Source organism: Phasianus colchicus, chromosome 5, assembly GCF_987193195.1.
Source record: "Phasianus colchicus chromosome 5, bPhaCol1.hap1.1, whole genome shotgun sequence".
Taxonomy (NCBI): domain Eukaryota; kingdom Metazoa; phylum Chordata; class Aves; order Galliformes; family Phasianidae; genus Phasianus; species Phasianus colchicus.
Window position 1 is genome coordinate 43,315,554 of NC_143440.1, and position 144,179 is coordinate 43,459,732.

Consider the following 144,179-nt stretch of genomic DNA (forward strand, 5'->3'; position numbering starts at 1 on the left):
GGTTGGCCAGCCGGTTTTTCACATTTCTCTGATGTGTCAAACAACACTATGACCAGGTAGTAGAGAGCTGGCGTACCTGTTAAAATTCTTTGATTCATTGCACAGAAAGTTATGCAGTAAAGGTAATCTGATTGAGGAGAATTGATAGTCAAAAACAGGAGCCATGTTTTGGCCACTTTTCTCTCAGGTATAGATTCACATAAGTAACCAAATTCATAATATTAATCCAATCCATAGGAAGCAAATTCACGTACGCAGTTTCAGAACGACTACAGAGGAGCTATTCGCAAACTATATGCTCCCATGTCTCCAAGAACAGATGTCATAGGAGCTGTGAAATGGATTAACATCATCTGTTAATCTTGAATAGTGCTCATACACTACAGTGCACTCCTTAGCTCTGACATCATGTGATGCAAATGCAGGTCAGTATTTTCTTATGCCATCTTAGAGCATGTTTGCTTGGTGGTGAACTTCTTTTTAGTTTGAGGATTTGTATTTTTGAATGTTTTGATTATTTGAAGTTGCTGATCAAGCAGGGTGGTTAGAACATCTACCTCTCCAAGACAGATGCCTTTCTCTCTTTTCTCATTTTCCCTCAACAGGAAGAACTCTCAGACTTGCAGCAACTCTTGATAGCTTAACATAAAAAAGCAAGCTGAAAATTGACTCTGGTCAATATGCTTTCTGATGTCAATTGCAGATGTTCTAGAATTTGTCTCAGTAATACCTGCTGGGCTAAAAGTACCTTCAGGAACGATAAAGATCTTTGAGAAATAGTTGCTTAAACCACATCAGTTTAGGTGACTACAAAAGTCTGAATGTCTCAAGTAATCTCCTTACTCTAGAAATTGGCTCTGTCAAATCATCACCAATTATAAGGAAAGTCATAATGCAGTTATATAAAATGATAATGCTGCATTACCTCTGTAAGACTATTCAATTTCATGTGCTGTACTGAGAAAGACTGAGAAAAGTGAGTTCCCACCCATTCTTGGCTCCAGAGGAGAGGCTGTGTGTTATCTCAAGGCTGATTCCCAGTCCTGAGCACTACTAGAGGTATGCAGGTCTCTAGTCCTGTCTTCTGAATAGATTCTGGACACAGGCCTGTCTCCAGTCTTGTCTCTCTCGAGCACTCTGCTCTGCCCACTCTACATCCTACTGTGGGCCTGGGTGAGGGAACTGGCTCTGCCTGGAGTCACCCTGGCCTTCCAGTTTGTCCTTCTAGTGGAGCCATCCTGCTTTAGTGGCTACCTGATGATAAATCTAGTAATAAAACAGTAATCACAGGGATATTAAGACAGACAATAATGAAATCTGATAGCTAGCAAGTCAGATACCAAGAATGATGACAATGGAATAAGCCTACTTTTTCAAAAGTGTGATTATGTCAAACAAATGCATGAAGAAAGCTCCAAAGATGTTCCTATAGTGAAAATCCAACTTGGCTCTATAGAAATTTTTCCCTCTGCTGGATGAACACTGACAACCATGCATATGGTTAAGGAATTAAATGGAGGAGTAAATTCCTGAAAACTCTTCCTAACTCGTTTTTTTTTGGGGGGCCTACTAAAAGTCACCAATAAACTATTATACACTCAGACTGCTTGATTTTCTTCAGGGAGGATTTCATTGCCTCCTCTAACCCTACTAAAAGAATAGTTCAACTTTTTAGCATTGTTTTTGCCTGGGGCACAGAAAGGAAGGTCATTTTATGACACAAGTAAAAAGTTCCATTTATCCTTGGGGTATATGCCTGACTCTCTTTAATAACTACTCTACCAAGCACATTGTATATGTGGAGTGTTTAACTAAATAAGCTTATGACTTAGTTGAAGTGAAATTTGTCACCAACAGGCAAGAGACATTAACAGAGGAAAAAACTCATTGTGATTTGGGGAAGGCTCCAGTTGAGTCAAAGGTGACTAAGATGCAGACTGAAACAACTCGGTTATAAATTCAGCAAGATAGTTGAAAAAAAAAATTTATATGAGCCACAAAAGCCTTCCCATGTGCTACCTTTGCATAAAGCTGTTTTATCTTTACAAAATGATCAACCCTGTCTCACAGGCTGAATAGTATATGTGAAGCTGATATGGCTCCTTCTCCAGAGAATATTCAAGGTCTGGAGAAATGCAAAGACTGCAAAATAAAATAAAAAACAGCAAAACAAGAGAAGTAGAGAAGTTGTATTTCCTCACAGCTACTCTTTCCTAAATTAAACTTGCCCTAAATTTTCAATCTTGATACCATTCTGTATTTTTTTTTTTTACACCAGGTAAAAGACAGGTTCCTTAAGAATCCTGTTAGTGAAATTAATCTAGAGCCTTATTCAGTTTTGCTGCAATATGGGAATATAATTAGGAAAAAATCATTTGGTAACAGTGACTAAATATTCTTCACAGCATCAATTTAGCAAGTAGCTTTCTACTTATCAGCAGTGTATTTCTGCTGTACTTCACATAGCATGCAGCCCTCACTAACCTTCCACCGGTTCAGCAGATCTTATCACTGATCCTTTTGCAACTACCAAGTCTTCCCTTAAGTCTAAAAGGCAATGCCCTTCTATTTACAAAGAGCATTTAAGTAGCATAATATTCCTTTCATTAATGTTAAGAATAAGTTTAGAAAAAAAAAAAATAAAAAAATTTGAAGTTGGTTCCCTGGGCTTCAAAACTGATGAAGAGTTGTTGACTGCTGTGACAACCTTTCTATCCCCCTCAGTCCACAAACCTGTGATGTGGGTGCTTTGCACTGCTGAAGAGAAAAACAAATGGTTTCATAAGATATTTTCACTGCCTCAAAATCCCCTTAAAAACCTGAAAGCTTACTGCTAATTTGTCAGGATTCAAAACAGATGCAATCTGCCTGATCATTCTGCTCATACTTGTGTTTGGCTGTTTTTTTGTTCCTCTTTTCTTTCAGGTGATCGTTCTGTACCATGGTGAAATGCTTTTCTGCTCTCAAGGGGATCTTCTGGCAGAGCAGCGCATAAAGACTCTTGCTCATTCATTTCTGAGTTTGGAGGTATAACTATGTAACCTCTTATTCTTGACCCTTGATCATAGAATCACAGACTCATAGAACCATAAAATTGCGGAATGGCTTGGGTTGGAAAGGATTGTAAAGATTATCTAGTTCCAACCCACCTGCCATTGGCAGGGTTGCCATCCACTAGATCAGAGTGCCTGGGTCCCCATCCATCCTTGAACACCTCCAGGGATGGGACATTTCACAGTTTCTTTGGGCAACTTGTTCTACTGCCTCATCACCCTATAAGTAAAAAATTTCCTCCTAACATCTAATCTAAATCTCATATCTTTTACTTTAAAACCATTCCTCCTCCTATCACAATCAGACTATATAAAATTCTGTCCCCTTCCTGATTATTAACTTCCTTTAAGTATTGTAGGCTGCAATGAGGACTCCCCAGAACCTCTTCTTCAAGCTGAACAATCACAACTCCCTCAGCCTGTCTTCACAGGCGAGGCACTGTAGCCCTCTGAGAATCTTCGAAGCCCTTCTCTGGACCACTCCAACAGCTCCACAGCCTTCCTGTGCTGTGGGCCCCAGGCCTTGACAGATAATTCTAGGTGGGGCCACACAAGGTCAGAGCAGCAAGGGACAGTCCCTTCTCTCTCCCTACTGCCACCCCTCTGTTAATGCAGCCCAGGATACTGTTGGTCTTCCAAGCCACAAATGCACATTGTTCATTCATGTCAAGCTTAATCGTCAGGGTAGTGTCTTTATACTTTCTTCTTTACTTAATTGAAAACAATTTTCTTTTTCACCTATTGCTTTTCCAGTGGATGTTCTAAAATAAACAGAAAGGATTAGAAACAGCTTCACAAAGTGGCATTACCCCCTTATAGTAATCAAGGGATTAGTCCAGAAAAAGTAAAAGTCAATAAATTGCAATAGAAAATCTACATTCTTCTTTGTATCCTATTGCATGTAATTAACTTGTACTGGAATTGAAAGATGGTTAACAAGGTTTAGCAAGTAGAGCTACAGGATTTTTTAAATGTTGTAGAAATGGCTTGCTAGTCTTTTGTGAGGTGCTTCATGGAAATCAATAAAAACAGCTATAAAAGCCATGTATGAGGTTTGAGGGTCTATATTATAAATTTTTTATATAAAACTGCTTTAAAATTATTTTCTCCCTCCCAACTTCTATGAATACTCATAATTTTATTAACTGTTCTATCATGTTTATTGAGCTGAAAGAAAAGTCTTGGATCATTCAGAGACTCTCCAATAACTGCAACAATCCCCTTGAAAATACAAGAACTTACAGAAGTAGACTTAACAGAGATGGAGTGAAAGAATCATTTTTGCTTGCTGGATCCATGGGTAAAAAAGTACAAATGAATTTATTTCCTTATTCACTAAAATTTTAGAAAGTGTGAGATCTTGATGTCCTTTGGGAAACAGGGCAGATGGCCTTGCAATCAGAAAGTGATGCTTTTTCTAGAGCAGATTGATAGTCTGCCTTCTAGCTTTTTTCACTTAAAATGAAAGATGGATGAATGCATAACAACAAATTTAATGAATGCAGTGCCACCGAGGTGGATTTTTAGTTCTATGTAGTGCAACTGGAATACTGCTCACAAAAGCATCCGCTATTTTTTCCTAAAAAGTAAATGCTCGGTGACAGAACCTGATAAAAAAATTATTTTAAAAGCTGGCAGTGATAATGAAAAGGACCTTCATGATTTTGCTTAGAATTTGATAAAGAAATAGCATACCTGGACCACTTCAGTGCTATTCACAAGATTTTACTTATGCTTTTTACTCTTATCAGCCTAATAAGTAGCTAGGCCTTTTATAAATAAATTTTTTTGACTGTGTGTTGATTTCAGCCAATTCCTTTTCTTGTCTATTTTTCCTTTGTATGTTATATACATTAAAAACAAACAAATTAGCAGAAAAAAAAAAAAGAAATTATGCATAAGAATGCATGTACAATCAATAAATACACAGATGTTATAGTATAGCAGAGAGGTTGGCTATGTAGTTATTGCATTAAAGCAGAAAAGATAGAGACACTTATCCATACCCTGGGCTCACTTAAGAAATTACAGTGGAGTGGATCTCCAGAAGAGATCCTTCCCCACTGGTAGTTAGCTCTTAAATGGGTCTAGGAGAGGTGGAGCCAAGCTCCACATCTTCCAGCAGCACAGGTGAGTTGCTTTCACCTGTGCTCCGATGGCTGACTCATTGCTTGCCTCAGGTGATCAATCAGAGGTTCAGGCTATGATTCCACAGTTCCCATACAAATATGCTTCTTATGTCCATTGTGATTTAGCCATTCAAATTACTTCCGTTTCATCAGACACGATTAATGGTTGTCTGGATTAATCCACATTTGTGCAAATGTTTATAGCATGAAAATTAAGATGTTCTATCAGTGATTTATTAGTAGAACTTTTTCTTTCCTGCAGAATTTTTACTTAAAATGTGGTGGTACAATATGCAATGTGATTTGTCATGGTTTTCTTTGGTTACAAAAGTGCAACAATTTTTTTTTTTTTTAGATGAGTCCTACCTACTCATCTATTATTTTCCAATATGGCTGACATCAGATGGCATCTGGGTGGAACAATTTTGAACAAAACTTGATTTGACTCTCTAAAATGTTTAGTGGAGAACAGGAAAAAAAAAAAAAAAAACAAACCAAAAACAAAAAACCACCAATAATAATTAAAAAATCACTGCCGCAACCACCAAAGAAAAAGGAATTACTTTCATCAGATTTTGACCAGCTTATGTCCTTACACCCATAACTCGACAAAGAAATTGCAAACAGAATGCCTTGGATCTTCTTGCTCAGTATTAAAGACTAAATATTTAAGACCAGGAATTTTAAGAATCTACTAAACATTCAGATCCCTGTGTCCTGGAACAAGGGAGAGAAGGGTGGCCAAAGGCAGCTGTTAGAAATAGTTTGTCATGATACTGTCAAAAGCTAAATGCAGAAATCCCTTGGAAACAAGAAGGGTATGCCTCCAGTAGGTTAAATCTATGAAGTGTGACATCCCAAGGCATTACAGACACTGTTACAAGGTTATACCTAACATATGGAAAAAACAGAAGGTAACAGTGAGCTAAAGGGAAAGGAGGTGGGAAGGAAGAGATGAGATGGGGAATAGTCTAATGGTTTTTGTTTCATTATTAATTTTATTTTGAATCAGGCTCTAATCCCTACATTTCAAAATGGTAGAAATCTACCATTTGAGTTATATCACAAAATATTCCAAATTCTGCTTCAGAACCCATTTGATATTTTCATCTTAATCTCACCACGGATGTGAGAGCTCAGAAAAAAACCTGTTGGAGGAGCGGGGTTCTTCAGTTCAATGTAGTCAAAGTTCTTCATTTGTATCTTAAGATGGAAAAGAACATATTCAACCCTTCAACTTGTTTAGAATTCAAGACAGAATACAATATCTAAATAACTCATTGCTCTGCCATTCTAAAGGCAACTCCTCTTCTTGTCCCCACCCTGGCTTCTGTTTCTTCTGCTCTCCACTTCCTCAAATATTTTTTAAAATAACTGGTTTAGCAAAAAATTAATGAAGAATTCACACTGCATTTTTTTTCTTTCTGCCAGCTGCATGAATTTAAAGCCTGATACAAAATACACCATTACTGATAAAAACAGAAAGCATATTCAGTGTACTTTAGACCAGCCCCCCAGTCGCAGAATTGTTTCCAGCTACTTCTACTTTTTGTCTTGCAAGCAGCAATATTTATTCTAGCATTATATCTGAGAGGGGAAAAAAAAAAAAAAAAAAAAAAAAGAAAGAAGGAAAAAAAAAAAAGACATTTATAAAGAAGATACTTTTTCATAATCTTTTTAAATGTTACCCTATTTCATATCCACTTTAAAACAAGTGAGGTTGCATTATGGATCAGTAGGCCATCACTCCAGGCTAGCTATCTTGTATAATCAAAGATAATTTAAAAAAATTCTACATTTTCCTTTCAGTTTACAGCCTTTCAACCCTGCAAAGCAGTTTGGTAATAAATAAATAAATGTTTCACACAGTTACAACAGGGAAGAAAAAAAAAAAATGAAGCCCAAACAACCAGACTATAACTAAGATTAATAATTGAGGGAAGGGGGTGGGGGGAGCAGTTTAAACAGAGCGTGCGGAAGGGAGAAAATGGGGGAAGTTTTCCCAGCTGCGGCTCCACGCCGAGCGTTGTGCTCTGCTGCCATCTGGGCCGCGCCGCGGGACGTGCAGCCCGTAGAGCTCGCCGTGCACCTGGGCGGCACCGCCCGCCGGCCTGGGAACCTCGCTCGGGTCTGAACGGGGTCAGCCCTCATGTCACCCGTTATTACAAATATGATGTGTAAATGATGTTTTGTTGTTGGGTTGTTTGTTATTATTTTGAAGGGGAGTGGAGGGGGGAAACAAGGAAGGGTAGCAAATATCACAACTTAGAGAAAACATAGATAAATGAATATTAGAAACTTAAAGGACTTTGCAGATTTCCTTGTATCTTCCTTATGTCTCCATGTTACAGTGCTATAGCCAACGTTGTCTTGATATCAGGCTTCGCTGAGCTGATGACACTGACTTTGGAGAGCTTTCATGCACTTCATTACAGCTTTGAACTACACATGAGGGTTTTTTTGTTAGGTTTTTTTTTTTTTTTCCTTTTTATTGTTGTTTTCCCTCATTTTGTGGCTCTCCTGCGCTTTGAAGGAAATATGTTTTGGTATGCTAAATTTTGCTTGTGGCAAATATTTCCTTTCCTAGGAAGTGCGTGTGTCAAAAACGCTTGCTTTATTTATTTATTTATTTATTATCCCCTATGGAAATAAATTCCTTTCTCACTTGCTCTGCTGTTATTGATAACCTGTAAAGGAGACGGAGCTGAAGGTCTGAGTGAAATAGCGCTTTCAGATATGTCCTTTTAGCCACATCAAGCTGAGGAAAACGCAATTCTGTGTGAATTCCATACGATGCATGTGATGCTTTGCATACCAAACCTGGCGACAAAGGGACTGCAGGTGAGTCCGCCGGGGACTGCTTTGCCGGGAGGATTTTTCCAGTCCCTAACCACAAAAGTATTCAGCTCTCCAACTGCTCCCCAGAGTTGGCGGTTCTGATTTGTTTCAGTTCAAGAACAGAAAAAGATATGTAATGAAGAGTCTCCCAGCAAATAAGCGGTGCCCGTGCGACAAGCAAGCATGCAAAGGGTTAAGACGCTGACTTGCTTGCTAGGCAAAGTTTGAGGAAGAATATGTCTCGAGTCTGAGCACGCCGCAGCACCGCGTTTGAAATCTGTCACCCTCACTTAGGAGCTCCGCATCTCCGCTTGTCACCGGTGAATAATGATCACGCGGCGATAAGATCGCGCGGTGGCGGTGCGCCGGAGCCGCCGGAGGAGAAGCAGAGGGAAATTACGGGCTTTTAAGGTTGCGGAGGGGGTTCCTCGGTCATCGGTGGTTTCAGAGTCAAAAGACCGGCTGGACAGAGGCTTGGGAAGTATATTTCCTTCCTCCTTTCCTTGAAAGAAACCTTGGGCGATGGTGTTTATCGGCAGCTATGGAAAACAGAGACCTTGGTGGTGATCCTTAAAACAATACGATGCCGGAATCCAGCTGTTCTGCCACTTTTCCCCCTTGCAACCGGCCGGACCCGGTGGGCTTTGGGTGATTACTGGAGACATCCGCATAAGCAGGTAAAGGCTAAAGTCTCTTCTGGATTGACACAATCTTGATATGACCAAAGCGTGTCCTGAGTATCTTTCTTTGATGTGAAGCGTGGGCTGGAGGTGGAACCCCACCCAACCCCTGTGAGCCCCGGGGCAGGACAGCAGCCCGCAGCCTTGCTGGAGTTTTCGTGCTTCCACTTTGCTCCGTGGCGGGGAGTTAGGGGAGGGTATCGGGCAGAAATGGCCCTGATCGACAGAGCCGCGCTCTGCCAGATCTCTGCCTGGGGTAGCGACAGGTTGGTAATACTGGGGATGGGTGAAGAGAGGATGAGGAAACGCTCAGGAGAAAATGCACCGGTTTTCCATCAGCTTCAGGAAAGAGCCATAAATCATGCACATATAAGTGCTATAAAAGTATGCAGAGTTCTTAAAAAATCCAACAAAGGAAGACAGGTCTTGAAAAGTCAAAGAGGACCCAGGACAACCTTTTTAAAAAAAGGTTGTTCGTTCGCCTTTGGACCTTGCAGGGCTTCTGCTCCTTTCATCTCTCGGGACCAGCTGGGAGCTGCAGGCAGAGATTCGACTTCAGAGCTGCTCCGTCTCTTTGCCGGGGACGGCGGCTAGCCCCGAGGCTCTGAGCCGCGCCAGACCCGCTCTGTGCGGGTGGCCGAGCCCTGCGGAGGGGTTCGGAGCGTGGGGGCTCCATCACGGGGGCGTGGAGCCCCGAGACAGCAATTTCTCTCTGCGAAGCTAGGAGAGGAGGCGATGTCCCCCCTCCTCAGTTTTTTTTCCCCTCGCCGAGCCCCCTACAGAATGCCAGGCTACCTGCGCTCCCCCTTTCACACTTCCTCCTCGCGTCCATGTAGGTGAGGGCACAAATCCCTCTCCGAGCAGGCAGCACGGCTCGGATGGGGGCTGTAGCACTCGAGTCTTTCCCACTCCTCTGCAGGACACAGACCCGGGGGCGATGTCGCGCGCTGCGCGCCGGGTCAGGCTGACCTGCGACCCGCCTGCTCGGAACGCCTCTGAAGCAGGGAGTGAGTCAGCCCTTCCCTAGAGAAGGGCGAAGGAGGTGCGGAGACAATGGCGAGTGAATCAGCTCCTGAAAGTACGGCTGAGCTGAAATAGCGAGGCAGCGCGCAGCTGTGGGTGAGGGGGAAGGACACCCCACGGCATTTCATTTGCCTTTTCTGTTTCCTGGACACATGGCATTGATCAGCTCTCCTCCATACCTTCCCAGCCCCTCTCTCTTTAAGTAATTCTCGTCCAAAGCCACACTATGCGTTTTCTTTGCTAATGGAGGAATTCGAGACAAATCCTCACTTCACACCCCACGTCCTACCTTGACGGCTGCATCCCATTGCCCGGGTGCTTCTCAGTGTTAAACACTTTCCTACCTGGGCTTGTCAGGACAAGGTAAGAATCAACTAGGGAACTGGGTTACCCCGAAACAAGCCCAGATAACTCGATATACAGACACGAAGTGCTGCAGAAGGGATTAGTACGGGGGCGTTGGTAGCGCTTTGGGGCACAAGGTGGTTTCCCCAGCGGTTTTAAAGCTTTCCTGGCTGAGCATGAAAACCAGACCGAATACTGAAGGAGCTCCGTCTCTCCCCTGAGGGCTAGACTTTCTTTCATTCTGTGCTATATTTATCCCGTGCTGCTGTTGCCCACCTAAAAGTTCGCAAGGGGGAGGGAGATGAATAGAAAGGGAAGGGGCGAGAGGCGGGCTCAGCGCCGGCAGAACACGAAATATCGCCATGTTGGCGGAGAGCGCAGCTCTGATTGTAGCTATCGAGGGCATCTCCCGGCTAGGTCTGCAGCTCGCGGACCAGCTTGCTCCCCGCCTTCCCTTCCAATACCCCCTCAAGGACCCCCGAGCACGGCTGAGGCCGCCTGCCACGGAGCGCGGCGATCCCCACACCCTCCTTCCGCTCCGCCTCGGCTCCCGGCGAGGCGGGGCGCGCAGTGGGGGCCGCGCACTCTTGGAGCACCGCCCGCCCGCTGCTGCCCCTCGCTGCGAGCCGGGGGCGGGGAGGAGGAGTGCGATGGGAGGGAGCTCGCTGCTGAGCTGCCATCAGCAAGCAATGGGTTAAGAGCGGGAGTCAAAAAAAAAAAAAAAAAAAAAAAAAAGGAAGAGAGAAAACCTAGCCTGACTTTGCCTCTTGGAAAGCTTTAGGTTGCAGCCCTGCCTTCCAAGCATTCTTTAAACTAGAAATGTGGGAGGGACTCCAGGGGAGAGAGAGGAGAGGAGAGAGATGGCTATCAACTGAATTCATTACTGTAAACATCTCCCTGGGGTGTCAGGCAAGGAGGAAAAAAAGGCACGACTCACATTAGCAGGGAATAGTCAGATCTGAGGCATCATTACTGCTAAGATCAGCCTGCAACGCCGGTTGAAGGCAGGCGCGGCACTCGAAGGGAGCTAGCCGCACGCATTCACACATACACTCACATCTATGTGCTCGATGCCTCCTCCGACGTCCAAGGGTCCTGGGTCTCCGTGCCAGCTCCTCATGTGATCCTCTCATCATTTCTAGAGGACAGAGAGAAGGGGGGCGGGGGGAAAAAAGAAAGCAACGTCCTCGCAGCCCCTTCTCGTTTCTTTTTTACCGGAGAAGGAGGAGCAGCGAGGGAAAGAGGAGCAAATCGAGGAGAGAAAGTGCGTTGGGGATGCCAGAGCCGCGGGCTGCGCGCCGTAGGAGGAGGTGGTGGAGAAGGGGGGAGGACGATGCCGCTGCCTCCTAAGGGAGGAGGGAGGCGCGGGGGCCGCTTCGGAGAGGAGCGGCGGCGGGCAGCGGGCCCCAGGGGCTGGCCAGGAGCGGCAGGCGGCGGCCAGAAGCGAGGAGCAGCGGCGGCAGCGGAAAAGTTTTGGTGTGGGGGGCCAGAAGCGTGGAAGGGGATTATGATCGGTGTCGGCGAGGGATTCCCAGACGCTGTCAGGTACAGTTGGGATTTCATTTCTTTCTCTTCCTTCCTGGTTATTCTAGCCCAGGCGATTTAAAACCCCGGTGCCCTTTGAGAAGGCAAAGTTAAGGGGCCGGGATCGCGTGCGCCTCATTAGAGCCCCGTGTCTGCAAGTGTGCAGCAGCAGGCACACGCACAATTTATGAATGGCCGGCGGCAAGTGTGAGGAGGGTCGGCGGGCGGTTGTACGGCAGCGCTCGGGTCGGGAGCTCTCAGCCGCCCCGAGTAACCAGGTCCTTGGGCTCGTTTCGGTGTCGAAAGCAGCCCGCAACTCCCACCCTCCGCCAGGCGCCGCGCAGAGCGGCTCTCCTGCCATAGGAAACCGGCGCAGCGCGCGTACGAGCGCGACCATAGCCGCGTTCGAGGAGGTGGTTTGGAGAAACGGGAACTTCAAAAGATGAGACTCGATCGGTGGAGGCAGTCGTCTGAACTCCACGCTGGCCAGTGTTCCGAGGTGTAAAGGACAGGGAGAGCAAGGAGCTGCGGCCTCCGGGAGGTTTCGTCACGTTCCCATCAGAAGCCCCCGGAGCGGGGTCTGGTTAGTGAGTGAGTGGGGAGAGGTGAAGGGAAGGGGATCAAGGTTTCTGAGTACAAGGGAGCTCCTAATAGAGCTCTTAAGTTAGAGGTGATTTCTGGCAAAATAATTACAAATATTGGAAAGGGGGTGGGCAGGGGGAGGGGAATAATGGGCAGAGAAACAGATCGTGAAAAGAAATCAAACAGCTGAAAAGATCTATCTAGAGCAAGAGATATAATCCCATGAAAGATAAAGAAATCAGTATCAAAGCAGAAAAGTAAGACTGTCCACCTTCTTTTCGTAGTGGAAATCAGTCAACAGGAGCTTTTAATTAATTTTAATGGAGGAAAGCTGTTTTAAGGCTCACAATAAGCTAATAAATCCAAGGCACAAATCCGTGTAAATTCCTGTACGGTGTGTGGAAAGTACTGATTAGATTTCTTCAGGTGCTTTTTTTTTTTTTTTTTTTTTTTTCCTCTCTCCAATGCAGAGCTCAGCTAAAGAGAAAGGGAGAGGTTCCTTGCATGAGAAGATTCTAAAGCAAGACAAACCTCTTTCAAGCACACACACAGGCGCACAGAAAGAGGGTGTATGTTAAAAATATGTTTACTTAGTGCAGTGCTTGTAGGGAGATTAAACCATTTTAAAGTTTGAAATTGATCACTACTTCAGTTACAACAAATGCCAACTTCTGTGGGGCATTCATTTTTTTCTTTCTCTGACATCGCCTTTTTGCAAGCACACCTTTATGCAACTGCATTTTCAGAGACAACTTGTGGGTTGGTTTTAGAAATGCAAGTTTTTGGGAGGGGGAAAAGGTCTGTCCTGGCATTTTTTTTTCCCAAAACTTTTAAAAGGTATCATATCTGTAATCCTACCCACCATTCTTTCCTTCTTTCTTTTAAAGAGATAAAATATGCAATGCTATCACTGGGATTTAATTAAAATGATATAAGAAATGTTAGTGTTAGTCTTGTTTCTGAAAATGTGGGAGAGATTTCAAACATCGTTACCATTGATAGAAGATTTTCTATTTAAACTTCTGTTCTCTATCCTGATAAGATAGTTAAGCAGTTAAAAGTGATAGTGAAGAACTGGAGTACTGTAGGTAAAAAGTCAGAGCACTGTGCAAATACAGTGTCTATACAACTACCTGCAACTAACAGTCAGCAGTGTTTTTTTTCCAAAGTTCCAGTCTGTAGCAGTCATGCTGGAATGCCTCCAACATTCTTAAAAGATTCACTCCTTACACACATATGCACCCTATACTTTGTATAAGGTGATGTTATCTGTATTTGGCTTTGAGAGTCTGGATCTAATTTAAGCCATTGCTACAAGTCACATTTATATCCTGGCCTGCTGGGTAGTTTGATTTAGGATGTAGACATATCTCCTTTCCGGAACCCTACACCCTCCCAGTTGGAATCTGCATTACATAGGCTGTGTTTTTTTTTCTAAGAATAAATAATGTGCTTACCTTTAAATGCTTAAAATAGCAGTACCCAAAACATGGCATGTCATTAGTGTTGAGTTCCCTACCCTTCTTGCAGAAAGGATGGAGAGACATAGTTTTACCAAGTCAAGAAAACAAAAAGAATTTCAAACAAACATCACTATCAGGCTTTTCCTGTACTGTACTTTCTATTTAAAGAACTACAAAGAAAGCTCACTTAGGATAATATTGTTTCCAGGAAGGTGAGAATTTTATTTCTTAAAAATTTCTACAACCTCTTTAATCTCAAAATGAATTCATTTTTCACAAAATTACTTTCAGGCTGTTACCAGACTGATTCAAATCCAGTCCATTAGTGACCTCTATCTGTGAGAAGTGTATAGTCAGAGGTGTTTTCTTCCCTTTTTTTCTCTGTTGTGGCTTGGAAACTCAGGCTTTCTATCACTTTGGTCTTTTATTCCTGCATCTAGCTTGTCAGGTTGTCAATACTATATTTGTCACCGAGTGAGTTTTGCTAGTAATTTAAACAGGAAAACAAGAAAACTGAACTTTAGATCCAAATCTGTGTCAAGAACTTGGAGGAAAAAAAAAAAAAAAAAAAAAAAAAGTAAACCCTGAATTTCTGAAAGCTATTTCAGTGATAACAAACATTTACAAAAAAATCTGAAAAATAAAAAGGATATTAAAAATCAATAATAACGAAAGTGCATTTATGTTAGTCTGATAGTTTAATACTTACTTTAAAGCTGGCTGACTGTATGTGAAATTTTATTGCCCTTGAGTGCTTACATAATATCTGAAACTTGAGACAAAAACTCTGACCAGATATATTATAAGTAGACTTTATAGTAGCAGAGTGTTTAAAAAATGAAAAAATAAAATATCCAGCTGTGTCTATATTAGGAATACATGTCAGAGATCAAGGAAAAGGGGGTCTTTATAAACAGATGGTCTCTTTTAGTGGATTATTAAATCCAGCTTCCCAATACTAATTTGTCTCTTGTTTATATCCACATCTATATTCCATGTTTTAGTTAGTGATTATAAATGGCAGTTGAGGACTTGACCAGCAATATCTTTGGGTAGGTGAATGCCATTGTTTGACATTTCCCAGACTGTGGTTGATTACCTCAGCACTTGGTAATATGATGGTTTTAGGTGCTTCCTTCCCTCCCCCTTGGGCTTTCATTTCAGAAGTTTCTCTGTCAATGCTTTTTATTTATTTCTTCAAGAAACCAAAAGAACTGGAACTTGCCCTAAAGGTATAAAAATTACATTTTATTTTCTTTTGGTGAAACAAGAATTTATTTAAAAAAAAAAGAAAAAAAAAAAGAAAAACATGATATATAACTATTATTGTGAAGTAGGCTAATTTAACATAAAGATACAAGCTTTAGTTCCCCTAAAGCTATACATAACCTATTCCTTTCAAGTAACTGACTTCTTTTAAAGAAAAAAAACAACCACAAAAAAGTCATCATTAAAATATTTTTCTCGACAAGGATGTTTTATTCATGTAGGCCCAATCTTTAATCCATACATAATACCCAGAAAGGAATCATTTTAAACAAAAACTATTATCTGCTCAACAAACTGTACTCTAGTCACGTCAAACAATATTTCTCAGGAATAGTAAAATTTAATCTAACATTTTCAGCCACTGGTGAAAACTGTTGGGAACTTTTTATACATTCCTTTTAAATTGGTGATTTAGGCAGCTAAACAGTTTGTTGTTGTTGTTTTCGTATTGTTTTTCCCTCTTCAATTCCTTGTTCTGATGTAGCCTTTTGAACTGAACCAAAACTAAATACTAGCAACATTTTTAAAACAAGTCTATCATTCAACATGCTCGAAAACTTAACAATACATACAAGGCACAAAACATCTCTTCTAAAAAGAAATACTGTGCTATTGTGATCTACCTGGAAGCAATCTTCTGTACATTGTACTTCAAGCTCTAGCTGTTTTATTTATTAATTTGTACATTTGTTGTTGTATTTTTTTTTAAAAACACATTTCTATTCTAGCATAACATAGAAAAACATGTAACTTGTAGAATTGTTAATCATTCAAAGTCATACTGTCATTGAAACGGATCCTTCAGTCCTTGCAGACAAAAATTAATAGACTTTGGATATGCAGGATAAGCACATTACTAGACTTGAAAGAGGGAAATTTACTTCGGCCTCAAGTGAGAGGGGTCTTGCTTCCAACATGGAGTGGTCGGTATTTTGTATGACATACTCCTTCTGAAGCAGAGTATTAAAGGTCATGGTTAACATTCTCACTTGGCTTTCAAATCAAAAGGCCATTTTCATAATTATTAATCACTGCCACATATTCATAAGATAAATTAACACTGTAATTTTCTGTGACAGTTATGGGTTAAAGACTTCAGTCAAAATAATATGAAAAGGAAAAATAATTTTAAGAGCGAGTTTGGACGATAATCTATATATTACTGTAAGAGTGTGCAGTCTAGTTTTGTAAATCCTGGCCCAGATGGGGATATGTCTTGAGTCATTGATTGCAGAAGAGGGCTTTTAGTTCCTTTTATCATCATTTGTGACCATATGATAGATAAACCATTTGAATAGAGGAGGGAACGTTCTCTTTGGTGAAACTTCTTTATTATGGCCATGCTGTCATGTGAAGGCCAGTTACCTCAAAAATGCAATTAAAAAAAAAAAAATCACATAGACATCAAATTAGTTCTTTCATTAAGACATGCTATCTATGATTGAATTAATCTGAAACTATTCTACAAACTCTATTCTGACAAAATTATGTTAATGTTGAGGATCTTGATGAAGAATTAAAGGATTACAGCAAAAGATTTAGATTAATCTCTGTGATTTGTTAGCCATTTGGTGTCATGCATAGTGACTCCAGCACAGTCTGGGCAGACTAGATGCTAGGCTCTTCTTGTAGTAAGTACTGTAAACTGTTCGGAAATACTCTGTGACCCATTAAGAGCAGAAAAGGTCAGAGCTTTGAATGAAAAGCCTCATCAGCACCTTCTCAGAACTGAAATCAGTGTGCAGCAGTGTCGCTCCCAATTCCTGCTGGCAGTCTTTGTTATCTTCTCATCAAAACCAACAGGGAAAATTAAGCTGAAGAGAAAAGCTTTTCTCAACAGTAGTTCTGGTCCAGCGCCGTATAGTTGCATGATTAACTCTTACCTTGCAGAGCTGTTCTGTAAGAGTTAAACCAAAAGACATAATACGGGAGAGGGAAGCCCAGGGAGGGAAAAGATGCAGTACTGGGAGTCTTTGGTGATGCACAACAGAGGACAAAACCTTGATCAAACTGCAGTCTTAGGGTCATCAGCCCTAGGCTTGTAAGTTCAGAGTTGCAATTATTTCTTTCTCTAGAGATATCCTGCATGCTCTTCCTACAAAGAAAAAGAACTGCGGTATTTGACCTGTTTTAAAATGTATCTGACATTCACATTGTCATTGTAAATGACTACAAGAGGAAGTAAATATTATTTTAGACCAAAAACACATTTCTCAAAAGAAAAAGATTTAATATTAGTAGTTCTAAAGAAGAAACACAACTTGTAATTAATGTATGTGCTACATACATAGATAACTATGTCTATAATCATGGAGATCACCCTCAGATCCTTAAAAACTTACAGTTAATTTTCATTTAAAATAATTTTGTTGGTGAATTGCAAATAAAATTAAACGAGAAAAAGAACATATATATTTTCCCCAGTGTGCTGGAATTCTCTAAATTGGTTACAATACTGAGGTATTGCTCAGTATTATTCCCAAGGTGAATGAGTCTGTAGCAAACATATCCGTGCTTAGACTGAACTTCACAGTCTAAAGACTACTTTTTAAATTAATATATTTTATTCCAGACTCAATCCTTCTCTTCACTAGCAAGTTAATGTCATAGACACTCTTCTTATGATTAGGGTTTACTCATGAGTAATAATTTGAATGCCCCCAAAGTGATGTCATTTAGCTGTAATTGAAGGTGATAATACCCCATCAGTGATTGTCTGGTTGTATGCTTTCATTAGTGGTGTCTTCACATTTGTTTATGGAAACAAACTATGTAGATAGCAGTGATTTAAATGACTAGGATTACATCCATATTAGGACGTTAGGAATATGTGTGTTTGTCATGGACATAACCTACATAGTAGCACTACTGCAAAATCTATCCATAGTCAAGGCATTGGGTGTGCATGTCATTTAATGAATGATTATTCTGGTGAGGTAGCAAGCCTATTGCATGCGTAGAATATTAGTTGAAACCAAGTGAGCTGTCTCTAAATGAAATCTAGATGTTTGTGTTACCTTATAATTTCACTTGTGATCTAGGAAGTTTTTCCTAGGTGATGCTTCTTGTGTCACTGAAAGATTTGCATCAAGCTAAATGTACTCCATTTAGCCATCTTGTTTGTCTTGTTTCACAGGTTACATTACTGACTGATCAAGGTTTACCTTATTCCTATTGTTAATCACTTAACTTTGGTGTTAGTTGCAAACACTCCTAGGCTAAACATTCTGACTTAAGCTGTGTTACTTGAAAATTTACTGTTCATTTCACAACAGTTTAGATACCTGTATGTATCTAAAAAAAAATTTGAAACTTTGTCCTCTAAACACTTGAATTGATATGAATGTGGATTGGGTGGTAAAAGGGACAGAAGGAATCTATTTCCATATTCTAAATCTCTAGATGTATATTGTGCCCTATTGTACTGATCCACTACTATAAGTCCCCACATTATTCATGGAACCAGAAGATCTGGAGGTGGAAAAGGCTAGCCAATAACTCACACTCATAAAATTTACATCCCTGCTTTAAATGTTTTCAAAGATTTCATCTGAGACTTTTTATCCTTTGAACTGCCCATAGAAAATTAATTTCTAACCGAAAATATGGAAAAGAAAAAATTAAAATCATTATTATTCATACGGATATAATTCCCTGTATATAAAGCAAATTTAGCAGTCTACAAACAAATTTTCTCATGCTGAAGTTGAGTATACAGTTAGAGACTGTTAAAATTTAACAGAACATGAACACATCCACACAGAGTCATTCCCAACTGTATTGCTAAATCCTGTGTATCAAATTGGTATATGCCCAACAGTGATTTTTGAAACAGCTCATTTTGGCTTTGTGCCATGCTGCTCAGTGAAGAGCTGCTTCTTGCAGCATTTCTGCAGTAAATTGTAAAATGCATCTTGCCAGTGTCTTTTTTTTATTTGAGAAATTACTTTCACTCTTTGACAAAATTAGTTTCAGAATCTTATTCTTTTGCAGTGCAACAGTCTTTAACCAGCAGCACCTACCATTACAGTTTTGAAAATACTCAGGCAAGAAAGAAGCACAGTGGGCTCTCTCTCTCTTTTTTTTTTTGTGTATGTTTTGGATGCCACTGACAGAGCCAAGTTGCTTATCACTGTCCCGAGACACCTGAGCCTCTGTGTTAGAGCATCTGGCAGAAGGGTTATTTTATTTGCTCTATCTACCTAGTGCCCTATCAAAATCTCCTTTTTTATGCATGTGGTATTATGATAAATTTGCATGTACAGGCATTCATACAAGGTGTAAAAAACAAAACAAAACAACTTTCTAAAAGCATTTGAATAGTAAAGGATCACTTAGCAAAATAATTTCCTTTTAATGCTTAGTTAACATCTTCCTTTTTATTATTATTTAAGTACGTGGCAGTACAGTTAGTGATACTGTAGAATATTGATATGGAAACTGTATGATCTTTCCCGGTTTGTTTGTCTTTGTCCCCTAGCTCTTCTCTTTCATAATTAATAAAGTACTGTTTCCACGACTGGTACTATGTTTGATATAGTTTTAAAAAGAATGATGCAATTGAATTTTTACATGGTCGTGAATCTGTCACCACTTCAGTGCTTTAGTTTTTAGTTATGTATAATTCCATTAAAATTCAGTGATTTAATATTAAATAAAAAAGTTAAAAATAAAAATTCCCAGTTCAGGAGCTATAGAATTCTCATTGTTATCAAGATGTTAACAATGTTAACAACGTTCTGTCCTACACTGTGTAATCTTATCTGTATCTATTTAACTTAATATTTAGTACTAAATACAGGTTTCAACTAGTTAGTCTATTATCACAGAATTCAAACATTCAGTCTGTCCTCAGATCAGCACAGTAGATCTTTATAAATCTGGAATTAATGAGATGTTAGAGTTGCTGCCAGGAGCTCTGGCAACAGAACTGTTTTTCTGCCTGGATTCCCTTTCCTGCAAAAATTTCTTATCAGCAGATCCACACATCCTACGTTGCAACTGTGGATTTACAGATAAGAGGACAAAAATGACTGAAAGCGGATGGATGGCATAAGCATAAATAGGTTATGAGTTACCAGCTCAAGGGCTCGATCTTGAACACTGGGAGGGGATATCATAAATTTCAGACCCCCCCCCCCTAAGGATAAGGAGCTGTCTAGGTAGAAGGTGTGGCTTTAATTCCTTGCCCTTCATTTGTCCAAATTCAAAAGTGCATAAATCAGTCGGTATGGGCAGAGATGACTCTGAAATTCATAACCACTCATCTCTGTGACACTGATGAAAATTCTCTTGGATCAAATGCATAGGTATTTTAATTATGAACCTCTGATATTCAGAACTTCCCTTAGGCCATCAATATCTCATATACAATCATATTTTACAAGCTACTGAATAGTTGTCTGGTTATACATGTGCTGATCAAGAAAAGACATCCTACAGTCTAGTCATCTGACTGTGGAAAAATGATCTTCTTTAAGCTCTATGAGAATAAACTCCTTTAGATTTCAGATAGCACCAGTATTTGTTCACAAACTATCTAGTTCTTTTGAATATATATATGGGGAACTTGGGAAGAGGTGTTTTATAGCCCTGTGTATTGCCTTGTGCTGAATGATAACCATGTTTGGTGAAATGACTTTTGTTTACCTCCTTCAGAATTATGCTAAAAGACTATCTCTTGCATACTAGAAGAAAGACAGACAAAATCAGGAGCTTTGCTATGACATTTACACTCCCCCTTCTCCTCTGGGGTACTGCCATTGTCATAGATTTATATTCTGGTAGCAGCACACTTCTCTCTTGTCTTTGTCTGTCTTTGTTTTTTAAATACATGTGCAGCATAGGCTGAATCAGAATTTTGAATTTGTTATTCAGTTGAGAAGAGCTTATTTAAAGCTAGAGCGTATTCTATTGTATCTGCTACATCAGGTACATTGAAGACACAAAGTATCCTAAAAGTACTATGAAAACTAAACTAAACAATAATTCAGATGGGAGAGTTTATTTTTATTTAAATATATAGTATTCTGCAGAGGTGGGATAAAAGCAGGAAAGGGAAGGTGACTACAAAATAAAGGTGAAAAACAGGATGACAGTGAATAATCAAAATTGTCCAGGCTGAATGAGGCACAGATATAAAAAAAAAATCAACTTTCAGTGCAACAGAATTTGGAATTTCTCAGTGATTACAGTTTTAGCCACCTAATATTTATTGTAGAGGAGAAGTAGGGCACATACTATCGAGGAGGAGCTGGAAGAGAAAGATCTGTGATGTTCTCTCAGTTATTTCTGTTGTGGAAAAAGCACATGTGAATTATCAGGGAGAGTTAGTGCTATCTCATTGTGTTTTAGCTCTACAATAAAATCCTGGCTGCTTTGGTGAATCAGACCAGGTGGGCTTGTATTCCCTCTTAATATTGTTCCATGTCCTCATTTTTGTGACCTCAGGTACTCTGCACATTAAATTTAAGGAAAAATATGGGATATGGAGTAAAGACAGGGTGGAAAAAGTAACTAGTGAGTAACTAATCTCAAATTTTCCTCTTAGGACTGAAGACAGAAAGTCCGTTTTACAAAGACAAATCTGTGGAATAGAAGTAGAATAATGATTATTTGTTTTTTAAAATATGTAACATAGGCTCTATCAGCTTTTGTGTTGAGATTTCTTTTGCCTTTAGACCTTTCATCTGAAAAAGCTTGGAGTTCCATTATATAATAAAAGAGTTAATTTGAGTAAAACTGGGGGCAAATGACATTGAAGTGGGACTTCATTATTCTAGTTTAAAAGAAACATGCTGAAGGAAATCATCATTGTGCACTGCAACACACACAGTTGTGATGTTGCTCTTGCATCATTAGTGCATTCATGCTGTCCTGTTGATTAAATCATTGGGTAGGTCAGGCATTCATCAAACTCCACATTGTGGTCTAAGCTTCTAGCATGCCTTTGCAGCTGAATGTGAGGCAGAATTCAACAACGAATTTTAAAAAAGGAGGGGATAAAGAGTAGTGCATGCTGGGGACTGAAAGGACAGAAGTCACAGAAACTATCTATATGTGTACATACGGAAAGGCTGGCATTTATCTTCCTTCAGGCATTGCAAATGCCCACAGTCATCAGCAGTACTAAATCCAGGCATTTAAGGTGAAGGAGATGGGTCCTTTGTCGGGGAGGGTGTTAATATGTGTCCTTGCTTTGTTAGAGGTGTAAGTCTTTTAATGATTTCAGCGTTCTCCACAAGTGTTCAGGTAGGAATAATATTTGGGTCAATATTGAACTCTACTAACTTGCATCCTTGTAATTTTACAGAAGGTCTACCAAAGAACCTGATTAGGATGCAGTTACAGCAACTGTAAAAGAAAAGAAATACCTCAGTGGAGAGACAGCACTATCTGGGTTAATGTTGGCTGTTCACTCAGATGAAGCTTCCTGTGAGTGATAAAATGCAGGTTGGATGGTCTCAGTCAAGCTTCTTGTGGATAGCTGCCCACATGGGAATAATAACTACATAGATCAGCTCTGTGAATACCCCAGGACAGGTGTGGGGACTGAACTACATTGACAGAACTGCCCCAAGGACTGGTGTGTGTGATGCTTCACCAGTGAGTGAAACATGTCACTATTCCGTTTTCACGAGCACTAAAACTGACTCAATTAATTGGTTTTAAGGAGTTGGATAAAACTCTTTTTTTTTTTTTTTTGTCAGATTTTCAAGTCTCTTACTAGATATTTCAAGGAAATGAAGTACAAGTGAAAATTAAAACACTCTGAATTATTTCTTGTCATTGTTTCTCTCTTGTTCTCAAGAACAATATTATGGCTTCTGATGTATCTTTCCTAACAGACCAGGACAAATAACAAAAAAAAAAATGCAATTCTTTTAGAGTTTAAGAGGAGACAATATGACACAGGGTTTCTCCTACTGAATACAAAACCTTTCTGTTTCTGTTTGAAATCTAGACACAGCTTACAGTGATCTATATGAAATGAAAGGTTGTGGACTTGGGTAACGCACCACTATTAACTGAGACTCATTTTTCCATTCCCTGTCAGTAGTGAAAAGATTTATTATGTAAAGGGGATGAGCCATTCTTTCACTTCCATGTCCTCCTCTTCCTCTGTTCTTACAAAGCGAAGCTGAGCATAAGTCACACTGTCCTTATAGGAAGCACATAGACAGAAACTAACTTTTAGGTTAGTCTTAAGGAAAAACTTTTTCTCTCAGAGAGTGGTCAGGCACTGGAATGGCCTGCCAAGGGAGGAGTTGGAGTTGCCATCCCTGGCAGTGTTCAAGAGGTGTCTGGATGAGGAGCTGCAAGATACGGTTTAGTAGCTTGTGGTAGCAGTGGCAGTGTGAAGACAGTTGGACTGGATGATCTTATAGGTCATTTCCAACCGTGTGATTCTATGATTCTATGATTCTATGAACTCTGTACTATTTTTCTTGGTGTAAAAAGTGATATCTTAAATGAAAGACAGAGGAAGAGTAAATAGCAGGATTGAATCAACGGATTCTGTTGCACAGGCAGACTCAGAAAGCTGCATGATATTAGATACATATAGTGCTTGTGTAAATTAGGTCTGGAATAGTCCACAGCTGCTGAATATCCACAACATGAAAACTTCTCTTTTAAGATACTTGTTAGAGCCAGAACTGTAGAACAAACTTCTTTCCTTAGCAGGGAGGGGAAAGATTGTGGTTTGGTATCTGGTACTGCACTCTTTGGGCCCTTCAGTTTCTCTGTATCTGAGAATCCCCTCAGTTACCTCTGAATCAATAAAGAACCCTGCTCTTCAAATTTCTCACATGAAGTAAATATATATTTTTTTTTGTTCCTTGATTTAACAGGTGACTGATGAGATGTTCGGGCTCAAGATGGTCTATGGTCACGTTTACAGCACTGCTGTAGTTATTTACTGCATAGTTTGAAGTTTCAAATTTGTATGTGAATGTGGTTATATAATTTGCTCAGGTATCTATTTATACTTCAGTTCATGTTTCTTATATCTTTCTTATAGCAATTGCTACACCCTTTGCAACTGAAATATTTTTTGTGACATTTTTCAGGCTTGCCACCATTGCTTTATCTAATGAGGCTTGATTTTCATATATGTGTGACCAGTATGGGCATGGAATATAACTCTAAAAAATTTACCAGACTAACCTTCATCTCATTGTGCCAAAAGACTGCAAGCACAGTGGTTTTTATCGATGCAGCTCTAGACTTCTGGCACTTGCATTAAATTTTAACTATTCAGTTTTAGTGAATTTAATAATTTCTCTTGCTACAGGAACTCTATACTGCAGGGATGGGGAGAAAAAAATGACAAGTGTCCTTTATCAATTTGCCACTTTTTCAGTTCTGTTCAGCTGATAGTTGTGCATATTTTGATGATTGTATTGTCTAAGGGAGATAAGAACTGTGTAAGGAAATTGCTTTAATATTACTGGACATAATTGAGATCTGCTGCTTTGCAGGCTAACATTTAGAATGTATAGTGAGATTTTATGCTGCTGTCTCCCAACAGAAATGGGAAGCAAAGTGTATAAACCTGCACTAGCTGGTAATGTGTTATAATACATGATTTACTGGGCTTTTCCCAGTACAAATTTCAGTGGTACCTCTGAGGCAGTTAGTGTGTAAGAGTAAGTGTATCCATTCTGTTCTGTTAGTCATATTTTCTTCGTAGAAACTAGCATGATGTTTTGCATCTAGGTATAAATCAATCTAAGTGGCAGTGGGCTATGTTCTGCTCTGTTCTGTTTAATCTTACATTCTGTTCATCAGTACAGTAACCTAACACCAACCTATAAAGTTTTACTGAAAGATATCCTTACAAAACAATTCTGCAGTGTTTGATAGTATCAAATTAGTTTATTTCATGTAAAGAGTTATTAATATTTGCAACATGAGGCCTGGTCAATCAGAATTAAGAAGCTTTGAAATTCCCTTCTGAGCATAAAATTTAGGACAATAGTTTGTACCCACACTTATTTATGAGCATACAGATTGTATTTATATTTATCAGTATACAGATGTATTTATAATTCCACTGACTTTGTAAGCATGAAAAATCTAGATAAGTGATTAGTGAAATGACATTAATTATGCTGCATATTCCACATGCAAATAGTAGTGCTGCAAAAGTGACTCCCTATAGATCTTGCATATATGTAGTATATAGTCTGTCTCACCTTTCTCTCTTTTCTATGATCTTAACATCATACACTTAAAAGCCTAGATGTATTGAAGACTGAGTCCTCCCGCCAAGATTAAAGGGCTGTACTTTCATGGACCTTCAATTCTACGTATTTAAACATCTCTTACCTGAGAGAGCAACATGCTCCCAGGTAATTATACAAGTTGAATTAATCAGTGTAATATACTGCTTGATTTTCAGGCAATTTTCAGTAGAATGACACTCCGTGGTATATATGCATGCTGTATAGTTGCTAATAATCACAAGAAGATCCTTATTTATTTCCCTTATGCAAAGCTGGAAATAAAATCAAACGACCTGAATATCTGCATATCTCTTTTATGTTGCTGAACTGCAATGAAGGAGGATCCATCTGACATTTTAGCATTATTATATTGGACATAGCAATATGTCCAGTAAGGGAAATGGAATTGTAAGACTTGAAAAATCAAAAAGTAGTGCAAGAATGGTCATACTTCCAGTACAGACTTCCAGTATGAATCAGGATTTATTCTTATAAAATTTGTATTTTTTTTACATGACCAGAAATGAAGAGATGTATTCGTTGTTCCAAATCTTCATACATGGGATAAGCAGAAATATGAGTGTCCTTACAGAAAACCAATTGACTGTCTCACAGTAAAACATAATTAAGACTGTAAGTAATCAGAAATTACTTACAGAATTCTGCAGTGCATTTGCAGAACTACATACATGCAGAAAAGTTTGAAATGAATTAGGGGCTGCTGCTGACTTATGAAACAATGTATAAATATCAGTGAATTGCTAAATCAAATGGATTACTACAATGAGGCTGTTGGTATACATCTCCACACTCATAGTAGAGTTCAAAAAGCAAATGCAAGAAGATCCACATTTTTGACAGCAGAATCAAAATGAGAACATCTAGTCCAAAACAAATGGTGTATTAGATTTTCATAAATAATGATAATTAATAGGGAAATGAAGAAGAACGTTCCACTTTTTAATATAAATTGTGAAAATTAACTAGTAAGTAAGAATTATCATGTTGTTTTGATTTATTTATTTATTTTGGTAGTAACACGTCATTCTGTAGAAAACTTACACTTCATATGTCTGAGTGAGGGAGCCCAGGAGAATAATAAAAATACCTACTTCCAGTCCAAGTGCAAGAATTAAAACTGTTATAATAATCAGGTAATCCTTAATTAAGCTGCAGCTTCGAATATTGGATTTTTCCATATACAAACCAAATCTGAAGTATGTAGCGCTAGGACATTGTGAGTCTGTTCAAAGTACAGCACAACTCTGAAGAATACTGTAATGAAGTTACTGTTACTTTCAGTATTACGTGTTACTTTTTACATTTATTTACATCTATTGCTTGTTACAGAGAGTTATATGCAGGCATGGATAATGCGAAATGGTTTTGCTCTCCATTTTACCAGTGTAAATCAGGAATGTTTCCTCCTGAGTATTAGTCTAATATGCAATAAGTAATATAATAGTCTGTATTGCTGTTGAACTATTGTATGCATACGTATGCATATGAACTATTTTTCCTAAGCAGAATTTAATTCACATAACTTTTGTTTAGCAATATGTAAGATATTTTTTTCTCCAAAGCTTAAGAATCCTACAGCCATACTCATGTAATGTACAAGACCATTTCCACAGCTGAGACCAAGTTCTATGAAATTCTGAATGCTTTAAATTCCAGTCAATAGGTTTTGAACATAATAAGTGATTTTCAGGGTCTCCACATGTATTTAAACTGACATAGCTTGCAGCTATCTTCAGTTGAGGAAACAAGAAGTATCACCCACTACACTGTCAGGGTTTTTTGTGAGATATTTAACTTCAAATTTAATATGATTTAAAATATAAATCTGAGGCAATTTGAAATGAAATTTCCCCTTCCTAAAAATCAAAATTTGTGTTTAATTGTACCAGTATTACCAGTACAGTCTAGAAAAACATCAGCAACAAGTCACAGAAGTCATAAGAATGAGCAGCAGCTTCCCTGGTATTCAGTAAGAATCTCTCTTGGTAAATGTTGATATGAATTATTAAATGAAATAGTGGCAAAATAGGGTCATTCAAAAACAGTTTCCTTCTAAAGACATTGGAAGAATTGTAGTTTTGTTTTGTTTTGTTTTCCAAAGGATTGCTTTTGGTGTGTCTTGCTTTGCTTGAATTACACAACATAATCTCTGTACTAAAACTTCCCTAATTCATTTTGCAAGTAGATAATGCTTATTGGTGTACTTTCACAACCTCACTTAAGCAGTTTTTCTTATATATCTTAATTTCCCTGTCCAAACTTGTTCCTGGAGAGAAACTGCTGTGATGTAATAGCGAGCATGATTCTAGTGGGCTGAAATTACCATGTCCACTTACTTATCTCCAAATTGGAGGGATGCTCATTTGCTGGGTGGACCACTTGATGGATAAGAAACTGGTTGAAAGGCCACAGACAGAGGGTGGTCATCAATGGCTCTATGTCCAGGTGGAGGCCAGTAACGAGCAGCGTCCCCCAAGAGTCTGTTTTGGGACCAGTGCTCTTTAACATCTTTATCAATGACATCGATAACGGAATCGAGTGCACCCTCAGCAAGTTTGCTGATGACACCAAGCTGACTGGTGCAGTCAACACGGTTGAAGGAGGGGATGCCTTCAGAGGGACCTCGAGAGGCTAGAAAGGTGGGCCCGGGTGAACCTGATGAGGTTCAACACAGCAAAGTGCAGAGTTTTGCACTTGGGCTGGAGGAATCCCAGGCATCCATACAGACTGGAAGGAGCGGTCCTTGAGAGCAGCCCTGTGGAGAAGGACCTGGGGGTCTTGATAGATGAAAAACTTAATATGAGCCAGCAGTGTGCCCTTGCAGCTTGGAAGGCAAATGCTATCCTGGGCTCCATCAAAAGAGGGGTGGCCAGCAGGGACAGAGAGGTGATTGTCCCCCTCTACTCTGCTCTTGTGAGGCCCCATCTGGAGTACTGCGTCCAAGTGTGGAGCCCCCAGTACAAAAAAGATGGAGCTGTTGGAGAGGGTCCAGAGGAGAGCCACGAAGATGATCAGGGGACTGGAGCACTTCCCCTATGAAGACAGGTGAGGGAGCTGGGCTTGTTCAGCCTGGAGAAAAGAAGGCTGTGGGGAGACCTCATTGCAGCCTTTCAGTACCTAAAGGGAGCCTACAGAGGGGAAGGGAATCAACTCTTTGAAAGGGTAGATAACTGCAGGACGAGGGGAAATGGTTTTAAGTTGAGGGAGGGAAGATTTAGGTTGGACGTCAGGGGGAAATTCTTTACAGAGAGAGTGGTGAGGTACTGGAACAGGCTGCCCAGAGAGGTTGTGGATGCCCCGTCCCTGGAAGTGTTCAAGGCCAGATTGGATGGGCCCCTGGGCAGCCTGGTCTAGCATTAGATGAGGAGGTTGGTGGCCCTGCATGTGGCAGGGGGGTTGGAGATTCATGATCTTTGTGGTCCCTTCCAACCCTGGCCATTCTGTGATTTTGTGATAAGATGTGCATTGAGTGCTGTAACACTGTAAAGCCAAAGAAAAGGCTCTATACAGATACCTGGAGTAAACTAACATCTACCATTTCTATATGTAATTTAGACTCAGTGCTGCATGTTAGTTTGTGTCAGGTGAAAAACAAAGCAAAACAAACAAAACAAGTAAAACCCAAACATAAAATCACCTTGAAGTTTAAAGAAAATTTATAAAACCATGTGCCCCATCTTACATTTTGTGTGACTCAGTCCTGAACTCTTCACAGGCTAATAGACTTCTTAAGTCATTCAGCTCAGACTAGCTTGTAAAAATCTGTTAGATATGCTGAATATTCTTTAAAATACATGCCTCAGTAGTTTGAAAGTCATGTTTATTCTTTTAGCTATTGTTTCAAATAAGCAAAATATCAGGATGAAGTTTTTAAAAGCAAAATATATAATGTGGTCTCCACAAAATTATGGAAGCCTCATTTCTAGGCACAAATAAGATTAACTTTGACAAAGTGCTGATGCATTAGTGTTGAAAATATGCCTGCAGTCTTGGGGCTGGTACAGATGACATAAAGAAAGTTTCCTGTTACTTAAAATAAGTTAATTAACTGGATTTGATCATTTAGTATAACAAAAGGAAAAATCAGGATTCTTACTGTAGGATTCATACCTCCACGTTAGCAAAAAATGTAGAGATTGCAATATCACTGTCTTCAATTTAACAAATTTTGTTAAATCATTTCTAGATCGAGTATGTAAGTAGCTATATTATCATTATGCTCTTTGGTGAAAATAGCCTAAAATTATATCTATCTTTTTATACACATTTTATTTAGTGTTTACTTGATTCACTTTTGATAGTACACTCTTATTTTCATTCCCTGTATCTTTAATACTATGCTGGAGTATTTTGAAGGGGATTGTAGTGTCACTGAGCTTTAAATCGTGGTACTTACCTTAACTTTTATTACTGAAATATTGAATGATGACCATTGCTGTGAAATCATGGGAAATCAAGTACTTTTGAGGGCAAAAACTATTACTAGCACCACTAACAAAGCACCCTTTAAAATGTTAGTAACTGAAGAGCCATTTAGTAAAACTGTTCTTTAGTGATTAGAGAAGGAAGAAGTGTATTATAGAAACTGCAGTGGAATTCTGTCTCTGCAGAAAGCAGTGGGAACAACTTTGTACTAACTTCAAACAATTCCATCCACTGCTATGTCTTAATCCATCTGGCTCTGCCAGTGACTCATTAAGCCTACTTGTTCAAGTCATTTAACTTTTGATCCTCTTTGTTTAAGAGTACTGACCAATCCCAGAAGGTTTCTTCAAAACATAATATGGAAATTATGTAGGTAGAGAAATTAAAATGAATATTTAAAAATACTCTTTTCATTTTATCAAAATAAAAGCCTACACAGATAATATCATAAAAAATAGACAAATATTTAATAAAGAGATTACATTCTCTACAGCTAAATGGTATCCCACTGAACTCGCTGCTACATCCAGAAAGACAAATATTTATAATTAGGGTTAATAATTAGATATTTGTATGGGTAATGAGACATCCCTAGTTATAAGACATAAAATATTTTATGGATATGAGGATATGTGGCCCTGTGAGTGAGTGAATAAGATAATTGTTAATTACTCAGGAACTGCATAGAAACTAATAAACTTCTTTACAAATATGTGAACAATTAGAGTTTGGGATCTCTCTAATGTTTCAGTCCCTATGATTTTCTGAAGTGAACTGCTTTTGACTGGTCTGGCTTGCCCTCTTTCTCCCTCCTTTTGTCTATGACATCTATTGTCAATATGAAACAATTTTTTAGTCAGAATCTTGCAGTATATGCACACATATATACACATATGCACTTGCACATAAGCATTACCTATGCTACACTCTTTTCTTACTAGAATTTTCATGAGTCAATGGCAGAAAACTTGTTTGACCTGGCCATAGCAAATAGAAGAAGAGAGAGAAAGGAAAGGAGAGGAAGAGAGAGAATACATCTAATACATCTTAGAATGTATGAAGTTTTTCTCGTATTTAATGAAACCTTGCTGGTTAAAAGAAGGAACAGTGTAGCAAGTATTTAAAAAATAAAGCTGTTTGAACTGGAGCAGGTACAGAAACAAACTTGATTGGTAATTAGGGGAATGAAGAACATATAATACATGAGGGTACTGAAAGAGCTGGACTTAGACAAGCAAAATAATAGCTGAGAATATGTGTGATTGCTTTCTATAAATAAATGAGGGGGAGGGAGGAGGATGAGCTATTTTTGCTAAAGGACAAGGTTACACAAGAACAAATGAATATAAACTAGCTATGAATGCATTTATTCTGCAAATTCATAAAAAGGGTTTTAAGATGGAGCTCAAATGAAATGAATGGGATTATATGACATGATTACTTACGATAGTGGAGAATTGGATTCACTGACCCAGGATGTCTCCTCTAGTTCTACAGCAAGCGCTCATACAAATTGCAGTTTTGTGCTTGGATGAGTAGGCTACCTGTTTCTGTTATTAGTAGTTTTCTCTGCTGAGATTTTGTTCAACATCATCTAAAGTCTCTTCAATTTTTATTTCCAACAGTGAGACAGTTTCCAGGATGTTTGTCTTTGGTTGCTTACCTCCTCCCACCCCCTTTTATAAGGAAAATAAAACTTCAATTCTGCATTTTCCAGCGAATTTTCAAGTTTTGCTTAATGTGTTTTTGACAGGTAAATAGTTCAGGGTGAATGAAGACAACAAATCACATGAAAAGTAGGTGGTAAACTTTCTGAAAGTAAATTATTCTTGAGTAAATATTAACAGTAACCAGTTTTATAGCTACTGTAGCATTACTTCAATTGTGAACAGTAATGTATACGCACCACAAGTTTTAGTTTTGGTATAAAAGACATTAACAGCTACTTTTTTTGTTTGTTTGTTTTAAACTTTAAAGAAGTATTTAACTTTTACAGATAGGAAATTCAAATGCAGAGACACAAATATTTATTTGTATGTATTTTCTGTATAAATTTTACTTATTCCATAAAATTTTCTTGCTCTCCCTGCTTGCTGAGGTGATGCTCTGAGTGACCTGGTGCCTCAGACTGTCATGTTTGCATTGGTGACCTAGCTGCCTCCTGTGACTGGCATGATCAAGATGCATCTACTAATCTTTGTGACTCAGATTTCTGTCTTGATTAACAGCATTGGTGAAATTATCTTTCCAAGAATAAACATTGTTGATAATTTGCTTAGTATATAAGCTACAAACAACCAGGTAAAACTGTCCTTGGACAATTAGCTACATAGTCCTTGGTGATGTTTCAAGAATTCATCATTCTAATCAAAAGTATCCGTGACTATTAAATGCTTTGCACAGAATTTCTTTACAAGACTGAAAGTTTCCCTTTAGGTCTGAAGGAGAAGCAAGGAAATCATGAATACACTGATAACTGATTTATGAAAGTGGTAGCTGAATAAAGAAATTTCTGGGAATAGTTAAACAAGTGTTAAAACTTTTGTTTATCTACTGTGAGTTGTCAAGGTAGTCAGTCAAATGTAATGGTAGGCTAGTGATAATATTCACATTTTCTGTTTTTATGCTGCTGAGCATGCACTGGATGCTGGTATTGTCCCCACTGTTAGAAGACTATGCAAGTATGAGAACAGCAAGCATAAAAATTCAAACTCATGTGTTGCATTATGCTGTGTCAATCACACTGAATGTGGTCTGACACAGTGTGGTATTTGTACCCAGTTGGTCTCAAGAGCTTAAAATTCTTAAAAGGAAAGTTCCTACTGAGCTAAGTTATTAAGAGCTTCATCTGAATAAGGAATAAAGTATGTGGCCCTTTAGAAACAATGGTGTCTCAAGAGATTCCAATGTCTCTGTGAATTTAAAAAGATGGCAAGCAGTAGCAGCCATTTATTGTATAGTAGTAACTGTATTAATAGCCACCACATTACGCTGAAAAACATTCATTTTCTATCTGGGCACATCGCCGTAGTACATTAGCAAAGGTTCAAGAACAGAAGATGACAGGCTTTCATAGAGAATCATGCTGTTATAATAACACTCTTTCCTGTGCTATAGCTTCTGGCAGTGGAACCCACCATCCCGTTATAAATTGCTGACATCAGTGTGGTATAACATTAATATTATGTCTTTAACCCATTCAGTAACATTCCTCTAGGTAAGTTTGGAACAGATTTAAGAGAAAGAAAAAAAAACTTCTCAGGAAAAGAGACACATATGTATGCATCCATGTACATGCATTCATATACTGTGTTTCTTGCACACATCGTGATTGGAGCTGTATTATATTTCAGACAAATAAATGTTATTTTGATGCTATAGAGTGCTGCAGAAATTAAATGCAAATTAAATACGGTTATTAAATGAAATAACCATTTGAAAGACAGACAAGAAAATAAGTTTAATCAGACTCCCTTAGTGTGGCTGGACATCTCCAGTATATGATGTGAAAAAAGTATTTTGTACTCAAGGCAAAGCTGTGATGGAGAGCAGGGTAAATAAGCAGGGGAAAAATAAAATGAACAAAAGTTTTAATTTACCATGTACTCTAGAAAAAGTCCCATTTTTTAAGGAGTTGAACAGGAAGAATTAAAAGTAAACATTAATTTAACTTAAAACACTGTTCTCTGAATTGTGATTAGAGTTGTGATTCTACACTAGGAAACTCAGATATGGCCAACGTTCTGGTCTCCACTACTAACTACACCTTGCTTTCTGCTCCTGCTTCAGTTTGTAGTGTTCAGAAGTTTAAGTTTTGAATTGACACTCCAAACAGTTTGGTTTTCTTGCAACACAAGAAGACTTGACTTACTCTGTATCTATTCTAGCTGTCTTCTTTACCTTCAGTCATATATATAGTTAGGTGTATTTCCTCATGCATCAAGAATCAGTAGACTCAAATGGATATAAAAATAACAAACACAGTGTCCCAGAGTAACAGATATAACCACAGTGTTGTATACAGGGCTGCCACCCACTAGATAGGCAGCAAAATTATATCAAATGTAGAGTAAGATACAGCTGGAGTTCATCTTGTTTGCAATATTATTTTGACATTTGCATGTAAAATCATAAGTTGTTCGTACATATCTTCTACCATGTTCCCTTTGCTGAAACAAAAACAGACAAATTTCATTCTAGGCCAATTATCCAATAAAAAAATACAGGATACAAACAGAAAGTACCACTTGATTCATCACCACAAAATAATATTTTAAAGAATATTTTAATTTTAATTTTTTTAATTTATATTAATAAAAGTTATCTATCCGGTACCATCTTGTTATGCTACTATTCGTGGAGGTGATGATAGGCTACTTGACTTCCTAAGATACTCAGACTTCTCACACCAGCTCTTTTAACTTTTGAGAACTCTGCTGGAATCCAAGAACACTATTATTTTGAAAGCTGAACATTTCTGCAGTGTTTCTGCTTCTCCTATTGCAACAGCAGTTACTATTTGATTTCTACTGATTTTTTTTTTTTTTTTTCATTTTTTTAGATCTCATTCCCTCATTTCTTCAGTTCTTTCCTAAATTAGAAGGAGTAAATGTTTGCTGCAGGGCTTGGGGATTTAGGCTGAGGGTTTCCCTTAAAGTTAATGGAGATCATAGGTAAATCTGTGTGCAGCACATTGTAATTTTTCCATTAGGATTCTTTTTTGTTTGTTTGTTTTTTGAAGGGGAAATAATGCGATTGATTTTTGTTTGATACTGTATTAAGAGGGATAAGAATAAATACATTTAAATGGCTTTCTTTTTTAATACAAAATAGAAACCATACTAAGATACTTAAACGTTGCTTTATATTTACCCATCTTATCATTTTAGAGGGTGAAAAATGCTTGGTTTTACCCTTTTTTCAGTGATTAACTAATGTATTGCTCGTTTACCAGATTGAAAACCTTGAACAGTGGAAGTCGGAGAGGAAATATAGCAGTATGAGCAATGAATATTTCTAGCCTCCTTTCACACATACGTATGATGTATATCTATCCCTCAGTGTAGCCCAGAGAGAGCTTTCTGTGAATAAGTGGCTAATTTTATCTCCATGCTTACTGGCTTTTTTTGGCCTCGTGAGGGGCTAGTTTCTGCAAATGAGAACTGTGATTTTTACTGTCACACCTGCCCAGACATAACTAACCGTGCTGGAATATGCTTACTTATTTTATACAAATCTGCTATCAGCTGGCAATAATGTTTGGATCCAGCTGAGATGGATTTGAAATAATATGCTAAAGTTTGAGGGTTATTGTAGCCTATTACAAGTTGTTAAACGAAACAATTCCTTATAATGATATTAATACCACATCTACAGACTGTTTTTTGTTTTGTTTTGTTTTTTTTCCTGGCCAGTATTTCCAGGCTGAATCTAGAAGTAGATCATGCAGAAACTAATATTGATCTGTCTGACTTTAATGTAGAAGCTAGGGCTAATTGCATTTGACCCCTACCGCTTTCAGGCAAATCTACACTGTCCTAGTACTAACTCCTGATTATTTTCTATTGGTTCTCCAAATAATCTGTGACAAGGAGAACTATGTTAAAGATTTTAGTTTAAATATATTTTGTCGTCTTTAATGGTCATTGCAAATAGAATTCTTGATATTTTTCAAGACATTTAATTTCAGCTTTAATAAAATAAATATTGTTTTCACAAGTAGTATTTGGTTAAAATTACTTTATCTGTCAGTGCCAGCTATGACACTCGGACCTGACCATGTGAACATGGCTACAGCACCTTGTTGCCAAAAATCATACCCAGTAAGAAGACCAAATCCAAATCTGAATGCTTCCAGATCCACCTTTTCTTTCTGCCTGGTCCCAGAGGTGGACTGTGGAAACCTATCGGAGAAGAAGTACAGTAGCTGATTATCTGCACTCTATGAGGAAAGCGTGAGACAGGATCAACCCTCAGGCCTATCCCACAGCAGGAAAAAGAAGATTGTGGTTTATATAAACAATGAGAATATTGGCCATGTCTGAACAATTTTTAAATTTTATTTCTAATGATAACAGTGCAGTACAAACCTGTTCAATGTTTTTGATTCAGGTTTTCTCACCAGAAAATATGCACTGCTGGAAAATAAATACTAATCTAGTAAAGATTATCAAAAATCCTACTAGAAATCAAGCCACCTATGTCTTCTCAGAATTTCAAAATACATTTCTTCATTTTTCACTTCATTTTTCTGTAATATTACAGAATGTTTGGTGAGTTATTAATGCTTATAGTATGCTTTTAAATGTAAAAAGACATATAAATCAAGTGTTGCTCTGATGCATGCCATGTTAACAGCTCTTGATCTGATGAACTTCCTGATAGCACTCAGGGCTTGACTGCCGTACTGATGTTTCATTATTTTTTACATTCTTAGATAAAAATCTTGTTTCTTTATATAATTGCAGTATCTAAATGATTAGAGTAATAATTTGGCATTTAGAAAACATCCAAAAGTTAATATTGCTGGGAGTATATAACTGAAATCAAAGGATTTCATTAAGATGTATAAAGTTGTTTTTGGAATATAGTCATAGTATTTGTTACCTCTAACGTTTTCTTAAATAAAATTAGAAAATTTTATTTTCCACACCCATTATTCTAATCTGGCTTTTGACTCATTATTACAATTGGAACTGCTTTCAAATTCTAAATCTATGTTGGCAATTCCTTTATGAAGGATTATTGTTAGCTCTTCCTTCAGAAACTTTCATCTCTGCTATGTACAGCAGGTGTCTGATATTAGTCAGAAGAGAGCCCTTTTCAGAGTAGCCACAACAGTTAGAGGCCAGAGTCTTCAAAGATACGTGTACAGCTTTCTACCCTTTTAGTCCAAGAGGAATTAGGTGTGCTTTGTAGCTCATAAAAGAAACTGAGGACACACTCAAGCTTTCTCCATAAAGCCCCACTTTTTAATACATGGTCTTACCTTTATTCTGCTGTTTCTGTCAATGAAGGAAATGAAGTAGGAACTCCTGCATAACCAAGAGGCTAGAGTAATTCTCCTTCAGCAAGCTTCATGGACTTGAAAGAAACTGTTCAATAGGGATTTGTCCCTCCAAGGAGCTCATGAGAATCAGAGCCTAGGTACCCACTTCATCACCAGCTTCATCACCTTTTCTAATGGCAAAAAATGTGGGGAAGAAGAAAGTTACTTGTCCACTGTTAATGTGGGGAAAGTTTGCATTGTTATCAAGATCAAATTTCAGATGACAATGTAGAAGCCATTGAATGATTCTTTGTATGGAAAATACTAAATACTTCAATAATTTTTAATGTATATATTGTTTACCCTTCAGAGAAATGTTCAGAATTTGTCTCACAATCCAACTTTGCTCTTCTAGAATAAGTAGAATAAGTAGTATAAGTAGTAATGCTTATTCTTAGTTGATAATTCTGTCACTAGCCTGGCCACAAAAAATTAGTTTTCCTGGGGGTCAGATGGGCCAGAGCCAACTGTTTACTAGAGGCAGCTGCTTGGCATCTGCTTACAATTGTTCTCAGATGGCAAATAACTGTGTGGAGGTTGCTACTAGCCAGAAGAGCTTAGAGCAATCTGAAGTGCCTCTAAATTTTGCAAGTACCAGAGCTACCTTAGAACAACAGAGAAGGCATTATCACAGAGCAGAGATCATCTGAGAACCTGGGATTTACAAGTCTTTTGTGGCAGCACTGTATGCCTATTTTGTTTGGAAAATATGCGAGGAAAATACTGATTCTGCACTAGTATCTTTAGTATTGGTAAAAAAAAAAAATTGGAAGGAGCTTTGCAATCATTCAATAATTAGTTCATATCATTTTTTTCTGCCTACTATCATATGCTTCAGGCAAGAAAATACTGTTGAAGACAAACACAACAATTTGGGCAGCAGGAGTAACATGGAATAGTAAAAGCAAAGACTGTAAAAGCGGTGGATTTTTTTACAGGTACTCCCATGGTATCACAGAAGTGAAGCTACTGACACCATGTAGGATGACAAATAATGCAAATATTTATCTCCAAAAACTGCTGGGAGTGGGAAAACATTTACTTTTGAACCTTAAGCTGACAACGAGTATAACTCAAAACATGTTTTTTATCCATACCAAGTACATTCGTGAGAGATTATGCTGGTGCAAGGAACACAGGAGAATGTTGCCAGGGTAAAAGAGAATAAGATTCATTCACTTCCTCTCTTCTTTGTAATTGTTCGCTAGCACCTCTAAATTATTTGTCAAGGAGAAATGGATAAATATCTTTTTGTCTCTCGCATTAAAATCCTGAAACTGAATACATGACAATCAAACAGTTTATTTCATGTCTTTGAACCTCTGGAGGTAATAAGAGTACTACGTTACGTGGTATATTGTCACAAATTCATATGTTGCTTATATCTAGAATTCTTTTGTACTGGTTAGAGGTCTTATTTATGTACATCTCATTTTTTCTGTTTTACATATTACAACATTGATCCCAATCATAGTTGTGTGTAGAATTCTGCTTGAAGGCATTTTACTTTTAACCACAGGATATGTCTTTTTGAGTCCTTAATGACTATTTCATTCCTGATTCCCAAACTTCACTTCTGCAGTCTTTTGTGATAAACATTAACACTTAAATTATGTTTAATTTCCATTCATAATGCATTTGTTCACTTACTATACACAAAGTATGTTATGCACTGCCTACTTCGCAGGTATCCAGTACTCTTTCTTTGGTTTGTCTAGCATCCCCAACCCAAACACTTAATTTAAAAGACGTATTTTAAACAAGTACTCAGAATCAGTAGGTCAAGAGATTCTTGGCACATTTGGCTCTCAGTAGAGAGGTATCTTCTTGATATTATATTTACAATAGAAATCAAGTACAACTGAGCTTAATGAACTGGCCTAGCTGGATTTTTACATTTTTTTTTTAAATGTTTATTATTTTCTTAATTATCCGTTTTGTGTTTTTCTATTAGAGTGGAGGCTCATTACTTAATGTTTCTACTGTACTTAAGAGATGAAAATCTCTATACGTTCACTGTAAGTGCTAAATGTTATTATCTCCTATGAGCAGAGCCTAGATGCTCTTAAATCCATTTATTTAGTATGGAAGACCAAGACCTGTGTATGACAGACAAGTGTACCAGGTTAGGCTGGTCTTTAGAGACCATATAGCTGCAAAGATTATCATATTGGAAAGGGACAACCAGAAATGAATGGAAAAGCTTACCCATGCCCTGGGCTCACAGAAGAAAATTCTCAGAGGAGCAACCTCCAGAGAAAGATCCTTCCTTGGTGGCAGTCAGCCCTTAAATGGGGTCTAGGAGAGGTGGAGCCAGGCTCCACCCCTTCTGGTCACACATGTGAATTGCCTTCACCTGTGCTCCCACAGCTGACTCATTGCTTGCCTCAGGTGATCAATCAGAGGTTCAGACCGTGATTCAGTAGTTCCCATACAACCTGTAACAAGAATGTATTTCTTTTCTATGCTCTTTTCATTGGTACCATTTCAGAAAAATGTCAGCACACTAAAGGAAAAAAAAGTTCAGTTCAAAAAGCTAAGGGGAACTTATATCTACTGAACATTCAATTACTTAATTACAATTACTTGAATTATTTTTTTCCATTCAATTACATACAGTTACATCAATTATTTAAGAATAAAAATCCTTAGAAATTGTGTTTTGAACTATTAAGAATCAAAGAAGTATTCAGTTTCTAGCCAAATACAGTCCTTTCAAAAATCCAGATACCATCTGTATAATAAGAGTCACAGAAGGAGGAGAGCAGCAGTCAGAAACCAGTTCGCTATCACTGTAATCCACAGAAATCCCCTGTACAGGACCGTGCTCCACCTGAGGAACTGGGAAGACAGGAGAGAAAGAACGTAGAATAAACTCAGAAAAAAAGGGAAAGAGAATAAAATAGAGATTGAAGGCAGAGGGGGTGCTTTTTGCGGAACAAAAAATATTCAGTACACTGTTCCATTTGGGTTCTTCCTCAGCACTTCACTGTTAGCAATGATCTATTGCTTAAGAAGGAGAAAAAACACTTTAGAAAATTTGGCTGATGACAAATAAAATGATACTGATCTTATTGAAAGATGTGGGGATAAAAGTGAAAAAGAACAGCTGCTGGAATGAGTTAAGATGTTGGCCTAGGAACATTAGCAGAGCTGCTGTAACATGCAGCCATATTTTTATTTTTGCTTCAAATTAAATCAAACTGTAGCTGTTAGATTTTGCACAGTGCATGATGGTACACTGCATCATCAGATGAGACTTTGAAAACTGAATTAGACACTTGAATATTTGTTTATTACTCAGAGATTAAAAAAATCCCTTGATACAGCAATAATTACATGTCAGAATCAACTGCCTTCATGGAAATCAAAGTTTCTGAAGGTTTTTTCCCCACAGATGAAGTTTATTACATTTGAAGTCATTCAAAAGAGTCCGAAGAAAGTAGGTGAAGTTAGTCTTTTATTTTTCTCAATATATTGAAAGTATTCTGTTGCAATTTTATCTCTTTGTCATTTCATAAAGTATTAATTGTTTTTATTGAGCTGCCATCGTTAGCGATATAACTGTTGCATAAGCTGCGGAGATATGTATCCTGAATTGTAAAGTGGAATGAAGAAATCAAGTGTTGTGATTGGCAGTCTGTGCAGTTAGCAGAATATGGCACTGTAAGAGGTGATGTTGGGTCCAGACCTCCAGGCTCACTGACTTCAATATTTCTGCCTACTCATGTGCATAAAAATTCTTTCAAGATCACACCCAAGGTTAAATCATGGGAACTTAGAAATGGAAAACTTTAAAAAATACTTCTGAAAATAAAACAAAGAGCCAGCTGAAACTAATGGGAAATTTTCCATTAACTTCAAAGGCATTAGAGTAGAACCACAGCCATGGAGTTTCATACATGGGAAAGGAATCCGTGACTGTATGAAATGAAACTAGTAGAAAATCATTTTCTACTAGTTTCTCAAAACTCTACTTTTATAATAAAGCTTTAGTCATTTGTCTTCTCTTGAAGTAAAGCGCATTGTCTTGCATCCTAGCACAAATAAATTCAATTCCTTCCTGAATATAAAGTAAAAAGTAAATTATGTATCATTATTATTAAAATTAAAATACCATCATAATACCAAAGTAATACAGTAGAGTCTGTTTTATACTGTTATACTAAAAACACAAACACCAGGGTTTTTTTGAGAAAGGACTAGATGTGGTTCTAACATATTAACATACAATATTAGAATGAAGGTCAGAAGAGTGGTTTTGGGTTTTGTTTGTTTGTCTGTTTGCTTTTTAAGAAAGGAAGAATGCTCATGCTCTTCAATTTCATTGCAGGATTGTGGCATCATTTTCAAGAAAAAAATATTTCTTCACATATCTTAGATTACATTCAAACTCAACATGAAGAAAACCTCTGTAAGGTGCTAAAAATTATGTAGTTTATTTTTCCTTTCTCTTAAAATGTCCGTGTAAGCCCTTAGTCAGACTTTGGTTTGAAATGTCAAAACATTGTACACTGTGTTCTATGCTGGACAAGTACAATAAAATCGCTTGTTTTCATCAACAGAGAATTTGGCCTTGGAAGCAGAAATTCCTGAAAACTGGAGAGATGCATTTGCATTCTTTTTTTCCTTGTGTTTTGAAGCATTTCCATGCATGAGTCTTTAGAAGTCTTTGGAAAGTGCATTGTAATTTGTGCTGAATCTATCTTACGTATTTTTCTGTGAATCTTTACAGAAAATTGATCTTAGGAATTGTGAGCCTTGAACATTAAAACATAAGGCCTTCATATAATTAATGTGACCAGGTGCAAATATCCGTTAAGGACATTTTCAATAATTTCTGCAATTCAGAGAACATTTCATTGTGTAATTCCAAATAGTTTATATTTTTTAGAAAATCATGATATTTTAATCAAAAACAGTCCAGAAACAGAATAAGAGGTGATACTTTTCAGTAAGTTATTGTAAATTTTTTGGGTCTCAAATTGAGGATTAAGATGGTTCATTCAATGTTATGGCCATGGGAGTTCAAGAACTGATGGACAGAAAGGTTGTATCTCTTGTGCAAATCTGTTCACGTGATACTGTTGTATCGAGAGACTGGGGTAATCTTCTTCCCTTAAATAGCTTGGCATTATCAACACAAGGTATGTTTTTTGCTGGTGAAGTAAAACAACTGCCATGAGTTTCTTCACATTTTTCGTTTTCAGCTACATTAAAGCCTGTATGCCATAAAATCTGGATACTTTAATTCATATTCCAGGTCTCCATATTCCAGGTTTATATTCACTTTCTGCTGAGCATAGCTGACAGAGTACATAGAACTTCCCTTTCTAGCTTTGGCTTCACTGTGACATTCAAATACCACCAAGACAGATTCATTCTGGAATTCAGAAAAGGCAGTCTTGCAACTTTTCAGCATTTGAAAGGATTTTTGTCAACCACTGTCAGAGAGGACAAAGTAGAACCAGCAAGATTAGTTTAATACTGTTTTAAGTTGATACTTAAAACAAAGATGGATTTGAACAGTTGCTGTGGGTTCAAGCAGCATGTTTGCACTGTTCTGCCAAACTACCTTAAGTGCAGCATCCTTAATAGCAGGGGGAAGCTATGTACTTGTTTCCTTGCAATCTTGTAATTGATACTACCAGTTTACATACTTTCAATAAACAAAATAATTTCTGCAAGTGCTTTCATTAAATTAAATTTCCTACTGTGACACCAGCCTTCTCCCCTGTACTTGCATTGAATGACTCTGTCTGAGGTTGGTAGTAAAGTCTGAAAGGAAGATAAACCAGAATAACAAAGCTGCAACAGTTAAACCTGAAGCTGTTAAGGACTCTGTCTTCAAAGCTGGATGTCTAAGCAGAAAGAACATGTGGTTTCATTGATTAAATGCAGATGAGAGGACGGGAACTTGTAACTTTTAATTTTACTGGTGTTTCTGCCTCTCTTTTCAACCCTTCAGTGTCTTAATTCAACTCCAAGGAAGATCTAGCATCACCTTTTTAAAAGTCAAAACATCAATCCAAGTGGCAAAGAAAGGTTTAAGATATACTCGGAATTGTCTTCATTCTTGATTTCTCTAAGGGTGTGGGAAAGCCTCCTAAAGGAAGCTTCCAGTACAACTAGTGTACACACTTGTGTAAGATCCTAAAGCCCTCAGCCTTATGTCACACATACTGTGTTTTATCCTGAATTTCTTAGAAAAGTCCAGGCAGCTTTTGGTATTGTCTCTACCAGAACACTTTTCTCCAAAGAAGCTAAGGGTTTTTGGTAGTTCCTGTATTCTGTCACACCACTTTATCCAGTCCACAGCTGAACCCAAGATGCGCAGCCATGATTCTCAACCTGAACTGAAGAAAACGTTTTTTGAATTCCAGATGGAGTTCAATAATGCTTGTCATGCTGAAATTTCTTATGGGAGTTTTGGCTATCCCTGGGACCAAAATCAGCTAAAGCCCAAAGTCTTAACTCACAGGAGAAAAGGAAAAATTAACATGAGGAAGAACAAACTATACATCAGCTCCTGGCTACAGTTGGACTACATGATCTTGGATGTCTTCTCCAAACTTGGTGATTCTATGATTCTGTGATTACCTCTTAGGAACGTGGCTGCTAAGGAGGTCAGTCCCAATTCTATGTTCCCATCCACACAAACAAATGAGAGAATTAGCCCATTGACTGCTGATAAACATCTGGGCAGCAACATGGTCAGGTCTGTAGCTCCAGAGCAGAGCTCTCTAGTCTCAACCTTATATTTGCAACTGAACACTGAGGTGACTATAGTTTACTGTATGTCATAGTATTGATAAATACCTTCACAAAGGTCATGAGGTCTCACCTTTTGATTCCCTATTTGTACGAATCCAAAAGTGGACAAGGTGGTTGTTGTTGTTGTTTTGTTTTGTTTTTTAAGAATCAGAGAATTAAAAATAAAATTGTTGTTCTTTCTATCCAGACAGAGGCTCAATAAATCTTGTGGTACTGCCATAAAGCCGGTTCTTTCCTAATTGAACAGAAGCCACGCAAGACGCTTTACCTTGTTCATTTTTATCTCCTTTGTACTGAGATATCTGAGACAGCCTATTCACACAGCCTGATGGAGAATGTTGTTTCTTTTTTAGGCACTTGGCTTCCTTTTACATTCTGTTGTGCTTAGAAAAGATGGAGTTATCTTAAATCAAGTGGAAGCCACGTGGGATAATTGGTTTAATCAGTCCTATTTACTTGAGTAAAGTAAAGCTTGAATAAACATAACTCACACCGAGTTTAAGAAACACATTCACTGGTTATATGCCTGATCATAGGTTACAAGTTGCAAATTTTCCAGCCCTGATTTTATTGTGAATATTAGGTTACTTAGTGTTTCTTTTATGGGGACATCTACTGGAATCTTCTGGGTTCAGAAGAACTTGAGCTTTCCCTCCTTAAGATTCAAGACGTGATTACAGGGATGTGAATAGTGCTTGCAAGTGTAAATGCTAAAGGCTAAAGGCATCCAGGCTACCAGAAAAAAAGAAAAAAAAAAAAGAAAAAAAAAGTTCATCAATTAAATAACACATTTAGAGCTTCTCTAGGTATGGTAGTATACTACTTGCAGTACATTAGCAGGATGTACTTTCAGTGCTGTCTTCATCTACTTATGCCATTGAGGTGATTGTCACCCAAAGAGCTTGTTATGGAAAAAATAGTATCTAAAGGAATCCTGAAGAGCATAGTTTTTTTAAAAAAATTTTTGATCAGTATTTAACACTTATCTCTCTAAGCGTACCTTGTATAGATCTACTATATTACTCCTGGCTCAGTGATCAATCAGGGCTTTGGTGTTGGTATCAGGCAGAAGTATGACTGGCTTAGGCAAAACTGCTTCCTATTCACACCATTTCAGACTACTTCCTCTAAGGAATAGCTTTAAGTTACTACTTCATTTTCCATTGCACTGATCACCTTTTTTAAGGACTGATGGCTGGACACTACTGATTAAGTCTGGATTAGAAAGAGCAATCAGAAGGTGAATAATGGTGTATAAAATGACAAGTATGACTATGCCTACCAGCTTATAGGAGGCAATTATCCTTTAGCAGTAGAACCTTCATGGCCATGTTAATACTGTAAGATTATGAGCACTGTGTCCTGCAGCAGCTGAAGCAAATGTTGAGCTGACTCCATGAGAGAGACTGCAAATACAACAGAGAAAGTAAATTCTCACTTGTGATTAAAAATCTGTAACTGCATTTTTTAAGAAAGGAGAAAATTAACTTGTTTGGTGTTGGCAAGCTTTTACTGAGTGCCAGTACCATAGCTGTCAAGAGACAATCAAGAGTTTATTTTATTTAGTGCAGTATATTCAAACAGTAGAAAGATAGTGTCTATAAAGAATAGACTTCAAAAATTGTGATCGTTATTATTAGGCTAAAAATGGCAGAGATTAGTGAAAGGCTCATCCACCAGAAAGAAAAAAGTATTTATGAGGGAGTGTGCTACAGAATCACTAGCAGTTGGAGTGAAATCGAAAGAATCAGAAGAAGCAAAGGTGTGAATTTCCTTTGCTTTTGTTTATTTAAATCACTGTATTTGTTCTGTTTTGGCATTGTTTTGTTTAGTGTTGTTCTTAGTAGAAGTATTAAATTCAGAAAGAGCTAACAGTTTTGCTGAACTTTCTTCATAATGAAACACCACCAAAATTATGGGTTCCATAGGCTAGTGAAAGATGAAGTTCTTTTAAGATACTGTATCTCAAAAGAGGTGAAGTGAGCTAGTGAGCAAGCCTTTCTTATAAAACCCTTTGACTTCCCAGAAAAAAAAAAAAAAAAAGAAAAAAAAAAAAAGATACAACTTATCAAGTTCACAGACTTTATATAGACTTTTTATAGCAGCCGGTCCAATGACCTTTTTCACCAAAGTTTGGGAAGGAAATGGAGAAGAAAGATCCAATCTATATCATTCAAAGAATACATATAGAAGGATTTCTTCTTTTAAGATGATGTTTCTGTAAAGCCTAGAGAAATAAAAATTACAGATGTGTTCAGGTTGAAACTCTGTATTCAAACCATTCTGGTCTTCAGGGCAGTGCAATTCTATATACAGACATTGTGGCTTGGGTTATTCTCTACAGAAAAGGTTCAAAGAGAAGAATCCAAGACATGATTATATGTTTCAGTTCCCTCTGTGGTCAGCACTTCACTATACAAATTTCCCAGCCCTCTAAAGCTAAAGCAGGACACTGCTATTTAGGGAACTAGAACTTATTGTAACAGTGACAGCATATTTATGCATCAGTATTTTACCATTTCATTTTTGTCCTCACTTTAAAAACTCATGGCTTCAGAAGCAGAAAAGAAACTGAACTCTTCATTTTTATTTTTGTTGCATTTGGAATGCTTAGGAGTAAACAACACATTCTAATAGATGACATTGTTTGATAACTTTTGACTTAATATTTTACTTGTGCTTATTAGCAGCTATCCAGAAGTTCAAAATGCAGAATCTGATCTGCACTGATGACTTTTAAGATAACAAATAAATTACAAAATATTACTATTATTTCATTTCTGACTTGAATACTCTGCAAGTGTAAATGGGCAGGTCTATGTATGTTACATTTCATCAAATGATATCATAGAATCATAGAATCTTGGAAGACGCCTTAAAAATCAGCTAGTTCCAAACCCCGTGCTGTATGCAGAGGTGCCAGCCACTAAATCAGGCACTAGATCAGGCTGCCCAGGACCTTGAACATCTCCGGGGATGGAGCATTCACAGCCTGTGCCTCACCTGTCTCTGAGTAAAGAATTTCTTCCTAACATCTAACTTAAATCTCCCCTCCTTTAGTTTGAAGCCATTTTTCCATGTGTTATCACTATCTGTCCATATTAAAAGTTGGTCTCCCTGCTGATTGTAAGCTCCTTTCAAGTACTGGCTGGCCTCAGTGAGGTTTCCCTGGAGCCTTCTGTTCTCCAAGCTAAACAAACTCAGCTCTATCAGCTTGTTTTCAGAGGAGAGGTACACGAGCTCTCTGATCATCTTTGTGACCCTTCTCTGGACCTGCTCCAATAGCTCTGCATATTTCTTGTTCTGGGGATTCCTGACCTCAGTGCATTACTCCAGACTGGGCCTCATGAGAACAGGGTGATAGTCCTCTGCCTCTCCCTTCTGGCCATCCCTCCTGATGCAACCCAGGATACTGCTGGCCTTCTGGGCTGCAAGTGCATACTGCTGACTCATGTCCATCATTTTGTCCATCTGTATCCACAAATCTTTCTCTGCAAGTCTTTTCTGAAGGAGTTCTTCTCCCAGTCTGTGCACATACCTGGGATTGCCCCAACCCAAGTGCAGCACCTTATACTTGACCTTGCTGAACCCTAGTAAGTTCTCATGTGCCTACATTCTGAGCATGTCCAGATCACTCTGGATGGCATCTCTTCTTTCTATGGTGTCAACTGCACCTATCAGCTTGGTGTCATCCTCAAACTTTATGAGGATGCATTAGATCTCACTTCTTTACCACAAAGGGGGTAAAGAACACCATTTTCCTTGTACCTTTCCTCTCACCTTCTAGTTCTGACTATAAAGTGTGACTCATTAAAACAAGGAATTCCTAACTGTAACAAGAAATTCATAACTGAGACAAACTAGTGATCTAGCCAGCTCAATACTTTGTCTCTAGAATTGACAAGAAATTGTTGGAGCTGCTTTTTGCCATACTTAGCACACACTCAGCAGTGAACAGAACAACAGAGCACAGATGTTAGAAAATACATTCTCACCTCTTCTCTTTAAGATAACCTGGTTAAAAACATAATGTCCATGAAATTAATGAATTCATAATTCAACCTGCCACGTAGTTCTGTTATTACAGTCCTAATTTAAGTTTGCCATGTGTTGTCTAAGGAAGTACTTTGGTTTCTCTGTTTTAAATGGATATCTTACTAATTTCAATTAATTGCAGTGACTCCTGGCCTTGAAAACATTATTTTCATACAGGAATTTTCCTAATTCATTGCTAAGTCATTGTTGCACAGTGTGAGTTAGATACTTCTCAGCTTAAGACTGGTGCCTATGAATTTACAGCTAATTTGCAAAAGGTGCCTATGCAAGTCATCTTAAAATGATTTCATCACAGCCTAGCTCAGTAATTTATGGAAAGTGAATTCAGAAAGTGACCAGAACAGCCACAATAAATGTATTTAAACACTGAATGATTAGTCTGTCCTTATCTGTGCTTCGAAATTATTTGGTGATTAGTAAAAATAATGAACACCATTGCTTTGGCAAGTCTTTCGCTTTTTTATGAGCTTTACACAGAAGATTTGAGTAAAATACATTCTTTCTGGGGGGAGGAAGAAGTAATGCTTAAAATATTTGCAGTGAATGTGGAAACACTTTTTTTTTCCTTTTGGATATAAGATGGTTTTCTGCTTCACTGGAACAGAGAAGGGCAGTATCTCCCAAGAGGCTCAAAAGCCTTGAAGATAATTGCTGCCAGGGTGGGTTAGTTTAAGCCTCTCTTTGGATAGTGGCACTATCTTTCAGGATATATGGTATTAGGAAATGCAGTTCATTTTGATTGAGCTAGCAGGGAAAGGATTTCTAAAATAATGTCATACAGTAAACAAACTTCACTGCTCTGGGCTGACTCTTAAGAATCAGAAAGTCTGTTATCCGCTGGAATAGTTGTAACTTTCATGTTTTTGTCTTTCATTATTTTTGCACCACTATTTGAATTAAAGATAACTATTTACTATAATGGGTCAGAGAGGTCTAGGTAAGTCTGGAGTGAGGTGCCTGATAAATTTCTATCAAATCTAATCTGAAGTAGGGTGTGTGTGTGTGCACAATAGCTAGACTGTACCTCCTGCATAACAACACACAGATGAAGTAGCCCAAAGATAGAGGTGGAATAGAGAAATTTGGGTAATCAAAGCAGTATCTGTGGCCACTCCAGTTCTCTGCATCCTTATTCCAGACTGCTTATAAGACCCCAGTTTATATAATTGTTGTTATTATTATTTAATGCTTATTATGTTTATTATGCTTATTTTGATTTGTTTTGATTCCTCATCTGCTTCATAGTTATCCTTCTGCAAGTATATACTCAATATGAAAAGAAATGAGAGCCTGATGTCTGCTGTTATGTGTCTGATCAGTAGGATTATTCCTTGGCCATCACAGCTGATTTGCTTTTCACTTCCCTTATTTTATAGCTTTTATGCAAAAGGTTTGTGTAGAGATCATAACAGAATGTCAGAAGTAAAAGTGCTGAGAATACCAGGTACTGGATTTAGAACTTTTGCTGGTTTTATACCCTTCCTCAGTGGGCTTCAATAAATGTATTCCTCATTATCAAAACAAGGCAAAATTGGCAAAACTATACCTAGAGTATATAAAATTTTGGTGTAGAAATAGGTAAGAATCCTAAATTTCCCAAGTATGAGAAGATTCCTATCTCAGTTTTTGTCCAAGAAAAAAAATCAGTGAACTCCCAAATCTGTCAGCATATCTTCATATGAGGTCCATTGAAAGTACCTAGAGATCTACACAGCAAACATAAGAGTGCCTTCTTATTTGATTCATGCAGTGACCTGAATAGATAGAGTGCTCTGCAGACAGAAGACAACAATAATTGCATTTTTGAACAGGAATATTTTGCTGCATATGGAATAGCTTAAAAGTCTCTCTCTCTCTTTTTTTTTTTCTTTTTTCCCCACTTTGTCCTTCTGGCTCTTCCTTGAGTATCTTCCTAGACTCATTTGTGATGTCTAGTTTTGTGTAAGCACAAAATACTGATAATAATACTTCTGTGATACCTTCCAACAATGATTATGCTGAACAGTAGTAGCACAAGAGACACTGGTGGAGCCTGTTTGCCTGAAGTGCTTTGGCACATGTCATATGGAATTTGCTTTTGGGCTGAAGGCCAGCTCCAGGCTTCTGTACCTCTTTGGACCCACTTAAAAGCTATTAAGAGAGTTTAAGTAGTGTACAAGTCTCTTTGTTGGCTGTCTGCCCAAAGCTAAAAATCACCCACTGAGGAACATTAATGGGAGAGGACTCTTCTATCCACTCTTCTGCTGGTAGGTGTCATTTTTAAGGTCTGTTGAAAGTTTTTCTCACTGATCCAACTGCATACAGACCTCAAAGGCAAAGGGGAGAAGTGGAAAAACAGAGCAGAATGGCTTTCAGTGCTTTCTTCTAACTTTCTCAGGATTCCTTCAACATGAAGGCTTGGAATTTCCTAAGTAGCATAAGACCAGGAGTGCTTTAGTGCTTTTCATGTTTAAAAACATGGAAAAAAAAAAAAAAAAAAAACTGTTTAAAAAGTTATTAGAACATCTAGCTGCTTCTTCATAAACACATACAAATGGCAAACTCTTTCTGATTATTCAGTACATTCTGGAGAAAATTAGTTGCTCACTGGTAAATGTCTTTATCCTGTTTCCTCTCTACGTGGTTAGAGGACTTGTGATGATGTATAGCATATAAAACTATTCACACTGAATATCATCATGGTGAGGCAAAAAATAACTGGCTGGAAGAGCACATTTCCAGATTCTGGAAATAAGATGTCTACACAGCTCTGCTTTGTCTCTGTGCATCTCTGCTCCTTCAAGGAGTATAGCAGGAGGAAGATTGAGAAATGACTTTATTCACATCTGCAGATGTAAACATCATTTCTTCCTTTTCTTCCAAAGGAACTGAACTGCTGTTAGAAATTAAGGGCAGCTAATAGTTCCTTGGATGATGTAAACTGCTGCAACCAGTGTTTAAACATGTAATCTGTTCTTCTTCATCCTGCAGGAGCAATGCTCTTGCTGCCTGATATTGCCTTTACTTGTTATTTTGTTATCCCTTAAGACCTCTCATGATCTCCTGGTTTTAATTCAAAGACTTGGAATCATTGGGTGAGAAATGTCTATTTACTGTTTTGAGCTTGCACTTATTTATATTTTTACATTAAACTCAAGCTGCCCTGTGTTTCATTCTGTGCAGCTCATTTCTGCCTCTCTTTCTCAACTAACTTTCACGTTAAATGGGAAAACTTAATGACTGCCTCAGAAATGTAGTGTTACATGCTTTCACCAAACCAGAAAAAAGTGCCAAAATATATCTGCTCTCTGTTAAATCAAGATTTGAATTAACAGCCTCAATGCACTGAATTTTTTTATTCAAAAACCTATTATATTTTCTTTGTCCTTCTATGCCTCATGTGTTTATCTTAGAATATATGCTCAGCCATCAATACTGAAATGGAAAATAGGACCCTCTCACGGAAAACAGGGAGCATCATACAGAGTTAACAGAAATCTGAATGAAAGAAAGAAAAAAACTAAATGACAAAAAAAAAAAAAAAAAAAAAAAAAGATAATTTTTAAGTGGACTGAATCCTTGGTAAAGGACTATTCTAATGCTTCTGTCTTTCTTTCTCTCTGTACTCTAATGTAAATCATTGCTTTTACCAGTGCCTAGGTAAACAGTGGATTTTAAGAAAATGCCACTGCATGCTGAGTACTTTTATACTGCTAGAAAATAGCTACTGGTATAACTATACTGATTTGTATTGCTGAATTTTTATATTTATTTTTAATTCTGATTATATGTAAAAGCACAGTGTGTTTTTTATATGAAGTGCTCTAGAGACATTCTTGGAATAGTGAGAATATTGTTCTTGCTTCACCTTAGCATGCGGAAAATTGGACTGCTGAAAGAAGATAACAATCCCAGATACCCAGTTCCTTGTCAGGCACTGACGATGCTAAGACATTGTATAGTTGATGAATATTTCAGCTATTTAGCTGAATAGCTATTTCAGAGGCTTAATTGTACATTCTTTATCCATTGTTTTAATATTTTTTCCTTTTCCTATTAACTAGCTATCTGATGGCAATGGTTTAAAATTTTGTTTAATAACCTGCTGTTTGCGTATTACATGGACTGTGTCCTGTGAGCAAGATCTGCTCTCTAGCTGGGGACAGTCTTTTGTTCAGGGGTACATTCAGTGGTTAAATGGCTACACCATACGCATGACAGGTTCTCTTCAGTACAGAGGCAATTAGAGCAAGCAACTTTATTATTTTTAATAGCTCCTTAGCAGTGTTTATAGAGTATTTCTTAGTACTGTGAATGCGAGTAGCATGCAAAGCAATGGGAAAGGGAAGGAGAAATCTCCTGATTTTGTTGGAAGTATGTACATATAACACTTACATCTTTATTTATATTAGGGTACACAGAGGGTTGGGGGCAGATCATAAGATATGGCGGCCCATTCTCATTTTCCTAAGATTAAATGAATAGTACCCACAAGGTAATGTAACACCACACAATCTCATCACTGATGTAGCACCATGCAACTCATGTAAAATGTGTCAAGATGTTACCTCCACAGAAGCAATGTTTAGTAACTTAGGTCTCTAAAAGCAGCTTTTTCAAATTATCCAAAAACATTTTGTGAGGCTGACCACATATCTTTAGATAAAAGCAAACTTCTTGCTTCACAGTGTAGAATAATTTAAAGGTAGAGACCAATTTGCTTGCAAAGAAACAGCAGGTTGCCTTCATTTTTTCTTACTACAAAATGCATTATGCTAAACACAGCACGGAATGTTTGTGTTACAAAAGAGGAATTATTTAAAATTAGTTTAGTATTATTAGAGGTTTTGCTGTTGTTGTTATTTTTTTAACATATGTTAAAAAAAAATGTTTTTCTCACAGGAAGCTGTAATTCCTCTGGAAAAGGATCAAGAAAGCAAACAAGCAATTTCTTCTTTTCCTTTGACCATGCCAAGTAAAGCTGTCAAGAGGCAGATAATTCCACAGCTTTCATGGTTTTACTTTATGAATGCTTTCTTGAAATGAATTTTTGTCAAAGATTATCTTTTTGTATAAAGTCAAATTTCGACTCTTCTTCACTTTTTTCCCCCTCTCTCACTATGGTCACAAGTGATCAGAAAGCACTGGACATCAGACACATTTCTTATTGAAAATGTAATCAAAACTGACAAATCTCCATGAAACATACTGGGTTTCAGTGAAATCATATATTTTAATGAAAATGCATTTTGTTGAAATGTTCCAGATAGTTCCTCATGTAAGATTCTTTTCATCTGCCATTTTCAACTTTCTCAATCCAGCTTTATATCATCACATAATACATTGCTGAGTTTATGAAGTACTAGATGAGATTCATCAAAACTATTTCACCAAAGATATGAGATCAGGTCTTTGGAGATGAAGACTAAGGAATTAATTCTCCGTCATAGTAAATCAGTTGTTCTCACTTTTTAACAGGTTTGTCAAGTTTTGAACAGAGCATTAGACAGGTGAAAAATTAGACTAGACGTTGGGGGAAGGTTAATAAAGACATCAATAGCACTTTGCTAGTAGGTGCAAAATTCCATTTAATGTGAGTCCTGGAGGTAATCATATGTTCCTCTTTGCCCACTAGAGTTGAAATATCATGATAGTTACCACTGGTGTTAAATTTTCAACAAGCAGCTATTTTATAATGAATGCACGCATATTTTCTCCTAAGCATATGCTTAGGTTATCAGTGACTTTTGGGCAACCTTCATGTCCTAAAATACTCAAAATCTTATGTTAGTTAAAAAGCTGGAGTTCTGCACATTTCTTTCTCCCTTATGATGAAGTCCTACATGCCTGTGATGGCAAAGATTTTTGTTTTGATATGCCATTTGAGTCCTCATTAACTTTTCCTCTGGTAGCTACTACTGGCTGAAATAACTGCTTTTGATGATTCTTACATTAGATTTCAGAACTCAAGAGGCAGTTTTCCATTTCTAGAACTCCCCTTCCAGTTCTGCCAGAAGCTGAAACATTTAATAGCAAAAGTCTGTTAAGATTAATCCATGCAGACAGACATTCAGATTAAACTAGGTGGTACAACAAACTGAAAGATAAATTTCAGTGGATAGCACCACAGTGTCCTCTTGCAACAGGAAGTGTACTTTCTTTGATATTTGCTATTAGATGTTCTCTAGCATTTAATTTCTGAAATTGAAATAGATTTTTTTTATTATTATTTCCAAATATAGTAGTATACTCTGATTTCATTGACTATGAAAAAGATTGTATTGATTTATAGGTCTTCTGTTCACACGAGCAGAGATGAGTTTTTTCTTTTGGAATGGAAATATGGATGTTTCAGGGCTCAGAGTCTGCAGTAGCTGTTATTTAATTAATTGTCACAGGCAATGCAGTCTTGACAAAGTTACACAACATCAAATTTTGTGAATAATGTTCTTCTCTCACAAATAAATAACTAGTGAATTAAACATAGAAACAAAAATATATTAGTCTAGGCAGGCAGCAATCTCCATGTCTGAACTTATGCACTTCATTATCCGCTTTTGGACAAGTACACTAAATTGAGTACTTGAGTACTCAGATATTTGGCAAAGCATAGTCTGATGGGATGAAGGGCAGCCTTGACTTGAAACCTTTAGATTATTGTTCTTGTAGCTACTTCAGTTTTCCTTCCAGGTATAAAGTGACCGCTCCAGGTGGTCCAGAAGCTTGTTCTGTATTTTGACCTCCTCATTTCTGTGCAACAATTGCACTCTGTAGTACTTTCAGGCAAAGAGCAAGCCTGAACTATAAAGGAAATAAAATTCTTACTTGGAACAATGCTCACTAATAGAACACATAAATAATAATTTTCCCACAGTTCTATAGAGATCAAATGATTATCACTCATGCAGCAATGAGGCTGTCAATCTAACAATCTAGTCAGACTTCTATTAGTGAAGAGAAGTTGTATTACTTGGAGGTGGGAATGGACAAAGTAGGTGGGAAAAAAGTTTCATATTTATCTTTTTTCTTTCTTTTTTTTTTTTTGAATGAATGAATGAATGAACAGAAAGTAGAGTATTCTACTACCTTAGCTTTTCTTCCTAGAGAACAGGAATTGGGGTCTGTCAGATTCCTGTTGACTGGTGAGAATCATTATTTGACTCACATTTCTAAATGCAAAGCTTTTGTTGCTGATAATGTCATGCCTTTTAAATAACTTCATGAAGCATGCATCCTTCTGGAAAATACATCTGCTTAATAATTTGCAGAAATGTCTCTACTTAGTCAAATCCAAATTCACTTCACTTGCCTCCAGAAGGCTGCTTGATCTGAGATTCTGAAAGTAGCTGTAAGAGCAAAATGGCAGGCAAAAACAGAAATGTCCTGATCAAGGCAGAGAAGAATACAAGGGAAGAGCTCATTGAGTATATTTGCTGAATCATTCTTATGACAGTACTGCAAAGGTAATAATGACTTCTTCTGCCAAAATCTGTCCACATAGACTTCATTGTGTTTTTAACTGTGTGCACAGACACTTTTTTCTTTCCAGTACTGGCTACTGACACTATCCTGATATCAATATTCATATAAAGAGAAGAGAGCAGTAGGGAGGATTTCTTGTCTTGACCTTCACCTCTTTTTCTTCCTCCTTACCTCTTCTTACATTATGCACGCTCCTAAATATGAAACAGCCACAGCAGCAAGCATGCAAAAAGGTTTCCCATAAAAGCACTTTAGTTTCTCAAGAAATAATGCCATTTTCTCTCTGCCTGTGATGAAAAGATTATAGCTCAATATTAAGGATTTTCAAATCCAAGTAACTCATAGAGAATCGTACACAGTAAACCTACAGTTTTGTCTCCTATTCAGTAAAAAAGTATAATGTTCATTCATGTATAGATGTGAACTCTACTTATATAGAAAAAAAAAAGATTTATCAGGTATTATTATGCAATTATCTTTGTTATCAAGTGTTAGAAATACAGAACATCTTTCTTAAGTGCTGGGTTCCAGAGAAATAGAATTATATTTCTTTTCTGGGTGTCATTTGATTCCAGACATAATAGCCTTGCACTTACTGTGTAAGGTAATTATGCAGAGTAAGATTATGACTTGATTTTGATATTGGTCTATGGAAAAGCAAAGAAAATTTATGCCAAATGGTTTTGTGTTTAATAGTATTCACAGTCTGGTGATAGTGAAAAGGATAGACTATCTGGTTTTGGTTTTACTTTGTTTTTGATTTATGTTAAGTTTGGCTTTTTTTTTTTTTTTTTTTTTTTTTTAATTTATAGCATTCAGGTTCAGATAAATGGATAAGCTGTTAGGAAAAACAATCCTATGTGGTTAGATTATATAAAAAAAATATATCCAGGTCCCCAGGAACTGCTCTTAATTATTTTTAGGATTCCTTGAAGGATGGAGTAGTTAACATTGTTATTTTTTACTCCTTCTAAAAAATTAATAGCCTTTCTGTACAACATGCAGACTACCTCATTTCAGGAAAACAGCAAGACTCCTGTGCTTGTAATGTTGGACTGTAAGTATATATATGCTGATTGTATTCCACAAGCTGTTCTTCCTCCTTGATTCCTGTGCTTGTTTACTCCTCCCTGAACCTCAGAAGGTTCTGAGGCAGCCACAGAGGTTTGACTACTGCATCTGGGACTGCACGCTTGGAGGTCTGCAGCATGAAAAGTGGTGAAGGTTGCCCTTTGGCCATTTGGAAGATTTATTGGACACTGTAGACCCAGCCATTGAAGTAGTGCTGGTGAGCAAGATAGGAGAGAGATCTATAAAATACCTGCTAGTGAGATATTAGGTTTTATTCCTACGTATTACAAGTTTGTAACTTGGTAGTATTTTCAGTAATATATTTTAATTATTGAAACACGAATATTTATTGAAGCTAAATTGCATGGCCTATGCAAAGCAGGATGACTGAAGCTTGAAATTATGTGGATGCTCCTCAGCAGTGAAGGGGAGACTAAAAAAACTTTCACCGTTACAACTTCCAGCCAGATGTTTCAGCCTTTTTAATAACTTTAATCAAAGTATGTGAAAGAAGCAGTTCAGTCTTGAAAAAATCAAATTTGAAATTTTTATCCAACACTCAAAGCTAGATATTAATTATGCCAAAAGAAAATTAAAATAAAGCCGGTTTGAGATGACAATGAGATAAAAACATTCCTCAGAAACTTCTAAGATGTAAAAAGGAACATTTTCATTGATGTCAGGTACTCAGATCATTAAGCCAAATTTTCAGACATGGCCACCTAAAATGAGTACGTATGCTCTAATTTATCTCAGTACACCTCACTCAACTTCTGTATTTCCTGTTAGGATTTAATGTCCTGGTTGCAGTAAGATGGGAAATGTCCTAGAAACTTTAAATGTCTTGTGCTCCAAGGAGGATGCAGTGGGAAATAATAGATATTAAGTGTACATGATAAAGAAATGGGAAAAAAAAATAAAATCAAGATGATGAGCAGATGTGTTATTACTGCTTGTTGATTTAAAAAAAAATAAAATGTTAACCGCAATGTATTCTTTTACCCTTATCCTCTCTTCCCAGCTTGATTTTTAGAATTTGCTGTCTTCACACTAAACAAGCTACTAACAATTTACAGTTTCTGACTTTAATTTATCTACTTCCCTAATTCTGCCTCTGCAAATAACCAATTCATTTATGGACAGACTCAGTTAAGATCTTCTAAGAATACTGAAAATACAGATTTTGCTTCAGAAAGCCAACATTACAGAGATGGGGAGAAAGCACAATTATTTTACCTGCTCTCAGTGTTGATGATTAGCCAAAAACAACTTTTCCAGCCTTCTGGAATTTGTCTTAGATATTTTTCCTTCCAGGAATTTCATTTTCAAATCAAGAATGTTGCTCAAATCTGTTTGGTTTTTTTTACATCTTTGGGATGGAAAATTCTAATGCAGGGACATAACTCAATTTGCATTTGGGTTCTTGAGATCAGCTGAAATATTCTGCTCTTGCAACTGTTACAACCACTATGAATTATTATTAAAAAGTTGTAGAAGAATACTGAAGTAAAGTCTTTCCAAAATAATTTATTTAAGCACATTCACTTGTATATTTTCTTCCTTACTGCTTCCCTCTGTTACACCACAGTCAACTCTGAAGTCATAAATATCTGATTAGATTTGTCCTTGTGCTCTTGCTTAATACAATCAAGAGTAGCTGCCTGAGTGACCGCATATTTTCTGTGCTGTGAGTTTCATCGTCTCAGCATACTAGTTTCCACTATGCTAGTTGGAATTTGGGATAGTGCCATTAATAAAAGGACTCCATTTCACAGAATTGTAGAATTATTGAGGTTGGAAAAAACCACTAAGATCATGTAGTCCAAGCATTCACCTACCACCAATATTGTCCACCAATCCATGTATTTCTTGTAGTGAGGGGCCCAAAACTGAACACCCTACTTGAGGTGCAAGTGAGTACAGGGGGATGATCACCTCCCTGGTCCTGCTGGTCCTGCTTGCTACACTATTTCTGATACACATTAGGATGTCATTGGCCTTCTTGGCCAACCTGGACACACTGCTGGTCATGTTCAGCTGAGTGTCACACAGATCATAGAATCATAGAATCTATAGAGTTGGAAGAGACCTTTAGAGGTCATCTAGTCCAAATCCCAACACCAGTAGTGTAGTCAACCAGCAACAGTAGTGTAAGAGAAGCAGAAAAGTTTTAAAAGATTTCTGAGTGCAAAATCACTGTAACCATAAAAAGGAGGGGAATTCCAGAGTGTCACCTTCCAAAGTGCTGCTGTGGTTAAGTGACCATACAGTCAAAATTCTTTTACTTTTAATATACGATGGGAAGCACTGCATGATTTGACCCAATTTACTAAAATTTTTACTGAAATCTTTGATTTAGAAGCCACATTTACCAAGCAGAGAGGCACTTTAGGGAGAGCCCTAGAGTAAGGTGAATGTATAGGCACATATTAATACAATATTCTCACCTCAGGAGATCTCCAGCGTATCAGGAGCTGCAGCTGACTGTGGCTGCATGCCCTCAACTTGGCTTCCTATCATAGCTGAGTGTCAGAAAAGTCTATTCAACAATCATATTTGTGATCAAAACAGAACTAAATATAATGTATTTATTCTTGTGGGAGGTGCAAATTGTCTCTGATGACAGAAAGAGAGTGAGAACCATTATTATTCTGTGCAGTTCCATGCATCTCAGAGGAGGCTCTTCTGCACATTCTTTCTTATTTTGGAAAGATAATGGCAGGACTGATCAGAGCAGTATGAACTAGATGGGAGACAGGACATATTAGAGACAGATAAACTGTCACACCTAGGATCATATTAGGATGTAATCCTGCTACAGAATCACAAGTTCTTATGTGATTAAAAAGAAAACACTTTTCACTTAAAAAATAGAAAACACTCTTCAGTAGGGAACCTGCTTTGGCAGGAGGGTTGGACTCGATGATCTCTGAAGGTCCCTTCCAACCCCTATGATACTGTGATTCTGTGATTCACCAAAATATACCAGTGAGAGATAAATCTTTGAATAGTGATGTAGATAATCTTACCATTTCAAGAATAGGACAGCATGCATTATGGTACATTTATTAGGCATAGATATAATGGTGAAATAGAGGACTTTTCAGGGCCTCAGTTTTTATCTCTATCTGTTCCAGACATGAGGCTGATATCTAATGATATTCCAAATAAGTACGGCAATCTACAAATGCAAGATTGCAGGGCTATAAGATTTTGACTCCTAAAGAGATTTTCTGCACTTACAGTCCCATGTAGTTTTTGGGATATGTTATAAACTGTACAGCTGTAACAGAAAGACAAGCTTTCGTGTACTCCTGAATTACATTTCTTGTACTGCTGAAAAAAAAATGGATGATGCTTAGTCTGTTTAAATAAAGGAAAAATAAATTTTAAAGATGATTTCTGTTCAACTTAAATCGCAGCGAATGAACTTTGAGTTTGATCAAAAAATCTGGGAAATTATTTTGTTCGGGTAATTGCAATGGAAGACACTGAGATCTACAATACTTATTTATATCCTCTATTTTGGGTAATAAAATAAATGTCTTATGTTTCATAATTTTATACATAGTTATACTTTTTTATATTTTATATTTTATACTATAGCATCCAATGCATTATCTTCCTTTTCATGTTTTAAAGTGTTGAAGTTTTTAGTAAGAGATGTGAATGACAAATAGTATCTGAGAAGATTTAAGTTAAAAGTATTCTTAAAAGCTGAAAATATAAACTCATCTACATGATAACTAACACTTTTTTTAAAATTTATTAAGCCATTCACCAACTACTATGTAGCAGAATTAAAGGAAGTATCTAACCTTTATGGTTTCAGAAAAGGTGTTCTTTAGAAAAACTGTTGTTTTCTGAACTGATATCCTAAAACAATAACTGAGCAGATGTGAGCCAGTTTCATTTAGTGGAATGCTAATTCTGAAGTCTGTTGACAGCGCAGTTTACATAGGTAACAATATCAAGATGATAGCTTTAACAAATATATGCCTTACAGCAGAGTATCTTCTACTTGTAGATTATCATATTTTTTAGAAGACTCCCCTCATACATAGCTAATTTGCTGTAGTGAGGTGCAATAATCTGGCAGTGTACATTAAAACTGAATGAGAAAATACATAAGGGCACTATGGAAATGGAAGCAGAATGTTCCAGATTCTGATAGGAAATAAAAAAATGCAGAGTGTGTTTAAGTAGTATGGTCTAGAGTCTAGTCTGTCAAGCATCAGTGAATAGGGCTCATTGGAGTTCTGTAAAATAAAAAAGGAGTTAAGACAAAAAAGTAAAATCTTTAAGTTTTAGAGCTTGAAATTCTGTGAGAAGACAAAGACTGGAGATACAATATGCAAGCAGAAGTGATAGTTCTAACCTTCACTGAAGTCACTGAAAGTCTTTCAATCATTAGAGTGACTTTGCATCTAATCTATTTCAAGACTACATAACAGTAATAGTAAGATAATGTTTAATATTAATACCTTTCTTTTTCTTTTTTTCTTTTTTTTTTTTTTAAAAAAAGAAGGCCATAAAGAGCCTTAAGCCACAGTCTTAGAATAGTCTTCCAAAGGACTTAATCTTCCCTATTAAACATGTTATAGTATTAATTTTTTTTCTTCTTTTATTTAACAGGCAGGCCAGATCCAGCTGATAGCTGTTATGAGGACTTTGCTGACTTCAGAAAGCTGAGCATAACATCAACAGAGTTCAATGAAAGGAAATAATATCACTCCAAGCAACTTGTACACAGACAGCTTTCAGTAGCTTTAAATTAACTGGTTGCTCAACTACAAGGACACAGCTATTGTTTCTTTCGGCACACATGAAGGAAAGCAACAAGATTTGTAACCCTGGCTAATAGGACTGTGGCTTTCTTATCAAAAGTAGGAGGTGGGCCAACTGTAAAATGATTATTTTATACTTAGGCTGAAGGACTTTATCTCTGCTTGAACACTGGACATAAACTGAAGCCAGTTTTAATGATCTGAGATTTTGCTACTTGTCCTTTATTATTGTTATTAGCTCTTTAACACTTTGATACTTTATTTCTTTAAATTGGAAATGGGTTCCTGGACTAGAATGTGGCCCTCAGACTGGGCTGTTCTCATGAAATCATGGCTTATCTTTTCCCTGGGGCTCTACATGCAGGTCTCCAAAACTTTGGCCTGTCCAAAAGTGTGCCGCTGTGACCGAAACTTTGTCTACTGTAATGAGCGAAGCTTGACCTCAGTGCCTCTTGGGATACCAGAGGGTGTAACCGTCCTCTACCTCCATAATAACCAAATAAATAATGCTGGATTTCCTGCAGAATTGCACAATGTCCAGTCTGTGCACACAGTCTATCTTTATGGCAACCAATTGGATGAATTCCCAATGAACCTGCCCAAAAATGTCAGGGTTCTCCACTTGCAGGAAAACAACATTCAGACCATTTCTCGGGCTGCACTTGCTCAGCTCTTAAAGCTGGAAGAACTGCACCTGGATGACAACTCCATCTCCACTGTTGGAGTTGAGGATGGGGCGTTCCGGGAAGCCATCAGCCTCAAGCTTCTGTTCTTGTCCAAGAATCACTTAAGCAGTGTACCAGTAGGCCTTCCAGTGGACTTACAAGAACTTCGAGTAGATGAAAACCGAATTGCTGTCATTTCGGACTTGGCCTTCCAGAATCTTACAGGTTTGGAACGTCTGATTCTGGATGGCAATCTGCTTACTAATAAAGGCATAGCTGAAGGCACTTTTAGCCACCTCTCCAAGCTCAAGGAATTCTCTATAGTGCGTAATTCACTGACCCATCCTCCTTCTGATCTTCCAGGTACACATCTGCTAAGGCTCTACTTGCAAGACAACCAGATAACCCATATACCACTTACAGCCTTCTCAAATCTTCACAAACTGGAGCGTCTTGATATTTCCAACAATCAGCTTCGTATGTTGGTAAAGGGTGTCTTTGATGATCTCCACAACCTGAGGCAACTCACTGTAAGGAATAATCCCTGGTTGTGTGACTGCAGTATTAAGTGGGTCACTGAATGGCTCAAGTTTATTCCCTCTTCCATCAATGTACGGGGTTTTATGTGCCAGGGACCAGAGCAGGTCCGAGGTATGGCAGTCAGGGAGCTTAATATGAATATGCTGTCATGCCCCACCACCACCCCGGGTATGTCACTTATCATCACCCCAGTCCCAGCTACAGCCAAGCCAACTACATTAGTTCCCTCCTCATCAGTTCCTCCCCCAAGTACTAAGTATAGTCCTCTGACTCCTATCATAGTCACACTTCCCACTGTGCCTGACAGGGAAGACAGAGAAAGGGTAACACCTCCTATATCTGAGCGAATTCAACTCTCTATCCATTTTGTGAATGATACTTGCATCCAAGTTAACTGGATATCTCTTTTTACTGTGATGGCATATAAACTCACATGGGTTAAAATGGGCCATAGTCTGGTAGGAGGAATTGTTCAGGAACGAATAGTTAGTGGTGAGAAACAACACTTAAGCTTGGTAAATCTGGAGCCCAAATCCACCTATCGGATTTGCTTGGTTCCTCTGGATGCTTATAATAATTACCGAACTGGAGAAGACACTGTCTGTTCAGAAGCCACAACAAAGGCTTCCTTTTCAAACAATGGCAGCAACATTCCCTCCAGCCATGAGCAGACAACTTCTCAGAACCTGGGCTCCCCATTTCTGCTTGCAGGTTTAATTGGGGGTGCAGTGATATTTGTGCTCGTGGTCCTGCTCAGCATTTTTTGCTGGCACATGCACAAAAAAGGGCGTTACACCTCCCAGAAGTGGAAATACAATCGAGGCCGTCGGAAAGATGACTACTGTGAGGCAGGGACCAAGAAGGACAACTCCATCCTGGAAATGACGGAAACCAGCTTCCAGATTGTGTCCTTAAATAATGATCAGCTCCTTAAAGGAGATTTCAGACTGCAGCCCATTTATACCCCAAATGGGGGCATTAACTACACAGACTGCCACATCCCTAACAACATACGATACTGCAATAGCAATGTCTCAGACCTGGAGCACTGTCATACGTGATAGTGAGGGGAGATGGGGGTGTCAAGGATAAAGAGAAAAAAACTCTGGAGAAAGTAACCCTCACAACAATGAAAAAATTACATTTGATAAATGTTACACAGATGCATTTATGCATTTGAATACTCTGTAATTTATACGGTGTACTATATAATGGGATTTAAAAAGTGCTATCTTTTCTATTTCAAGTCAATTGCAAATGGTTTTGTAACTCTTTGCTTTTTAAATCTTAAAAAAAATATTGCTAAGTACTGTACAGGGTTGTACAATAAGAACCCAGTGTCATGGCAAAGGAAAGAATGATTCATTCTTCAAACATTAACCACTTTGCTGTCGAAGCTGTCTGAGGGATGTAAGTTCCTAGGTGTCCTGTAATACAGGAAAATAAGTGCATATTAAAGCAGGGTTACTAGGAACAGCCAAAAGCAATTCAGATAAAATGGGTAAAACCCATTTGGCTCAAATCCAGCAGTTGTTGTTGCGTTTCAAACAATTTGAAATATTTCCGTTCCCCTTTGTCAGTTATATATTTCCTACCTCCAACTTAAAGCTGGAGTTCTGACTGCTACCAAAAGGCTACTTGTTATTTGATTAGATTTCCCTAGTATACTTGGAAAGGTAGACAGAACTCAGTGTCAAACTTGAAGTGACCTTGATTTCTATTTGCAAAAGCTATTTCGAAAATGTCCCCCAATGCCATGCATTTTTATGTTACAAATGGTTCCTGCCTTTCATTATGATTAAGAAGCTTCACGACTTCTTTAACCCTTCTCAGTGGGAGATGAAGGTTGTCAGCATGTAAGAGATACATGTAAGAGAGTTGTCATTAGATTACACCTCTCATTAATAGAGCAGTATTTGTTGACACAGCATGTTCAGGTAAAACCTGAACAAGGGAAATTCTAAGTGCTCCCAACTCTTTGGTATTCATGTAGAATTTACAGTCTAAAAGTGGAAATTGCTGAGAACATGTTGCAAAACATAATGTCAATGGAAAGATTGCCATTGACTTTTATGGTTCAAGCTCTGTGTGATTTTGCAGTTTGAGTTACAATCAGTATGAAGTAAGAAAAAGATAAAAACAATCGACAAAAAGAAAAATAATCATGAAAGATCTTTCTAACTTTTTAAAAATTCATTACTGAAGACCTCTGGGCCTATTGTGAACTGAAATATGTACAGCAGGGAAAATCATGAATAAATTCAGGGTTGGTTTTTTTTTCCCCATTCAGGTGAACTGAGATAGATATTAATTGAGAAATTTTGAGAGCACAAGTACACTGCTTCTCCAAATTACCCTTCTTGTATCTTAAGCTTTTAAAATTTTCCACAAAGATCTGTATTTGAAAATCAGCAGGTGGACTTGGAATTTGTTCCTTAGTTCCCTCAAATTCTTTACCTGGAATCACTTCTGAGTGATGCATTATGTGAAGCATCAAGCTTGTATGAAAATTATGATGCTGCTCTCAAAATTAGACTATGTTTCAACAGCTCCGACTAACTCCACTGACTCTATGACTGCCAAGAGCTCTGGATTTTTTGCCAACCCACTGGTAGAATTTTTCCTTTCCTTTCCTTTCCTTTCCTTTCCTTTCCTTTCCTTTCCTTTCCTTTCCTTTCCTTTCCTTTCCTTTCCTTTCCTTTCCTTTCCTTTCCTTGCCTTGCCTTGCCTTGCCTTGCCTTGCCTTGCCTTGCCTTGCCTTGCCTTGCCTTGCCTTGCCTTGCCTTGCCTTGCCCTTGCCCTTGCCCTTGCCCTTGCCCTTGCCCTTGCCCTTGCCCTTTTCTCTTTCCTGTTCCTTTTTTTTTTTTTTTAATGTAACTTAATTTCTCCTGAGCTTGGGGACAAGGATAAATTCACAGCTAGGAGAAGAAAGAAGTAATTTTTTAAAAATTTTTTGTTTAATGGAGTAGGGATCAAAAGAGAATTTTTTTTTGCAGTGACTATCTAGGGACAAAGAAGTGGATCAGAAGTAAAAGCTGGAGCACTTTTGCTGTGCAGTGCTTAGACTTTTAATTTTATGAGGCTGTTTATGTTGGGAGAGAGGGTTTTAATCCTTTCCTTTGCTCATTTCAGTCAGTCTGTTCTTAAAACCCAGCAGTCTATGAGTGTGCATTTTCTCAAATTCAAATTGGATGATAACATTCATTTTCTGCAAATGAAAAATGAATCCAGTTATGATCGATGGCAAAGTACAATCATTATATAAGGAACTGCATCCTCAACCTCACACCTTTTATAACTGCAGGTTGAAATTCCACTCTATATTCTGTTTATTTGCTATTTTCTCCAGCTATAACAGGTATTTTAGGCAACCTGTGTGCCTACTGTAATAGTAAAGTCACTGAAATTTTGCTGAATAAAAGGCTGCCATATGATTTCAAATGGTGTAATTCTAGATAGAAATGTCTATGCAAAGTCTTTTCTCTATGACCTATTTGCTCAAGATTATGATGAGAAGGTTGATACATTTGGTTTGTTTAATATGTTTTGGCTGCTGAAGCCCAAAAAACAAACTGTTGTGCTTCTGCACGCTTCCATTGCTGGACACATTGCCATGATGGACACATAAGAGTTTCAGATTAAGTAGACTGGGATTCTTACTGGGTGTGGATGTAGCATATAATTTCACTGAAATAACAAGCTGTAAGTTTGATTTCAAAAGGTATCTTTTGAATGTATGCTCGTGCTAGCCTTTCATACTTTGATGACTGATGCTAGAGGAATCTTTATCCTCCTTTTTGAACATCTTCTGTTGTAGGCCTCAGGATACTACAGTTTTAGGATGAGCTAGGCACCTTACTTGTAGCAAATTTCTTATTCAGGGAATTCAGCTTTCCTCTAAGTGAAAGATCACAGGTTCAAAATGAAGACAACAAATGTGGTTACTGTTCTAATAAGATAGAAATTGAAGACATTCATAAAATGTGTGGTTTGATCCCAGATGATGAAATGTATATATGTGTGCAGAGTATAACTGGCTTCCCTAGATAAAAAATCAAAGTAATATTAAAGATAGTGTAGTTTAAGCTTCTTTTCTGTTTGAAGATGAAAATATATAATGATAAGAGATACTGACAAATATTCTTTTCATTAAGTACACTTCAGAAAAAAATCAGAAAGCTGCTTACAACAAAATTCAAGGGTAGCCATGGGAGAACTACTTAAGCAAATTCACAGTTGTAGTCTTAATAATCTAAAAAGGCATACATTGAATTTGAAGAGTATTTCTTCCTATAGTAATTGCTTTCCAGATGCAGAACAATTCATGTATTTTAGCCTACAGCAGAGTTGGGGACTTTTCAAAGTGTAAGCCACACAGACAGACTTCATTTTTTATCATCTGGATAAGAATATTGAGGAGTTTTCATTAGATTTGGAAAAAAATAAAAAATAAAAAATCAGAGGTAAAAGAGGACAATGATCTTTTGGAGATACAAAGTTAAATATCAGTAACCTTTTTCCTTAGACTTGTGAAAATGGGGCCACCTTCACTTAGTAGAAATGTCTGACTACAGATGCTAGTTAAGGGAACTGTAGAACAGAAGTCCCAAATGTGTGCACATACAACTCATTAGAAACTCAAAAGTGATTAATCTTGACCTTTATTTGCAAGTGTTCATTGAATGTGGGGACAAATGAATGGTTACAGACATCATCTCACCTATCGTCCATTGTTAACTGCTAATAACTGACCTAAGTGTGCAGATAAGATTGATGAGTGGAATAAAAAGAAGTTTAAGTGAAATTATGTTAAACTGGTATCTCAACACAGCTTTGTTCAGTGCTACAGCTCCTTTTGAAGATTTATTTACAAATAGGTCCTTGTTTTCATAGATTCTGTCATTATAACAAATGTTCCTTGCATGTAGCTTGTTAGCAAAAAAAATCCCCCCAAAACAAACAAACAAACAAACAAAAAAAACCCACATCTGAAGAATGCATGAACTTTTGGTTAAAAAGTTTTTACTGGAAATTATTATTTAATTTCTTCATAAGAATATTTAGACATTGGTTTACTATTCACATTTTTTTTCTGTAAGCCAATAAAGAAATACAGTGAGTGTGATGTTAAAAAAAAATTAAATAGCTTATGCTATTTTGTACTAGAGTAGTTCAACTATATTTTTTCTCTCAGTCATTTTCTCTTTTTAAGAGAGAAAATTTCTTCCTCTAAGAAAAGTATTGATTTTGAAAAGGAAAATAACTTTATGCTTATTATATTGTTACGAAGTTAAGGGTCTACATAAGGCACTTTATTGATGATACTGAAAGGAAAATTGCCTCAGATTTTGACAGTGAAGTGGTTAATTCCCATCTATAGTACTTCTTCACCATAAATTATAACATGGAGATATTAATTTTTTTTTCTTTAGAGCATGAAAATAATTGTTTTACTCAGTGGGAAAACAAACAAATGACAAAAAAAAAAAAAAAAAAAAAAAAGGAAAAAAGAAAAAAAAAAGATATGAGTGCCAAACTCAGGCATTACTGGCTTTAAGTCTCATTAAATAATGCCTGGTGCTCTCTTCCACAGAGATAATTCTAGGAAGCTGATATGACCCCTTCCCTGAAGTCTGCTGAACCAGGCACTCTCTATCTCAAATGATAATACAGTCGGTATCAAACTATTTGGCATTAAACTTAAGTAAAGCATAGAATGCCTTGCTCTTTAATAGAACACTGACTAGTATTTCTTCTGCAAAACCAGTCCAAAAGTGATCTGACAAGCTTTTATTATACGGGAACTATCTAGGACTTGTGCCCAATGACAACTGACTGCTGATCCTCTCAGAAACAAGCCAGTAAATAAATTGCTATGATCACTTGGTCCCAGATATCTGAAAATGATCTTTCAAAAAACTGATTTTAACTGAGACATGCATACATAATTCTGTTCTGTGTATGGTATATTTTCTGTCTTTAACATAGAAAATTAGATGATTTGAAGTCTGCATTATCTGTTTTCTGCAATATGCCATGTTGCACGCATTGTTAATTTCAAAACCTCGCTATACACTATATATTATCTTGTTGACATATTCAGTAAAAAGTTATTTAAAAAAAAATAACATCAATCCTGCTGTATTTATATGAACAAGTTGATTAAGAATGTGAACATCTGAGAGGGGAAATAGAAAAACAAAAAATCTGTTCTTTCATTCCTGGAATATTTTTTCAAATGTTTTACTGTATGCCCATGCTTTTCAGATGCTAAAGGATGAATTTTTTTATCTTCCATCTGTTAAGTTAAATCATTCGTTACTTCCATTTCTCAGGTTTAATGGTTATAGGGTTATCTCATTTTGATATGCATATAAGAAATTGGTGTAAAGATCAGATTGTAATCCAGTATTTCCAATTAATGGGTACAGTTAAGCAACTATACACATCTATAACAAATAACTACATGTGGAAGCTAGGACCCATTATATGCATAGTCATTCGATAAACGCACTTGACATTCATCATTGACAGTCTTAAATCTGTATTTTACCTATTTATTCTTTCCTTGAAATGAAATGTGATTTTCTTTCCAATTCTCCCTTCAAAATTTTTCTTGAATTTTCGAAGTTTTTCAGACATAAGCCTTAATAAATTGTTGTATACCTTCTACCTAATATTTGGCAATATATGCAGCGTGTATAAAATTATGCTATAGGTACATGGGAAAGAATAGTTACATATACAGTAATTAAATTTTGACTTAGCCAGAACCTGAAATATTGAACGTTACAAGCTGTGTCGCTTTAGAGTTTAGGAATGTAACATTGACGAATGTTAAAATTCTTCTGTGAATTATCTCATTCTCTGTCTTAACCCTGAAAGACATGGAAAACTACCAATAGCTGCTGTACCATATGTCTACATGTACACCACTGCCTCCATCACTCACTACGATTCCTGAACTTGGTATTTCCTCTGAGCCAGACTGGTATCTAAATTATCTTTTCTTACCATGGGAAGGTGGAGAATAGAAGTAACAGAAATATTTTAGCACTGGTGGCCATTTAGGTATTAAAAAAAAAAAAAAAAAAAAAAAAAAAAGCAATGATTTTATATTCCCTTCTTCAAAAGAAAAAAAAAAAAGAAAAGTAGGGCAAAAAAAGACCACTGACTGCCTCATTAGTTAATATTTTAGTAGCCCACAGTAATATCTCTTAGTAGAGAACTATAATTATATATATTTACTTGTAAGCTCAGTTATCTGTGCTTTAGTTCCAAGGGTTTTCCCAAGGATTTAGCCTCAAGGAGCTCTCAAAGTAAGTACAAGGAAGAGTACTTTTCAATGATTTTCACTCAATATTCTTCAATATTTCACTTTAAAATGAATACTTCTATATAAGACAAGGAATGGCACCATAAGGAAAGGGTGTGTTGAGTCATAAAAGTATGAAATAAATATTTTTGTTCCACTTGAAACTCCACGGTCAGCGAAGACTCAAATGAAATGTGGTGACAATTTAACAATAATTTGCAATCTTAAAACAAGCTAGAACACTTATAGTGGAGTCCTGGCTCCAGTGATTTCAATTATAATCCAAATATATATAGTAATAAAGCATACATCAGAAAGATTATTAAAAACACCCAGTATGATTCACTATATACTGAGTGGTGTCCTCATATGAAATAACCAAGTAAAACAGTACGCCTAAGCTTGGTATCTGTTATGAAAAGGTAGTGGTGCAATGAAATGCAAATACTTCACAGAAACTGAGGTAAAATAGTAATATAAAACAGAGCAACAGTGTTCATTCCAAAGATACAGAATATATAAGCTTTTAAAATTCACAAAAACGTCACTGAGCGTGGCAAGAAGTTTTTTTACATACAAGTATGCATATTTTCTGCTTAGAACTCCATACATAGCATAACATATGTAACTGCAAAAATGCATGCATGAATTTGCATTGAAAGTTTTATTCATTAAAAGTTTATATTATAGATACACTTAGGGGCATCTCGTGTAGAGTAAGAACAGTCTTGACCCCGTGCACTGGTCTATTCAAATGTAGAAACCAGACAAAAGAACAAAAGTCTTGCTGATTACACTATACTGTTTTTCTAATTGTGGAATAACTTGAAGATGTATAAACTGTCATGGAAAATTCAACTAGAATTGGTGTGTTTACAGCTTTCACATTCTCTGCACAACAGCAAGTTGTTTCTGTGATGAATAATAGTCCAAGTCCTAAAGTGAATGTGACTATTCTTGAAAAGCACAATTGCAAGAAATATACAATGAAAATGTTGAATTCCTCAACTGAAATAATTATTTTAAGTCTTACAAATTTTGAGCAGATAATCACGCAGATAAATATATATATATATATTTTGTGATAGGTATTTGAAGAATATATTTAAAGAATGAAATGATGTAATTTTTATGCTTTGAAACAAATAGTTTCAAAGTATGAATGATAAATGAAAAACATTATTTTCTCTGAAGATGACATATAGTAGTAATGATGTACAGAAAACAGTAATATTCCTCTTTATTGACAATTTTTTGGACATGAGGAAAGACTCACATGCCCTTTCACATAATTTTATATTTCCTCTGCAATTTGTCAAACTTTTCAGATCAGATCCTCTTCTAATAAATATGCAATATTCCAAAACAAGTACATTCTCAGAAATGCCTACAGCCCCTTTAAATGAATAGATTCAAAAGAAATACAATAAAATTCCTATTTACAGGAAATTCACAATGCTTTCTCAAAACTTCAGTAGTATTTGAAAAGATGACTAACAAACTGGAATAGCTTTATATTTCTAGTTATAAGGCCTTCCAAATTTCTAACCCAGTCACCTCAAGTTAAAGCTTTGCTCTGGCCTTAAAATCACATTATTTAAATGACAGCCTTGTAAGGCCAATCTTGTCTGTCTTCACAAACTGGTTTGTGCACTCACAGTTCAGAAACCAATGTGTAATTCATAGTTCTCTGACTTACAATGCAAATGTTAAGAATTAAAGAAACATTAAGAAAATTCGAGAGTTGGTGTGAAGTCAAATACTGTAGTACATTTTAATGCATATGTAATTTCTTCAAGCAGAGTGTTAGTGTTTCTTTGTAGGTAAGGACTGCAAAAAAAAAAAAAAAAAAATAGTATATATATATATATACATATATACATGCACATTAACTCTACTGTTTTTCAAAAAAAATTTCTCACCAATACTAGCCACTACTCTTAGCTGCTGAAAAGCATGTATGACTTAGAAAAATAAATACATGGAGAAAGGGGAGATATTCCAAATTATCATAGTAACTCTAATATGTAATTGAGTACTTAAGAAAAAATCTTAAAGGTATTAAAACATTTCTTATTAAATATCCCTACTAAGCATGCATTTTATTTGTTATTCATAAACAATAAGTCTACTCAGCTTTTCACTTACATTTTCATTGTGTATCTTGAAGACAATCATTTCTTTTTTTGCCTGATTACAGGGAGTAATATCAGGTTCATGGTTTTCTCAGATCTAATTGGTCGTGATGTTTGTTTGGAGAGCTCCCCATGCACTGAAATACTTTGTCATCTGTGAAAATTTTGAGGAATAGTCTATTGTCTTTATGTGATACCCGCTTTCATGGCAAATTTATAGTTAACTATAATTCTATATCTTTCTGCTTTGGTTTTGGCATTCTTCTGTATGAGTCAAAATTAAGAACAAGTGGAAAATGGAATAGAGTCATTAGAGCAAGTAAAATGTATTTCTGTAAATGTTATAGCAACAGTCTTTCTAGCAAAAAAATTAAAATGTAAGAAGATCAAGTTAAGGAAAAAAAATTAAAAGAGTTTTTCTATAAATTTTAGGTTAAATTCATTATTTTTCAGTATTTTGTTACAGCTAGAAAGTTTTGCTCTGAAATCTGAGTAATCTAGGATTTGTGGCTATAGGAATTTTATGTCTGTAGGTTCGGTTATTACAGACTATTACCAGTAACTGCACAAAGAGAATGGGACCAATATTTCTTCTTCCTCAATCAGATACAACAGATTGGCATCCGAGTTAAGTCAGCTGGTTCACTTAGATGTCTCTCAGAAAACTAAGTGTCCTGAAAAGGAAGGAAACAACTGGAGTCTTATCATTTTTCCTTGCTGACTCAAGAAGATGGCAGAGTGGAGCTGAAACATTTCATGAGAGGATGCAGGAAATTACAGATCATCTTCAACATTATGCAGGATCTTTTTTTTGTACAGTATCCCATGAAGGTACCTTCACTTCATCCTCTTGGAGGCCTGTAACAGGGCCTATCAAAGCAGGGAAGGATCTGAGTTTTACCTTTTTTTTGAAGTCTTTTAATTATCATTGCCTATAAGTTCTGGATTCAGACTATAAAATATACAGATGTACCAAGCCTACAACTTCCCTTGTCTTAATGTCGTTTTTACTATACCATGTCAAATTTTTTTCTAGCATGATTGGCTTATAGGATAGATCACTGCTTGCTGACTCACAAGATAACAACATTTAAAACTGTTTGTATTTAAGACTTAAAAAAGAAGAAAAAGGAAAAAAAAAATGAAAACCTGTTTTTCAATCCAGGGATTTGCCCTTTATCTTACAACTGCAACACTCAAAATTTTTGCACATATGTTAAAATATGCACACAAACATACATACAAGCACTCTATTTTATGTATTATTTAGATACACAGACATAAACATAAAAACATATACATGCATATGCTATGTATATCTGTGTATCTGTGTATAAATACAAATTGGTTTATGTTAAACCCTGTACTGATCTTTTGTTCTGGATATGTGCCTTATTTCTGTTTCGCTTAAGCTTCTTAGAGAAAGCAAGATGTAGAATGTAATGAATTTTTTGTTTTTTGGGATTTTTTTTTTGTTTAAAGAACTCTGTTGTCGGTGTTGGCAAGAGCATCTTTTCAATAATATATGTGCTTTGGTAGTATGTGCACTAAAACTTAAATAATACAAAAAAGATGAACACAGCTTCTGTAAGGGATACTTTGCACTTGCTGAAATATACTTTCCAGTACACAAAGCACAGCTGACAAATCAATTTATAGCAGGAGTGTGTGGCTGTTGAACTGCAGACAGAGGAGAATGTAGGAAAAAGACAGTGTATAACTAAAACTACATATGAACAAGCAGAGAATGATTCAGATGTCTCTACATTGTTAGTATTGGTGTTGAATATTTCTATGTATTTTCCTTCTCTGTGACCTATTTTTCCCTGAACTTAACAATTTTTCCTTCTCACATGAACTGTCTTTCAACTCACTCTTCACTTTCTGCATTACGTAGAACTTTTATTAAACTGAATTATTGTAGGAAGTCCAAAATAAGAAATGTTCTCATGCCTGTGGGGATGTATTTGGATCTAGCAATACATATGGTCAGTGTTCCCCATTACCCACCTCTTGTAGTCACCTATTATCCTCAATTCATTTATCTAACTGTTGAAAAAATATCTTGCTGAGATGAACCACACAGCTAGCATACTATTCACGGAAGACTTAGAAAGTTGCAAGTATTTTCTATGAAATCTTCTTCCAGTGTACAATTTTGGAGGTTCTTTATTTGAGCAAATATGCAAGGATTATCGCATGCCAGTACAGCCTTTCCACATCTTTCTTTGTTCTCTGACATTCTCCTTGCACTAGGCTGCTGAAATGAAATACAGAAGCCCTCCAATTGTTTCAGTTATTCCTATGCACATTAGGTATCCAAACTGTAATTATGTTAAACTATGACACATAAAAACCTATGACTGGGAGAAGGATCTACTGGGCCAGAGTCAATGACTGTACACCTAACCACATGGTAGCCTACAAAGCAAACCCTCTAAGTCCCATACCTCACTCTGGTCTTCTAAACAAGGGTGTTTCATGAAAAATTGTGAATCTGGTAATCTCCACTTTAAAACACATCTTCGCAATATCAAATATTTTTTCATTATGAGACTATTTTTTTTACACACAGTATTGCATAGGAATTTCTAAATTTCTCATATTCAGAAATAGAAAAGTATACAAAATGCTGGTCTTCCTAGAACTTAATTATTTTCCAGCTAGAATTCATCCCTGCCTGTAAATGAAATTATATAGTGAGTAAAAAATTTCCTTCTAATTCCTATGTTTTCTGTAATGGTCTACTCTGAGCATCAGAGCTAATGCAATATTTGTGAGGGAAAAAAAAGAGAAAAGAGAATTTGGAAGACAGACACTGTATTTTTACGAAATGCATTTTGAATAAATATAGATCCAAACAAACAAACAAAAAAAAAAAGGTTCAAATCTGGGGTATTTAGATTCACTTTGGTAAATATACAAAAGATCTGTATCTGAGAAACATTTTTAACCAGTGGGATGTAATTAGATTAGCTGATTATTTAAAGGTCTGAAATAATAGACTACTGATTATTTTATGTCTAGATTGAGAAGATAAAATATTGGATACTGTATACTTACATTTTCCAAACCTGTATTTCCTAAATTAGAATTACTCCTTTTTTTTTTTTTCCTCCCGGTAATACCAGTGTCTGCATATTTTTCAAAACAATAAACAAAAAGATCAAAACAGACATTTCTCTGCCTTGTTATGCAAAATAAATTGTTTGAAGAAATTTTCTCCAAGCAAGTAGTTCAGCATAATTTTATCAAGAGACATGATTTTTCAGTTTCAAAGGCTGAACTTAATTTCAAATTGTGGAAAAATGGACTGTCAGATGAGCACTTCTACTGCATTGATTGTAAAAAGTGACAGACACTCATTTGGGTTTTGCTGAAGAATGAGATTGAAATAACTGTAGAAAATAGAAAAGCTATGAGTAAGACACTAGCATCATTACCCTGTTGAGTACAGAGTGGTATAAACCTGGATAACATAGATATCCTTGTGTTCGAATTTATTGCTTGCTCTAAAATATTTGTGTTTTCTAACGAACATTATGACCCTTACAACTTTATTCAGGTGTTTCCAGTAATTGTTTAAAACTTGAGTTTCAGCAACATTCCATTTTAGAAAGGTCTATTAGTCGTGATAAATTCCAATCCTTTTGTTTAATGGCTGCTCCCAGCCCTGACAGGTTTTTGGTAATGCTCTCTTGGATTTGCTCGCAGGTTTTTTCCTTTCATTTTTCTTGCTTGACTGCCCCAGCTGGAGCAGATCATGGGGAGTGTATCTCATATTTTTCCATTTACAGGTTCTTCTCAGTGCAGCTGTGCAAGAGGGGAGAGAAAAAATGTCTGATCATTTCAGTCTTTTGATGGTGACCCTAGAGCAGTTTGCAGGCAGCCCAATGTGCACAGCGAATGCAGAGCACTAAGGCAGGTGCCAAGAAAGGGAAGGGTAACAACAACATGAAGGACTGTAAGGGTGTCTGACACCTCTGCTCAGTGTCATACTGCTTGCCTTGTGTGTCTCCAGCCTTCAATTTGACACATGCATATCAGCATAAGGATCACTACTGAGCGACCTGTAGTATGTTTACAAGCCCTTTGGGCAGTGTGAACAGCACAGATGGGACTTAAACCTGGTTTATTAGTTTAGACCTGTATTCTTCAGTTTCTGTTCACGAACTACATGCATTACATGCATTACATTCTTAAAATAAATAAATAAATAAAATTAGGATCATAAATAAAACAGACAAAAGCCAAAGCTTTTGGAATTTGTAAAGGAATCAGAGTTCATGCCAAAGTCTTCCTTTACACATTATTCAATAATTTATATTAATATTTTTAATAAGAAATGCACATCCTTTAAGAATACTTAAATGTATCTACTTTTAACAAAGATGAGGATTGCAAGGGAGTTTTAAAGAAATTGAATGGTCTGTGGATCACATTACTTACTTCTTGAGAGAGATTTCAATAAATTCAGCAAGCATACTGAATCCTGAATGTAGAAGCATATCTATAGCCAAAAATATGATAACTCCACTGTCAGATTAGAAAAACTTATGTGAAAAGCCATCAAATTCAGTTATGGTTTCTTCTGCAAAATATCTATAAAGTTCTAACCTTTAGTGGCAGCTAGCGCATAGAAAAAAAGGAATTCTGACACCAAAATGCTAATGATTCCAAGTCTGCATGCCTGTTGATTCTTGCCTATAAGGGGCAAATGATGTATTCTATACTGACCTGCTTGATATAAGCACTATATAAAAGCTAGGCATTTTCATTATTTCACCTTACACTTGATCTGTACTGAAAACCATGAGATTAATCTAGAGGCATTTCAGGAGATAAGATTCTAGATTACCATTTTAACAAAGACACTTCTTTAACCTGATATATATACTCCATAGGATCTCAGTAAAGGTTCCACACTGCAGTGGAATTAGATAATTACAATATTGTAACTTCTGCTTAAAATGATTGTGCACAGAATGGAAGCAACAATTACATGTGAAGCCAGGAGATCATTATTAGTACAATTGAAATCCTATCTGTCTAAGTAAAGAGTTAGAAAATGTCCAACTGTAACAAGTTAATTAAAAAAAAAAAAAAAAAAAAAAGAGAGAGAGAAAATAAGGAACAAAAATAAAAGGATACCATTATACAATCTTACCCTTCCAAAAATAAAACCCAAAAACCCCAAACCAACTGAGCCAAACCAGAACACCATCAATAATAATAGAGCTAGAATTGTTGCAGACACTTCCTAAGCTACTATCCATTCTTCTGGTGTTAGACACATCTTTCTATTGCCTTTCAAGACCCTTCTGTGTGCTGGAATATTATATGGCAAATCACCTGGATCCCAAATCCTTCACAGAGAGGACTATGATATTAACATTGCTTATTTTTCTTCTTCACATTAGGATCTGCTGGTGTCACTTCAGTATGCTTACTAATAATATTTTGTAATATGTTTTTTCTTTATGACTCTGTAAATCTATGTTATGTCCAAATTTACTACCTACAAGTCCCTTTCGATATTTCTGAAAATAATGTTGTCCACATTTGCATTTCTTTCACAGATCATTGATTAATCATTTATAGCCACAGTCTCTTCAGTGATAACCTGTGACCCATGTCTTACCATGTATGCCTTTCACAGATTCATAGAATCACAGAATGACTGGGGTTGGAACGAACCTCTAGAGATCGTCTACTTCAACGACCTTCTCAAGTAGGGTACCCCAGAGCACGTTACCCAGAATTGTGTCCAGATGGCTTTTAAGTATCTTCAAGGAAAGAAACGCCACAGTCTCTCCAGGCAACCTGTTCCAGTGCTTATTCACCCTTTATTCCTCTATACTGCATCCTGTTCTTCTGTAATATTTCACCATATACATATGTATGTATGAACTATATGTGGGATAGAAGGCATGTCCTATGAGGAGAGTACTCCTGGTCTGACAGACCTGAAGAAGAGGGGGGACTGAGAGGCAACCTCATTGCTTTCTTCAACTTCCTGAGGTAGAAAAGCACAGAGGGAGGTGCTGGGCTATGCTCCTGGGAGATGATGTCAGGACCTGCAGGAATGGCCCAAAATTGCACCATGGGAGAGTCAGATTGGACAGTAGGAAAAAATTCTGCACTGTGAGGGTGGTCAAACACTGGAAAAAGCTCCCTAGAGAGGTGGTTGATGCCTCATGACTATAAGTGTTCAACAGACTTTTGGGCAATGCTCTCATTAATACGCCCCCTGCCACATGCAGGGAAGGTCTCTTTTAACTAAACTATTATCTTCTCCTTTCATTTCTTCATTATTTAGAATCACTAATATCTCATTCTATACAGAATAACTACTTATTGCAATTATATATAATGTTATATATATATATATATGTATATATAATGTAAAATTATGGTTACATTATAAGAAGAAAATCAGTATTAAGCCTGATTAGGTATGGTCACCCAGTCGTGAGATAAAAATATTATTACAATTAAAGAAGTCAAAGTAAAATGCCAGGCAGATCAACACAAGATCAGACAAAATAAGCTTGACAAGCTGTAGTCCTGAGGTCTCACACATTCTATGCTTTGTTGTTAGCAATGAAAATACCATATTACTGGTCAGTGGGTTAAAACAGATAGCATGCATATTAAAGATTTTGTAATAGAGTCCTTGTACATTCTCTCTAACTTACTTTAACGACTTGTACCTTGAATATGAACAAAAACAATCTATTCAAGTATCACAAGTGTTATCTAAGCTGTAGGCATACCTATAAAATGATCTAAAATATTTAAAAACATAATTAAAATTTTGATAATATATTTGGATTTTATAATTTTATTTTTAGTTAGTTTTCTACTGCTATTGCTCTACAATTGGAATACATCTAAATAAAGTTTTAAAGAAAATGTTCTGTGGGAACCCATGCCAAAGTAAGTGAGCTTGTAGTGATTCAGCAGTCTTAAGTTAGATAGGAAAAATCTGTTTCTCAGAAATCTTTATAACCTGCCAATTCAACTTTAGAAGACACTTTACTTCTTGGTATGATGGTTGGCTACCTAATGAAATTACATGTCTCATAAGACTTCCCTAATTTCTTATTCATGCGTTCTGTTTTTTTTTTTTTTTTTTTTTTTTTTCTGTACAAATTTTGAAACTATAACTATACCAGTATTAAAAATAATTGTGTAATTAAGTAGTGTACTGACATACATATTGCCCTCTAAGTGAAAAACTCAGTGAATCAGTTAATATTAAAATACTTATATCATCTTTAAATTGGATGATTTAGTACATACCTGTTGTGTAGCTACATTTCATATTTTAATTGCTAAAATAGGTTTCTTTGGTAGGATTCTTAAAATGGTACAGCCTAGATCCCATTACTTAAATCTAGAACGTATTCATTGACATGATTTCTTCTTCTCTTTTTAAAAAGCAAACTTTCCTACTCACTAATGGGGTTCCCCAGGGGTTGGTTCTGGGTCCGGTCTTGTTCAGCATCTTCATCAGTGACCAGAATGAAGGCATAGAGTCCACCCTCAGCAACTTTGCTGATGATACAAAGCTGGGACGAGTGGCTGACACACCTGAAGACTGTGCTGCCATTCAACAAGACCTAGACTGGAGAGTTGGGCACAGAGGAGCCCAATGAGTTTTAACAAGAGCAAGTGGAGAGTCTTGCACCTGGGGAGGAAAAATTGTGTTCATCAGTACAGGTTAGGGGATCATCTGCTGGAGAGGAGCTCTGTGGAGAAGGACCTGGGTGTTCTGGTGGACAACAGGTTGGCCATGAGCCAACAGTGTGCCCTTGTAACCAAGAAGGCCAAAGGTACCTGGGGTGTGTTAAAAAGAGCATGGAGAGCAGGTTGAGGGAGGTAATCCTCTCCCTCTACTTTGCCCCAGAAAGGCAAAATTTAGACTACTGTGTCCAGTTCTAGGCTCCCCAGTTCCAAAAAGTCAGGGATCTCCTGACTTTTATAATATTTATATTTATAAATATTATAATGTTTATAATTATCTTAATATGGGAGTCAAAGAGACACGGCCAAGCTCTTTTCAGCAGTCTTTGGGGACAGGACAAGGGGAAATGGCCAGAAACTTGAGCATAGGAAGTTCTGCACCAATATCCAAAGGAACTTCTTTACAGTCAGGATGACAGAGCACTGGAACAGGTTGCCCAGAGATGTTGTGGAATCTCTTTCTGTGGAGATATACTCAAAACCAACCTGGACACACCTGTGCGACGTACTGTAGGGAAGCTGCTTTAGCAGGAGGACAACATGATCTCCTGAGATCCCTTCCAGTCACTACAATTCTGTGATTCTGTGAAGTTGAGACTGAGCAAAGCTTTAGAAAATAAGCTCTTGTCAGATAAATTGACAAATGACCTAAAATGTCTTATAGGTGTATGTAGACACAAAAGGTTGACTAGAATGCATTCTTCCAGTAGTTAAAAACACAGTACTCCAAGCTTAAAAAGATATGACCTGAAAAAAAAAGTCACGTTCAAGAATAAAAGAGAAAGGATATATGGAGGACAACTAGTGGGTCTGGGAGTTTGTTTTTTGCTGTATTAAAAATCTGTTTTAAAAACAACTTCAAGTTGCTTCATTTGATCACTGGAGAAATGAAAGCAGTGCCCTGTTTTTATGAAATTATTCTGCCATTTTGTTCTTTAAATTTTTTTTTTAAAACTTCAACAAACAGAATTTTATATCTGGCATACAAATACATCTTCAGTAATTTAACTGTTTCTCACCCATGCTACTACATCTAACTGTTAGCTGTTTTAACTGTTTTGCTCTTCTCAAAGAAAAATTCTTTCTAGCAACTTCTTTTGGTACCTCTGTAATTTCCCTCCTGCTTAGTTTTCACATAGTTTGTATGTGGAAGACATGGAATGCCAAGTAATAAGAAGTATTAGAAGTCCCTGTCTGTTTGTCTTCATACTTCTTTTCCCTGTTGTTACTTTTTATTAACTAGTTCTGCTAGTTCTGTAGAATCTTTAAGTGATCACATTGAGGAATTCTTCCTCAAAATATATTGCAGTTTACTGGAATGGTTGAGTTCCTGATCAGAATTCTCCCCCCACGACAAAAGTTTCATGAGCAATCTTTGAACTACTATGGGTATCATAACCAGTTCTTTGTCCATCGTGAAGTCCACCCATCAAATCCATATCTTTCCAATTTTGAGAGAAGGATGTTGTGGAGGACCATGTCAACGACCTTACTGAAATTCAGATACATGACATCACTGGCTCTTCCCTTGTCTGTTGAGTAGTTACACTACCATAGAAGGTCACTAGGTTGATTAGGCACTACTTGACCCTTGTGATGCCAAGCTGGGTGTCTTGTCTCTCCTCCTTAGCTTCCACATGCCTTAGCATGGCTTCCAGGAGAAACTGTTCCATGTTCTCTTGTCAAATGCTTGTTCATCTATAATCATCTAGGAAATCATTTTGACATGCTTAGTATTAAATTATAGACTTAATTCTTTGGAAATGCAAATTAATCTGTTCCTGAATTGCCTGTTAACTCTTGAGCTATTTTACCAGTAATGTGTTTTTTTCCTCATGTAATGATTAAATGTGTACATTCCAATGTAAAGTGTCTTGACAAACAAAATCTTTCATTTGATATCAGCTAGTAAACTAGAAAGCATACTTAATTCTAGGTTACAGATGGAAAAAAAAAATACCTTGCCATTCATTACCAGCTCTTAACTAAGACCAGACATGACATTAATCAGCACTTTGGAATGATAATGGCCTGGGATGAATGCTGCCCAAACTAACCTTTGAGGAATACTGTAGCGACTGCTAACAAGCACTGAAGGAATGTCTTCCAATGAGAAAACAAACAAAGATGCTTTGTCAGAAATGTTACAATTAGTGTCACAACTGAACTACTGTACAGCAATTGAGATTGCTTAGATTAAAATTCCTGAAACAGAACTTCAAATTATATCATATAGATATAATTACTGAATCATAGAAAATATGTGTAGGGATAATTTTATAAGCCCTTTAATCCTTCTCTCTCATACTTCATATACATTCCAGATAGATGTCTGTTCAATAAATTATATTCATTGACAAATACCACTTCTCAGGGGATCACGTCTATATTTTATTCAATTTTTCCCAACACCTTGTCTATGACTTTACTGAAACTTAAATACATTCTTCCTTATCCTACTAATCCTGAACGTGGAGAACATATCAGCATTCATTACTTGTCCATGCAGAGACTTTTAGATTATAAAAACTATTACTTTTTCTAACCTCTGTCATTTATTTCTTGACTAAGCAAGGCTAGATCCTGTATACATTTCTTGTAGTTCATGCTTCTAAGATCTTTTATTTCATTTTTCTTTCTGATGACTCTGTCAAAGCATTCCACTTTTCAATGTGAAATCACAACAAAGCTCTGTAAATTCTTGAGAAACCACCAGTGCTACTAAAATCAGAATTATATTGAATTTACTGCTGTTGTAGTTTAGCATCTTCCTTTTCACAACATTACACTTTTGACTACTGCTCAGCTCATACAACAGATCTACTTGATTCATGTGGTAAGTATTGTTTGATAGACTTTGGGTAGGTCTGTGGGACCCAAAGATCCATTTTCAGTAATTATACATCCTATGTAACTTTTTATTTTTATATGCATATGTTGTCTTCTGGTGTGAGTATCAAACATGTTGGTCCTGTTTCACTCCTTAACAGCAGCTTTTTAAACAATTTGTATTCATTTCTGTTTGGTATATTTTTAAGTGATTAGTTTTATTACTGTATTTCATAAATTTCTTTTCTGAGTCCATGTAGTTCTTCCAGTTTAATATTGTATTGCTTGGCTACTTATTAATATCCATTTATTCTAAAACCTCAATTTCACGTTCAGTTTGAAAAAGTTCTATTTACTGTAAAAAGCTTCTGAACTCAAATGTTCAGAACCTTCTGAACTATCCTCATGTTATCTGTGTGCCATTTATATAAATATGAAACACCACTGAATTTATGACAGCTCCTGTCTTCACGCCCCTTTGCACAATATGAGTTGTTGATAACGCTACTCTGGAATCACTTTTGTATTGTCCTTACAGTAGTTGTTCTACATTATTTCCCTAATATACTGAGGAAAATATCACTTGAGATTAAAGCTTCACAGCAAAATGATTTTATGACTTCTACTGCTTCTCCATCTGTATTGACTGTTACAACAGCATAGACAGAAATTAGATTGCCTTGTCAAAATTTGTGCCTGATGGTCAAAGTTGGCCAGTATCTATCATGTTCTTCCCAAGTGCTTACAAATCACTGTTTTGATTGTTGACACTATTCAAGTTAATTGAAATTATAGTGATTATTCTGATATTCTCCTTTTCTGTTGTATAATATTAAGTTGTATTTCTAATGGAATCAGTTTAACAGTATTTAAAACATGCATCTAATATCAAGAGAAATTTGCATTAAAATTTTTTACACCTAAGTGTCATGGCATTTTAAACAATTGTATGCATCCCAGTCATAAGTTTTATGACTCATCTGAATATTGGGAACTCAGTGAGAACAGTGCCTCTTAACATCAAATGTCAGAGTCCTTTCTGAGAGATTTTAGGTTATTCAGGGCTGAAAAAATCTTGGTGAAGATATTGGAATCACAGGTTTGGATGTTACCAATTCTCATAGAAGTTCGGAAGAGACTAGACTTAGTAAGATATTCTGTAGATTTATTTTCTACTATAATCAGCTCTATTCTTCTCCTTTCAACAATAATGCTACTTAAGAAAAATGGCATAATAAAGGCTTACAAATTAAAAATGTTCCTCCATTATATAAGAGATATCAAAAGCCGCTTTTGCACTGCATATCTTCATTAATAGTACATTTCTATCAAATGAAGATGCTAAAGTTTCACGAGGTAGAATTAAGTCAATAATTGGCTAGATCTGTGCTGGTATTTCTTTGTTAAAATTATACTGGGGGACAGTTTAGTAGATGTCTGCACCACACTATTAATAACTGGGACATTGCACAATTTAAAGAGATGTCTTTAAGAATCATTTTTGTGATTAAGCTCTCAATAAATAGAACAGAAGTCTCAGGCAAATACAAGAAATAAATAAAAAAAGGAAATAAATTGAATCCAAGGGGCCACATGCTTTGTGCAAATCAGTTCTATTATCTTTGCTTACCTTATGGTAAATATTATTTATAAACAGTCTTTATTGCTGAGATAAAAACTCTAGGTTAAAAATACATGACAGCTTATTTCTCACAAACAACTGAGGAATCTGCTCTTTCTTTAGGAAACAAAACCAGAAATTTATATTTATTTATTTACTTAAATTGTGTTTATTTAATTGCAACACAGTGCAAACATAACTAACAATACCAGCTTCTACCCATACATAATGTATGCCATCTGCTCAGCACCAGCTATGTCTTCTCAAATATCTGAATATCAGAATTCAAGCACACTGCAAAATTATTAATCAAAAGGCCCAAAGGGTCAAAGCTAACACTCTTAGTGACTGAAAGATGCCCAGGCCAGCTCAATAACTGGTGATTTGAAATATATATTAAAGATTGTAATGAATATTGTTTTTACATTTCACGTATTATGTGACTGCTAAAAACTTGTTGGGTAAAGGAAATTATCCTGCTCATAAATATAAGAAAGCCTAAATTCATCTAAGCTTTTCAGCTTTTCAGTCTGATCCTACTCTCCCCCTCATATTTGCTATTTAGTCAGTCAAGATTAGTGACACAGTGATGTACATTGAGGAATTAAATCTTTCTTTTTTTTTTTTTTAGCATGGGCAGACTCTTTGGTTAGAAGCAGTTAAAAAGTACAAGTAATAGTAATAAAAGGTGAAATATTATCTTGCTTTTCTTACAGATTTCCTGTTGCTTTAGCCAGGTCACTCAAACTTCTAATGTAACATAAATTCCAAAATGATAATGTATTGATGTGATAGCATGTAATGATCTTTATTATTGTCTTTGACTGAATAACCTGTGAAATCAGGACAAGATAATAACAGGAAAAGTAAAAGAGCTAAAAAGCTAATTCTATTAACATCTATATTTTTTTGATAGAATGATTAAATGTGTAATTATTCTATGAAGAGCAATGAAGAATATACCTTCCTTGCATCAGCTATGTATACTTTATTTGGCAAGTAGTTCTACCATCTGCTACTTAAAGCATAATGAACCACTCTATAAAAGAAATCATTCTGATTTGGAATAATACATCCTTTTTTTTTTACTGGAGATCTTGGAAAAAATCCCATCTTAAGCTTGCCAACATAGTGGAAAGCTAGCAGTATTGTTTAGAAACAATACCGAACAATTAGCATATACAGTAGTGGTGGAAGATATCATGTTTATTTGTTTTTCTCCTGCTTTATTTTATATATATGTATTTAAATATGTATATATAATTCTATTAAAAAAACATTTATGAACAACAGGGAAGATCGCTTTTCCTTGATGCTAAATTCCGGTTTCCTTTGGGAGAAAGGGTGTGATGATTGTACTTTTCTAAGAGTAATAGTACCCATGGCAATGAGAGATGCCACAAAGAGTGGAGGGTCAACAGAGTCTGAGAGAAAGGACAAGCTGGGAACAACCAGCAGAAGCAGAGAAACAGAGAGTTCCTGAGAGCAACAGGAAGCAAATCCATAGCCAAACAAACAAACACAGAGTGAGGACTGTGTGGAGGCTTAGCGGCCATGGAAATTGCTAGAACAAGAGAAAGAAAGGAGGAAAATACACCTTACAAAAATATGTGGAATAGGTAAGTTTTATAATCATTTAATTAGCCTCTATCATGTATTTTATAATTCCTTCATATTCTAAAATATCTTTCACCTTAGGTCTTGTTTGACTTATTCAGCAGGAGAACAAGAATTTATACGGCTACTATAAATTGAAATGCAAGGAATTACTTTTAGATATTAACAAAAGAATTATTTTTTCCAGTGATTCGGTAATGGAAAAGATTGTCCAGAGAGGCTATGGATTCTGCATCCTTTGAGGTACTCAAAACCTACTTGGATATAGACCTCTCTTGCTGACTGTGGTCTGAAGTTGGACAAGATCATCTCCTGACCCCCTTTCCAACATAAACCATTCTGTGATTCTGTTCTGGGATCAGGTACACAGAAAAAAAGGGAAGTTGCTATATTTATTTTAATTAAGAATATTTTTAGCTTGTTTTTAAAGGAAGATGGGTAGTCAAAGCCAACCTTCACCCCCTCTCACTTTTGAAACAGAAACCAAACAGTATCTAACATTCCCACAGGTCCAGGTGATTTCCGCAAATTGAAGATGCAGAGGCACAGAAGGCAGCAAAGGCCACTAGAGGTCACACAAACTATTTAAAAACGTCTAAGTCAACTCATTTGTACTCTAGTTACAAGTTGTTTCCCTTTCCACCTGCTCATCTTGCTTGGTTGCCTCAGATCATCTCCTTTCCTACAATACAGGGGTACAGTCAGTGATAGTTATCTTGTTTTCTTCCTGAGCCTTATTCTTAACTCTGGTTTTGTCATGTGTTCCAGATTCAACTGTGTGGAGAAAATTCCATCGTGACCATAGACCACAGAAATATCAAATGGTAGTAAAAAATATTATTTAATGCTAGCTACGAAATGATTTTCCTGTGTCCCAAATATGAACTCAGTGAACAAGATTTTCCCCAAACTGAACCAGCAATCAGCTTTGCAGTTTCCAAGAGCCATTTGAGTGGATTTCATAACAGGAGCTGAGATTAAAGAGAAAGATGAGTCTCTAATGTTGAGACTGTCCCATTCAAAGCTTTATCATTACCTTCTCTCTACTCTAGTATTCTCCTGACTTTCAAATTTGCAACTTATTTTCCCTCTACAGTTCCTTCCTTACATTTGCTTTATCTGTTGTAGATTCAAGATGCTTCTGATTACTATTCCTCTCTAAATATTTTAGGCAAATTGTGCCTACTATCCCTATATCTATTAAATATACTATTTCCTTGATTCGGTTTAATGGTGATGATGGATCAGTGTGATTATACCAATGATGAGGGTCATAAAGGTTTTGATAAATAACACATGGCTTCACTGTTTTATGAAGATAACTATTCCTCGATTACTGCCTCCCTTTTTAATTTACTCTGTTTTCAAAGGAAGAGGAAAAAAGAGAAAAAGCACTCCCTCAAAATAGAAGTGGCAGTCACCATAGAATAACTACTTGTTGGGAATATAAGTCACTTTTGTGATTTGAATTGAAGCTGGCACTGAACTTTTTGCTATCCTTTAGCCAAGGCAAAAAGCTCTAAATACTGAATCTTCTCAACTAGACACTTCCTGGCTTATCAGTTTAAAGATCTCTGCCTTGGATTTTGTAGAGGCACATAGTAAATTAGATATAAAAACATCTGTGTCCCTTAGTACATTTCGTGCTTACAAGTGACCAAAGCAAAAATATTTCCCTCACTGAAACCTCTGGTAAGGAATCCAATGGTCCACTAAAATATCTCTGCCTTAATACATGCTCTGTCTTGCACCACAGAAATTCCTAGAGGAGGGGGAAAAAAACCACAAGATTTAGAGTTTTATGTAGTGAGGAACAACGGGATATGGATTAATTTTCTTTCTCATGACAACAATGTTCTTTTGGATACCATAATGTCAAGAAACTTCAAATGAAAATCTGAGTAATGAGATAATTGCACATGGCAGCTTACCAGATGGTTTTTCGTTAAATAGTTAATTAGAAAAAAAGAGCTAGATGAATTATGAGCTTCAGATTTGTAGTTTCCTTCATAACCAAAATAAACAGTGGATTCAACTTCTTTAACATAAATGATGAGTTTGCAGGGTACTTTGGATCCTGTAGTTTTCCATACTTGGCCTGTAGAGGCAAATGAGTTAGATAATGCTCCCTTCCTTTTCCTTTTTTCTCTATCATCTTTCTTCCTTCTTTGCTTCTTCCCTCTCTCTCTCTCTCTCCCTTCCTTGTCTCATTCCCTCCTATTCATGCTCTTTTCTCCCCTTATCCTTTTCTTCTGCAAAATGTCCTCTTACGCAAAACATAGAAATTATACAGAATTATACAGAGAACAAAAGAGGAAGGAATTAAAAACTTAGGAAAAATAAATAACTATAAAACTACAAACCCGGTCTCCTTAGGACAATTATTTTATTGATAAGTTCTGACTTGCTAAAGAGTTTTACTTAATACATTTTAATAGGCTACCAGACAAGAAGAAATTAAGCATTTGAAGGATAAAAGTCAGACATTGGCACAATGAATTTTTCTTCCCTGAGTGTTTTGGGGCTGAACATTCTATGCAGGGCCATGAATTTTCATAAACACCTGCTGATTCTGAATCTTGTTTGGTTTTATGCAAATGTATAAGTTTTAAGATAGGGAGGCTGGAGGAAGTGACACTGCACGATATGTAATATCAGGCAACATTGTATGAAGTAGGCTAAATGTCATGGCTATAGAGGGAGAATAACAAGGGGCTGAATATTATTTGTATGAGAAATGGCTAGCGATGATCTCATTAATCTTTCATTTTATGGACATCAGTTTCAAAGGCAGACAGAATCAACTCAGAATGTACAAAAGGCATAAAGGCTAGTGTCTTGCCACTCACTGTATAAGCAAGCGTAGTACGGAGTTTGCTTAAATGTCACATTGAGTTGTTATCCTAGTCTCTGAAGAGCTTTGAAGCTCCACTGGAGTCTGGAAGTAAGACTCACACAAATATAAAGTAAGAATTTCACATTAAAGTCCAGGTGTGAAATATTATTGAGATGTTCCATTTGTATTATTAGGATTCCCATATTACAGAAGGATGTGCACAAATGCATTCCTACCTGATACATTCTGTTTTCAAAAGTCCAGGAGCAGCAGGAGGTGGCAATCTTTTGCTGTTGTTACTCAATTATTCTGCATATTACACACAGAATAACTCAATGAAATGTCATTTTTTTCTCTTACACTCCTTCTATGCTAATGTAAGACTTTCAATTTTAGTCAGACTCTCTCTAATTTTTAAAACCTGACAATAAGTTTGTGCTTGAGCCTAATAGGTTTTTTCCCTATCCTATATCATTAAGGGCTTACTAGCTCATGCCATTTTGGAGACAGAATAACCAAACACTCAAGAGAGTATATTTTGCTGTGGCTGAACATTCACCTCACCAAAACTCTGACTTTCATGAAAAGCAGAGAAAGTTTCACAAGTAATACCACGTCCAGTTTTTAAAAATCCCCCAGGTTTCTTTTACAATTTTAGCTGACCTTTACAGAAAAACCCTGCCTACAAAGCAGCACATATTTCACTTCTCCAGGGTAGGACATAAGACAAGTTTCACTATGTACCTAACTGTGTAAACAAGTCAGCATTGCTAATACATATCTCAGAAAGGACTATGTAAATCTAGCAGGAATTCAGTGTTTAAAAATACATGCTAAGCTACAGATGAAATAGAGACATTGAGGAAATAACAGCTACTTATCTTAGTACTATCCACAAAAAGAATGAGGTTTGTTGCATCATGTCTCTACTTACTTCAAACTCAAAATTTCTTCCAAATGTGTACCTGGTATCTCAAAATTAAAAATGATCTCCCAAATGTAGATTCAGTAGGAATGGTCCTTCAAAGACCTTCTAGTTCATCAGCCTGAATTCAGAGCTAACCTAAAGTTAAAGCAAGTTATTTCCAAAAGTTTCTTGAATGCTGGCAGGCCCAGGGCATCAACCAGCTCTTTAGGAGTCCTGTTCCAGTGTTTGATTTTGCCCATAGTAAAGAAGCTTTCCCTGATGACCAGGCTGAATGTCTCAATGGCTAGCCCATTTTTACTAGGACTTTTGTACTGAATAATGATTTTGTTACAAGTTTTCCCATTGTTACATGCAAACAAACATTCAAAAAATTTGCCCTAATGTTGCCTGAGGAGATCCATCTTACTGCAGATTTCAGTAAGAATTATCCTTCCTCTGTATCTTTAACTCCTGAGCAACAAGGAACTGTGTGAGGTAATTTTTTTCTTTATCACTATAGAGAAGATGCCTAGATTCTCCTAGTTTGCTTACAGTTCCACCACAAAAATATCTTAATGGAAATATTTTCTCTTAGAGTAGCCACATTCAGACATGCCTCTTTTTTTTTTTTTTTTTTTTTGTCCCTCTCAAGTTTGCAGAGGGTTGTTACACTTATCTGGAATTGTTTAGCAAAGACAATATTACAAGACTTATTAACATGTGTAAAGGGTGCAACCCTGTTTCCTTCATGCATCATAAAATGACATGAGTTGGAAAAGACATTAAAGAGCATCAAGTTATAACCCCCCTGCCATGGACAGGGTTGTTAACCACTACACCAGGCTGCCCACGGCCCCATCCAACCTGGTCTTGAACACCTCCAGGGATGGGCACTCACAGCCTCCAGACAGCTTGTAACAGCATCTCACTACCTTCTAAATAAAATATTTCCACCTAACATAAGTATACCCTCTTTTAGTTTAAAATCATTCCTCTGTATCCTGTCACTATCAGTCCATATAAAAAGTTGACCTACCTCCTGATTATAAGCTCCCTCAACATACTGGAAGGCCACAACCAACAAGATCTCCACAGAGCATTCTCTTCTCCAGGCTGAGCAAGCCTCTCTCCCCCTGCCTTTATTTCTAAGGGTGGCACTCCACCTTCCTAGGACACTCCAACAGCTCCAAATCCCTCCTTTGCTGCAGGCACCAGGCCTGAGCACAGTAATCCAGATAGAACCTTACAAGACCAGAATAGAAGGGGACAATCCCCTCCTCCCTGCTGTCACTCCTCTGTTGATACAGCGCAGGATACTGTCAGTTTTCTGAGTTACAAACACGTACCACCAGCTCACATCCAGATTCTCATTCACTGGAACCAAGTGTTTCTCTACAGGACTACTCTCAGTGATTTCTTCTCCCAGTCCATACGCATACCCAAGACCACCCCAATACCCATTAACTTTAGTTGGATTCTAGGTACAGATAACACACATACTATTTGTACCTTCTTTATCAGGCTTGCAAAGGGATTCTACTATACATTAAGGATGTACTACTAGCACACCCATGCTTTCACTGATTGCTAACACAAAGACACCCAAAATCAAGACAAACACTAAGAAGGAAAGAGCCACTGACTTTATGTTACAGCAGCATGGGATGGGGCAGAGCCAGGACACATGGCCAGAATTAGGTAGGACATTAATCCCTACCAGGTGACATAATTTGTAAAGCTATAAGGCTATAGGGAGCTGATTTGCAGTTGACTGTTTCTTGGGGGATTAGCTAGGCACTTGGTGGTAGGTGAGTGAGGAGACAGCAGGTTTAGCCCGTAAATTATATTTTGTTTCTATTCCTCTTCCTTATCACACTTAAGGAGGATGAGCAAAGGGCTGTGAAGTGCTTAACTGCCTGTCAGGTTAAATGACAACAGTCGTGAGAATGAATGCATTAACAAGCAGGGCTCAGCTACTAATTATAGAGTTATGCATATGCATATAGGAGTGGATCTCACCTTTCCATATGTACTGCATTGTTTATAAGCTTAAAAAAATAAACATGTTGCTTGTACAACTAAAACAATGGAAATCATGCCTTAAAGTCACTTCAGCTTATAAATGCCATAGCATAATGTATTTTTTCTTCTTTTTCCTGAAAGATGTAGAAGGTACAATTCTATTTTACAATACAATAAGGGCCAGAATCTGATAACTTCCTGTCATTACAGAGTTCTTTTTCTCACAGGAGTGCCTTAGAAAATCCCATTAATGTCAGCTGCTTTTGTAGCACAAGCATTTTCACACTAGGTGGAGGTGTCAATTTTCCTCTGCCATCAGTCATGGTACTGGAGGGTTATCAAGATGCAGAGCATTTATAGGCTCAATATCCAGGTTACCCTTTCAGACAGCAGTATCTCCAGATATAAATGTACTCATATATGGATTTACTTTTGCTGTTTGTTTAGTACTTTGTGATTTTATGACAATGATCATTGATCTCCTACAAACAATAAAGTGAAAATAAGATTAATGAAATGTGGTAAAGAAAATAATCCACAAATAATCATAAAAATTCATAGAAAATATTTCCTTTCCTCATTTTTTTGTTACAATAACTCAGCCACACCCAATCCCATTTTGCATTGTATTCACTGAGTTGTAGAATATGTCATCTGTTCTAAAAGCAAACATTCTTCTTCCTGTCTTTCACTAGTGTAATAAGTGAAAAAATGAATCAAGTGCTCTGTGGATACTTATAAAAAAATTCCATGTAGCAATAGTAGCAGCTTAGCATAGTTCTCTTCCTGTCAAAATTATGTTATCATGCATTGTGCATTCTATGGAGGCTTCATATTTCCACTGGGAAGATGCTTTTTTACAGTGTCACTGGATTTTACAGCAAAGCAGACAACCTGCAGAGAAAATTGTGTGCCCAATTAACCTCTTTTAACTCTCTGCAATTACTGTTCACATCCATTACATTTTTGATGAAGAATAAGCATTAGCAATCACATCATGAGCCAGTACAAAATAAAATTTTAGCAGTAATATTGCAACATCTGCCAGGATATACAAAAATAGTATGAATAAGATATTGAGTCCTTGTACCACCCTGCACAGAATTTTTCCAAAGTGCATAAGGTTATGCACTACTGGGCTGATCGTTTGGGCAAGTGAGGAGGGAATAAAAGGAAATTGAGTTTCTGACTGGAGCTCAGGCACAGACTGGATTGCTTGCTCTCATAAATTCAGCTATATTAAATCTAATTGCTATCTTATAGTCATGGACTGTTAGGTAAGTAATGCATCAGAATCCAGAACAGAAAATGCCCCTTGGACATGGGTTCTCGGTCAATCTCTCTCTGTGTGATGAGTTGAGCTGCTGAGAATAGAATATATTAAACTTCCTAACTAATCCATGTCTTGTTTATTTTCAGCACAATGTTCAGTTTCTAAGGGAAATCAAGCCAAAATCCAATCTCTGTCTGAAAGCAAATTAGCTTATTAAACCTCTAATGTAAGACAATATTAGAAGTCAGTTGCTTGCTTTGATACCAGGCCGCAACAAAGGAATAGCAAGGAAGTAGATGTTTAGATTTTATTTTATTTTTTCTTTCTGATGACCAATAGTAAAAAGACAGAAATATGATCTGAAAATGAGAGTCCAAAACCTCTATCCAGAGAATCTAGTATGTTAATTTGTGAGCCTTGGATTTAAGTAAGTTGGACTGAAATCTCAGATGCTGCACGTGATTGGAAAGAAATGAAACATGAAGCCTGGCCTATGGAAGGACATCTGTATGTTCAGCATGTTCAATGTATTTTGTGCTGGCAGGTCAGGTCAAAGAGAGAAATAGTGTTTTTGTTGTGCTGTAAGGAATCCTGCAGGAAATCTCTTCCATTCTAAAGGTGAACAGCATATTAAAAACTTCAAAAAGACTCAAAGGAACCAAAGTCAAAATTGGGGATATGTTGCTCTGTGAAAGTAACAAATATTCACATGGGATAAGTAACAAATCAGCTCACTAGACCAACTCGCCCTGTGGGTGCATGATTACCAGTATGACACAAAAGTAAATTGAAGTATTATATGCCTAATAGCTGGGGGCAGTGTGAAAACTTCCTTTGTCATTTGTCATTAGATATAGTATCAAACTGCAAAAATTTTAAAAAAGCAAGCAAAATAACACCAACTGAGAAATTTTCACATAATTATCTACAGACAATATGCTGCAAAGCAGAAAAAGTTCAGCAATTCTACAACAAATACATAAATGTCTAACAGCACCGAGATCATCTTTGTTGAAATAAAACTCCACTTGAATTCAGAAAATTGGTATCACCTAAATATTATTGTGTGTAGAATTAAAAAAAAATTGTTTGTCATTTTCTGGTTATCAGGGAAGGAACTGCTATATATGTGATTGCACAGAAGCTGCAAAGTTACAAATGATTGCACATTCCAGAGGGCAGAGGGCATAGCTGATAAACCACAACTTCTGTGCAGCTATATTGTCTTAGAGTTAGAAAGATTTTAATAAAAGCACACATGCAAATGTAATACAAGCCTGGAAAGTAAAAACATACTTCACTTATTTCATACAAATTTACACATAAGAGCAATATGACATAAAAGCAAAAGAGAAGGAAGCTTGGAGGAAAGGTTAGCAGAGAAAAAAACACAAGCATTTTAATTTTTAAAAAGATTGAGGCTGGGTTTTGCTAAAGAAGAAAAATGAACGGTCTTAGTGAAAGTATAAGTGCACTCAGAGAATCAGGAAACTTTTGATCAGAAAATACCTTATTTCACAGGCTGTTTGAGAGCACTGTATGCTTGAAATTTTTCTTGATAAAATCTAGCTAATTCATCTTATCACAAGTGGTCCACCCTGCTGTGAGCAGTCAAGCCAAAATTACAGTTAAAATAGGATGTTTTCAAGAAAACAAAGCAAAACCAATAACAGTGTATGGGTAACTATCGGAAATTGAATTATTTTTTACAGTCTTTGTATTTCTTTTCCTTTCACACTGGAGATGCTATCATTCTGATATATTAAGTGTCTTACCTCACAGTTACTATAAAAATAAACAAATTGAGCAAAATCTTAACAGTCTATGAATACAAGTAACCATTTAGTACTGAATTAAAATCAAATACCTACATATTAATTGTCAGGTAAGCTTTATTTGATCATCTCTTACATAACTGTGTTTTAATTAGATTTTAAGTGCCTCAGAGATTACATTATTTTTTAATAAGCTTGATCCACATACTAAATAGATCATCAACATAGTGCTGTAACGAGAGTATCAATATTAACTATCGTAATATATGGAAACTTTTCTCCAATTATATTTAAGAACCTCAGAATCCTAATGAAAATCAGACAGATCAAGATAGAATAACTGACGTGGGAATGTGAATGTTTTAGTTTCTGCTGAAATAAGCTACAGATCTGGTATTCTTTAGAAATTATCAGGTTGCAGTCATAGCCTGACGCCACTCTCATTTTCCTTCCTTCCTCCCTCCCTTCCTTCCTTCCTGTTTGGCAATGGTGGCTTTAATTTGACTTTCACAAGTGCAAAAACCTTTCCCCCCTCAGAAGTTGGTCAATCAATTTTGCAGTAAGTACATAAGAGCACAGTAAAAGATTTTCACAAAGCTGGACAGCTTAACCTAATTAAATGATTGTTTTGATAGGTGTTTTAAAGTGGAATGAATGCCGTTGAGAATAGTTACAGAGTCATACATGATGAGTGTCTGTGCTTATGTATGCAGGTGAAAATGTGACTGTGTGGAGGGGTGACAATAGATCTGTGTCCCTAATGTATTTTATTTTTTCCCAAAGAAGCTGCAGCTGTTCAACATTTAAGGATTTACTCCAATTAATTGTGTTAGATATATTTACTCAGGTGAACACCTACGCCTGGACTACAGTAAAAGAAAGATGTTTATAAAAGTCTGTGGTTATATACGTCAGTGAAAATGAGATGTGCTTTTTACAAGGGGAAACAAGCCTTACAGAAAATATATAAATATTGGGACTTTATTTCTGGTTCTGCTCAGTATCACAAGAGATCTTTACCCTAGTAAAATGATGCATTTGTAGTAGGAAGTAATGAGTGTTCACCTCTTTACAGGCATGCTGAAAGGATTCAAAATCTGTCAATTTCATCAGTTAGCTACAGTGATACAGACGATTAAAAAACATCCTGTGTGCCTTCCCTCATCCATATATTCCCTGGCCCTCTCTGCTATCTATGCAAGTCTGACTTGAAAAGAACCAAACAGATGCAATTGCCAAAGCAGTGAGGGCTTTCAGATCTTGAGTTTAGTTCAGATAATATCTTTGTTATTTTACCTTCTGTGAAGATTTGAGTTCATGAGTATTTTTATACTGTCTCTATTGTCCTCTAATGACAAGGAAGAATGTTACTCTATTGTATCCTGTACACACTTTCAAGGAATATTATCTCTTGGTATAATGTTGTGACATTCAGAACTAATACAGAGTAAGCAAGGTAGCCTGACAAAACTGTAGTATGGCTTAGGCTTAATTCACCTATCCTGCTCAGAGAGTTAGCTGTTATACTAATTACTTTTGGATTTTGAAGATTTTTTTTGGTTTAGTGATTTTTGTTTGTTTGTTCTTTAATGCAGCTAATGCTTGCTGTCCTGTAACTAAGCAGTAAATACAGTGCAATATTTCTTTAAGATTTTTTAATATTGGACTAGAAAATTTTTGATAATTAATAGTGTACAATAAATGGACTGATATGTATCTGTATTTGGCAGTATATGTGCTCTGATTCTCACAGCTGATATTTCCAGGTTTCCACAGGTCACTATCTATTAGATGTAACATCTACTGTGTCTCTTAAATAGAAGACATCCTTTATCATTTAAACATTGTTCTGAGAGGTCTGCTGGTGTTTCCCTGTGTGAAGGTCAAAGGACTGTTCTGCAGTGTTGACTGATGGATGCAAAGAATGGATGCAATCTGCAAAACAGATAAACTCTGGATTTGTGACTATCCATATGGGTAACATTGGATCCACCCTCAGTATCCACTCTTCACATTCCAGTTAGGTGTTTTCATCATTTCTCTTGGCTTGCAATTGTGCTTGCAATTCATTTTTACATATTTACTCTCAAAAATTAATGCCTCCTATTTATTTCCATGGAAATTGCAACAGCTACAAAGAGAACAATAACACTATTTGATAGAGCAAATTCTGAACTACAAAAAACTATTTTTCAGTGTAGTCCCTACCTTTATTAGATATGCATTTTTGCCAGCAATGAACAACAGCCTGCATACCACGCTCAGAAAAATCTGCAACAGTAAAAGTGACTCACTGTTTGCTGTTGCCATTGCTGAAATGCACCACCCACTGCTTCACTGTGCTCATATCCACTGTCTGGATCCATAAATATTCAGAAAGCATCAATGAATTGACATTCATTGGTGCCATTTTGTCTGCGTGGAGGACACACCTTTGCTTCATATGCACTTCCATGTCATGCACCATTTTGTCAGTCTGCTCCTCTGCTTCCATCTGTCACAGAGCAACAAAATGTAATGGAATATTGTTGGAAATCACAGAATCACAGAATCGTAGGGGTTGGAAGGGACCTCCAGAGATCATCGAGTCCAACCCCCCTGCCAAAGCAGGATCCCTACACCAGGTCGCACAGGTAGGCGTCCAGGCGGGTCTTGAATATCTCCAGAGAAGGAGACTCCACAACCTCCCTGGGCAGCCTGTTCCAGTGCTCCGTCACCCTCACTGTAAAGAAGTTCTTGCGCACACTGGTGCGGAACTTCCTATGCTCCAGCTTCTGGCCATTTCCCCTTGTCCTGTCTCCGCACACTGCTGAAAAGAGTCTGGCCTCGCCACTTTGCCCCCCACACCTTAGATATTTATAGACCTGGATCAGGTCCCCTCTCAGTCTTCTCTTCTCAAGGCTAAACAGACCCAGCTCACTTAGCCTTTCCTCATAGGGGAGATGCTCCAGGCCCTTCACCATCTTTGTGGCTCTCCGCTGGACTCTTTCCAAGAGATCCCTGTCTTTTTTGTACTGGGGAGCCCAGAACTGGACACAGTACTCCAGATGAGGCCTTACCAGGGCAGAGTAGAGGGGGAGGATCACCTCCCTCGACCTGCTGGCCACGCTCCTTTTGATGCACCCCAGAATGCCATTGGCCTTTTTGGCCACAAGGGCACACTGCTGGCTCATGGCCAACCTGTCGTCCACCAGGACACCCAGGTCCCTCTCTGCAGAGCTCCTCTCCAGCAGGTCATCCCCCAACCTGTACCGGTGCATGGAATTATTCCTCCCTAGGTGCAAGACTCTACACTTGCTTTTGTTAAACTTCATCTGGTTCCTTACTGCCCAGCTCTCCAGCCTGTCCAGGTCTCGCTGAATGGCAGCACAGCCTTCGGGCGTGTCAGCCAATCCTCCCAACTTCGTATCATCAGCAAACTTGCTGAGGGTGGCCACTACCCCGTCATCAAGGTCATTGATGAAGATGTTGAACAGGACCGGTCCCAGCACCGACCCCTGGGGAACACCGCTGGTTACAGGTCTCCAACCAGACTCTGCACCGCCAATGACAACCCTCTGTGCTCTGCCAGTCAGCCAGTTCTCAACCCACCTCACTGTCCACTCATCTATCCCGCACTTCCTCAGCTTCGTTATAAGGATGTCGTGGGAGACAGTGTCAAATGCCTTGCTGAAATCAAGGTAGACTACATCCACTGCTCTCCCCCCATCCACCCAGCCAGTGACAACATCATAGAAGGCTACCAGGTTGGTCAAGCACGACCTCCCCCTGGTGAACCCGTGCTGACTACTCCTGATAACCTCCTTTTCTTCCAGTTGTCTGGAGATGGCATCCAGCACAATCTGTTCCATCACCTTTCCAGGGACAGAGGTGAGGCTGACTGGCCTGTAATTACCTGGATCTTCCTTCTTGCCCTTTTTGAAGACCGGAGTGACATTGGCTATCCTCCAGTCTTCAGGCACCTCCCCCATTCTCCAAGACCTCTCAAAGATGATAGAGAGCGGTTCAGCAATCACCTCTGCCAGCTCCCTCAGCACCCGTGGATGCACCCCATCGGGTCCCATGGATTTATGAACATTGGTGTTGCCTAGGCGCTCTCGGACCGCCTCTTCCCTGACTAAAGGGAAGTCTTCCATTCCCCAGACCTTCTCACTAACCACCAGGGCCTGGGATTCCCGAGGGGGAGCTTTTTCACTGAAGACAGAAGCAAAGAAGGCGTTCAGTATCTCCGCCTTCTCAGCATCCCCCGTTACCAGAACACCCCCCTCACTTAGTAGGGGACCTACATTCTCCCTAGTCTTCCTTTTACTGTTAACATACTTAAAAAAACCTTTTTTATTATCCTTTACCACCTTTGCTAGATTCAATTCCAGGTGGGCTTTAGCCTTCCTCGTCGCATCCCTGCAGGCCCTGACAACATTTCTATATTCTTCCCGAGTGGTCAGACCCTTTTTCCACATTTCATGGACCTTCTTTTTCCCTTTGAGTTTGTGCATGAGCTCCTTGCTCATCCACACAGGTCTCCTGCCACCCTTTCCTGATTTCTTGCTCACAGGGACGCACCGATCCTGGGCTTGGAAGAAGAGCTGTTTAAATGCCAACCAGCTCTCACAGGCCCCCTTACCTTCTAACACCCTAGCCCACGGGATAGCTCCAAGTAGGTCCCGGAAGAGATCAAAGTTGGCTCTCCTAAAGTCCAGGGTAGCAATCCTACTTTTTGCTTTGCTCCTTCCACTCAAGATCTTGAACTCCACCATCTCGTGGTCACTACAACCCAAGCTACCCCCAACTTTTACTTCCTTAACAAACCCGTCCTTATTTGTGAGAATAAGGTCCAGTAACACCCCTCCCCTCGTTGGTTCCTCCACCATCTGCATCAGAAAGTTGTCTTCGACACATTGCAGGAACCGTCTGGACCGCGCATGCCTGGCCACGTTGCTTTTCCAGCAAATATCTGGATAATTGAAGTCCCCCATAAGCACCAGCGCCTGGGATTGCGACGCTACTTTCAGTTGCTTGTGGAAGGCCTCGTCAACCTCCTCCTCCTGATCAGGGGGCCTGTAGTACACAAAAGAAAGGAAAGGTTCAGCCTCTATTGCCATACCAACAGTATCTGTCTCTGACACCACGGATCCACATAATTAAATAGGAGATATTACTTTTGGAACAGCCCTCATTGAAAGTAATCTCTCAGTGTGTTTTCAAAAAACAACCTCAGCATGCTCCCATGTATAGCTTGCTTGAAACTATTTTGTATCACAGTATGTTAAAGACTCTTTAAAGCTCAGGCTTCCACTACCAATGAAAACCGATCATCATGTTAATCAGTAGTCTCACTGTCTCTCTATGCCCCTTAGTCTGGTTAAATCTATCAGTGCGTGTGTCCCACATATGCTTAGAACAATATTGTGTCAGTGAGTGAATCCATGGGGTTTTCAAGAGTTAAAGACAGAAGTCTTTACCTTATATGTGAATCAGTTTTATGAGTGCAAAAATGGTAATAATATACTATAATTTAGAAAAACTTTTTTAAGTACCCTGAAAAAAAGTCAGGTAACATAGGGCCAATTTTTTACCTGATCAATGGTAAAAATACTCTTTCCACTCATCAGTCAAAATTCTTATGTGCACATACCTTACTTATGTATTATTTAATATTAGACAAATAGTTTTCTGAATGATTTTAAAATAACTAAATATAAAGTATAAGGAAGTCAATCAGGACATCTTGCTTCTGGGAAGAAATATAGTAAGAACAGTAGAAGCTTATCTAAAACATTTCACTAAGTTTCAGAAACGCTGTAAATCATATTGAAGTATTATGGGAATCTGGGCTCCCCAGCCACTCAGCCCTAGATCTTCATCAGTTCTGTCAGCTACAGGGAAAATTGCAGTTGTGGATACAAATTGTGAACTTTTGGCTATTCAGTCATCTACAACAACTGCATCACATGTTAAATGAATTCCACCTCACTGTGATTTGGAATCAACTTGATTTAATTAAAAAAAAAAAGGATAAAACATCAAGCAAACTACACTAAAGTCACTAAAGTCACTAAAGTAATGTTTGGAATCCGTTCTAATCTTGGTATAAAAGTAAGGAAAACTAAATTTAAAATTGGAAAAGGCGAATACCAGAACTACAGGGAAATTCTGGAGAAAAGAATGTCAAAGCAAAAAGTAGAAATCCTTGAACTCAGGCTGCATGCAGCCTACGCAGGAACTGAGCTGTAGTCAAACAGAAGTCTCATAATTTACTTGCAGTTAACTATAAAGGCCAGAGACACCATAGTTTGACAGCAAACACAGCACCACAGTTTGACTTTTCTGTTCAAAAATTGTGTCTTGTCAGAGCAAATCTGAAAAAAGGGCTTAACAATTTGCCTTCATAATGCATTTTCTTCTAGAGAAATAAACACTTGTCCTATAAATGATATTTAATATAACCTATTCCAAGTGCTTCATTTTTTTCTTTGTAAAACATCCATAACTGCTTAACTGTTAAGACTAGTCACAAGCTTGGTTTTCTGCCAGACGTAATTTAGACAATCATTTCCCCTCCCTTGCCTTCTCTTGCTTTCCCTTGCCTTCCCAAACCATTCTCCCTGATATTTAGCATGCCCTATCACACCTTCTCAGACTACAAAAAGAAAAATCAACTAAGGTGTTCTTAACATATTGCATTTCAAATAATCTACTACATTTTAAAGATATTTTTTCCCGTATTTTAACTCTAAAAATTGTCTTTTAAACCCTAAGTTTTTGCTGTTGGCATTAATATTTTTGGAAAGAATAGTGTAGGAGTTGCAAAGATATTAAGAATTTTGGTTTTTTTTTTTCTTCACATATACAATGTAACAGTTGAATAAAGAAAAGTAAAATCCAACATAATGGATCTGATTTTCATTTATACAGTACTGGCAGCATAAGTCTTAGAGTAGGCATAAATTACATTTAAATACACTTTAAGGTTCCTTTCTGCTGTCAGAATGTGAAAGAGGTCTTTATGTACATAAGAATCAGGACTAGCATATTTCAGGATTGTATTTCTTTGGAAATCTTTACTGCACCTTTACTGTACCTTAACTCCTTATATTTTGACTTCTGGAACAACTCAAAGATTAAATGTAAGAGATTCTTACCCTGAATCAACAATACATCAAATCAACCCTATACATCTAACAGCTTCTTTTCACTAGAAAGTAAAAGAAAAGGTGAAAGAAAAGGCGATTTGTTAAAAATGAGATTTTCTAGACACTGTGAAAATGAGGAAATTAATTTTAACAAAGATTTTGATTGTGAATAATTATGAATTCTGGACTCATTCTTTATAGACAAGCTGGGTACTAATGATATTTTTCTGCCATTTCTTGCACTATTACCATATTAATGTCCTCTAGTAATATTTTCATGATCATAAGAGGGAAAAAAGAGAAATGGAAAGAAACTGAAAAGTTTCCAAAATTCATAATTCTTTCTGGGAATAAAAAAAATCTTCATAATAACTGTGGAAAATGAGTTATTTTGATAACAACTGAAGGATACTTGATGAGAAATACAGTGACTAAAATTTACGATGCTACTTTTCTCTACCACCTCATCTTCAGAACTAAAATACTAAGGTATACACATTAGGTTCTGAAGGTTTTTCCTCTGTAACAGGGGACAAGGAATCTATTGTAACTTTCAGATAAAATTCATTATACTTGCATTTTGGAATATTGGTTTTATGAATATCTGAAAGTGTCATTAATGATTTTCTCTATGGGCTTAATAATCTACATGTTGATTTTTATTAATAGTGACCTTTAAAGTGCTCAATTAATTATATTTTATAAAGCTTTATTTTCTAATCATGGTTCAGTAATAAAATGAGCATGTTTCTTCTGCAATAGCAAAACTAAACTACCCAGTCAGAGTTTTAATATCACAACTGCTAAATGAATCATGTTTAAAGTCCAACATAAGAACATATTAATGTTTTACAAGGAATAATTTTTTCAAAGATATGGAATAATTATGTTGAATTCTAAAAGAAAAAGGAAGGAAGGGAGGAAGGGAGGAAGGGAGAGAGGGAGAGAGGGAGGACTGAGGGAGGGACTGAGGGAGAAAGAAAAAGAAAAGATGAAACGTATTTCTGTCAGTTAAGGTCTTAATATATTAAATAAGTTGATAATGACTGAGTACTTGGGAGTACATGATGAAAATTGGAATATTTCATCTCTTAAGTCATACTTCTGAATTTCAGACATGATTTTCAATGTCAGTGGTGCCAGTAGTAGTTACAAGAGTTTAATTAAATGACCTGGTCTTATCAGGGAGTGAGTTCACAAGGTCCCTGGATACTTGTCTTTCTATAATAAATGTATCCACCTGCAGACTACTTAATCAAGCACCCAATGTTAAACACCTGCAGCAGCATCTCAAATCCTGGATGATGGACCTTGGTTTCCCTTGCAGTAGATGCCTGTCACCAAGTCACAGTGTAGTCATTTCTCCCCATTCAAGCTATCCTCTCACAAGTACAAAGCAGGGAAACCCTAAAGATAGCCCATAAAACTACGAGGAATGGGGGATAAGTAATGCTAGTCCATGAATTTATGTTCTCATAAGACCCAGAGTCTGAACTCTTTCTAAAGAATAGACATTGACATCCGTCCCTTTCATGTGACTCGTAATGGACCTCAGTCTATAAATGGAGAGAGGGCTGGTACTTTCTTCTCCATAATGCCCTTCATGGTCTGATGCCTAAGAACTACAAACCTAAATTCTGTTCTTTTAGCTCTAAAGTAGAGTTGGTGTTAGAATTGGACTTAGAGCTGAGTGCATTGAAAAGCTTAGAGCTTCAGCTATATTGAAGCTGTCTAAGGAAGAAGTAAGCTGCAAAGGGAAATGTCATTTAGGTCCCCCTTTCATGCCCTTCTCCAAGTAGACCTCTCAGCTTTCTCTCTCAAACAAAATTCTAATCCAAAACCTAAACCTAATGGAAAGATAAGCCTTAGGAGTACTTCCACTTCCCTTTCTTCTTTTTTTTTTTTTTTTTTTAAACTCATGATAGTGCATAGGATAGAATCACTAAACATCGTATCAGTATTATTTTTTTTTTAATTCCTCAGGTCTCAGTTTGATAGGTAACTTTACCAAGCCATACTACATAGTTTGTTCTCAACAATATTTGACAATATGCAAATACACATAGTGAATGTAGCTTGCATAAAACTACTGATGAAATTAACGTATGCGAATATTAACAGAATGACCAAGATGACCATTCAGAAATAACTGTCCCTGAAATAGTTACTGAAACTTAAAAAGAATAATAGTTCTGTTGTTGTTTTTGTTTTTAAATTATCTAATCTATACCTAATATGTGAACTGCTTTATGTTACTTATCCAGAAAAAACATGGAGTTGTCGTATTATTATTACTGTTTGCCCCATACAAAGATGCCTAGCTGTTAATTTTGTTTTCTTTTCCAATCTTAAAATAAATCTTCCTTTCATTCCTCTATATTTTTATTTCTTCCCATCAAACATTATAGATAGCCAACATATTTCAAATTAAATTATGTAGTAATGTGTAAATTATGAGTTTTCCCATTATTTTCATAGACTTCTTTCAGTAAATATGTGTATCAGACTTGCAGCATTATGAAATAACTGAAAGAATATTTGCATCAAACTAGTCTGTAGTGCCTGCAGAGCATTGGGTACTGAAGTACATTGGTCACTTCATGACCTGTAGATATTTGCTGTCCTCTGATACTATTAATATTATAATTGATGATGCATAATTGCTGCTTTTTTTTTTTTTTTCTCTCGTTAGGTACTGCTAGATACTGAAATAATTTTATACAACTAGGTTAAGAAAGGATCAAGTTGTCTATGGACACAGCAGAAATAGCTTGGAGTCTGACAGTCCCAGCAATATATATATCTCAAAAAAGATGCCTGACTACATTTATTCACAGTTTCATCTCTGATTAGGAACTATAGGTAGTGGTGTGGAACTACACTTTTTTCTATTCACAACTAACTGATTTTTAAAAATACATAATTAAAACTCAGTAAAATACTTTGAGTGAAGCATACATTATTACAACTACTTCAAATTGGGGTATGCAATGTTAAAATGTCTAGCCACAAGTTAAATTCAATGACAGACCTGGGAATGAATTCTAGTGCCCTGGATGGGAGCCCCTTGGTTCAACTGTAGAAACATTTCTGCAATAATTTATATCCAGTCCACTTTGTATTGATGTGAAGAAAAGGAAGACAAAAATATTTTCAGTGAGAACAAGCCAACAGGTGACTGTACATCTATTTCAGTAGACTCGATTTTGTCAAACCTGTCCAGACTAGGGCCAAAAAACCAGGAAGGCTCCCAGCATTGTAGTTGAAGTGATAAAAGAAGGAATGCAATTAACTTGTCAGAGATCAGAAAAACCCAAGGTTATTTCCCTCTACTGATAGAGTGGAAAAGGAAAAGAAAAAGTTCTCTTTTAATCTCTTCAGCTCTTAAGCAAATACTCCATTCTGAGGAGAAAATGATATCCATTTTATATTGAAAGTGTAACCACTAGAGGGTATCTCTGTTCAAAGTCACTACATACAATTTCCAAGGCTTAGAGCAATGTTAAATGATTACAGACAAATCTTGCATTCACATACAGTAGATTAGGTGAAGAGGGTGAATAATGAAATACCTTTGCCTTGAATGCTTATATGCCACTTATATCTTTCTATATATTCATGGCAGCCTTGCCGAAATGAAATTGTTCCCGTTAGACGAAAAATAAATGATTTCACTATGAAAATGCATTATAATGTATTGATATGTATTGATTCTTGTCTGTTGCATTATTTGACATCACACTTAAGGATTTATATCATTTACTACATGTCTAAGTTAACCCTGTAATATTTACAGCTATATCTAGTCAAGGCTTATTGCTGTCGCCTTGAAATTTAAACCATTGAAATGGTATGAGTTATCACCAAGGTTCAATATACTTATTTTTCAGATATTTTGTGCTTCATGCATGCACTTTGGAATTCTGCTTTGGAGACTTTTTTTTTTTGATTCATATAAAGCAAACTAGGGAGAAGATATAAATGACAGAAAAATGTCGTTATCTTGGAAATCTTCAACAAGTTTTCTCAGCTAAAAAATAGATTATAAAGTTACTTAAGCCAACAGGATTGTAGACTAAGATTGTAGATTAGTGTCTCGCTCCAATTTATAGGAGGGAGATGAGGTTCTTTTAATATCTGTATACCCGGTGTGAGATTAAGAAACAATGGTTCATATGTTAGTCCAACCAGTTTATTACAGATCTTAATTAGGGAGACGGGAAGGGAAGGAGGGCGATAGAAAAGATAGGAAAGAAGCAAGAATGCCGTAAAGCGGGGATAGTCACCACCAGGATCCAGCAGCGGTCCGTTGCACGCCGGTTCGAAGGTCCGAGGCAGAAGCAGCAGGGAGGGAGAGCAGCAGCGTGGCCGGCCTTGGGCAGCAAGCAGGCAGCAGGAGGCAGTCGCAGAACCAACCCGGGAGGAAGCAGCAGGACTCAGGTAGCAGGCCCAGGAGAGTCCGTCAGCATGCAGGCATTCCGTAGTGAGGAATCTGATAGCAAACACCTTTGTTCTTCTTCAGCATCGTGGTAGAGCGCAGAGCAAGTCTGGGAGGGAGAGAGGCAGGTCGTGAGGCTTCTTCATGGCAGAAACCTCTTTTTCTTCATGAGGAATCTGTTGCCAGAAAACCTGCATTCTTCACGACTGTAGGTCCCCATTTTATCCTTCTTCTCTTTCTGCCTACGTGACATCCCTGGGTGCTTGAGCAAGAGTCATGTGAGTACCCCCGGAGATGGCCATCTTCCTCGAAATAAGCCCACACAAAAGACCGCTTCACGGCCATTAAGCTGCAGCTTATCTCTCTCTCATTGCCCCTGGCCTTGTCCATCTGTGTCCCTCAGACAAAGGATTTACAACCCTTGCCCAGTACTTCTCCATCAAAGTTCTCCAGACAAAGGATTTCTCAACCTCTGCCCAGGACTTGCCTGAACTTGTTCATCTGTGTCCTCAGCAAGCTTTGAGACAGTGATGTAAAAGAATAATCTCTTACAACTAGTCCACAGTATTGTAGAGTGAAATGCTTTAGCACTTTGAAGATATTGTCTATAACGATGTATATAGTCAAAGTTAATTTTTGTTTGGAAACAATAGCAGCCAAGAGAGTGATGGGACATTCTTCATTCTCTTACCATCTTTGGCTTCTCAAAACAAAGAACTCAAAATACATTTACAGATTAGCAAAACAATGAGTAATAAAAGTGTAGATCAAGGCTTAAATTCAAGCAAACAAGATTCTTAAAAGACCAGGTGTTAAAATGGGAAATTAAGTCACCAGAGCTGCAATATAACTGATAATTATTGTGCCAAAATGTCATATAAAATCTAAGAACTGCATAAAATTTTCAAAATGAAAAAAAAAATTAGAAAAAAAACAGATGAGTGGTAATAAATTTTACTGAACTTCTCAAAATATAGGATCTTGTAGAGCCTTTCCTGCATATTTTGCTCTAACATGATTCTCAAGAATCTGATTCTATGAATAGGCTTCTTGCTGGCGTGTTCCCCAGCTGAAACTTATTTTGGCCTCTGTGTTCCAGAGCAGATTTGACAAAGCACTGCTCCTTAGTCCTTTTTTTCTAGGGTCACAGTGCACTTTGTTACAAGATTCAGGAAGTAATCTGACATTACTTGTAAGTACTTAGTGACTTTCACATCAAGAAGTTGCTTTGTTTTGTTGCAGTCTAGCATCACAGCCAATATTAGACTTGGCTGAAACTGAGCTAGCTGAATCTAAGCTGTTTTATGACTCAAATTTCTCCAAGGATGTTTAGTTTTTTTGTTATAATATAATATAAAATCTCTTTGCTATGGTTTAAGGAATAGCCTCTGGAATAATGCATTGATAGATCAACACATAGTTCACAATGAACAGCTATTAAAAATCAACAGACTTCCAAGTGCTTTATTACTTCAAACTTAAAAGCAACTGCCTCTGCTTCCTAAATTATGATTAGCAATAACTGGTTTTTAAAAAGAAATATTTTGCAAAAAATCATGCTTATTAAATGAAATACACTAGGATCTGGATCCAGCATTATCAAATTCCTTTATTTAATTTAAACAAAAAACGTCATTAGGAGCAGGTGCAGCCTGAGATGGGTTCTGTATGTTTTAGCTCTTGAAGCATTCTTTTGGGTGACTGCTACAAATACTAATTTAAGAAATGGCGAAGATTAGGAAAAGATTGGGTTATTTAGGAAACTGCAATAGCAGTTGGCCTTATAACTGTAGCATAGTAACAAGTACATTTGTTCAGTACTCAAAAGTAGTTTTGTTCAGTACTGATCGTCATTTGATATCTAATAAAATCATTAGAAATGTCTCCAGTTGAAAATTTCATTAATTTATGGATATTCATTTTGATTAATTAAAGCAGTCTGTGAGAATGAATAGCTAAGTTGGTCTGATTACATGACAGATTTTCTATTAATAGGACTGAGATCAAATATACTTTTTGAGCACAATTTTTTATTTAGGATTTTTTTTTTCAATTTTCGATGTACTGCATTCAACAGAAAAAAATTCCTTATTTTTTACATAGGTGGAATGGATTTACAAGAATAGAAAAGTCAAATGTTTTTTTAGTGCACCATCTCATTTTGGAAAAAAACTCTGGGAAACTATTAAAAATATTTTTCTACTGGACTTAACTACTTGCAAAAGTGAGACTAAATTATTAGGGTCCTAGGGACAGAGTTACTAGGGATCATATCAATTACCCTGTCAGGAAGAAATATATTCTTGTGTCATAATAAGGAACTATAGAACAGACTTTAAAATCCCTTGTTACTAGATGGCAGCAGTAGCAGCATCAGATTTTTTGCAGACATATTGTTAGACACTACTATAGACTAGGCAGCCCTGTATACTTCCATAGAGGAAATTGATTACTCTGCAGGAGACTAACCAAACTGCATGTTTTGTCTTTCTATTTTGTCTGTGCACTTTATCACTGGCTTGCACAGTCCCAGCTTTCTGTGTGGTTTTGGGCTTTGCAGAGAGGCACCCTCTGCAGATCAAAATTAGATTAGATGAAAAAAAAGACAGATTTTCCTATGTATTCATTAGGGTAAGGATAGTAGAATAGATGCAGTGTCAGTCTAGTCTGATGAAATAATTCTATCTTGACTTATATAATTTTACTTTTTTAAATCAATTTCTCCTTGTTTTTTTTTTTCCCAATCAGTAAAAAGTTTCAGAAAATAAGTTGAGTTAATACTCTTTGTTTAATATTTCTTACACTGCAGTTAATCATATTCATATTACCATTAAAACTGTATTATTAGATTCTATCCAATTCTGTACGCAGTTTTCTGTTGAAATTTCACCATGTTTTGTTCAAACTCAATTAGTTTATTGACATTCTCTGAGACTTTCATATTTCCTGTGTGAGGTGCATTGACTGTACTATTATTTATGACTGCAATTACTCTGCCTAGGATATGATTGGTTTTGTGACCCATATTCTACAGGCATAAGCTGAGGGTACACCAGTTTGTCCTCCTGCTAATTCATTTCTACCTCTTGTAAGATAAATTATTCTCACATGAGATTAATTAACTTGATATAATGGGAGTATATTAGAAACATATCTTGGATAGAATGTGCAATACATTTTTATATCAGCTCTCAAACACTTTCTGGAAATAGAAAGTGTCACTTGATTCACTCTTTTTCCTCCCTGAAAGCATTCTGATTTTTCTGGTTGTATTTCTTTGGCCCCTCGCTCTATATCCAACCAACACCTTATCCTATTTCACTCTATTAACTCTCCGATTGTTGTTCTGCATGTTGAAAGCTAAAAATCTCAAGGGCTGTATCTAATTAACTATCTCATTTTGAATAATATTACTTTACAAGGTATGATTATTATTAATGTTGGCCTTCCAGCTATGTCATTAAGCATCTTTGAGATAGTTGTCTATGCTTCAGGTAATGCAGCAAAAGATGTACAGTTCTACATGGCTTTTTCTATACTGTTTCATTACTGAATTTTCCCATTTCTTTATAATTTGTTTTAAATATTTTTTGCACTTTTCATTTTAGTTTTGTTAATGATGGATTTGTAAACATGTCCTGACTGTCTGACTTAAGATATTGCTAGGTGATTTAATAATATTTACATCTAAAGGATTTTTAATGTAACTTCAAATCTAGAAATATTTTATTAAAAACACATTTTACGAGAAGAGCAAAAATTTGGTAAAAACAAGGTTTAGATATCTATTTGGTCACCTTTTCAATCACACCACTATTGAATACCAGGAAACAGGTTGGATGCAGTTAACATTTTATTGGATAGATGTACTAATATACTTTGCAAATGAAATCGGAGGAAATCCTGGAGTAACTGAATAATCACCAGAATATTATATTTCTTTAATCTTAGATATATAAAAATTCTTATTAGTGAGATACAGAAATGTAAATAGCACTGCAAATAATCTGCTCCTGTAGAAGGCATTGAGAATTTTAATACTGATTTCAGGGCAATTAGAAGCCTAAATTTCATATTTTTGATAATCCCACTGAATCATAGAATATTAGGGAGTTCGGGAGATCACATAGTCCAACCCCCCTGCTAAAGTAGGTACCCTACAGTAAATGCACGGGAAAACATTCAAACACAGTTTAATACCTCCAGAGAAGGAGACTGCATAACCTCTCTAGGCTTCCAGCTCCAGTGCTCTGTCACTCTCAAAGCATGTCCAGATAGCATTTTTTATGTTCCAGTTTGTGCTCACTGTCTCTTTTACTGTCACTGGGCATCACTGGAAAGAGTTTGGCCTCATCCATTTGAATCCTGTCTTTTGGGTATTCATAGGCATCAATAAGATCCCCTCTCAGACTTCTCTTTTCCAGGCTGAACAGTCTTTCCTCATAAGGGAGATGTTCCATGTCCTTAATCATCTTCTTAAACTTAATCTCAATTTACCTGTTTTTTTTTTTTTTTTTTTTCCCTACTTAGAATTCTTTTTTCTTATGTGTGTGTGTAATCTCGTTTTATATGGAGTGCTGATATCCTGTAATTTGAAGCAATATCTGTTCAGTAAGTTATTAAAAAAATATATACTTTTAAATCAGCCTCCCCTTCATATTAGATGCAGATTTTAGCTGTACTACTCTCCAATATCTCATAAAAGTGATCTTAAGCAGGACAGTTCAGGTTTAGAAGCAATGCAGATATGTTCATCTGGCATTGCACTTATGACAGTGAGATTCACAAAATGTAGAAAAAATAGCAAACCTTCTGAACTGGTTCAAATTAGTTTTCAGAGTACTGTCTCTGCCTTGGATCACTTATGTTTAATGGATTCTTAAAATCAGAACAAATCCAAAAATACATAAGATAGTTGTGTCTGGATATTGTCCACTGGCCCCTTCACCTCATAATCCTGAAAATAGTGTGCATGAATAACTTCTGCAATGCCGAGATCTCAAGATATTCGGTAATTTTACTTTAAACTTGTAGGTGGCAGTCAAGAGCTTCATCTGCAGGGAACTACAATGGAAGAGCTTGACACTGCTGAAATGCACCACCCACTACCTCACTGTACTCACATCCACTACTTTGTCTCCACAAACATTTAGCAAGTGTTAATGAATGTCAATGTGTGCAATTTTTTTTTCCACATAGAAGAATTCAATTCTTTATCTTTGCTTCATATGCACTTCCATATTCCATTCCTTGCAATTTTATCAGACTACCTGTCTGCTGCCATCTGTTGCATGGCAAGAAAATATAATGGAAAATTGATGGAAATGTTCATGCTTTCATGTCACAAACAGTCACCTCAAATATTGTGGGCCAACATAATAAAACAAGAGGCATTATTTTTGTAGCATCCCCATATCTATTTAAATATTTACATATTTATTTATAATATGTGTACAGTTATATATTTTTATGTTTGCATATTTACATATATAAATACAAAAAGAGACACCTTAACACAAGGAGTATTGTAAAAGGTGGATTAGGTAATTGTTTAGTATGTTATAGAATATCTTTGTTACAGTTTCATAATAATAAAATTATATAAAATTATATAAAATTATAATAAAATTATTAATTAGTGTCAATCAGATCCCAGTGGTTCCTAGTTTTGGATACATTCAGAATTTTTAATGAAAATACTATAAACATTCTTCCTTTTAAAATTAACTGTGATAAACCAAAACTCTAGAATAGTCAGTGTAAATAAACACCATTTTTATCATGGCATTGATTACTGGTAAAGATGAGTAGAAGGAAACTGCAGATGGGTTAAAGAAATTGCCCAAGTCATGCTTCAAATAAATAAGTTGCACACACACATCAAAAAAAGAAACCACAAGCCCATTAGTCTCTTCTAATCATTATGCAGATGAATGTTGTCCACATGTCATAGTTATTTATATTATACATACTGAAGGATCTGAAGGGTTATTCTACAAGTTTTTCACATTTCTCAAATATTTCATATGTGATATTATTGCATTAGCATCACTAGCATCACTAGAGTAAGGAAAATCATTTACAAACTGCCAGGAGTTTTAGAAATGACTGGGAAGTTCTATTATGTCACTTCATAATACATAATATATGTCACTTATGTAGCACATGATAGAACTCACTGGGAAACCCAGAGCACAGCAGTGAGGAATCATAGAGTCATGGAATCACGTAATGGCTTGGGTTGGAAGGGCTCCTAATGACATCCTAATTCCAACGTGCCTGCCACGGATGGGGTTGCACACCAGGAGGAATTCTACCAGGCTGCTAGCTCAATAACCAAAACAGGTATGATCACCAGAATTTGGAAAAGAGTTACATAAAGTGGAGAAGCAAAATGTGAGTACTCTTTGAGTATATTTTTCCACTATGTCAACCATGTAGGATCAGGGAAAACAAAAAATTATCTCCAGAAAGTAATTCCTTAAATTCTGCTGGTAGTAATGGTGAATGAAACGTTATGGTTACTTTAGACTTCAGCAGCAGCTATTTTTTTTCAGCTGCTTCTACAAAGTATCAAAAGTGGCATTATGTATGAGGGAGGACAGGTAGCTGGAAGAATACTGGAGAGCTTTGATGTGGAAGAATCAAGGAAGCAAAATTCATCCTTGTAAACATGTGGAGTCCACATTTTTACAAAATGCACTGTGCTGCAAATTCCTACAAGTCATTCTCTGTAGATCAGAGATATGGGATAGAAAATAACCAGACAGGAACAGAAAAAAAAAAAACAATTTTTCCTTTTGGTAACATTTGAGGAAAGAAGATCTGTGTGTTGTTCAGGAATATCCATATATCTCAGTCTTTTATTATTATTATTATTATTATTATTATTTTTCCCCCCAGAGAATTCTTTGTCCCATAAAGCTTCTTATTCTCTATTCCAATATTGTTGCTTAATCAATTTTATTTATTTATTTATTTTCTTTTTCCTGAAATGGAAAGAAAGAAATAGAATCTCTTTCTGCAAAAAAAATTATTCTCCAAGAACAGTATTCAAAATACTTGATTTCCTAAAGTCATAAAGCTCATTTAGATGCACAGGATTAGATGTTGTATAGTAATAATACAACAGCTTAGCACTGGTAAAATACGAATATAAAAATGGAAAGATTCTATATCAGATACACCACTCCTTTTAACTGAGTCAAGATCGATTATTTCTACAGTACTTTTTTTTTATTACATTTAATCTGTCTTACACTACATAATCTGCTATTTATATGCCATGTACACTGTATAAATCATCCTGCAACACTGTCTTCTAAACTTCTTGTTTTTGAATTTTCCTGTATCTTAGCTTTAATGAAGAGCACAATGTTGGAAACAGTATTGTACCTGAGGACCTCACTTGGACTGACCAGAGAAAGATAATTACATGTGGTAGATGACTGACTTACTACACATTCTAGAATGATAATTATGTTTGAATTATTTAATTTTATAGAGGCACCATTGCATTGATGTATTTTCCATGTCTTCTCTAGCTCCCATTTACTTTTTGCTAGTGGCTAGCCATATTTTACCATCAATGTATTCCATTTTTAATACATTATCTCTGATTAAAATTTTTCAATATTTCTTCATCAATGCAGTTCCTTTCCAATCATTCCCATTAAATTTCTTCTTTTATTTTTTAAACTCATTGATCATTTTATTGCTTTTAGGATTCCAGTGACTTAATCTAACAATACCATTTTTATTTTTGACTTACTCCATTTATAAAGATATTTAATAGTATCAAACATAGAAAAGGCATTTGTGGAACACATGAATGAAAATAAAAATCTTATGGACCATAAGTTCTCAGGAATTAATTTAATTATCATTACCACAGCTTGAAGAAAGGAAAAACAAGAGGAGAGGAGAGGAGAGGAGAGGAGAGGAGAGGAGAGGAGAGGAGAGGAGAGGAGAGGAGAGGAGAGGAGAGGAGAGGAGAGGAGAGGAGAGGAGAGGAGAGGAGAGGAGAGGAGAAAGGGAAGAAAAAGAGGAAAGAGAAAAAGAGGAAAGGAAACTTCAGAAAGTTATACAATTTCATATTTGGCTGTTTTTTATTCCTTTTGAACTTTCACAAATATCAAGTTTAAGCACTTTTTTAAAGAACAGAAAAGGCGAAATGTATCTTATTGTAGGATGCAAAATTGAAAAGAAAACCATTTGATGCTTATTAAGCTCTAAATAACAGGCAACGCTATAATTATTCTGAGGCCAAGAATTTGCTTACCTCACTTCTGTTACTAAGAAGGCATTTTCAATACTGTAGTATTGACAATTATGTCTCAGACATTCTAGTATGCTTAAATGTCATATTTCAGTTTCCTCAGTTTCCCTAAATTTCATTCTCAGTTACTCAGAGAAGAGGAAGGTTTGTTTTTTGTTTGTTTGTTTGTTTGTTTTGTTTTGTTTTGTTTTGTTTTTGGTGTGTGTGTGTGTGTGTGTGTGTGTGTGTGAGAGAGAGAGAGTGAGAGAGAGAGAGAGAGAGAGAGAGAGAATAGCTCTTAGGCAGATCCTTATCATAAATCCATTCAAGCAAGTAAATTCAGTGAGAAATTAGTCTAAAATTAGCATGATGAATCCTCAATTATTTCCATGGAAATATTTTTTTAGAATATAAGCACAAACAAGAAATGCTATCTTCCACACATACATGTAACACTTTGTGTCCTTAATTGTCGGTATAAAATTCTGTAATTATAATTACATTTTAAGATGAAATTAACTTGCTCTTATCCCTTTGATTAATTCAGCTCATATGCCTCATTACATTGGAATTGCTTTTTCTAAAAGTATCAAGGGTGTGAGGTGACCTCAATTAGGTAGAAGTTGTTGGTCACAGATCTCCTATCGTCAATGGTATGCTGCCTCAGTCTCACAGCAGGATCAGACCCCAGAGCATCCCAATAGGATGGTATTAAATGCCCTAATAGAAGTGTTATGTCAAGATATCCAGAACATTGCTTATTGCTTTTGATTATTCAGAAGTTAAAGGACCATTCTGGAAAGTAAAAAGTCTATGTCTAGGCAAAACCCTGCACATTAAAAAAAGATTCTCTATTTGGAAGGCAAATACCTCAGAACAAATAGTAGACAAACAGATTTCACTTCCAAACATAAAATATCACGTTTAATCATTATTTAATTTACTTAGGTGTTTTTTTTATTTTTATTTTTTTATTTTTTTTTAATATGCAACTATTTCTTCTTTTCTAGAACCAGAATTGCATGAGATGCAGTGATGATGTTACTAACTTTATTTTCTATACCTCCGTAAGGTGGCTGGATGACAAGTTTATTTATTTGATACAACATTTTTTAAATCCTACTTGGATATATCTGTAAGTTTGAGGATTGTCAGCAAGATGTCCAATGTGCTGCAAAATATAATAAGCTTTCACAGTTGATTTTAATTTATTTGTTTGTTTTAAACTGCAGCTTAACCATGTTGTAGAGTTATGCATTCATATATCTATGCCATTGCATACACTGAAGATCTGGCTGGTTGGTTCTTCAGAAAACACGTAACCACTGTGTGAAAGTAAGTCTTAATGTTCTTCTTTCTTTCTTTTCGTCCTTTTTTTTTTTTTTTTTCCTTTTTTTTTTAAGTAATGACCATAAAAGCTGAAGAGTTTCAAGTTTAGTAGTAACTTTGAAATGAATAGCTTGTTCTCTTCTTGATTTGTATCACGCACTTGTGAAATATCTATTATATTATACGTGCACACAGCTAAGAAGCATTATAGCCACCAATGATTCAGACTGTCAAGTATTTTTATAAATAATGAAAGTTTAATCTTATTAAAAAACAAATATAAAAAAGTGACTTAATTGATTCAATTTATTTATTACATTTGGTTCAGCTTGCTGCTCATGGTAGCATGAGATTTATAATTTTCTTCTTAAGCATCTCTGCAAGCAAGGGTGAAATAACAAGAAAACTTCATGCTGAATTCAAGGCAGCTGATAAAATTCCTCTTATCTTGGCACTGATCAACCTCACATCCCCATCTTCTACCAAAACCATCAGGTTTCATCTTTCCTAGCATGTATTTCTATTTACTGAAATATTTTCTTCCAGAGGTCTGAACTGGTAAAGCAGTTACTCTTGCCACTGCTGTGTGTGGTTTTGGGATGACTTAAGAAAAAGGCTACGTTTTGAATCTTTGCAGTTCTTATCACTGTGAATTACTATGCTATGCAAAGTTGACAATGTTTAGATCTGCAATAAACTGGAGTAAAAACTTCCAGGATCAAATATATTTGATTCTGTTGAGCGTTATATAAAATTTGTGCCTGCAATTTTCCTGTCTCGATTTTAGCTGTGGCAAAAATATTGTTACACTTGTTGAAATCCTTTATAGCAAAATAAAAATAATTAAAATATTCCATTCTCATGACTCTGCTGCTCTGAAAGCAACAGAAATTATCATCTTCTGCCCAAAATTTGAAATAAATCACTATTTCAACCTGGGTTCAGTGTGCACGTACCAGCATAATTCCATGAAATCCTTAGTCCAGAAGAGCTTATTTCCAAGATCTGATCTAAATGAGTAGTCTTCTGCCAGGAAAATTCATCATTGACAAGATCAGATCTATGCCAAACGTAAAGAATCACAGCTTGAACTTTGCAAAAGCCAGTGAAAGCATGCATCAGTCTTCTAATTACTTACCCATTTTTTGCAGAGATGCCAATATTTTATTGAATGTCTAACACAGAATTTTCAAAATCAATTTTTTTTTTTTTTTTTGAATCTACAGTCTTAATCTCTCTTAACTTTAAGAGAAATATCTGAAAATCTCATGTTTAAGTTTAAGAATGCCTTTGCCCCCATCTGCACTTGCTCATAACCTTTATTTCTCCATGGGATAAATTAGTGAACAGGTATAATACCAAAAAGCCAAAACCTGTCTGATGGCAGCACCTGGATTTCATCCTTCCTCATTCATGGAACAGATTCAGATTTTGGATTGAGTCCTGGTCTGCCAATGTATCTTTCATATACCACCATTCCTATATGATCATTATTTTTTTCTAATCTGCTCAGCCTTAAATAAACTGTATTGTATCCTTCATAGCACATTTATCAGTCTGACCTTTTCCAGAGCATAACAAACTTCTACCTATTACTCTTTTATATCTTTCTGTCTTGGTTACCTACCGTTTGTCTTTCTGGAGTTTCAGGACAAAATGATAGTCATTCTCTCTGAATGCATCTGACAAACAGTATTTAATTGCATGCCTCACTTGACTGTGTTTTCTCTTGGATTATAAGTGAACATATATTTTTGCTTAACTTATGTCTTAGTAAAATCAGAATCGTCTTTCTTCTTTTTCCATCTAGGAAGACTAATTACGAATAAATTAGATGAAGAAGCGTCATAACAAATAAAGTGTTAGTGAGAAGTAAATCAGGGTAAGAGATAATTATCAACAAAAAAAATTCATAAGCTGTTCTTATAACTTCTAGATTCAAAAGAGGGGAAATTTTGTGAGATGATTTGCTTTCACATATAATTCACAGTACACACCCTGGATATTCTTTTTAATTAGCCAAAGTTTCATATAGATCTGGCTTTGAATCCTTTTATTTTGAGAAGTAGTAAACATAAAAATTATGTTATAAACTATTTTTTTCAAATCTCTCCAAAAATCTAAAAAGAATTTTGTCTGAGACTAAGTTACTGCATTTAAAAAATAAAATAAAATAAATAAAATAAAATAAAATAAATAGACCCATTGCACTTATATCTCTGCTTGTATACATGCGAAAGTATCTTTCTTCAGATTTTCTAGCAAAGCAAGAAACTCACAACCTCCATCCCTTCACATGCAACCACTGCATTTTTGGAAAATATTAATATGCACATTTTCCTGTTCTGTTGCTCTTTGAGGAATGAGGATCTGTGGGGATGCAGATCACACTTTCCTTCATTTATCAGTTGATCTAATAAAATCTTTATCCAGAAAATCTACATCTTCTTGAAAAACAATGGAATGACAGCTACTGTTTTCCCTCTTATTTAATATGACTTAAATTTGCAAGTACTATATAATAATGCTACTCTTGCTTTTATCATCATTAAAAAAATTACTCAATGAACTTCTCATCTGTCTATAATCAGGATAGGTTCTGGCGGCAATTAAACAGAATAAAGAGTTATGAAGGCATCAAAATGGACAGGAAAACGAGAAACAGCATGAGAGAGATATGAAGATCTTAGTCAAATCTGAGCAAACAGCCAGGCAGCGTGACCCATCATGTGCCAGATAGGGCAACATGTGCAGCTTATCTTCACTGTGTACAGAACAGTCTGTGAGCCAAATGGTTGATGTAGTGTAGGATGGAAGAGGACCCTTGGGAAAGGCACAGAATCAAAACTGCAGTTAAACACCAATGCTTTTTTTGCTGCTGACTGCATTCCTTCCGTCTGTTGTTGTTTCTGGCTTTTAATTTTATATATAGTTGCATTAACTTCTAGTGAGATAATAGTTGGTCTATCTCCAGACAGTTATTCTGGGATGATATCTTCTGTTTCTGAACAGTTGACTCACAATTTCATTTTTTATGGGGGAATGTGAAGGATGGCAGATTACCAACTTGGTAACATGTATTTCAGTCCAGGATCTGATTTTTGTCATTACTGATATAATTACTGAAGGAAACAAGGATTTAAATTACACACAGCTTATTACAGAGAGTTAAACCAGCACTTGTTCTGGATTATTATCTTTCTCATTTTGCTTGAGGCTGTGATGCAAAGAAGATAAGGGTCTTAGACTAGATTAACTAAACATACCTGCTTATGTAACTCCCTCTAGAAGACTGATAGTGAAGCTACAATTTTTATAATGAGCATATGTATTTCCTCAGTCTTCCCTTATTATTTTTCATAATGTGTCTATACTTTCAGTGGAAACAGTATTTGCATTTCTATAACAAAACAACTAAAATAAAAGAGATTTTTCAGGGTGAGGAAGTTGAATATTAAATATCATTTAAAAGATTAAGTTGAAATTAAGTGTCATTTAAAAGATAGGGACCTTGTATTCCTCCTGTTTAACTTAGGCTATTTACAAGTTTGCTTTATTATCTGTGCCAGAACCATAGATACCCTAAACAGTTGCTCAGAAGAAAAGGAAAAAAAATCACAGAAGAGTAGTTCATCTTAATTCTTGCTTTTAAAACTAGATGAATTAAGTTTGGATTCATATCTTTCAGTGATACCTAGCAGAGAAGATGATAACTTATTTTCTTAGACTAGATAGCTAAACTTTAGATAGCTAAAGTTAGACGGAATATTTTTATTTAAGAAAACTGCAGACTTCTCATTCATGGACATAATGGGAAATGGGAAAGTTTTTGTATCCTATCCTGACAGGTTTTAGAAAGATTTTCTCTACAGTTGTATTGAAATTGAAATGGAAGTTTAGTCAAAGCCTCTTTTGGAACTCAAGTGATATTTCCTGCCCATGTATGAAGAGTACCACTTGCAGCTTATGTAGCAGAGATCTAGGCATTCATTAATTTTGAATGCAGAGACCTGAAACTTATTTTCTACCAAACACTGCTGAATGATATTAGCCTTCTCTTTCCTACCAATTTGGTTTCAAATCAGATATCTGAACTAAAAATATTTAAGGCCTTGATCCTTTCTGTTTTTCAGCCACACTATTTGTTTGTTTATTCATAGTGAGTGCTAAATTAGATGGAGTTATATATTTTTGGACAGTTGTAAAATATGCTACCTACAGTTAAAGGATTTCCTTACCTGAAAATCAAAACAGATATTAATTAAACTCCTGGGAGACAAATGTTAACATCCCCTGTCCACTGCTGGCAAGTACCTCTGAATGACATACATTGTCATGGTTGTTAATGTAGCAAAGCTAGGAGCTTTCCTAACAGTAGTTGTCATAACAAGGCCAGAATTTCCTGTCTTAGGGGATGGCTAATGAGCAGAAAACCAGTCATTAAAATCCATGGGGTCTACCTATGAAAACATGTGCTAAAATTTAGACTTAAATTTTCCAAGGAGGGTATGCATACTGACTCTAAATTCCAGAGTGATGTTTGTTGGCTGCAGAGCATTTCCAAGTTACCTATCTGAAGCAGGAGTGAGCTTTAAAATTTCTTACTTGTTGATGGTGAACTTTTGAAGCAGAAATTTAATCCCCCAAAAGGCTCCCAAAAGACGAGGCTGCATGCTCAAATATTACTTTCAAGGCTTTCAATTGTAGTTTTGTGTACTTGTTATGATTTTTTTGTTTTTAAACATTTGAAGTAAAAAGATGGGAAAGTTTTGCCTACAACAGCAACAGAGTATAAGAAACAATACACAGATACAAATTAAAATTATAGAATCTTTTGAGTTTTAAGGGACCTCATCTAGTTTGAATACCCTGCAATGAACATGGATGCTACACTCAGAAGACTTGCAAATGCTCATGTGAGTCAAGGTCTATTGTATGCCTTTTATACATTTTCCTAATAGAAAACTGTTCAGAACATGGCCAGGCAGTTTTTAACATAAATATATTCACGGCCAGTACTAATCACTTCTTCATTTCCTAACATTGCTTGGTAGAACTCTTTCTCAAAGGACACTTCATTTTTCAAGGAAAAAAAAATACTGACTTTAAAAGAAAACACGGCAACCAAACATTCATTAGCCTCCCTCAGGTGAATGGTTAAACGGTTAAATTCATTAGCTCTCTCTCGGGTGAGAGGCCAAACATGGATGAAGTAATTATACCAAACGCACCGTTGCTAGCACATGACTGAGACCATACACACCATAATTAGTTTGCAGCATAGGAAACTAATGATGTCCCCTTCTCTGTCTTGAGAAAAACAGGCCCTGTCACTTCTACTAGTGACAAAATAGTATAGCACTACGATTTGTTAAACTCCTGACCTTTCTTAAGGATGTCAGAGTACCTTTGTGATGTCCACATCATTTAGAATGAACAGAATTACAGTCATCTATCAGCTTAAATAGACCATGCAACAGCCTCAAGTTAGTAATGTCAGCCACCAAAGAGTTAGAAATGATTTGTGAACAATCTGCTGCACAGTCCTTTGAGATTTCCTTTGAAAAATGTCTAATCTATGCACTTATTAAAAAATGTAGTAAATAATTCTGACTATTACTTTAATTAATACATATAGTCTGAAGAGCTGATAGAAGTTAGATGAGAGTAATAATGAAAACTGACCCAAATAATTTCCCTGTCCATCAAGAGAAGGTAAAATATTCAACTAAACTACAAAGATTGTGGAATGATGCATTTCATAGATCTGCTATGTCAAGATAGTGTTTGGGACAAATCAGGAATGTTAATCCCAGCTATTGCTCACAATCTTTAATTAAGCAAAATTAGTTTGTTTTGGTACTGTCCATAAGTAACTTTAGAAACTGCTAAATGAGTTGTTTTTTTTCTCCTCTCAGAAAAAATGTCTCTAACAGTGTGGGCAGAGCAAGACTCACTTGCTTTGTGCTATACTAATAAAATTTGAATCTGATACCAGTCTTGCAAATATCTTATTACTATCAGATATGTTTTCTGCAATGTTACTTAAATTCTTTCAAATAATCAGACTGTTAACTGGAGATATAAAATCAGGTGATGTTTTACTGTATCTCCCTCTGATTAATATAATTACAACTATCTCACATAATCAAGACAGAATATTCCCTTAGACAAACATTTTAAAATGAAATTCACCTGTATTCTGTGCTCTGAACTTTCAGAAGTGATTTGATATGTGCAAATGAATATACTTCTGAGCTTCTTTTCCTCTTTGTTTAAAATGTTAGGGTATTTTGGCTTAAAAATATTCACTTTTTTAGTATGAAAATGATTATAAAATCAGAAATTACAAAAACATAAATTGTTTTTATTATACTGAATGAACATTTATTTTAATGAAATACATTCAAATAATATTCTATTTTAGCACCTTCCATGCTTATTTATGAAAAGATAACCGTTTCTTCTTACTCATTTATTTTCAGATGTTCTGATAACTGAAAACAGTATGTTTTATTATCTTAACTTTTTTCAAACAGTGTCTATACATATTCTATTGAATTGAGGTTGGTTGGAGAAGTCAAATTGTTTTGTTTGTTTTCTGTGAATGTATACACACAAAAGCATTTCAACTGTCACTACTTGGCTTCTGTATTTACTCACTGGAGACACAGAAGCTGCATTCTGAAACACTGCAAACATTACATTTCAAATTCAATAGAAAATAGAAGCCCAAAGGTGAGAATATCACTAAAGAAAATCACTTAAAAACTTGTTTTGAATAATGCAAGTGATATAAAAATAACGAATCACCACTACTCATTATTTAATAAATTGTAGTGCTTTATCAAGACAGAGAAGGGGACATTAGTCTCCTATGCTGCAGTCTAATTATGGTATGTATGGTCTCTGTCATGGAGGCCATATAGGGGCTTGTAGCCTTTAGTGGAGCAGGAGAAGTTTAACAGACTTTTCCTATTAGTAGAAGACATATAGGCAATGTCTCAGAAAGCAGTGAATACTGACTCATATTGTAAATTTTTGCAAGAATTCATGTTTTCATCATGAAAAATATTTTCTAAAAACAGAAAAATTATTTTTTTCCAGAATATCAACAAGAATATCATAATATAGGTTCACATTTTCCTTATGAATATTGAAACAAATCTCAAGAAAGAGAAAAAAGAGATTGTCTTGTGGAGAATATTAAAAATCCATCTCTGCTATGGATAACTGGGATAATTTCTCGTCAGGTCAGTCTAAGAAAAGATTTTAAAAAATGTATCCCCTTCCTGCTAATGACTAATCTGTCTTCTCTGGGCTGGATTTTATTATTATTATTATTATTATTATTATTATTATTATTATTATTATTATAGTTTTTTTTTTCCTTTTTATTTTAACTCTAGTATTAGATCAAAACACTATACTAACCTGTCTGTTCTGGACTAGATTGTATACAGTACTATTATTAATAATAATATTTTTTAGCTTTTTTTCCTTTTGAGTCTAGAGTTAGATCAAAATACTAGATTGTCCATTAGACTTGTCCACTATGCTATCATCCTTTGTAACGACGAAACCTTAAGCTGATGACAGAAACAACGCAAAATATGGAACTGAGAACTGCAAAGTTATTAACTTTTATTACTGTTCTGAATCAGGTTTTTGACATGAGCATTACAGAGATCATTCACCTGCTTTGAAAATTTTCTCTCGAAAAAGAGAGAAAATTGTCCAAAAAAAGTAACACACATTTTATATTTGATAAAACAGTTCCCATCAATTAAACCAGCTGCAGTCAAAGCAGTATGAGAATGAAAAATCATATTTATAATTAACTTTCTAGACGTATTTATGTTTGAAGAATCAAGCAAGTAAACAGAGATTAAAATAAAATTATGATGAAAATTAAAATAAATAAATAAATATAAGATCTGTGTATTTCTATACTGTTTGCACGGAAATTGCACCTATCACAATGGTTCTCAAATCAGCTCTGCTCCAGGGAAGGTCACACTGCATGGTCTCAGTCTCTCATGTCTCTCCACTTAGTCTCTTCACTCATCACTAAATGCAGCTTTTCAAGGGAAAAGAAATAACAGATTGCCTCCTTAAGGGCCCTGAAGTGAAGGAGATGAATCTCTAGGCTTTACCTCCTGCATAGTGGTTTGTGTGCTGATTGAAGCAAACATGAGGAAACTGAAACAAATGATTTTAAATCCATTAGCAAAATTATACACCCCTGTGAAGTTAAAAATAACAGAATGTTAACATTTTTCATGAGGAAAAATTTACAACTAGGATACTTAACTCCTTCGTGAGTTATTATTCTACAAACTATTTAACGTTTCACCATATTTAGAGATTTGACACATAGTATAGCTTGTGTTCTGAAGTTATTTATCAGGAGTACTGTTAATTCACTTAATTAATAATAACTGGAATGCTAACTATTTGAAAAATAGAACTGAGGAAAAACATGCTATATTCATTGACATAGAAATCTACAGAACTTATTTGTGAGTGGAGTTCCCAACTTCTTGTGAACACCCAGCCTTCTTGCTGATAGGGCAGCATGAGAAGCTGAAGAGTCCTTAGTTTATTGTAAGCACTACAACTAATATGGATGTGTAATCAGCATATTTTCATCAGAATTCCAAAACATAGTACCATACAAAATACTCTGAAGAAAATTGACCCTACCCCAGCCAGAACCAGTAAATTTCCTCACAATGACATCTTCTCCAAAGCAGGAAATGACCCAAGCTTGAATGTATCAGCTATAAGGAAGCAGTAGCATGACTCTGACATTAGATTTGCAATGGTAACACTGAAGTCCAAGCGTGACAAATAATGGTGGACTCTGTGTTTGGTAACTCTTTCTAAGTCACTCTAGCAATGCAAGCAGTACAGATACACTGCCAAAATGTTACAAGGCTTGCTAGAGAATTTTGAAGTTATTTTTTACATTTCATACAGAAAACCTACCTCATTTTCTTGTGCCTCTCTGCCCTTCCCCCCAAAATTTCATATCTTACCTATATCTCACAAAGAAACGTGCCTTTAGCAAAAGTAAGCAACCATATTGTAGAAGAAACATTGCCTATTCACATCTGAAAAGTTGAGGCAAACTGTGTTATTGGAAGTTATCAATAACATAATAAAAGATACACTCCTTAAGTTCAACTGCTCCTGAAACTACCTGTTATGTGAGAAATTCTGGTTTGCAGTTATTTCATGGTGTTGTATACAAAAGCAGGATTACTCTAAAACTTGACACTTGACAGAACTGCACTTGGTGGCAACTGACAGTGTAAATGATCTCCTAACATGGACTCACCCCATGCTGTCTCAGTATTGTTACTAGAAATTGCTATTAGAAAGAATAAAGTGATTGCTAAGGCTGAGTAAAATGTGGTGTAAAACATTCTTGTTATCATCTCTGTTTTGAGGTTGCAGTCTTCAACAGCAAGCCTGAGGTGTTGCATAAACAAAATGTAGTATTACTAGAGAACACAGAATGCCTGCTGTCAGAATTGGCCTATCAATACATGAACTAAAACAAGGCAAGCAAAAACAGTCTGTTGTCTAATGCACACAAAAACATCCTACAGATGAATGAAATATCATAGCCAAAAAGAGAAAAAAATAAAAGCAACAAAACAAACTTAGAGATTTCACACAATGAAAGGAAGAGAAATATTTTGTTGCATTTACTATTTTCTAGTTGAGGGTACATGCAGCAGATGCGATTGTGCATAGGGACTGTGTGGAGAGGATGATCTGCGTGTGCCTGACAGCTGTTTTACAGTTACTTGTTAACATATCCACAGCTAAATCATTCAAAAACTGATGCTGGGGAAAAAGAAAAAAAAAAAAGAAAAAAAAAAAAAGAAATGCTGCAATGCTTTATGTAAAGAGGTACTTTCTTAAAAAACTTTTACACCTGCCATCAAAGACATTACAAAATTGAATCTTCCTGGTGATTCCTTCATTTCAAAAATTCACTTTCATATTATGTAGCACCACGCATGTTGTTTTTTTTCTTTCTTTCTTTCTTTTTTTTTTTTTCCTGAGAAAGCGTGCAATGATTTTCTTATCCAATATGAGTGCAGACCATTTTACTAAAGCAATTTATTGTTGCCTTGCCTGTTATATGAAATACGTCATGGTGCCTTGTATGCTCCACAGATCAACTATACTCAGTAGCTTTTGTATGCAGAAGATTAACCTTGTGAATCATGACTTATAGTCCCTCACTCACACCCAGTGTGATATAATTTCTAATTTTATCCAGAAAGATTAGTTTGAGTGAGAAGAAAAAAACATAAAAATACATTTGAAAGGTAAGCAAATGTCCTTCCCTATATCAAGTTGGACAGTTACTGTGCTCTAAATTACCAAAAACCCATGGCAACACTCGTGTGTATAGTGCCATATGATTCCCAGCGCAGCTATTAATAATAATAATAATCAGCTGAGGAGGCACATTTGATGCACAGTACAAGCATTTAGTGTATGCTGTTTTCAGTTAAGTATGTGAAGCTCATTAATATAAATAAAAACATAGATTTTCCTTAGCTATTGTAAGCTTTCCTGCAATAATTATACAAAAAGAAAACCAGACCTCTTGTGGCAAGGACAAAGAGGATAGTACAATTGTCAGCCTTCTCTAAGGTGTTTGTTTATTGATATTTGACCAAGTTGGTCTCATGCCAGGCTATTGGTCTGACACTGACATGAAGTTTCCTCAGTCCAAGTGAATCTCCTGAACTTTGAGAATTTTACATTAGCAAAATAAAAAAATTCAAATGCACCTCAAGACACAGAAATATTCAGATGGCTACAGTTTTCTTGTTGCCTCAAATTCAAATTGAATATAGAACTTGTCAGCTTTTTTTTTTTTTGAGTCTGGAGATAATTTATCAACCGAACTTCGAAGATATCTTTAGACTTGCTTTCTATTCAGTAGAAATATGTGCAATAGTTTAACAGTTTTCCTTTTGAATAAATAACATGAAATTTTGAGTTGATGCATACTTTCTGAAATTAGCCTTCATTTCTACCTTGTTTTTCTTCAGTCCTCTCAAACATACATTTAATCAATTAGGTTAAGTTTAAACATATTTAATTATTAGCAGGAGCTGACTTAAAAGATATCAGCTGAAGCCAGTTAGATGGGACACTTTTAGATTGCATCATTATAGTTACCTTGTTGAGAAGTACTATATTTGCCATTGCAGAAAAGGAGTCAAAACCTCCTAGGAGAAAGAAATCTCCTTGCAGCCTGGTATGTTCACTACCCATCCTTGTGTCTAGTCCATTCATAACAGCAGACACAGATATTCTGCACATCTGTAGCAAAAGTGGGACTTAGTAACAGCAAGATATGAATCACTCAGAAAAAAAATAGACATCAAATTTTTCTGTGAAGTCATAAAATTTAGAAATCCAATGAATTATTTCAATGAGAAACATTAGGCCTTCCCATGAGTATTCCCAATGCTATTTAAAAAACATGCGGTTTTACATGCGGTGACCTCCTGCTACATCCTGCATCTAATTTTTTTATGTGAGAGTTCCAAAGAAGCACTAATGTAGCTGTACAAATTATGTGCTCAAATGGAAGAGGGCCAAGGGAATAGCAAAAAAATGAATTAGCAAATTAAGCACTGGGCAATGGGATTCACAGTCCCTTTGCTTTACCTCACAAATATGACACAATCTTGCTATCTTGTTTTTTAAGTCTACATCTCTGTCTTTGAAAAACTCAGGTTTTTGTCTTTATGACAATCATTTTTCACTGGTTATTTCTCTATAAAAAAAAAAAAAGACAACACCAAACTTTTGTAAGTTTTAAATATATTGTGCAATATCTGGGTGTTCATCATATCTGAAGGTATGTAGGTTTAGAAAAATCCTATAATACAAGCTAATTGACCAGTAAATATTTTTCATCTGAATTTTCAGATTGCAATAGAACAAAAAGAAACAATCCCTGCAGATTATGAAGAGCAATTGTTAAGATTTTTAAATTTGGCTAAAAGCTATACTTCTCTTGTATTTCCTCTAGATGTGATGAAAAATTAGAAGTTTTGGACCAGAAATCAGGAAACATGGATTGATTTTACTTTCTGTAATTAAGATCATAGCATAATTGCGTGTGACTCAAAACAGATCCTTTTAATAATGGTCTACAAACTGAGATCATTTTCATTCTGACTACACATTCAGGAAGAAATACGTATTTGTTGTAAACTTGTAAATATATTGGTGGGTGGAAAGAATATTAACATAATACTTGTACCAGTTATTCTAGATATTGCTGGTTCTGAAGAACAAAATCAAAGAGAACTGTTTTAAAAACACGTTTCTCAGTCATAACTTGCATAGGAAAATATACATGTATGAAAAGACATAGAGTAAATTTAGTAATTTAAAATGTAACTACAATGTTCTCTGCACCTCACTATCCTCCTTACTCACCATAGACTCATATTTAAAACTGGAAACCATAATTTTCAAAAATATATAGATAAAGCAAATATACCCATCAGCCTGGGTATATACATGCAATTTTATTGCCTAATAAAAATCAATGGTTAGTATATTAATCTAATAAGACTTCTGCTACTTTTGACTTTCATGTTAAGTAGAAAAGTATTTTGAATTTCAGTAATGAACAGTGCTTGATCTCTTTGTGAAATTAGTTAACATTAAATACTTTTAATTAATGCTGTAGCATAGCAATCAAAATTTACATAATCTTGGTCATAAAATCTCATCATCACTTGTTGATCTGCAATTTGGAGATCCGTAATTATGATTGTAAAATAAATGATATACATTAAAAATATATAGATTTTTCTTTGTTCTAAGGCTAAGACAGGAATATTCACAAAAATTTATGGCTACCTAATCATTTCTGAGATTATTCTTCCTTCTCTTTTCTCCATAAACAATGCCAGGCAATGTAAAAAATTTTGAAACTAGCTAAACTTAACAAATCTGAATGGATGTTGAGAAATAATCAGATGTTTACCTTATTTTCCCATTCCAAATGACAACAGTTGGGCCTGGTTGTGCAGTCTGTATTTTTGCTGCTCACATAGTAGATCTTACCCTTCATTATAGATTTAGCAACTGGGAAGACAAGGAATCTGAGCTTTTTCCAGTTGTTATCAGCTGCAACTATATAAATAGCGATATGAGTAAATACTAGTTGGTATGAGCGTGTTGAAATATACTTCTTTAAAATCTTCCTTCTTTCTGTTATCCCCACTTGAGCTCTGTGAAATGCTGAGAAAGATTTTGATTCAGAAGGAGATAACTTGTCTCCCTGATTGCTGTTCTGAGGATGAAGAAGAGCTCTGAGCCAGCTGTAAAGCTAATGCAATGTATCTCACCAAGCATAAGGGAAGCTGAGAGGGAGCCCATACATCTCTACTGCAAACTGTTTTACAGGGATACATATGCATTATATGCATGTGTCACAGATATCATCCTTCCTGTTCCTTTGACTTTCTGTATGCCCCAGAACTGTTATTGCTGGCTAAATTTTATTAATATTGCTGGCCATTCTTGTATCCCTATGCAAGGTTTCATGAGGCTAAATTATGCTTATAGGTTATTATGGTATCAACAGATACAGAGATTTTATCATGGCATGAACAACAAAGATATATTTTCAGTAAGTTAAGCTGTCTTATGCTCAGCAAAGAATAACCCATTATGAAATAGCAGCATTTGCCCTGTGAAGAGAAACTATTCTGACACACCAGAAGCATCCAAAAGATTTAGATCTAAAGCTTTTTATTTCTATATAAATTAAGAATAATTCTACGGATTTCAGTGGAATGTAAGTGACAAAAAATAAACATCATATTAAAAAGCATCCTAATATTTTGTTTAAAGTAAGCATCTCTTGAACTGTAGTCGAAAGTAGGAGACCTTTGAAAAGGCTATTCATTAATTCAGCTTCAGCTTTACTACTCATTATAGAATGGAATGTTCAGTTCCCACAAATATTTATGGCATGATCAATCCTGAAATACATGTTATTCTACTTTCAGAAAAGTGGAAGAATATTGCATATATAGTCAACGCAAGAAATGCATTTACTTCTTGTGTATAACTTACCTACTCTTGCCTAAAAATACAAAATAAACAAAAGAATCACTTCTGGCTAGATCTGATTAGCCACACATTTTCTTAAGTATTTTTGGTTTAATGATTTGCTTTTACGTTTCGTTGAAGAAAGATCTGAGTTAGAGAAATTATGACCTTTCCAGAAAGTATTATTAACTATTTATAATCTTCAACTAGGCTACCAAATTGAGAGCAGGATTCATTCCATTTGTTCTAAACATAAAGATAATTCCACAGCATTTGCAATGACAAAATGGTGTTCACATATCTCCAGCTACACTTGCCATGAAAGATCTTGCAGGACACTGATCTGGTGTAGATCATTAGCCTCTTTAGCATCACTACAGTTCTTGCAGTATTTTCATGTGCTTTATTTGGGAGTGACTTTACTCTGTCAAATCCCACTGTGGAGTTGAGATACAGCAGGTGCAGAGAAATACTGCCAGTTTTCGTAATTGACATACAGTTTATTTACATCTACAGAAGAGGTAGTTAGTCAGCATTCTGTTGGCCGTTCAAAGCACGGTGATAAGGGTTGTTTTCCTTTCTACACTGACAACAAAGTAACTCATTTTTCATTCAAGAGTATTTGCTACATCCATGTATGCACTTCTCTATATGCGTGAGAGCACACAGATCTCTAAAAGAATAATGAATTCTAATGTACTGTATCATTAAAACTGCATCTCTCAGACATGATATCTGTTTCATGTGCTTCAAAGCAGAACATAGTATAAACTTGAGTATCCTTTTTCAGCCAGTTGCACAGAATAAATATGAATTAATTAACCAATGCATAAACAAAACTTATTCCATGATGCTGTGGCAATGTTTTTGTAACAATGACTCATTCAAATTCTAAAAGCAAAAGAGAGACGGATTACTCATTGACTTAAGTTTTTCAACCTCCTTTCTAATAAATAATGTTTGATTTATTTTATGCCCCCCCCCCCAAAAAAAAACCTTTGTTTGATCCATGAAAGTCTCAACAGGAAGGATTTCACACAATTCTTCCTTGTGGAGTAGGCAATGTCTTGTGATCCTTCAGTTCCCCATAGTCACTATAAATAATCTGAGAATATGAAAGATCCCAGAGAATGTCCTTGTTATGTATTTATACATGTCAACATGTCTGATATATATGTTTTCATTTCTGTTATGTTTTTAGGCCAGAACCACAGGCTGATAATAACACTTGCATTGCATATCTCCTACAGCTATTTCAGAAATGGATAAACTTGCAGTTACAATTACCTTATTACTCCTATGGTAAAATATACAAAATCGAGAAGAGCTACTCTAGCTCTCCCAGAAAACATACTCTAAAATATATATTGTACTTGCTTTCTTCTTTCCCATATTAAAAAAAAAAATCCTCACACTGTTTTCAGCTTGTTTTAGGTGAGGAATAATTTGATTTTTTCTTCAGACAGAAATGAGATTTTTTATGCTGAGTAATTATGTGTTTTTTTTCTACAGTTTTTACTAGATTTTATAATATTAAAACTAAATTTAAAGATATAATTAGAGAAGATAAAGTCAGTTAGTTGATACACATACAGTAAGAAAACAACAACAATTAAGTAAAAGTAATCCAGATCCAACAAGAATCTGAGATCTGTATTTGAATTAAAGTTCTTTATGCCTACATAAATGGAGAATGATTCTACAAATTTCAGCAGATTTTAAGTGACATAAAATAAACTTCATATTAGAAGGCATCCTAATATTTTGTTTAAAGTAAACGTCTCTTGAACTGTAGTTGAAAGTAGGAGACCATTCAAAAGATTACTCATTCATTCAACTTCACTGCTCATTAAGGAAAAGAATGTTTAGTTCCCACAAGTATTTATGGCATGATCGGTCCTGAAATACTCCTGTTATTCTATGTTTAGGAAAGCATTTAGTGGATTTTTCTGGATGTGTTCAGCTAAGTAGCCAGGTCAACGACAATGCCACCCACAAAGTGCTTTCTCTTCAGAGTTAAAGAACTGAAACTGTGGGAGTTCCCTTGCTCTTGCTTGTGCAAGGCGAAGGTTGACTATTGCAGTGAAAAGGTGTGTAACAGCAGTCACAGCTTGACAGGCACCACTCTGCTGCCCTTATTGTAGGCAGAATGAAAGCCCTTGTGAGCAGTGACAATCCTTATGAAAATTCTCTGTCCTGTTGTTCATATTTTCAAGCTAAAAGTTAATGATATTAATTAATTAAGCGCAGTTTAAATATTTCTGTACATTAAAAAGGGCAGATGGACTTCTTTAGATATGGGTTCAGGTCCTTATTTTGGCAAAAAAACACATATATATTTATATTTCAGATTTATGTGCGCATATATTTTTATTTTTTATACGTTATATTATATCTTTATTGATAAGTATGGCCTTCAGTGAGGGAATGAGAACCTATTTACTTTTGTGCTTAATCCAATCTTTCCTACAGGTAAGCAGAAGTTATTTCTGGAACTGTTCCTTTTGACTTATTCATATAGAATAATCTACTATATTTCTTACCCTCTCAAATTATTTTCCAGATTTTCTGGCCCTCCACAGTGTTGTTTTAAGGCTCAATGGGCAAGTCTTTCTCATTTGGCTTCTTATATTTCTAATTACTTAAAATAAAGTGTTTTTTTGTTTTTTGTTTTTTGTTTTTTCTTGTAAAAAAGATCTTGTATGTCTAGTTATGTTTAAAATTGTATCTTGCCCTTAAATTTTAACAGTACATATAATCCTAATGCTTTTGTATTAAGCTATAGCAGAAAAGTAATTTCAAAATAAAATAGCATGTGAGCATGTGAGTGCATGAATAACACGCAGTACGTTTAAAATACATGGCTTGTTATAATTACACTGTTTTCATTTTGGTTTTGATTCTCCATTAGTTTAGTTTCATTTTTAAACAAAGTGCATTGGCTTCAATGGCATGAAAAAAACATATTGACAGAATAAAAAAAAATCAGGTACCCCAGTGCATGTCTTTTAAGACATACGATCCTAGCCAGGTCTTGGATGGATCAGTGAATCATAAGTAGAACAACCAAAGCGGTGATATGGGGCCATTATCTTATCAGTCACTGGTTTAAATTTGGCTAAGACATGTTTAATGACTAAAATTTCACAGCTATCTGATCTAATCTTTTCAAAGCCTTCCCTGTAATTTGTTGCTGATTGCAATCCTGGTCCCAGCAGAGCTGTGTCCAAGTCACAACACACATCACTCTAATTGACATTAGGTGTCACCTTCCTTGGCAGACTTGGATAGAAGGTCAAGGATTAACTGCAGCATGGAGATTGAATTCCCTTCACATGAAGCAGTCCCAATTGAGGATACATTAGAAGCTGTAAGGAAAGTCTTGCCTTTTGGCTTTTGTGAATGAATAGAGCTTTTACATCAATAATGTGCCAATGCTCACCATATAGTTCAGCCAGCAATAGATTACAGTTTACTAAATAAAATAATCTATCCTCCCCTAACATTTAGATGTTGTACTGAGGGACAGTTTAGTGGGAGATATTGGTGATAGGTAGATGGTTGGACTGAATGATCTTGGAGGTCTTTACCAACCTTGGTGATACTATTATTCTATGATTCTATAATAATACACTTTAATTTGTATCTCTGTTTTCTAACTGAGGATCTTCACCAAAAGTTATTTTCATAGTTATTTGTTTCAAAGTTTTCACTGAAGTACACCTTTCTCCTCTAAATTTTATAGTTTTTCTGCATTGTGTCACATGGTATGGAATATCCCCATGACCGTTTTAGGTCAGTTGTCCTGGTTCTGTCCCCTCCCAGTTCTTGTGCCCCCAGCTTTATCTCTGGCAGAACAGTAAGAGAAGCTGAGAAGCTAAAATGTCCTTGACTCTGTATAGCACTGTTCACAAATAATTAAAACATCAGTGCATTATCAACATTGTATTTTTTCTTCTGAAGCCAAAATATAGAATCATACCACACAGAAAAAAAAACAAACTCTGTCCCAGCTCAAAGCAGTGCAAGCCCTCAGGACATGAAGTTTGTATCATGCACAAAGACAGCTGCTTGGTCTATGGGCAATTCCGGAGCTTCATTGACTCTGTCTTTTTAGAAATGACAAGAGGAAGTGAGTCTCCACTGTTTTTAAACAACATTTTAGATGTGGAAGGTTCAAAATGTTGAGAATTAATTTCAATCCAGAGAACGTTCTGCTTAGCTGCAGATTTGCTGTGCTGTAGAGTGCCAGAATAAGAACATCACTAAGTCATCTCCAGAGACTTTCAAACGTATAATTCTAAATGTTTATGTTTTCCTAATGTATTTTATTATAGTCCTCGTTCAACATTCTGTCCAGGAGAAATATCAGCAGAGTTTGTTTTTATAAGCAGCTTGGAGTATTTTATCTTGCAGTTTCAACAGACGTACTTTATATTACAAAATCTACTATTCCAAGTATTTCTGTGTTTCTCATCACTGTGATATCTCGCTCCATAATGTAGGTAGAAGAGGAAAACTTTGATAGATTGTTCTTATTATTTGATATTTCCTCCCTTTTGATACCAGTGCCACTGCTCACTGCTTCCTTTTATGTTTACACTACTGTCATTCTAATTCTGGTGGTGAAAATCTTGATTCTTACAATGCAGGTGAATATTTGTTTTGAAAAATATGTTAATCTTAATATTGTTGTTTGTGTGTGTGTGTGTGTGTGTGTTTGTTTGGGTCTTCTTGTTTGTTTGATTTTCCAATATCAGAAAAAGTGTGCAATTTCAAACACCTATGGGTCATTAGTCTTGAGATTTACATGAATTCATCTTTCTGGCTGGTTGAAATGGGAATCCATGTGAGGAAATATTCTCCATAATTCCCACAGTTTAGCAGAATGTGAAATGGGAGTTTGAGTTCTTTCTGGCCCACCCTGCTCATGCTATTCTTCATAAATCCTGTCATTATTTCTAAGCCAATTGTTATAATTATGTTTGCATTGGCCTTCTTCATTTCTGTTTTGTCTCCAGATAGTCCTGAATTTGACATGTTGGCTTAGTTTCTTATGTAAAAAATATAATACACACTTGCTTTTTTTTTTTTTTTTTTTTATTCCTCAACCAAATCTCAATAGACTTCTTTATCAATGGATAGACTTTTGAAATCTACCCTTGGGATATTTCACATCTGAACTAATTCATTATGAAAGAAAATCTTTTCAGAAATCTAGTTTTTCACTTCAATCCTAACATTGTTAGGTATTGTGATATACTGACCTTAGAATAAAACATCAGTGTTTTGCAGTCTTCAATAAATTTAGATATATTCACATCTTAATATTGTACTCATGAATTCACTAGTCACTGTGTCAGATTTCAATATAATGCTAAAGCTGCTTTGCATTATAGTGGGACAACAACATCCTATGGAAGGATAAGAAGAATAATTTTTCAGAGTGTAGGATTTTATGTGTTGGTATTCTGAGATGTATTAATTTTGCTCATTTAAAAGAAACCATTCCTCTAATTGACATCTATATCATTTCAAGAATTTGTACAACTTTTTCAGCTGTTAGAAAAACTAAACAAACAAGCAAAAATATAAATTTGAGTTACAAGTTTTGTTTCAGCAATTAATTCCAGATTGAAAAATCCAAGATACAAGAAGGTTTTTAATGTTCTTGAAATGTTTCAACTCTATAGTTTAAAATAACTATAATCAGGTTAAAAGGTCTTTTATTTCCCTTTTTGCTGCAGGCCTAAACCAAAAGGCATTTCTTACTTTTTATGTAGATAACTTCTTACAAGTTCTAATTTATTAAAAATTTTTCTACTTTTCCAACTTACAAAGTTTGGGTTTTTTTTTTCAGTGTAAACCCTTAGATCATATCCATGAAATTTCTCATTTATTGTTCTATATTACTATGTAGTTTTACTGTCTGCTGTTAAAATAACTGACAAACTTGACTCCAGTGATGCACTTCAGCGTTAGCTAAGGGAATGTTGACATGAACAGAATTATGTTGAGTCTATTTACTATACACTTGGCTTGGAAACTTGAATGCAAATTAAAACCTTTCCTGCAATATAAAAAATTCACGCTATAAATAGTAAAAATAGATAAAAGACAAAATTGTAATGATGTATCACAGACTGGGGGGGGATCTTTTACAAAATATAAGTCATTAAGTCTGGCTGATATGTAAATTAACACTCATTAACACATACACTCTCCATTTGCAATCTGCATCCTCATCAGAAGGGGTTCATCATAGTCAACTATTCTTGGTTTCATGCATTTAATAATCACATTTTTTTTAGTAATACACATCTTTGATTTTTTTTATTATTTATTCACTATGTGTTCATGATATTACAGATTTTTGTCCTTCCAGCATATTATTGGATTACTTTATTTAAAGTTCCCTACCAACGTAATGTACTTGATGATTCTGCTATAAATAATTAAGAAAACAGAGGAAGATTCTGTATTTTGAAAACAGTTTGGGAAAGAGAGCATTAAAATACTAGCTTCTCATACTTCCAGATCATATTTACTGAAAGTGTTACTTGCATGTAGAAAAATGCTACCACAGTTGATGTTTTATATATCCACAGAAATACTGACTGCTGTCTCTCAATTGAGGTGATTTCTGAATGTAGTTAAAAATTTGCCTAAGACTGAATTTCAGAATGCAAATAGAGAGAGAAGCAATCCAAGGGGGAGAAAATAGGAGACAAACTATCCTAAAACCAACTCTGTAATGCCCAAGGCTACTCACATGTGTCTACACTTACAGTGATCCGAAGAATGAAAATCCAGAGAGGACTGGTAATGAGAAAACAGGACAATTTTGCTCCAAACTCAACAGTGTCAAGTCTGCCATTGACTAGTGAGGGGTCTGGAGCACAGGCTTTATAAGGATTGGCTGAGGAAGCTGGTATTGTTTAGTCTGGAGGAGGATCAGAGGTGACCTTATTGCTCTCTACAGCTAATTGAAGGGAGGTTGTGGTGAGGTGAGGTTCTCCCACATAACTAGTAATAGGACTAGAGGGAATGGCCTCAAATTGCACCAAGGGAGATTCAGGTTGGATGTTAGAAAATACTACTTCCCCAAGAGAGTGGTCAGGTTCTGGAACAGGTTAAGTTCCAGAACCACTAAACCTCCCTGGAGGTGTTCAAGAAATGTTTAGATGTTATACGGAGGTTTAGTGGAAAATACTGATGATAGGTGTATGATCATAGAGGTCTTTGATAGAAGACATTTCGAAAATATTGCTATTTCCGTTTTCCAGATAGAAAGCTGAGGCAAAGAAAGATTCAGTCATTTGTCCAGAAGGAATTCTGTATCTGTGTCAAGCATAGGATCAAATTTTTGTTTAATGTAAATCAGTACAACTCCAATGAAATTAACAGATCAATATTTCTAAACTGAATATCGGCTGAAATGTGTCTATGAAGCTATGACGCAATGAACGATACCCTTGAAAATGCATATCTTTTGACAATAAGGACTGTTTGAGTAATGGCACCTTCCACAAGTATTTCAGATTCCTAATAACATGGTTCCCAGAGTATTTGTAGGAACTTAATTTTTATCAGTAGATGGTAAAATGTGAAATAGCAGTCTTTGGCATAATAGAACATTAAAAACATGTAAAACCAAAGAATGATTGGGATGTTCACAGTCAGTAACATGATATCTTAAAATTTAATAAAATTTTTGTAATGACAGTATGATGAAGAGTGTAAAACAAAATCCTCAAAAAATACTGATGGCTCATTTGGGGTTGCTGTGACACAGCTTTTAGATAGCCTCTGTAAAAATGGCTTCACTGTGACTTCTCCCATCAATTGATCATGAGGTCATTTTTAGGGTCAGGAAGGGACTGTTTCAAAATCAAGTTTGTATCTGTGTCTTTTAATTGTATGCTTAAGTGCACAGTAGAGAGAAGTACATTAAAGACAGCATTTATTAACTTGAAGTCTGATCTGTTACATTAATGGCTTCACTTCTGACCATGTAAAAGAGGATTATACATTAATAAATCAGGGCAAATGTATTCTCTTCTTAAGAAAATGGCAGCTAAGTATTTTGTGTCTGGCCTTTATGTCTCCTATTAAAACAATAGTCATTCTAGGCTGGCCATAACTGAATAGTATTTCTGGCATAAGAGTCAACTAACTTTAACTTAAACTAAATGAATCTCTTTTTTTTTGTTTTGTTTTATTTTGTTGGTTTTTTTTTTCCCAAAGTTATTATTTATATTATATTTATAATGTTATATATCTATATTATATAATATTTATATGTATTACATTATTAAAACCTATCTCATAGGTTTAGAGATGTTTAGCTTTCTAGGATTTTAGAATAACTGCATTATGGAAAGAGTTAAAGTAAATAATTTCTAATATTTCACTGCTTAGCAATTCTTGTTCAAGTCTTAAGGGCTGACTTGAAAAAGAACCAGAAAGCAAGGCTTTCTTCATAAATCATACAGTTAGTTTTGGACTTGTATTTTGGCAGTCACAAAGTAAAACCTGCAACTAACAATTCTCTTTTATTAAAGAATGATAACTTTTTTTCTTTAAAACAGAAATGCCGGTTAACTTAATTTGGAAAAAAAAAAAAAAAAAAAAAAAAAAACTTGAAAAAGGACTAAGTTTAACCAAAATGTTGGTTCAGGTCCTTCACAGTGGATCTGACACAGAAGTTTGGACACAACTTATTCCTATGTTATGGGTCTATGTTATGTGTATGGACATTGGCTCTTTGACCAGTTCCAGTAAAGCAGCTCAAGGGTCAAGTATTTCAGGTCTTCTAGTAAACACTACTTTGGGTTTTATATATATATATAAACTTTGGGTTTTATATATATATATAATATTATATAAATAAATAAATAAATATATATATATATATATAATATTATATATATATATAAACTTTGGGTTTTATATATATATAAAATATATTATATATATATATATATATATAAAAAATATATATTATATATGTATATATATATAAAATGCATAATAATGTTTGCAATACATTTGCTTGAATACATATATTTCCATGCAGATTTGAGATCTTTGTGATAAACGTATATGAAAGATAACCATTTTGAAACCTGAGATCCATATGTACAGTGATTAAAATGTCATTTTTAAGCATGTGGAAAGGAACAAATGGAGGAACAATGTCTAGAACTTGGTGTGGCTACTAAATCTTTCTCTGTAATGTTTCACACTTACTCTCTTTCTCAGTAAGAAACGATGGTTCTCAATAGGAGATGACCTCAAAAAATCTTTAATGTTGTAAGACAGGTATGATTTTGTGCAACCCCACAACTCCACACAAAGCCATGACATCCTGGAAGAAAATTCCAAATAAAAACCCAAAGGCAATTAACAGCAAGGGTTACATAAATATTTCAATATTAAAATAAAAAGTATTGCTGAGCCAAGCTGTCAAACTTTGTGAGTGTTTAAAAATTATGTGGTTTGCTCCTTGACCTGGGGCCCCTGTGTCCAGGCCAAGGCTCCAGACCTTGTAGTCTAGACTGCTGACAGCCTTGCTGCAACTCCACATTTTTATTTCTGGGTTGTTTTATTTTTAATGAAAAGTAGCTAATTTAGGACAAATTTAAGGCTAAATCAGATAACTTCATTCAATCCACAACCAGAACGTTTAAATGACTGAAGAGCAGGCATTTCCACAAAATACAAGCCATTCTATTCTATCCTATGAAAGCACTTCTGAATTAAGAGCTAGAGCTAGCTGAATAGTTTTTTATAGTATCTAGTTGCTTTCAGGGATGGAGGGAGTGAAGGAGTAAGGGATTCGTCCACGAAGATTTTCAGACATAGAACACAATTATACAAGAAAACAGGGTGATTGATAACAGCTGTTGTGGTTAGAAAAATGAACTTTTTTTTTTTTTTTTACATTGCCTTTGTGAAATATTGAATAAAAACTTCCATGACAATTATTTTCACCTTAATGGAACTGTATTCTTGACCATTGCAACATTAAAAATGCCATATTTTCTCTATCTGTGAGACAGCACAGAGCAAATTATCTTGATTCCTTCATATTTTTAGTACAGCGTACTTCAGTAGTACATTTTTGTTGAAAAGTCACATTTTAAAAGGGATGCATCTGCTGATTTTCTCTTATCTTTAACAGGGCTAAGTTAGTAATTCAATCTGACTGATAATTAAATACTTAGCAAAGTATAGGTCACACAATTTCTAAAAAAGTGTTCTAAATGTATTTGTGTAGAGCTCATGATATTGAAAATGTCCAATATATATGCACTTAAGCTTTTAGTTTTCTCTTATTGTCATTATTTAGCACTATTAATATGCAGAACTCATATATGGTCTTCATTCTGCCCTGGCCTATTTAACACCCTTGACTACACACGTTGGAGGCTGCTGGTGGTGTAATTCAGCTCTGATCTGAACTTTGGAACTGATGATTACTGCTCTAGACAAAATAATAATAATATGCAGGAAGATGTTAAATTACTGTTCATCCATTTTCTATAACAAACAATTCCTGTTTTCTAAATGTATTTCCTCAAGATTACACAAATGATTTTCTAGTGCAAAGAACCCAGCAGACATGCTGTCATAACATGCTGGAAGTGCTAGGCTATGGAGTGTAATAGTAGCAAAGAAAATCAGGATTGACAGGAAACTGACTAGTTGCATTTAAAAGGGATTGAAAGCAAATGTTGTCAGTGTCCTCTGAAAACAAACAAACAGATGTACAATGATTTGCATATACAGCCAGGCAGAATGGTTGCTAAGTTTAGATTATATAAATGAAAATCTTTGAATTTTGTTACTCAGTTCTCAATGTGTAGTCTTATTTTCAGAGCAGAACAGCACTGGACATTTCTGAGTTTAAATGACGTTGACCACTTGAAAGACTGATGTTTCTCACCCAAATAAGGCATGCTTTACAAAGTATACTTAATGAAGTCTAGCCCTGAACCCCAGTACCATTTGAAAAAACATCCCTCCTATTTGGAGTGAGAGCAGGCAAAAAAATGCAATTGCTTTGCAGTACTCTGCAGACTCTTTTTTTTTTTTTTTTTTTTTTTTTTTTTCCAGATATCTAGTGATGTTTCTTCTACTAAGCTACATTCACATGAAAATTTAATTTGCAGTTTTATTTGTGTGTTCCTTGTGGGTATTGACCAAGACCCACATTTTTCCATCTCAGAAATGTCTGTATTTTAAATGCCATGTAGATTGATTCTGAAAAAATAGTGCAAAAAATTATAATTTAAATTAAGATTTTTTTTATCTGAAAAGTCATTAAATCAAAATTGAGACCCTAAGCAATCAAAATTCTCAGAACTCTTTTCTAAGATAAACTCTGTGTTTCATGAGAATGCATATTGTAGAATTGTTTATTAACTTATACATAAGCCAGAATTAATAAAGTGATTTATATAAGCAATCAGAACCATTCATTGCAGTTTGAATTACAACTATCAAACACTTGATAAATTAATATCAGAATGCAGAGTTATTTTTCTTATTTTGAATTAAAAATGACTATGTTTAAAAATAAATATTATGTAAGCATTCTGTGAACTGAAAAAGGGCTTACAAATTTTAGTATTATTTGACTTAAAATATGATAAATGCATTTTAACAGACTTATTCAGCTATTTGCAAATATGATATAGTATTCAAAAAGTAAATAGTACAGTTTTCAATTATTATACTTCTACTGGGTGCATTGCTTGCTCAAAAATAGAAACAGAACTAAAGCTAAGAACTGCATCTCTCTGTAGCTTCTGCAACTACGTCTACAGCTACAGCTAAAGAAGCACATTAAAGATTGGAGTTAATTTTGATATTTTTGTATTTCATAACTTCTAAAAAATTCGAAATTAAAATAAAATTTTAAAATAAAAATCATTGTTTGATATACTTTACAGGAAAAATTTCAGTAACCCCCATGCATCTGAAAATCATATTTGAATTGATGGAAATAATTTATAATATTCATGAGGATTTCAAAAAACTTTTGTTTAAAGAGTCTTGAATGTTGAAAAACTATACTTCACATCAAAATTTTCTAAGACATATTTTTTGATATTTTCATCTAGTTAATATTTTTTAAAAAAAGAATAATGATGAATATTTTCATTGCAGAGCAATGAAAGTGATCTTTATATATATATATACATATGTATGTATATGTATTTGTTCTGCCAGGAAGAAAGTTTCAGATAAAATGATTTCTACTAAGTTTAAACAGGCAAATAGAAGTCTTAGAGGGGATCTTAATAATGTGTGTAAATATCTGATGAAAAGATGGAAAGATGGCTCTTCTCAGTGGTGTTCAGTGACAGGGCAAGGAGCAACAGGTAGAAACCATAACAAAACTTCTGTATTAACATAGGGGAAAAAGAGTGTGATCAAACTTGGTACTGAGTTACTGACAGAGGCTGTGGAATTTCTGTGCTTATATAACTTCAAAATCCATCTGGACACAGCTCTGAGCAGCCTGCTTTGAGCAGAAGAATGGAACTAGGCACTCTTCAGAGATCCCATCCTCTCACAGTGCTTCCAGACTTTGTTAAACTTCCCTCCAGATGAATAACTTTGAAAAGAATAGTATTGTAAATATATTTATACACTTAATAATTATATTTGAAAAAAAGATCTCATATTAGTTAACAAAGCCGACATGGTTTCATTTACTATTAGCTGTCCTGTATGTAGATGATTAGTATTTGTTTACCATTGTTGTTATGCTAGTCGAAACATTTCATTATGCCTCAGAGACCACAGTTTATGTATAAAAGAGAGAAACATTGTTGCCTTCCCCAACAGTATCAAGAGCTGAGAGGTGGAGTCATGAAGAGCCATAATGCCAAAAGCCATGCCTAAAATTCTCACTGTTTAGTGCTCAAATTCTAATGAGAATCATCAGAATAAATGAGAAATCTTTTTCAAAGGAAGAAATGGAACAATTCTTTTGTGAGTGCCTTCCTGTTCTTACAAAAGATTGAGTCAGGCTTTAAGCAATAAATATGCCTAGGCTCTCTAAGCTGCCCATCAATGGACAGAATCTTTTCCAAGATCCCAGGGTAGGAGTTAATTCAGTAGGACTGAACCATAAGTCAAGAAAGTCTTGTAGAAATCTACTCTCCATTGTCAACAGTTTACGAGCTGTTTTAACCCAGTTCTGTGACTAATGGGGCAGAGGGATCCACAGATCCACACCTCCAGAAAGGGAAAACAGGGGGCCCTGAATAATTAAGAATAGCAGCAACAATCTGAGGAGAAACAAACTAATTTACTAAATATGATATCAGAATGCAAAATAACACACTATAATACGATATAATTAGAATTGAAGATAATAAATCAAAAATAATGGGAGAAAAAGTGTCCGAAAAAGCTGAAGGCCTTACACTAATGGCATGCAGTTGGGACAAGCAGCAGCAAGAGACCTTATATGTGTTCCCCCGAGCAGGAATGATAACAGAACAGCAGTCTTCTGGGGAATGTAGTTCTTTTTCGGAACAGGTGCTCAGACCTGGAACATTATCTCTTTAACTCCCAGTGATATTATGATGTGGAATAACAATAACCAAAAATCATAAAACCATGACACCCATAGCCTTTTTTTTTTTTTTTTTTTTTTTAATTATTTTTCTCATCAATAGGTATTTTAATAAGGTGTGTGTTTTGGAAGTCACAAGCATGTAAATTGGAACTGTAAAGAAATCTTTAAACAGTACAAGCCTATAGCTGTTCAGTGAAACAGTTTAAAGAAAGATCTGGAAATATCTTCCCTTCCTTGCCCTTAAAAGATACAGCCTCTTGTTTCATTCATCTTTTCATTTGCATGTTTATTTCTGTCCCATGCAAACCTCCTAGTACTGTCTAGTACACTAGAAAAGTGTTTTACTTATAATCACCTTGGAGAATTGGGGATAGATTAGTCTATTGCTATTAATAAAACCCCTGCTACTGTCAGACTGGGGCTGATTTACACAGATCTGAATACCCACACCTTTTCTAATCCCCTTAAACCACCCTTTCCATAGTGGAGACGTGTTTGCACAGTGTGATTAAGTTCCTTATTGATGTGATTTATTCCTGTGTGAACAGGTGAATATGCCATCCCTAGGAAGCGTATATTTTTTCCTAATAATTTTAAAGAGACTTGAGGATACATAACTGCAAAGCTATGTGCACTGCAGATGTCTACAACCATCCCTACGGCTCACTGAATCTATAAACTGTCAAACGTGGATTTTTCTATTCTCTGTTGAACTTAATGTCACATAACTTCTACTTAGTTATACACGTTTGCGTTACTTATACATCTGCAGTAGCCTAACACTTAATTATTCTCTCTAATCCCTTGGTTACTGATGAGTTCATTAAAAGAATAGGCACAATGATTTGTGTACCTCTTGAAAACTGTAGACTTGTTCCAAGATTTCTTGTCTGTTGGATCATCTAGACATGAGTTTTAAGCTTCTCCCATTGATTCTGGAATGCTTATTGACAGAAACAATAACTAATATACAATTTAGTGGAAAGTATGTTCAAGTATCTTGACATGCTCTTTATTATTTACCAAAACTTTTTTCAATTGAAACACTTTTTTTTTTTTTTTTTTTCCCCATAAAATAGGCCTGAACTTTCTACTTCAAGTTACTTCTGTTTCTCACTAGATTTCCACTCCTAACAAACTATTCTGCTGCCAGACAGAGTCTGAAATCCAGCATAACCAATAGCTTTGAAATCTTAAAAATTCTGGAAAATAATAGGAGTGGTTGGGAATTTTCCAGTGAAA

At 36.0% G+C, this 144,179-nt stretch overlaps 1 protein-coding gene and 1 long non-coding RNA gene across 4 annotated transcripts; one reads left to right on the plus strand and one right to left on the minus strand.

Annotated features, from left to right (window-relative positions):
* The first annotated feature begins 7,334 nt into the window (after window positions 1-7,334).
* On the plus strand, window positions 7,335-69,005 carry FLRT2 (fibronectin leucine rich transmembrane protein 2). Of its 3 annotated transcripts, XM_090141480.1 has the most exons (3): window positions 7,335-8,697; window positions 60,627-61,668; window positions 61,807-69,005. In XM_090141480.1, exons 2-3 carry the CDS (start codon window positions 61,056-61,058, stop codon window positions 63,042-63,044), a joined length of 1,851 nt encoding a protein of 616 aa, XP_089997606.1. In that variant the 5' UTR covers window positions 7,335-8,697; window positions 60,627-61,055; the 3' UTR covers window positions 63,045-69,005. The 3 variants fall into 3 exon arrangements, with proteins under 3 accessions (XP_089997606.1, XP_089997604.1, XP_089997605.1); XM_090141478.1 differs by having other exon boundaries at window positions 60,627-69,005; XM_090141479.1 differs by lacking the exon at window positions 7,335-8,697 and adding an exon at window positions 11,620-12,183 and having other exon boundaries at window positions 60,627-69,005.
* Window positions 31,628-39,158, minus strand: LOC116228934 (uncharacterized). The gene is made up of 4 exons (XR_004166902.2): window positions 38,838-39,158; window positions 36,570-36,760; window positions 35,401-35,484; window positions 31,628-33,750 (listed from the first exon to the last, which is right to left on the minus strand). It is a non-coding gene; the product is annotated as an uncharacterized LOC116228934 (long non-coding RNA).
* Window positions 69,006-144,179: the final 75,174 nt, after the last annotated feature.

What these genes read in the sequence shown, in the direction of transcription:
- FLRT2 (XM_090141478.1), top strand. Translation starts at nt 61,056, where the DNA reads ATGGGTTCCTGGACTAGAATGTGGCCCTCAGACTGGGCTGTTCTCATG.